Source organism: Taudactylus pleione, unplaced genomic scaffold (genome assembly GCF_031769625.1).
Source record: "Taudactylus pleione unplaced genomic scaffold, aTauple2 ptg000086l, whole genome shotgun sequence".
Classification (NCBI taxonomy): Eukaryota; Metazoa; Chordata; class Amphibia; order Anura; family Myobatrachidae; genus Taudactylus; species Taudactylus pleione.
The window spans coordinates 14,457,033-14,578,928 of NW_028284488.1; the positions used below are offsets into that span (position 1 = coordinate 14,457,033).

General features: G+C 42.0%; 1 protein-coding gene and 1 pseudogene across 2 annotated transcripts; both read left to right on the forward strand.

Moving 5' to 3' along the window:
• The first annotated feature begins 24,364 nt into the window (after positions 1–24,364).
• LOC148529181 (5S ribosomal RNA) lies at positions 24,365–24,483 on the forward strand (annotated as a pseudogene).
• Positions 24,484–38,789: 14,306 nt separating this feature from the next.
• LOC148529182 (store-operated calcium entry regulator STIMATE-like) lies at positions 38,790–120,803 on the forward strand. 2 transcript variants are annotated; one of them, XM_088468908.1, is made up of 9 exons: positions 38,790–38,881; positions 39,234–39,471; positions 73,606–73,654; positions 80,552–80,647; positions 84,160–84,281; positions 100,036–100,148; positions 105,645–105,728; positions 109,429–109,554; positions 120,404–120,803. In XM_088468908.1, the coding sequence occupies exons 2-9, from the start codon at positions 39,303–39,305 to the stop codon at positions 120,440–120,442; spliced, it is 798 nt and encodes a 265-aa protein (XP_088325034.1). In that variant the 5' UTR covers positions 38,790–38,881; positions 39,234–39,302; the 3' UTR covers positions 120,443–120,803. The 2 variants fall into 2 exon arrangements, with proteins under 2 accessions (XP_088325034.1, XP_088325033.1); XM_088468907.1 differs by lacking the exon at positions 38,790–38,881 and adding an exon at positions 38,900–39,137.
• Positions 120,804–121,896: the final 1,093 nt, after the last annotated feature.

Consider the following 121,896-nt stretch of genomic DNA (forward strand, 5'->3'; position numbering starts at 1 on the left):
TCACCGAATCTGCACAGACACCTCGCATGCTCCACACAGGTCTCCATAGGATTAAACATGGGTCAGGTTTGCAGACTTGACTCCAGGGAACCACTAATGCGTTTCTTTCTCATCCGAGAATTTCTTCAGAAGGATGTCTATCAGCAGGAAGATGTCATATTTGAGGGAAAGCCCACCAATCACTTACAGTCATTAGTCTGGACAGCACCTGCAATCTATTTTGTCCCTATTCAAGCTGCTATTCCTAACACACGTATAGGGGTATTCAATATGGGAGCGAAAACATTGTTTTTGCGTTAATATCGCACCTATGACATAATTATCGCAGGTTTTAGTTTTACACCGTATTCAATTTCAAAGACTTTACACAGGTTTGAAAAGTCTTTGATAAAAAATGGGGATAACTTTTCACCATTGAATAGGTGTCGAAAAAAAGTGCAGAATTGGGGTTTAGGGGTGCAGGCTTAAAAAAAATAGCTTGCACCCCTGGGAATGACATTTAAAAAAGAACTGTGTGAAAAAAGTTTTAAAAAAATAGGGACACCCCAAAAAATTAATTTAAAAATTGGGGTGAAAAAAAAAAATGGGAAAAACTTGTTTAACAATAGGGATATAGGTTCAGGGGCTATTCTGCAAGTATGCGGCAGATGTTTTCTAGAATAGATTTATAGCAGCAGGTGCACAATTGCAGAATTTTCAAAAACTTACTTTAGGGACATCAAGATATGCTAGTACCTATTTTCATGTACCCCAAATTTGATGGGACCACTTAAAAAAACGAAAAAAATAACCTAAGTGCTCTTCTGCATCACTTCTTCAATGTCGGGAAAAAACACCTGCTGTGGCTACTTAAATCCCCGACTTTCAGTTACAGGCTAAAACGGGGGTACCCATAGTGATCCCCCATGTTTTTACAACTTTAGGGGGGTCCTACAGTTTTCTAAAGAAAAATTTAGTAACTTTACGCAAATCCCACTTCGCAGGCTCCTGTTTTCGTTAGTTTCATATTGAATACGGGGATAAGCGGGCACGCGCCCGATACTTTAATGCAGGTAAAAGCTCCGATATGAAACGTAAACTTCGACAGCGAAGTTTACGTTTCATATTGAATACCCCTCATAGAGGGCTAAATCTAGCCCATTAATATATTCATCATGTTAAATGCCATTAAAAATTCTTCAAGGTATATTTCTAAAGGATTATTTGGAATAAGCTCATAAACACCATAATAAATAATAGTCCAATAATTGAATACATAAGCGTAAACATAAATACAATTGTGCACATTTATATTATGTATATACTGACTACATAGGACATCACATGTTGAATACATTTATTTCTAATCCATACCAAAAAGCATGGATGTGGATCTAAACTAAAAACAAACCTGGATTTATATCCTCAGCATTTGTTGCAAACAATATAAAATTATATATTACAATGGTCATATCAATTGGACTGTATACACTGACTTGAATACAATTGAGATAATAGAATCCCTAGAGAGACAAACCCTCACCTTATGACAGCAGAAAATGGATAGATCCTTTTAATAATAAAATAGGGTGCAGGGGCAGTGCAGCCTATTACTGTAAAGCACAGCCACTGACAGTCTGCGGCCGCTGCTTAGGTGAGATGGAGGGGAGGAGAAGAGAGGAGCGGGGGCACGCCAGAATGATTTCATATTGCCCACCCAACATAAAATGATTCAGACACCCCTGCAACTCATCCCTGAGAAGAAGGGACCTATGAGGAGGATGCAGGGGCTGTGCACTGTAGCAATAGGCGGCACAGCCAGTGTTAAAGGAGTTGTAATGCACTCATCTGGTCTGCTCCCTCTCATACCTATCTGTCCGCTCCACCGCGGCTTCTGCAATCCTTCAGGCTATTTAGTGTGTTGCAACTTCTCAGCAAGGAGATGTTCTTCCTCTGGGAGCCTGTCCAATGCATTGTCTGGTGCCCAGGGGCGTTTCTAGAGAGGAGGGTGCCCGTGTGCAGTCTCAGACAGGGGCCCCCTCCACTCTGTCTGGCAGCTAGCAACGCACTGAGCTGTGCGTGGCCAGCGCTGGAGTTATAGACTCTGAGCACTAGAGTGCACCCAGAGTCTATAGAGGATGTGCCGGTCACCGGGAAAATGGCCGTGGTGGCCATTTTCCAGTTGTTTTTACAGCGCCAGACCCCTGCACCAACGCGGGACTCCGGATAGGTAATTCTATGGGTGCAGGGTGTGCGGTGCGGGGGCCCCCTGGACCCAGGGGCCCGTGTTCCCCACACACCCTAACCCATTATAGATACACCCCTGCTGGTGCCCCTCTCAAATTTTTGGGAGGGATGAGCTGCCCCCTTGCCCACCCATTTCAATGCCCCTGGTGATGGTATCCTGTTAGCAGGAAAAGCAATTACTTGGACAGGAGATGGGGTAAACAATAGCCCTTTCATCCATGTCTGCATATAGATGACTTTAGAACTGGTTAGATTGTACACAAAAGTAATCTCTGGGCACCAAAACAGCAGGGATATTTAAACAACAGTCTGACCAAAAGGCCTATTCAAACCTCAAGCAGTAACAAAGACTAAAATCATATGTTTTCTGCTTTGACCTAAAAAAAATATATTTCTAAACTAGCTAGGAGCTTCAGAAAGGTGTGTGCTGGTTAGGTGTGATTTCCTGGCATGTAGGATATATGGGGGCCTAGGTACTAAGCCTTTGAGAGAGATAAAGTGGATGGAGATAAAGTACCAACCAATCAGCTCCTAACTGTCACTTTACAGGCTGTGTTTGAAAAATGACAGTTAGTTGGTACTTTATCTCCATCCACTTTCTCTCTCTCCAAGGGCTCTATTTACTACAATCCGCATATTGAATGCGGATTGTAGTGTGATATTACCGAGTGAATTCGCATTGCGAATTCAGGCAATATCCAGGGCCGAAACTAGGATTTTTGTCACCAGGGACAAGACAGTAATTTGGCGCCCCCCTGGTAATTCCCTCTGCAGCAGTGCCCCTATAGTAATGCCCCCTGAGGTAATGCCCCTGTAGTAGTGCCCATATAGTAATGCCCCTGTAGTAGTGCCCATATGATAATGCCCACATAGCAATGCCCCTGTAGTAGTGCCCATATTGTAATGCCCCAATAGTAATGCCCCTGTAGTGCCCATGCTCCCATATTAATGCCCTTGTGGTAATGCCCCTGTAGTGCCCATGCTTTCATAGTAATGCCCCTGTAGTGTCCATGCTCTCATAATAATGCCCCTGTAGTGCCCATGCCCCATAGTAATATCCATGTAGTGCCCTTACAGTAATGCCCCTGTAGTGCTCATGCCCCCAAAGTAATGCCCCTGTGGTAATACCTATGTAGTGCCCATGCCCCAATAGTAATGCCCCTGTAGTGCCCATGCCCCATAGTAATATCCATGTAGTGCCCTTACAGTAATGCCCCTGTAGTGCTCATGCCCCCAAAGTAATGCCCCTGTGGTAATACCTATGTAGTGCCCATGCCCCAATAGTAATGCCCCTGTAGTGCTCATGCCCCATTAGTAATGCCCATTATTGCCCATGCCCCCATGGTAATGCCCATGCCCCCATAATAATGCCCCTGTAGTGCAGCTTATTAAAAAAAAATACTTACCTTGAACCCTGCTCCTGCATCCAGCGTCGCGTCCGGTCCGCCGGCTGCTCCTCGGAACTCAGGGGGAAACGTCATGACGTCTCTCCCATTGTGCCCGTGGGGAGAGCCGGAAGTTGAGTTCGGGAGAGAACTCCAGCCTCCGGCTCCGGCAACACCGCGTCGCTGCAGAGAAGGAACTGGGCGCCCGCTGGTAATAAATATTACCAGCGGATGTCCGGCTTGGAGCTTCTCTGCAGCGCCGGGCTGGAGGTCACTGGCACCGGGTACAGCGGCGCACCCAGTGCACATGCACCTCCAGCCCCCCCCCTAGTTGCGGCCCTGCAATATCACAGGGATTTACTATAAATCCCTTGCAGGGACAGAGCTTGCGATAAAGCTCTGTCCCTGCGGATCCCATCCGCACTCTAGTCGCGACTAAGAGCCCGCGCATGCGCCGACCGACCACCGCTACTTCCCCCTCACCGACGCTAAGCCCCGCCCCCGGTGCTAAGCCCCGCCCCCCGTGATCACGGACCCCCGTGAACCCCCCTCCCCCCCCCACGACCCCCCCTCCCTTCATTACACGTACCTGCATCCTCCTGGCCTCCGGTGATCTTCTCCGGGCTTCCCGATCAGGTGATCTCCCATACTGCACTGGGGCCCGATCACCTGATGACCGGGCCCCAGTGTACTATGGGAGACCAGCTGACCGGAGAGGAGCCATCACTGGAGACCCGATCACCGGTCCCTGGATTCAGGTAAGTAAAATAAAAAATGTTTAATTTTTTTTTTCTTTTTTTTACAGCAATCAGCTTGCGGTCTGCTTAGACCACACAGCTGATTACTGGTACCGGCTCTCGCCTCTGCTCTCCCCGTTAGAGCAGAGTGGGAGCCCGGTAACCAGGGTAGACCCTGGATAACGCCACCTCCAGGTGGCGTTATTATCACAGGGCTTCCACCGGTATTTTTTTACAATTTATTCTTAGTAACTATGGTCGGATCACATTTCCCATTACAATTATGGGAAATGCGATCTGCTTTACTAAAAATAAGTGATACTGGGGGTTGGAGTAGAATTTTACTAATTCTACTCCAATTGCCCTGTAATAACTACAGGTGAAATTAAAATAATGTGAAAAGGGTGTGAAAACACCCTTTTTCACTTTATTTTAGTAAAAATAATGTTAATAAATAGAGCCCCAAGGCTTAGTTCATAGACCCCATGGTTTGGGTCAAATGAGGTATCCAACTAATCACACATTCCAGAGCAGTCTTGTTACAATCATTTTACAGCTTAAATAATAGAGATTAATGTGAACATACCATATTTTATGTGGCTATTACACAGGGGAAATGATGTACAGTTATTTGTACTTAGGTTAAAAGTTATGTGGGCGGACCTGGCATGGACCCTTGGTTATTAACCAGCCAGCCAGTCATCAGGAATTTGGTCAAGACATCACTATTAGGAAAAGTTGATAAAAGGTATGGGAGCATTTTGCTCTTATACCCCTTTTACACCAGAGCTAAAACCCGGGTTTTTGAAGGGTTAACCCGGGCAGCTCCCTGGTGTAAAAGGGGAGAGAGTTGGATCGCCGGGTCGAGTGACCCGGCAATCCAACCCAGGTAACTAGCAGGGTTTAACATGGGCGTAGCCCATGAAACCCTGCTGTGAGAACAGCGCACTCCGGGTCATGATGACCTGGAGTGCGCTGCTAGCCAGCCAATTCGTCCGGCTTCAGTGGCGCTTGGTGATGATGTCATCTCCAAACGACCACTTTCACTGCGCAAAAGCCGGGTCTATGCAGACCCGACTCCGGTGTGTGCAGCGCTGACTCGCCGGCAAAATTCCGGGTCTTATCCGGATAGAAACTTTGTTCCAACTCCGGGTCAGACGCGGAATTTAGGTGGAAAAGGGGTATAAGTCAGATTTGGAGGATCAACTCCTAATTGAAGCCTGGACCTGCATTTCCTGCTAAACCCTCCTTCCCCTCCACACACACACCCCGCATTCAGAATAAGCCGAGTGTAATTCTGTCTAAGTTTTTCCTCTTCATTTTGAAATTGCAACACGTTTGTCACATTTTGTAATGTATTTATGTCATTCCTGTAACTAAGCATTGTACTTCCCTTTGTAAACAAAGTGTTCCTTTATTAGTTTATTTTTATACTGTACAGTATATGCTCCAGAACCTAGTCTTTGAAGAAGCTATTAGATCGCTATGGTTATGCTATAACTATTATTGATTGTTAGAAACAGGGGATAGACCAGCTAAGCAAGTGCTAGTATGTGTTGCAGAGACTGCACAATTGTGATAGAGTATTAGGGGACCTGTGGCCCCTTTGTATTTTCCACCGGTAGTGGCAATAAAGAGAGGTGTATGGGCAGAGTGACAAAACATTAATTAAGTAGATGCTAGTCTAGTACCAATCAGTGTGATACTGTTATTGGTTCTGACCTAGTTCAAGACAAATAGGGACACCTATTGGGGTCCTTGACAATATAATTTAAGTCATGTCCTTTTCGGATCTAGAAATATTGAAATCACTAATCCAAAAACATTGTAAATATTTAAACATTTCTAGAATATTTTGCATAATATGTGAAAGAGAATATCGCTAAATTATTGTATAGATATGCTATCTTGAAAATCATTCAGCTAACAGTTTTTCGCCTATATAAGCATGAATTATGCATATTATACCAAATGTACAGTCAGCATGTACTGTGAGCGCATGCAATTTTAATTGAGTAAACCCTTTTAAGAATTTTAAGCTTTGTAGGGAGTTGGAAGCTTGTTACATGGAAATAAAAATACTATTTAACATATATAACACAGTATATACATCTTGAAATTTTACAGACAATAGTTTTGCGCTCTTAACTTTACAAATTAATTTCTGATCGAATGAACGATCTTTTTACTCCTACACCTATAATTGGATATGGTAGAAAGAATAAGCAAGGTGCCAGTTTTTGGAATAAAAATGACTTTATAAATAAAAATGACTCCTAAAAATACATTTAGACTTACAACAAGTAAATCACAACATATAAATGCATATAGGGCCTGATTCAGAGCCGATCGTAAGCGGCCGCTCGTTTGTCCTGAGCGATGTTTGCCCAACTGCACATGCGTACAGATCGTAATACGCATGCGCGAACCAGTTAGTGCGGCCGAAAATCATTTGTTCGCTAAATAGCGAATACCTGCTATTTTGAGTGACATGAGGAGGCGTATGTGGGTGGTAACATGGGAAGGTGCTTGAAAACGGGGAGTGGAGATCCGAACGCAGGTGTGCTTAAATGTCAAAACGGGCGTTTTATGGGTGTGCATAATTAATACAGCAGCGTCATTGACCACGTCACTGGGTTATTTTATAGTCAGAACTGCTCGCAAGATTGCGGTAGGAAAAACCAACCACAAGAGTTGCGAGCAGTTCATACGCTGGTCGATGTACTCGATTAATCTAATAAATAGCTGACATGACGTAGGATGTGAGCGGCCAGGGGGCGTAATTATCCAAAAAACGACTGCAAGTTTTGTTCGCTCGTTCAGACCTAGAGGCGTGAACAGACCGCAAAGAGCGAACGGTTCATTTGAATAGCCACCCCTTTTTTCTGAACGAACGACCACAAATAGCGTCCGGCTCTGAATGAGGTCCATAATGCGTTAATATACTTTTACTGGTCATCCACTTTAAAACTACCTGTATGTCCCTTTGCATGAGACAAAATAAAACAATGGCCACTTGTATATATATCTCACTCCTACTAGAAGATGTGAATTATTAACTTTAAGAAACACCTCTCATGCACCAATTTCAGAATGTTTATGCAAATTTTTGTTGGTTAGCTGCAGTAGTATAGCATAAAGTCACGAATTCCATTCTGCTATAAGGCTCCAAGTTGTATCCACACGTAAGATGCCTGTTTATCGTTGGTCAATCTTATGGGTCACAGTATTAGGATACCCCAGGAGATGTACTCTCCACTATGCAACTCTAGAGATTCCGGGGTTTCCAGCACAATATGAAAGTCCAGCAAAAAGACTGACAGTACAGCGGAGAACAGCAATAAATGACCCACAGCTCTGGGTACATACCTCTCGGCTAGGCAGTCCTGCCACTGCTAGCCCCGTATAGCTGCAGCTCCCACTGGAATAAACCCTTCCAATTAAGCCAGGCAGAAAAGATTGAGCGGCGCAGCTTATATTAGACAGAGTCCAATCTCCGTCTTTTTAGAGGATGTTCCTCCAAGATAGCATAAGCTCTTTGATAAAGCTTCCCAGGTGGATGCGAAATGCGTCAGTGACAGAGACTTTTTTGCTGACATTACTACATTTATATGGATGATTGACCAGTTTAAATCTACTTTCAATTATCCTCTACCACGGGCAATATCAAGTTTTCAATATTGCTCCACCCACAAAAACGACACACAGGGCCATATGTAGGCTTGTGTACCGATTATTCTCATTTGTAAAACACAGAGTAATGGTGGTAGTTAAATTGAATGATATAAGGCAGGGGTGTTCAACATGCGGCCTTCCAGCTGCTGTGGAACTACACACGCCAACATGGCCTGCATTTGCTATTAGGGTATGTTAAAACTATTAAAGGGCATGCTGAGATGAGTAGTTTTACAGCAGCTGGAGGGTTGCATGTTGCATACACCTGAGATAAGGCAGCCAGTAAAGATGTTTAACTGATGAATAAAATGGTATTCTGTTATGTAACGGTTACAGGAAGAGGCTCACGACAGTACTGTGGCTGTAAAGACATGGCCGTAAGCATCTAATTGTTACCTGTTTGTATGCTGCAAGGTGACACTGATAATGATGTAGACAAAAAGCATAGTAATAGGGAATGGTTTGACTTTAACATGTTGTTTGCTGTTAGGGTGAAATATGAGCCCCTATGTATTCATAATGTGATTATGAACCATAATTTAGGTTGTGTGGTGAAATAATTTCTGGTGTTCAGCGGAATGTGAAATAAATGTTAGTCCACACAAATGTCCTAAACCAGGATGTTGGTTTTATTTGGTAACAGCGATGTACACAGGGTTAACAGCAGTGGCAGTAGTAATTTGTAGCAGGCACAGGATTTTCAGTGGTAAAAGCAGTAATGTTGGTAGGTAACGTTGACATCAGCAAGTCTCTACAGCCGATGTGTGCGCACTGTGGTTATTTTAATAGTTTCTTTACAGGCGTATTACAGGTGGCAGCAGGCCATTAATCTTCAGGCATGCTGGTACTTGTTGTTCTATAAGTGCTGGCATGCAGGGGCAGGCTGGCTGGGATTGTAGTCCCCCTGTAATGAACAATATTATTAACTATTATTTAACCATGAACCCCACATCCACCGCACCCAGGGATGCAGGAAATAGCCCTGGGCTGGCTGTTTTTTTTAGGGGGAGGACCCCATTTTATTTTTGGGGTCTCCTCTTTCCAAGGAATTCCAGCCCTGAGCTGACCATTTTAGTTCTGGTTAATACGATTGCAGGGGGATCGTATTAACCTCTGGTTAATACGATTGCAGGGGGATCCCCCCTGCAATGGCAATATCCATCTAGCTGGTTCAGCTCAGTGCTGTTTATAAGAAAATAGCAGTACCCCATTCCATTTTTTCCCTTTATTTTCCCATACAAGCCCAGGCTGAGAGATCCGGGGTTGGTTATTGATTTTAATTTTTTTTTCAAACTCCTTCATTGCTTTTACACCTAAGAAGCATGCACAGATCATGCTGATCATACTGATCTGTGCAGTGCTTCTCCTAAACTTGCCTGCTACTGCTGGCTACAGAAATGGCACACCTGTTATCAGCCTCTCACAGGTGGTCTGACAACCAAGGATGCTAATCAGCTTCTTTCTACCAAACATACAATAACTGCCATCTTTCAATAACTAGGAGCGCATAAAGAAATCAAATATAAAACAGTATTTAATATAAAATATATCCATCTACACATAAATAAAAATTATGTCGCACAATATATACTGATACACAGTTAGAAATGTATTTATATCTTCAATAATGATTAATAAAAAATGTGCTGATCAAAAAATTAATGAACTCTGTCTAGTAAAAGCCCAATTTTGAGAGCAGCCAATTAATGTCCTTTAGACAAAATAAAGTTCAATAGCCTTTGAAAGAAAGTCTCATCCTTCTCTCCAGAGAAATATCACCAGCTATATCTTAAACTCCACTTTCCTTATATTCAGTGTCCTTAGAGACATTCAGGTTTGCAGCCCATAGTAGCAAGTAGTGTTATAAATCATATGTTTTTAGGAGAAATGTCACAGTCCCCTTAACTGTGATCTTACCACTGCCTCTGTTGAAAGCAGTGAGAGCTCTGCTTACCCTGATTCCACAGTTCCAGACTGCATGCTGGTGGTGGGAGGATAGGTTCACTTCACAGGAGGGAGTATAGTGATTAATCACGCTTGTCCAGCTGGTAATCGGGAGACCTGTTGTTCCGGCAATAAAAACGTCATAGGCGGCTGCTCAAAGACGAGATATCTTTCTACCAGACAGAATCTAAAAACATGGGGCATATAGATCTCCCCTTGACAACATTTCCAGTGTTTTTTCTCGCATATCTCCCCCTCCTCCTGTTTTGACCTATGGGATGGAACACCTGTAGCTCCTAGGCAAATAATACTGGACAAAGCATCTGCATTGGACAGTTGGTTTCCCACCCTAAGCTCCACTGAAAACTTTATATTTTGCAATGCCAAAAACCATCTAGTTATTCTCCCATTGGTCTCTTTATTCTTAGCCATCCACTTTAACAGAGCATGATCCATAATCAATAAAAAATTTTGCCCCAAAAGGTAGTACATTAGTGTCTTTAATTCCCACTTAATTTCCAATGCTTCTTTTTTTTAACGGTGGTATAATTTCTCTCATGTATATTCAATTTCCTACTTAAATAAATAAGAGGTTGCTCTTCACCATCTTTGCTTTCAGAGTACAGCACACATCCATGCATCTGATGCATATATCTGCATGACAATTTAAAATTTAAAGTCGTGTCAGCAAAACTGGTTGGGTGCACAATGCAGTGTTCAATGCCTGAATAGCATTTTCAGCCTCAGGATTTCATTTAACCATATCTGACTCTTTATCCTTGGTATTGTCAGTAAATGGGACAGCGATAGTAGGCAAAACTTGGTTTACACCTCTTGATTCCTAAGAAAGCTCTCACCTACTACTTATTTAGGGGTCATGGTCAATTTTGTACTGCATCATTTTTTTTTACAGTTAGTGCTTTATCAAACCTTTGCCAATAGTATATCCAAGACACTTCACCTCTTCCATCCCTAAGCAACACTTTTTTGGGGGTTAGCTAACAATCCTGTCTCATTGATAGAGTTCAACACTGCTTGTACCCTGGGTAAGTGAGGCTGCCAATTAGGATTATAGATGACTGCATCATCCAGTTAAGCAGCAGCATACTGTCTATGGGGTCTTAGATTGGATTAGATTATTGGATTATGATTGGACCTTATATTGGAACAGACCCTCCGATGCAGAAAAAGCTCTCTGTACTTTGTCTGTCAATGGCACTTGCCAGTACTCTTTGGTTAAGTCTAGAGTGGTTAAGTGCCTTGCTGTTCCTGGTCTTTCAATAAGTTCATCCACACGAGGTCTTGGGTATGCATCAAAATGTAAGCTCCCGTCGGGTATTGGATTGAGTACAGTGGGACTTGACCACTCACTATAATTATATATATTGTATAATTATATCTAATTCCAAAAATGTCTAACTTTTCTTAAACACCGATTCCCTTTGAGCTTTTGGTATTCTATAGGGCTTTAGTTTGTATGCAGCTGCTTTGCGAAAATATGCTAATGTTGCAGACACAGAGGAATGTATGGAGACGCCCACTTGTGGCTTTACAAATCCAAGCATCTGCATACAAAGACACAACATTGGTCACAGATTATTGGTCTGGGTGCACAGAATGGCTACATATACTGAGGTCCTGGAGCCATGTTTACTGCGTAAATAGGACTTGTCTACGATGGTCACGACTTGTCTGAGTACTTTGTCGCCACTCCCTGTTGGTATGCAGTCAGGAAGCCGATGGTCAAAATGCAGATCGCCGGCTTCCCGACTGTCATATCCTGGCAAGGTACTAATTCTAGGCATCGAAATCCTGATGCCTATCAGGGTTAGGCACCCACGGGAGGGAGGTCAGGATTAGGCACCCCCCAGGAGGGTTAAGTTTAGGGTACAGGGAGGGGGGGTTAGGTTTAGGCACCCCTGGGGGGAGGTTAGGGTTAGCACCCCTAAGGGAGGGTTAGGGATAGATTAGATACTTACCCTGTCGGGATCTGGTCCTTTCTAGTTTCCGGTGTCAGTATTACATCCGCCAGGCTGACGTCCGGCGGGATATAATACCGATTCCTCCGTTGCCTCCCCCGAGCGACTACAGTAATGTACTTAGACTCTTGCGCAGTTTACAGCTACTCATTCCTGCAAAAATATCTGCATTGTCTACAACTCTGAATCAGGCCCTATGTAATGTTTAATTGTTTTTTACAGGTATGTCAGAAAACATCTCTATCTCTTACACTAAATGATTTAGCCTCTGCAGTTACCAGAGGGACCAAGGTGGGTGTCTATGTTTCCAAGGATTTATAAGATTTACATGGAATAACTGTTCTGGCTTTCTTTTCCCAGGCTGATACATGTTAATTAATCTTACCCACTTTTTGAAGGATTTCAAATGGTCCTTGGCACTTGGTCAAAATTTTACTTTCTACCATGGAAACCAAATAAGCACTCTGTCCCGAGGAGCAAAGGTGTGTAACTGGACATTATGATTTTTCCAAGTGCTCTGTCACTATCGACAACACGGCAGCTATTCTTTCCAGCATCTGAGAAATATGCCCAATAGCCGTCTTATAAGGAATGGGTTTCTCCTCCCATGTACTGTATCTTTTGCAATATCCAGCAATCCTCTTGGGTGTCTCACATACAACAAATCAAAAAGGCTAGAACCCCATAAAAGACTGTCAACCTCTTCATTGGCCAGCAATAAATAGGATAACAAATAATCCCAATCTTTTCCATCTTTATCCACCATTTTCTTTAGCATATTCTTTAGTTTTGTTAAACTTCTCCACTAAGCCATCAGTCTGAGGGTGATACAGGGAGGTCATTAGCTAAGTAACCTTAAACAGGCAGCATAACTCATGATTCTTGACATAAATGGGGTACCCTGATCAGTCAGGATTTCCTTAGATATTTCCACTCTGCTACAGACATTTTGTTGATGTGTTGCACATGGTATTGCTTCCAGGTATCTGTTAGCTTAATCCATTACCAACAAAATATACTGATGACCCCGGGCAGACTTTACTAAAGGTCCAATCAAATCCATAACTATTCTCTCAAATGGGACCTCAATAATGGATAATGGGACAAGAGAAATTTTATAATGTGGCCTGGGAGTATGGTACTGACCTGACTGGACTTTATGGAGCCCTGGCTAGAAACACTGCTGCAAAATTATCTCAGAGTTTTTATTTTTCTATTAGCAGAGTGTAGGGTGACAGCAAATAGAAATAGCAGAGTGTACTGTTACAAATATGCATAGCGGATTGTGCTAGGTACACTAGTCCTCCAGATATGGAGTTAAACCCAGGTACACTTGGTCAATATGTTGATGGCATAGTTTGTATAACGCAGATGCTGGTGCTGGTGGCAGTTAGTCCACATGTGGTATGCTTAACCAGGTCTTAGATTTATTGTACATTAAAAGCACTCAAATAATATAGTATATAGTATATAATATAGTATTTATTATAAAACAACTAGTGTAAAATTGTAGCAATATATATTAGCAGCTGTGTTTTGCATAAAATATACTGAGCAAATATATGTGCAAAGTCATAAAAAATAATAATAATTAAAAAGTCCCGAAGTTTTAGACCAATTGAACCTATATTCCTGCTTGTCCCTTTTCCAGTCTCTCCTATTTTTTATTATTTGCCCAAAATTCACAAATCACTCACTTCACCCCCCGGTCGCGCCATTATATCTGGAATCCACTCTCTTACTTCTAATCTCTCCTATTATGTGGATTCCTTTCTTCAACCTCAAAGACACCACTCATTTCCTTAATTCAATACAAGGAATCATCTGGAATGAAAGGTATGCCTTTCTCACACTTGATGTAAAAGCGCTATACACTCATATCCTCCATGAGTTAGGGATCAATGCGATAGCTAAATATCTTTTAGAAGATGGGACCTTAGAAGTACAACATCAGGATTTTATTCTTCTGGCAATTCGGTTTATTCTTACTCACAATTATTTTATTTTACTTACACTTTTTACTTACAGGTGCTTGGGATGTCCATAAGGACCAGGTTTGCCCCGAGCTACACCAACCTATACATGGGGGAATTTGAGACCCAACATGTGTGGGGAGGTGGGTTCGGTGGAAGCCTGGTCTACTATGGCCGCTACATAGATGATCTTTTTATTATTTGGGATGGGGATCTTACTAGTGCACAATCCTTTGTTTATGCTCTTAATTCTAATTCTTTTAATTTATCTTTTTCATGCACATATAGCAGGAATCTGGTTAACTTCCTTGATTGGACCCTACAAATTATTATTAACCGTATCATGGCTACAAATTATTGTAAGGAGGTGAACTCCGATAATAATTTACATTTTAAGAGCTGTCACTATCATCCTTGGAAAACAAACATACGGCCAACCGTATGTTAGTCAAAATTGTTCTAACCTTAAGAATTTTTCAGATCAGGCAAAAACTCTTTGTGAAAGCTTTAAAGAAAGGGGTTACCCTAAAGATCTATTAGAAGGCTTACGACGAAGTAGCGAATATGTACAGAGAGGAACTGTTAAAATAAAAAAAGAGAGAAATGAAATAACAAAATATTAAAGAGAATTTTGCATTTATTTCAACCTATAATAGCTCTTCGGGGATAATCAGACGAATTATAGAAAAAAAATATTCCATGTTGAAATATGGCTGTGTGCTAAAATAAATGTTACCAGATAAACCAATTGTGGTTGAAAAAGGGGGAGTTTAACTACCTATTGTTCCTCAGCATACTGAATTATACTTGCAACAATATATGAAGACTATATGGTAATAGAAATTCAGAGATATTAGTTACATGCATTTGCAAATACATGGGAAGCTGCTAGGCCACGTCATGGCTTCTCTGTCACTAGCAGTCCCTAACACTAAGGGGTTCATGTCCAGGGAGCAAGGCACCCCAAAAAATGTCCAGCCCAGGACCCCCCCCAGGGCATCACACGAAAAATGGAAAAAGAGTGACAGTGCAGTATAAAGTATAGATGTGTGTGAGTAAATAAGTGTTGAAAAAGGGGTTAAAATGTATGTGAAAAAACATAAAAAGTAATGTTAAAAGTAACTATGTGTATTAAGTGGTGATGCCCTGAGGAGGCCCTGCCAGAGTAGCCTCGGGGGCCCTACGCCCAAATGCTCACCCCAAATGTAATATATACCAATTATAAGGCCTCATGATAAAGGCACATATATAATTTGTCAAATGTAAGGCCTCATGATAAAGGCACATACATAAATGCATCCAAATTGAGAGCCAGCTTATCTGGGAGTCATCCCTGGGAACTCCAACTAGCTCTACTAAAACCAGCATGCTCTCCTAATGCTGGCTCATTCATGCATCTCATGACAACAAACAAAAAATGGCAGCTGCTCAATAATTCTGGCAGTACTTTTCAGGTGCATGAAAGGGAGGGAGTCATACCAAGTAGGAAAAGGGGAGTTTTAACCCCCTATTGTTCCTCAGCACACCGAATTATACTTGCAACAATATATGAAGACTATATGGTAATAGAAATTCAGAGATATTAGTTGCAGGCATTTGCAAATACATGGGAAGCTGCTAGGCCACGTCATGGCTTCTCTGTCACTAACAGTCCCTAACACTAAGGGGTTCACGTCCAGGGCACCCCAAAAAACATCCAGCCCAGGAACCCCCCAGGGCATCACACGAAAAATGGAAAAAGAGTGACAGTGCAGTGTATAGTATAGATGTGTGCGAGTAGTTAATAAGTGTTGAAAAAGGGGTTAAAACATATGTGAAAAAATTACATGAATAAAAAACAAACATAAAAAGTGATGTGAAAATTAACCATGTGTATTAAGTGGTGATGCCCTGAGGAGGCCCAGCCAGAGTAGCCTCGGGGGCCCTACGCCCAAACGCTCACCCCAAATGTAATATATACCAATTATAAGGCCTCATGATAAAGGCACAAATATAATTTGTCAAATGTAAGGCCTCATTTGGGGTGATCATTTGGGAGTAGGGCGCCCGAGGCTACTCTGGCAGGGCCTCCTCAGGGCATCAACACTTAATACACATAGTTAATTTTCACATCACTTTTTATGTTTGTTTTTTATTCATGTAATTTTTTCACATATATTTTAACCCCTTTTTCAACACTTATTAACTACTCGCACACATCTAACATTTACACTGCACTGTCACTCTTTTGACATTTTTCGTGTTTTACCCTGGGCTGGATGTTTTTTGGAGTAGCCTTTCTCTAATCTAAAACAAACCACGTAATAATTTACAGAGTATACATATATTTCCTTTATTGATATTTACTTATGATGGTTGAATGTCTAGTTAAAATATATTAGTGATAATGTATTATATTTGATACATTTCTATATATCATAGGAACTATTGTTTCCCTCTCCTATGTTTTCTGTATAGAAAAATGTCTCTATATGGATCATAAGGGCTGTCTCCACTGTTAATTATTCACTCATATCAGTATTTATTTAAAACAGATGTGTTGCATAATGTTGTTCACTGACACTATTTAAACCTGCCAACTCTGGGGAATAATACTCACCTTGAAAAAGACATCATAAGGATGTTGAAATGCGCATGGCCTGATAACGCGATATGTTCTGGATTACTTACAAACCTTACTTGTTATAAAGGATAATGAAATAATTCACACTAATACAGATTCTAAAATAAATGACAATGCTTTTACTTAAAGACAGCTAAATTATACATATATTTTGCCAATGCAGACTTACAGCAAAAAAACATAAGTTATACCAGCAGCAGTAGGGAATACTTGTAAAAAAAAAATTGTGACACCCAGTGCAGAATAGCAGCCAGCCAATTTCATACATACGGCACCGGCACCCCCAGACCCTCATTGCGTGCTCTGTCCTCTGTTCTCCGACTGCCCTCCCCTCCCTCCTTCTCTGGTGAGTTTTATACTATAATTTTGTCTGTACCTTCAATTCATCGCAATGGGTATTATTAATTTAATTAATATTTGTACATGTTAGGCTCTCATTGGTTTTCTATGCCTTAACCATAATATTGACACTATTCTGTGTTGTCTTTTTGTTCCCATGTAGAATTCTAACATAATTGCTCATTTAGCCTTCACCTCTGACTATTGCAGACAAATGCCATCTTGATTTAACTATTTTGTTTATAAAAACTGAGACTTGCTGTCAGCTGTTCTGCACATATTAAAACTGATACATTTTAAACCCATAATTCTTATTGCTAAAACAATGGATATAGCAGTTTAACCTATACATATCTCTGCAGTTAATCACACCAGCAAAGAAATAAAACTCTAATCTCTACATACTTTTTAATACATCATTTAACATACTTTTAGCTAAAATAGTAAACAAAATGGCTGGTGCATCAGACACACACTTGCTTACTTTAGAGAGGAAAGGGAAGGCCTTATCCTCTCTAGGCCTGAGGCCATTCAACAAATGCGGCCTTCGGCAACTCGCACAACTAATATATACAGTCAGGTGCATAAATATTGGGACATTGACAGAATTTTCATATTTTGACCTCTATTCACCACCACAATGGCTTTGAAATGAAACAAACAAGATGTGCTTTAACTGCAGACTTTCAGATTTAATTTGAGGGTAATTACATCCAAATCAGGTGAACGGTGTAGGAATTACAACGTTTTCTATATGTGCCTCCCACTTTTTAAGGGGCCAAAAGTAATGGGACTATCAACTCAAAAGCTATTTCATGGACAGGTGTGGGCTATTCCCTCATTATTTCATAATCAATTAAGCAGGTAAAAGGTCTGGAGTTGATTCTAGGTGTGATGTTTGCATTTGGAATCAGTTGCTGTCGACTCTCAATATGAGATCCAAAGAGCTGTCACTATCAGTGAAGCAAGCCATCATTAGGCTGAAAAGTCAAAACAAACCCATCAGAGAGATAGCAAAAACATTAGGTGTGGCCAAATCAACTGTTTGGAACATTCTTAAAAAGAAAAAAAGCACCAGAGAGCTCAGCAACACCAAAAGACCCGGAAGACCATGGAAAACAACTGTGGTGGATGACAGAAGAATTATTTCCCTGGTGAAGAGAAACCCCTTCACAACAGTTGGTCAAATCAAGAACACTCTTTTCAAGAGGTAGGTGTATATGTGTCAAAGTCAACAATCAAGAGAAGACTTCACAAGAGTGAATATAGAGGGTTCACCACAAGATGTAAACCATTGGTGAGCCACAAAAACAGGAAAACCAGATTAGAGTTTGCCAAACAACATCTAAAAAAGCCATTACAGTTCTGGAAAAACATCCTATGGACAGATGAGACAAAGATCAACTTGTACCAGAGTGATGGGAAGAGAAGAGTATGGAGAAGGAAAGGAACTGCTCACCAAAACATACCACCTCATCAGTGAACAATGGTGGTGGTAGTGTCATGGTGTGGGCATGTATGGCTGCCAATGGAACTGGTTCCCTTGTATTTATTGATGATGTGACTGCTGACAAAAGCAGAATGAATTCTGAAGTGTTTCGGGCAATATTATATGCTCATATTCAGTCAAATGCTTCAGAACTCATTGGACTGCGCTTCACAGTGCAGATGGACATTAACCGGAAGCATACTGCAAAAGCAACCAAAGAGTTTTTTAAGGCTAAAAAGTGGAATGTTATGCAATGGCCAAGTCAATACCATGACCTGAATCCAATTGAGCATGCATTTCACTTGATGAATACAAAACTGAAGGGAAAATGCCCCAAGAACAAGCAGGAACTGAAGACATTCGCAGTAGAGGCCTGGCAGAGCATCACCAGGGATGAAACCCAACATCTGGTGATGTCTATGCGTTCTAGACTTCAGGCTTTAATTGCCTGCAAAGGATTTGCAACAAAGTATTAAAAAGTAAAAGTTAGATTTAGGAGTGTTTAGTTTGTCCCATTACTTTTGGCCCCTTAAAAAGTGGGAGGCACATATAGAAACCGTTGTAATTCCTACACCGTTCACCCAATTTGGATGTAATTACCCTCAAATTAAATCTGAAAGTGTGCAGATAAAGCACATCTTGTTTGTCTCATTTCAAAGCTATTGTGGTGATGAATAGAGGCCAAAATCTGAAAATTCTGTCAATGTCCCAATATTTATGCACCTGACTGTATATTCTCAATAATTTCTATATACTCTAAATTGTAGTGCAGGAAAATAAAGTTACATAAGCATGCATATATATGTGAATTGCTGAAGGAACATGTACATCCACATATTCCTGTGTTATCAGTCCATCCTCTGATCATTTGTCATAACTCCGAAGAAAGTTCATAGCTCTCATAAATTGCATCATTTGATTTCTTCTTAATGCATTGGAAAACCTTCTTGAAACATTTCACTAATATATAGAAAATCAACAACATTATCATGACAAAAAATATTAAACTTCCCAATGTGTACATAATATTGCCCAACCAATTTCCAACCCATGCGAACCAGGTACTGGGGTTCAACCAGGTGAACCAGCTGTCGGGAATCACACCATCACGTTTATTTGTTCAGCAAATTCATTTTTATTAAATCTCCCAATTAATAAAATAATGGTTGAATTAAATTATTTCTTCTGCATCAGCAGAATTTGTGATGTATGTACAACACTGTAACCCATATACTGTTTATAATGTAACACAATATCCTGAAGTTGCAGCTGTAAAATAATCTGTGCTACATTAATTCTGTGTTTTATTGCTTGAAGCTTACCACAATGTCTGTGATATTGTTTATTAATTCTCCTAATTCCTGTATCATTCTTTGATTAGCAGTTATTCCCTATGTACCAAGTGTTATTATGTTACCAAATCCCAAACCAACTTTACAACCTTTGGACAGTGTAAAGAGGTGCTTGTACTTTTCATGTACCATTTGTATCTCTATTACATCATCTTCAGTCAAACAACCATTACCATCCAGATGTTTCACACGCCCTGCCCCTGTACTCTGTAGCTTATTGCAAGCTACAGTCAACTACCTCTGCACATTAAAATCACTTGCTCATACCCTCTATATCACTTACATGAACTCTCTTCAATCCCATACAAAAACTTAGTGTTGCCCTTTAAAAAACAAATGAAATTAACCTTTTTCTTTTGCTTAAAAAAAAATTGTGACACGTCTGTCAAAATAAAAACCTCAAAAAAACCTACCCGTGTTACCTGTCTTTTGTTATCACGTCAACACATTTACTGTGCTCTGTCCTTCGTTATCAGATCAGCACCTCTGTTACACCGCCTGTAACTACGAGTCTACCCTGTGCTATATGTCCTTCGTTATCAGATTTAGCACCTTTACATCAATATTATCTTGTTACCAGATATCTGCAGATTGATTTCATACTATCTAGCCATGGCCGTGGATTTCACTTCTTTGTCTATAATAGTACCCCTCTGCAAGCTCACATAACCAGATTCACGTCTCTCTACACACCATTCATAAAGGACAATAAAGAAAATAAAAAAAAACACTTATGTCACTAATGTCTATCACCTCAACCCCTAAATAATTACTTAATAACAACAACAAACCTAAACATTTATCTGACACAAAACAAATCTTAAACAATATTTCAAATTCAGGAACAAACACCTCTAGTTTACATATATCATAACATATCAGCAGAAACTGATCTATGTTAACCAAACCATCTGCTAAATCTAACACAGCAAAATATAAACAATTAAAACACATTTACCTTGACCACACAATCAGGGTTTTTTACCAACAGAAAAAAGTAGGAGAAAGAAAGATAAGAGCAGTATGTGCAACCTTATTTTGATGGATCACTCACACGTTACATACACTGCTGTCTACGGCTTACTTTAGAGAAGGCAATATCCTCTCTAGGCCTGAGGCCATTCGACAAATGCAGCCTTCTACAACTCGCATAATTAATATACAGTACTAGTCAAAAGTTTGGACACACCTTTTCATTCAATGTTTTTTGTTTATTTAAATTATTTTCAACATAGTAGATTAATACTGAAGACATCAAAACTATGAAAGAACACATATGGAATTATGTTGAAACAAAAAAGTGTTAAACAAATCAATATATGTTTTATATTTTAGATTCCTCAAAAGTAGCCCCTTTTTGCTTTGATGACAGCTTTGCACACTCTTGGCATTTTCTCACTCAGCTTCATGAGGTAGTCTCCTATACTGGTTTTACAACAGTCTTGAAAGAGTTCCCAGAGGTGCTGAGCACTTGGCTGCTTTTCCTTTATTCTGTGGTCCAACTCATCCCAAACCAGCTCAGTTGGGTTTAAGTCAGGTGATTGGTACAGGCACAGGTACACGCTATTGGGGATATTGCCGGCATTTCATCAGGCTACACGGGATACATAGAGTGGCTATCGACAATCTACATTGGGTCAAGCACAGAAGCAAGCCATCCGTGGATACCACCTTACATCACAGCCTACTCCGGACCCCTTCTCAAGCCAAAGACGAGATATTTCGACCTGAGCAGCAGATAATTCTGATCGCTACTCAGCGATCCTGAATCACGGATTGCACTGTTAACCTACATTGGAGGAAAGCAGGTAACAAATTCAACGATACTGCATAATTCTGCCTTGTTGATACACCTGTCTTAAAAACATTAAAGCATATAAAATGATATCTACTGACTGTGACTTGAGATCGGATTTTCTCCTCAGTTTGATTCTAATGCTGTTGCACGCTGCCGTATACAGGTTCAAGTGGTCTAAAACTTTGGGACTTTTTAATTATTATTATTTTTTATGACTTTTCACATATATTTGCTCAGTATATTTTATGCAAAACACAGCTGCTAATATATATTGCTACAATTTTACGATTGTTGTTTTATAATAAATACTATATGAATTGTTACTGATGTGAATGCTTTTCATTTTCACCTTCAGACTCTGCAGTTGCTACTTTGTATTTATCTGTTTATTCTGTGAGGGTGACTCCCTCATACAACTACATTGAGTCTGAAGTTGCTTTAACTCTCCAGCACCAGGATATTTTCTTTGTGCTTAGATTTATTGTAAACTGGCAGAAGATCAAGTAACAGAAGACCTGGAGATATCACAGATGTTACAGCGGTAGGCAAACTGTGTGGAATATAGCAGCCTGGAGTTTAGGGCATTGCAGGATGTTGTAATGTACTCGGCTAATGAACTGGTGGATGATAGCCCCAAAGTCCCTCTGGGTATTGTTGGTGGTATAGGGTACTTGTGGTTATTGTTAATAGCTGTACTGGCATGAATTCTGGTGGGAGCCTCTGGAGTCCGTCCTTTCCTCATGGACACTGGGGAGTAAAAAACCAAAGAATTCCTTAACCCTGTGCCTCTGTCGGTAATTCAGCAGCCTGTAACCTCTAAACAGGCACACCCATGTCCCAAAATAATATCCAAATACACATGTAAAAGAAGTTACTAACGCTAAAATACTAGGCAATAAATAGATTACTGGTGAATTTATATGTCACTGTGGGTCGACACTTCAGTCAGTCGCTGTCCTTTCTCCCGAACAACCAGATTAGAACTTACATTCAAATTCTGTCTCGACTGCATAAAAATGTATCTTTTAACTTGTAAACCGTCATGAGTATCAGCACCCCATGGAAGGAAAAAAAAAAACTTACATTCGGATTCTATCTCGCATGCATGTCAGGGTTTCCTTTTCCTCTAGGAATTACAAGGACATCCACGATACCAAAATTTATTATAGACAGAAGAAAATATAAAAAGTCCACAAACTCTTCACGGTGAGATAAAAAATTTGTAAAAAAAGCAGTTAAAATCGATTCCCCAAGACTTAATTCTTCTAACTTTTTTCACAGCATGAAGACAAAGTATGCAAAAAATCTGTTGTGTAAGTCTTTTTTTAAATTCAGCTGCTTATATCTCCAAAGGTAAACAATATTTTATTATGTCATCAATAGTGCTAACTCCCTAGGTGGACCCCATCACATTGCTAAAATATCCAAACTCCTTTCTTACAGTGATAACATTACCTAAAGTTGCTCACACAAATCTCGCAATTCATTTTTGCCAATTTTTAAATTCCAATGGCAAAAAAGATCCTAATTTTTTTTAAACAACTTTCAAAATGATCAAATTTCAAACTACAACATACCTTTTTCTGGATAAGTGTTTTTCCACTGACTTTTTTTTCCGTTGTTTAATTTCAGTGGAAGTTACAAATACATTAGGCTTTCACACTGCACGGTTGCCGTATTATAGCTGTGATAAGTAATGCAGTGCCGTCTCCAGAATTTAGGAGCTGATTCAGACCTGCTCGCTAGGATGCGTTTGCTCGTAGCTGACCGATATTTGCAATCTGCGTATGCATATGCATTGCAATGCACGTGCGCGAACCACTGTGAAAGATCGGGAAGCATTCGCTCGCCCAGCATAGACAGCCAGATGCCTTTTGTGGGTGGTAACAGGGGCAGGCCACTATAAACGGGGGAGTGGAGGTGCAAACACAGGTGTGCCTAAATGTCTCAATACTGTTTCAGAGGTATGCAGTGCTTGTGGCAGGGTATAGTCAACCTCAAGCGGTGCGATTGCTTCCGATGATGGTCGATGTACCAATGGTTTCAAGCACTTCCAGGAGATGACGTGCGCAGGTGGGCGTCTTATGAATGGCTGGTGGGTGTCTGCATACACAAAGTGATCGCACGCCAAGATATAGTGGGCGTGCTAATGCCTTGCCATGCAATCACCCTTGCTGGGCATGCGCAGGATTTGCATACGCTGGGTGCGAGCGAACACCTCTAGCGAGCGGGTCTGAATGAGCTCCTTAGTGCCTCACATAACTCTATGCATGCTTTTGCACACACAGATTTCAGACGTCCGGTGGCCTTGTAGCCAGTTTCATTTGAATAAAATCCGTTGAAAGGAAGTCATCCGTCCCTCCATCTGGAAAAAAAAAATGCAGTTTTTATCCGGATGGAAAAAACCACTGTGTGTGAAACTAGCCTTAGCCCATGTCATTCTTTTAACGGTCAACCTACTGCCTGTCTACCTAGAGTGACACTATAAATCTTCTATCCGTGTACCGTGTACCTAACTTATTCACGAAACTATTGTTTCTGCATAATTTTATGGAAAATGGGCTTGATAAACAGGCATCTCTTCTCTCTCAAAGTAGAAGGACATGCGGTTTCCAGACATTTTATTATGCATCATGCTTCTAACCATGAAGAATGCACCTTTAAAGCAATTGAACACGTGACTTTGGGAGAACAAGGAGGAGATTTGAGTAAGAAACTTTTGCGGAGGGAAATGTTTTGGATTTTCCAACTTAATACAATGGCTCCAAATGGGTTTAACGAAAGTTATGAAATTGCCCCCTTCCTATGATGGATGAGTTGGTAGCTGTGGATATCTTTTACACTATCTACAACCTTGCCATTGTACTGACACCCAATCTCGTCTGATCTTGGAAGCTAAGCACAATTGGGCTGGGTCAGTACTTGGATGGGAGACCACCTGGGAATACACAGTGTTGTAGTAGAATATCCACAGTAGGGCGTTTATTAGCCACTCAGTCCACCTTAAGGATTATGGGTCACATACAAGTCGAAGCTTTATAGAATATAAGAAAATGAAGATACTTATGCTGACTGGACTGCAATATGGAATACTGACTTTATTTTATTTTATCTAATTAATTCCGCCCTTTTTTATATTTTTTAAATTTATCCTGGACTTTGGACAATTATCACCCTATATAAATGGAACTATATAAATATATATATTTTTTAGTAACATCATGTCGCTCATTTTTATATACTACATTTATATGATGTAATTTACGTTAATAGCTAGATTCCAAATACACTATAGTGTGTGATGCGATTTAGGTTACTAGTTAGGCTCCGTATCTTATTTATTAATTTATGAACACATTCACTAATTTGTCCTCCTTTTGAATCATCAGCTGCATATGGGAAGATGGCATCCTGGTTACTATGGCAACAGCAATATTGACGACAGGAATGAGACACGCAAGCGCCAATCATAGTGCCCAGCAGGGAAGAGACTTGATGGTATCAGCTAACAAAGATAGGAGCTGGAGAAAGCCTGGAGTAACTGTCGGGATGAGATAAACCGGACCACTAATACAGCCGCGCATAGACTCCAACAAAATGGTGGACGCAACATCACTAGTGCAGACACGTATGATGGAACGGATGTGACGTTATGATTGGGCGGAAGCGGATTGTGTATAAGGGTCCTTGTACGATTGGGTGCCCTGTGTCACTCAACAATAAACATGAACTGATATAGGACTTATGGACAGTCCACTAAGGATGATATATATTACATTTACACTTAAACTTCCTATTTTTTAAAGAACAAGTTTGGAACTTTTTTAATGAGTTTTTTATACTTGTTTATATTTATTGATTCCTCTGTGATACTGATTTTTAAATATATAAATATATGAATTCTACTCGCTTTTTAAATCGCTTTTAAATGGTTGAATTGTGTTTAGCATTTTTAGAATATTTCTAAGCACTTTTTGCACACTGTGGATAATTAATTTATCAGAACACTTTGTGCTTATCTAAGCAGTATCTATTTACATGTATGTTTTGTGTATTTATTTTATTATTAAATTGTGATTATATATTTTTTCACTTATATACACTTTGTGTATTATGTTTCGTTGGTTGAATTGCACAATTTATTAATCATTGCACCAATATACGTCAGTCGCTCATCACCTAATACACCCTATTATACTAAGGGAGTACGTATATTTTTATATATCCTGAGCAATCCTCTGAACTAACTCCAAGTTGGCGCCGACACTTCTTTGTGTACTTATATATATATATATATATATATATATATATATATAGATCAACGTTTCGGGCTTTAATGCCCTTCATCAGGCTGCATATATATCACGTTGATATATAAGCAGCTTGAGGAAGGGAAATAGAGCCCGAAATGTTGCTCTAAAACAGGAGTCATGAGTTTTTGATTTACAACTCCGTCGAGTGCCGCACTTGGCTCTATACATACTTTAATGTAGCGGACACCGCAGCCATTTTGACTACAGGAAGGAGTGTGCTCTACCTACTGGAGACATATATATATATATATATATATATATATATATCATTACATGTGTGTGTGTTCTTTCCATAGGTTTTTACATGGGCACAGCGATCTGTTAAGTACTTCAAATGTCTCCTAATCACGCTGGTGGGAGTCAGACGACTAGGCACCACTTACCACGCATTATTCTTGGTAATGAACCAAGTAAGATAGCGCCTATATCTGAAAACTGTAAGTTCGAACACTAACCAACTTAAATATAAACTTAAGTTGGTTAGTGTTTGAATTTACAATTTTCAGATATAGGTGCTATTTTACTTGGTTCATGTTATATGCATTTTTTGCCATAAGGGGGATTGGTTTAACCCCTAGCTAGCAGCCATCTGACATTTATTATAAAAGTAAAGAACTGTATGCATACATTATTCAAATGCCCCTATGATATTGGTTAGGCGTGCTCCCAAGGAGTGGATGCTATAGTAAGGAACAAGAGACAAAAAAGTACTCCTATCAAGTTGGTCACACCTCCAATTGGTTAATTCAAAAGATAAACCTTTATTGTAATCAATTAAAAGGAAGGGGGGAAAAATTGGAGCACCTTAAAATTCTCTAATCCACATGAGCAAACAAAAAGTTTAGATAATGTCTCCCAGTGAGACTGAAGGTAACAATATACACTGTAAATGAATAAATATATGCAATAATGCAGCAAATGTGATTTATATAAAGTGCTAATACAATGTACAAATAATTTAGAAAAATGACGAAAATTATACATACAAATATAATCTTATTGGCAAGACAGACAATAATTAAAACACATCACCATGGACCCCTTGTAGTCCACAAATTGGTAGTAGATAACTGTGGCATCCCTTTAAACACAAGCACAGATGGGTCTCGCTAATCCTGTCCATGCTTCTCTGTTTGTTTATTTATACACAGATGCAGGTATCACGGATCTTTCAGATCCGAGCCTACATCTGTCTGCTGCTACCTCCCCCGAGTCCTGCCGCCTGCACTGCCGCTAATGTCCGCTACCATCCCTGGGTCCTGGCCGCAGCTAACGCCCACTACCACCCCTCCCCCGTGTCCTGGCCGCAGCTAATGGCCAATTTCTTCCCCAGAGCCCATAGCCGCTACCACCCGCAGAGGGAATCAGTATGAATTACCGCTGGACTTGCGTCAGCGGCTGGCCGACATGGCTGAAAATCCCAATCGTCCCCAGGTAAGCATCAACTAACCTAACCTAACCCTCCTTAGGGGTGCCTAACCCTAACCTTCCCCCCAGTACCTAACCCTAATACCCCCTCTAAGTGTCTAAACCTAACCCCCCCTTCCCTGCCGCCTAAACCTAAGTCCCCCAGGGGGTGCTTAACTCTAGCCCTCCCTTCCCCTAGTCTAACCCTAAGTTCCCCCCTGGGAGCCCTAAACCTAACCAACCACCCCCGCGGTAAGGATTCTGCCTTTGAACCTCTATATACCCCTGCCTATACCTTCTAATATCCTGCCTATAAACCTCTAAGGATGACGCTAATTTGCGTATGCAGACTGCAGACCTAGAACCTGTGGTTCCAAAGCACAAAGTATTATTCAAGTAAAAGTACAGCAGTTACACGCTATGATCCTCATATAATCTTAGCGCAAAGAGATTATACAGACCCAAGTACAATTATACATACACAGCGCTCTCTGGTCCAGATGTTAGGCATCAGCAAGAAAGCCCTCATCAATCAGCATTCAGCACAAAGACTAGGAACCCAGGGTCAGAGCACACATATTTATACCCCCCAGAAATAAACAATACAATAGAGAAGTTTGTTGCTAATACCATTGGTCATAAAGGAGAGGGCATATGTTACAAGGCATTTAACAGGTTGGTTCAAAGAGACACGATCCAGCCTCTAACAACTGGTGGTCTCTGGTTTCCCGCCCCATGCAAATCCTAACAGTTGTTCATATAATGTACATTTTGTTGCTTGAAGTCTCTGCGGTCCATAAGTTGAGAATGCATGTTGCGATCTCTCCATCGATATTACCGGAATACTGTGAGAGAGTAGGCATCAGTACAATACCAAACATGGCTTACTTATCACGTATAAAACCTTAGTTACGAAATAATCTTTATTTCCTAACAATTATAGTAAATGTGCATACTTGAATCTTATACCTTAAAGCTTATGGAACCTTGTATGTGAATATGTAATGTGTGAGTATGTGGGGTTTGATGTAAAGACGCTAGTTAACTTGGGGCAGGTGCGTGTGCGTGAAGCTAATATTCAGCGTTTTCATACAGGGTCTTATGCATTCGCTAATATGCGACTAGTTAACAGCGCAATTGTGCGTATTAATGTGTGTATGAGAACACCTAGCAGTGTGGAATGCTGAGCATTATAGTTCCATGACTTGCTCATGCCCAGCAGCCCCCACCCTTTTCAGGCTCCAAAATACTGGTCTTTGCTCTCCCAGGGCCTGTGTGGATGCAAATTAGCACAGCTACAAGACCCAAACCTCAGATAACACTCTTGGCTTTGAAGGGATTTTATTGTGGGAAGCCTGCTAATGTAAGGTGCTACAAACGACCCTCTTGCTGTATTCGAGCAGGGCCACCTGGAGTGAGAGCAGACATTATGTCCAAGAAGCTTGTCTTCACAGGATAGTTGTCACGTGGCCATTTGCTCTGTTTAGCTAATGCAATCCAATTTTGACATACTGTACAGCCATTTCTGAAATATATGCTTTAGGGGAATTATAATAATACACACAGTTTATTCAGAGTACCCAAACTACAAAAAGTCATGAAATGGGCTTTTGATGAATCGCCGTAACTTATGGCGATGGTCACAGATGCAATCGCATGATGCTAATAGTAATATCGACACATGTACTAAAGTGTGAGTTTATCTAAAATGGCGCTTAGGCGGCCATTCGCAAAATGGCGTCTTGTGATCTCATTTCCAAGATGGTGTCTTGCGGCCAGTCGCAAGATGGCATTGCTGCGATCCAATTTCAAACTGATCTTGTCTCAGTCAATAATCCAGCTTCGACAGTCCACCCTTTGATAGCGAACAACATGCATGTCTAAATATAATACATTAAATGATGGTATTTGCTAGTTCAGGGTTGTAATGCAGTTCTGTATTTACCTCAGTATTCATACTGACCACCATCATAATTTCGTTCTTTCATTTTACCTATGTTTACATTTTCCACACTTCAACACAATAGGAACACACCGAACACATATGCCAATTATTAAGATGACAATCAGTATAAGGATTAAGAATTTGCCGATGCTGGCGATCACTTCCTGGACCCATTCCGCTAGACCTGAGAACCATTTCACTGGGTTCAGCTATGAAACCCATCCTTCTATCTTCTCCCCTACTTCAGCCACTGAAGCATTATGGTTCTTACAAAATTCCCATTTTAGCTGCAGAATTTCATCCATCTTCCGGTCTATCACTTCCTTAGGATCGCTGGTATCATTGGTGACATAGGTGCAACATTTTACTCCAAATTGGGTGGCCAATGTTACGCAATACCCTCCAGTAACAGCAGTTAAATAATTTAACACTAGCCAGTTCTTTCTTGTACGCTTGTAATTCTCTCCCTGTATACCTGAATGTGTCATCGTACATCTCGGTGATATTATCTATTAATTTAGCAAGTTCCTGAATATATCTAAAGTTTAATGTACCCCGAGCGATCCTGGTGGGATCCAATGCGACTAAAACTTGAAAGCCAGTTGTCTCACTAATTAACTGAGTGGCTTTGTGCACGTCACCAGGTATCATATTTCGTTTGCCTCTGTGTTCATATTGTGTGTGAAGATATGGTGACGGTGTGTTTTTATGTATACCAAGCATTTCAACATGTGTGAGGGTCATAACTTCTGGGACTACTCTTTCCAGGTAACACAAACCTTCAGAACTCGGGGAGAGCCACTTATACGCTTTTCTTCCACATATAAAATATACATTATCAGGGAGAACATAAGGAATGGTATGCATCATTATCATTAAGCACATTTCCCTTGCAAACAATCCTATTTCTGGGTCTTCCATCTGGTATATGCAAGTTTCTAGCTGTATTATTTTAGCACAATAACCATCTGGCACCTTACCAATAATTTCTTTGGTGGAACTCAATGCATACCGGTACCTAAAATGTCTCCCACTAGATTTAATTGAGCGTAACAGATCATGGTTTATGGACTCATTATCAGCTCTTTGTGAGAAGGTCATCGTCTGATTATTCCCTGTCACTTCCCAACTCCCGGGTTTATTGGGGTTGGTTATGTTTAAACACAAAAGTGATCTATCTACTTGGAATTGATAGAGTTTGAAATGAGGTGGTTTGGATGAGAGGAATTTTCCATCCAAGGTTTTCCCTTTCTGTAATTCTAAAATTTCCGTGATATTCAGCGGAAATGGCACCAACCCTACATTATGCTGTCCCTGTGGCACATGTAACACACCCAGCAATCAGTTTGATTTAACACCTTGCCTACCATGCTATGATAATCCTCTAAAGGATACCCACCCCAGTACGGGTTATATTTAGGCTGGCACCGCTGGATACAATTCTCATCAACTAGGGACCCACAAAGCTCACAAATACAGGAATCTTCAGATGAAAAACCTCCACACCGTCCCCGAGTATCCGGAATAACAACTCTCTTAACAATAACAGTACTAAGATTGGTCAGACACTCCCCTGATTGGCATTGCACGCCTTCTGACTCCACTCCATCAGCGCTGCCATCAGCTCCCATCTCCTCTATCGGTCCTCCATCACAGAAACTGGGTATCCCCAAACAGATCATCACGACAAAAGCTCTGGAAAAAAGAACTAGGATGACCACAGCAGACCAGTCCATTGCTGGGAGCACTGATCTACACATTTCTTTAGCTCAGGTATCTCACCGTTACCTTTTTAATCCTTCCGGCACAAGCTCGCAATTGACAGGTCCACGTTATCGGCCTCGTCTCCGCCTTGTATCTCCACCGGTTGGTTAACCTCCCTATAGTGAGTGGAATAGACCCACGTATCATCCCCGGCCACCCTTTGAGGATGTGGTAGTTTGTCAACAATCGTCAGATACGGACCTTTCCACCAATCAGTCAAACGACCTGAGCTAAAAAAATTCGGATCATAACAAATTCCCCAGGTTTGACATCATGACAGTTTGCATTAGACATGTTAGTTAATAACACTTTCAATTTCTGTTATTCTAATTCATCTTTGTATCTCAAAGGGGGGACAGATAAAAGAAATGACAGTCTGGAACGATCTTGGTTTTATTACCCATCACCTTACACATGTTCTGGGAAACGTCACCTGTAAAATGAGTCCCCCTATCACTTTGAATAATTCTAGGGATATAGTATCTGCATACAGGTTCCTGCAATTAAATCTTGTTATTAATAGCTACTGCTCTAAATAATGCCTGGGCCCCTGGGTTGGATAATATTCCGAGTATTTGACCGTAGCCTGGCATGGCTGCTGTTTATCCTTAGCAACCTTGTGTCCTATGTGTGAGAGATAAAGCACAACAGTTTAATATCATTTAAACATGACCTAAATACAACAATAAATTGTCCACATTTTACATTAGAACAGATCCATTGGCAGGTTGAAAAGATTGTAAACAGTCATATAAGGCCTGGGAGAAGATAGTGGGGTTGCCTATGAACCCATGGGAAACCCGTGTTCATGTGTGGTGTTCTTCACATTGCAGTACTTACTTATGTGTCCCACTTGGAGACAGTTAAAACATCTTTTTGAACGGGGTGGATGAAAGGATTGTTGTGGGAGTTGAGCAAGAGGGAAAGATGGTGGGTATGGGTAGGAATATGGAGGATAAGGGTATGATGGGAGGTATGAAATTTGAGGGTAGCATGGGACCTGTGGTTGTGTATGATATGTGGGGTAAGGATGTGTTTGCTGCGGTGTGGGATTGGTGAGTACGTGTAACTGTTCAGGTGCAAGTGTGTGTATAGTGCAGGTGTGTCTACTGGCTGTGATGTTACAGTCATTCCTTCCAGAGCTTGGATACTGACAGCCATTAGTTTGTCGCTCTGGGTCTCTCTCCTCTTTGAGATGTTTTTATCATGTTCTATGGCAGATTCTATGAGGGTAGCTATTGTGACTCCCCTCCAGCCAGGCTGTGAGGTCTGAACCCGAGTAATATTATCTTGGTTTACTTGGTCTGTTAAGGGAACGTCACCATCCAATACACAATCCGTGACAAATTTTGTCACGTCGGTATTGCGTGGTAGACAGGCCCTTAACACCACACGCCAATCTTTATTAGTTGGCTCATGAGAACTACCCAAATTAATCAAAAATCTCTGACATTTGGCTAGTTCCTTTTTGGGATCGGGGAAATCATTTATGATGGAATTTAGTTCTGCTCTTGTCCAAGGACAATGCATTACCACTTCCCTCGTGGGCACTACACCGTTCGCATCTGCATTTCCATTCGGAACAGTTATTGTCCAAATGGGATGCAGACCGGTAGTGCTGCTACCTTTGACCTTGTTACCTGGCTGGGGGTTTAATCTGTTGCTGCTACGTATGGTATTAATAACTTCCTCTACGGGTGCAGAGGGTGTTAGCACTTCCCTTACTGTTACTGATGGAGATGACGGGACCACTCGTGATTGTTGTGATGCAGCATCTATCATCTGTACAGCATGGGAAATGGCAGACATTACAATAGGCTCATCATCCACATCATGAACATTTTCTTTATAGTTGCTTAAGAGAGGGTACAAATTGCTTGTTACATTTTTATGGGTATTCTTGATAACTGTACTTGCACCTCCATCCACATAAGGTGGGGGTGGTGCACGTGAGTTGCTGGCAATACCTTCCACAACGCTACCTTGCTGTACGTGCGCGCCATTTTGCGGCTCGCTCGCATTGCAATTCAGCGTCGCGGATGTATTCTCTGGCAATGCGCTCGCAACGCTAGTTTGCGTTGCTTGCGCATTTTTAAGCCACGCATCCCCTTCATGCTGCCACAACTTTAAACATTCATAATATTTGACCTTTTTCTCTCGAGAGCGCATCAGACTGATGTGATCCCGGACATTATCTAATACATCTTTATCAAAACTACCAATTCTGGGAAACGGTCTAACACTCTTCATCGTCATTTTAAACCATACATCACAATACCTTATTGCATAAGTACAGTAATTAGTATGCATAATACGATGGGCCGATCCAAACGGCACTTCCATTAGTAGCACATCATTGTCTAACATCTCTATTGTTTGCATGGCCCCCATTCTGAGACAACTCCTATGTTTCTCAATAAAGATTTAAACTGGTGAAAGACAGTCAAGATACTTTCACTTACCTGTGGACGATTTAACAGCAGCGCCCACACACCTGTAAAGATTTTAAGAAGGCTACTCCACCCACCCGGATAAGATTTAAGAAGGCAACTTCCACACCTATGGAAGTTTAAGTCGGCTACTTCCACGCACCTCTCTACAACAAAGACAACATGTACACTTGCTACTGTGTATAGAACGGTAAGCTGCTTACCGAGCGGCTAGCACTTAGCCCTTAAAGGTCATACGGTACCTCTAACTTTAGGGAACAAGTTACCCCTACCAACAAATACTCACTGTTACACACTTTTTTTCCTGCGCAGAAAAATACACGTTAACCCAGATATTGACAATTGAAAAGAATGTAAACCTCAACGGCTTTGTTTAAATATGCAGCAGCACGACCGGAAGTACGTATACGCTATTGTGCGACCAGTCGCATATACAATAATGCGACTACCACACAACCGTATGACAACCTTTAGCTGCATACACAAAAGTGCGTCTTTACTGTGCGCAAAACTGCGACTGTGCCGCGTGTTCAATACTGCGGCACCCCTTTAAATGTTAGGTTCTATCAACAAAGGAAAACAAACTCTTCCCTCTCTTGTCCCTGGATTCTAGTCAGCGTCCCTGGCTCACACGAAAACGGGTAGCGATCTCTCAGCACCGAGCGGTTGCAGGTAAACCCTGCATGTGGCCACTCCACCCTTTGGTGAGAAATCGATAACCGTAAGTGCCGTGTGAGTGGGTAAGTGACTTCACTATGAGCCCCCAACTAAGGATTCTGCCTTTGAACTTCTATATACCCTTGCCTATACCTTCTAATATCCTGCCTATAAACCTCTAAGGATGACGCTAATTTGCGTACGCAGTCATACAGTAAATAAAGACTCCAGACCTAGAACCTGTGGTTCCAAAGCACAAAGTATTATTCAAGTAAAAGTACAGCAGTTGCATGCTATGATCCTCATATAATCTTAGCGCAAAGAGATTATACAGACCCAAGTACATACATACGCAGTATATACAGACGCAGCGCTCTCTGGTCCAGATGTTAGGCATCAGCAAGAAACCCCTCGTCAATCAGCATTCAGCACGAAGACTAGGAACCCAGGGTCAGAGCACATATATTTATACCCCCCAGAAATAAACAACACAATAGAGAAGTTTGTTGCTAATACCATTGGTCCTAAAGAAGAGGGCATATGTTACAAGGCATTTAAAAGGTTGGTTCAAATAGACACGATCCAGCCTCTAACAACTGGTGGTCTCTGGTTTCCCGCCCCATGCAAATCCTAACAGTTGTTCATATAATGTACATTTTGTTGCTTGAAGTCTCTGCGGTCCATAAGTTGAGAATGCAAGTTGCGATCTCTCCATCGATATTACCGGAATACTGTTGAGTACGCATCAGTACAATACCAAACATGGCTTACTTATCACGTATAAAACCTTAGTTACGAAATAATCTTTATTTCCTAACAATTATAGTAAATGTGCATACTTGAATCTTACACCTTAAAGCTTATGGAACCTTGTAAGTGAATATGTAATGCGTGAGTATGTGGGGTTTGATGTAAAGACGCTAGTTAACTTGGGGCAGGTGCGTGTGCATGAAGCTAATATTCAGCGTTTTCATATAGGGTCATATGCATTCGCTAATATGCGACTAGTTAACAGCGCAATTGTGCATATTAATGTGTGTATGAGAATACCTAGCAGTGTGGAATGCTGAGCATTATAGTTCCATGACTTGCTCATGCCCCAGCAGCCCCCACCCTTTTCAGGCTCCAAAACACTGGTCTTTGGGCCTGATTCAGAGCCACTCGTAAGCGGCAGCTCGTTCGCTCCGAGCGATGTTTGGCCAACTGCGCATGCGTACGGATCGTAATACGCATGCGCGAACCAGTCAGTGCGGTCAAAATTCATGTGCTCGCAAAATAGCGAATGCCTGCTAATTTGAGTGACAGAATGAGGCGTATGTGGGTGGTAACAGGGGAAGGTGCTAGAAAACGGGGAGTGGAGATCTGAACGCAGGCGTGCTTAAAGGTCAAAACGGGCGTTTTATGGGTGTGCATGATTAAAACAGCAGCGTCATTGACCACGTCACTGGGTTATTTTATAGCCAGAACTGCTCGCAAAATTGTGGTAGCAAAAACCGACAACAAGAATAGCGAGCAGTTCATACCCTGTTCGATGTACTCGATTAATCTAATAAATAGCGGACATGACGTAGGATGCGAGCGGCCAGGGGGCGTAGTTTCCCAAAAAATGACCGCAAGTTTTGTACGCTCGTTCAGACCTAGAGGCGTGAACAGACCGCAAACAGCAAACGGTTCATTTGAATAGCCACCCCTATTTTCAGGACGAGCGAGCGCTAATTGCGTCCGGGGCTGAATGAGGGCCCTTGTTCTCCCAGGGCCTGTGTGGATGCAAATTAGCACAGCTACAAGACCCAAACCTCAGATAACACTCTTGGCTTTGAAGGTATTTTATTGTAGGAAGCCTGCTAATGTAAGGTGCTACAAACGACCCTCTTGCTGTATTCGAGCAGGGCCACCAGGAGTGAGAGCAGACGTTATGTTCATGAAGCTTGTCTTCACAGGCTAGTTGTCACGTGGCCATTTGCTCTGTTTAGCTAATGCAATCCAATTTTGACATACTGTACAGCCATTTCTGAAATATATGCTTTAGGGGAATTATAATAATACACACACTTTATCCAGAGCACCCAAACTATGTAAAGTCATGAAATGGGCTTTTGATGAATCGCCGTAACTTATGGCGATGGTCACAGATGCAATTGCATGATGCTAATAGTAATATCGCCACATGTACTAAAGTGTGAGTTTACCTAAAATGGCTCTTAGGCGGCCATTTGCAAAATGGCGTCTTGCGATCTCATTTCCAAGATGGCGTCTTGCGGCCAGTCGCAAAATGGCGTCGCTGTGATCCAATTTTAAACTGATCTTGTCTCAGTCAATAATCCAGCTTCGACAGTGGCTATCCGCATCAGCGCCCGGCATCCCTTCGATCGGGATGCCGGGCACCGTTCTCCCGGTGTCGGTAAAATGACAGCCGTCTGGATTTAGACGCCTGTCATTTAACCCTCGCCGGGATAAAGCAGTCGGGAAGCTGGCTGTCAGGCTTACGTTCGCTGGCTTCCCAACTGCATACCCCCGCAGAGGCAGGGGCGTATCTATAATGAGTGCAGGGTGTGTGGGGAACATGGGCCCCTGGGTCGCCCAGCACCGCACACCCTGCACCCATAATATTACTTACTCCGGAGTCACACGTCAGCGCGGGGGTCCGGCGCTGTAAAATGACTGTAAAATGGCCACGGTGGCCATTTTCCCGTCGTTTGCGCATGCGCAGTACAGGGAAAATGTACTCCGGCGCTGGCCGCGCACAGCTCAGTGCGCTTTCGGCCGCCGGGCGGAGAGGAGGGGGCCGTGTCATCCTCCTCTCTAGAAACGCCCCTGCGCAGAGGAAAGCCATCTTGGTGCACCCAAGTGAAGCCACAGTGAGTGCAGCTGCTGGAGGCTCCTACTGAGGCTGTGCAACAAGTTGAAACTTCCTATCTCTACAATGGTGGATTCGTGAGGTAATAGTTTAAAAACTGTAACTTTCTCAATTACCTAAACCCCAAAAGCACCTACCTCAGTATCTAGTACCCCTTTCAGACATAACGAGAATCCCGGGAATTTGGCCTGCCTCAGCCAAATTCCTGGGTTGCCGCGTATTTCTGAAAGGTACCCGACCTTTCAATCGACCAGGGAATTTCCCAGGACTTAAGTCCCGGGAAATTACCCTGCTTATGTCTGAATGGTGCTACCTGGAAATTTCTCTCCTGGGCTGCACCAAGCAGCTTTTACATTGGCAGCGCAGAGCGTCCTATAGGATGCTCAATGCTGCTGCTCTTTACATTGAGTTGGTAGCGCAGAGCATCCTATAGGACGCTCAGCGCTGCGCTGCTGCTCACCATCCCCCCGCGCCAGTGGCTGTGGCACTGACAACCGAGTCAGCGACCATGGCCGGGTCCTCAGGCACAGATAACCGCAGGCGGACGACAGGACACTCGCCGGCGGGTCTCTGCCACAGCGGGCCGCCCACACTCCCGCTGGACCACCAGGGCAGATAGTAAATAATTTATTTTAATACCTATTTATTTATTTTTATAATGGCTGCATGATGATGACATCATCAGCAGCAGCCGGAGAGGGGATAGGCTAGGAAGGGCAGAGGAGAGGCAGGTAATATTAAAAACCCGGCTTATGTCTGAAAGGGGTCTACCTGGGAATTTCCCAGGTAGAAGCTATAGTGTGAAAGGGGGGTCTCAACCAATTATCTGGGAATTTGCACAGGAGAAATTTCCTGGGTCATATGTCTGAAAGGGGTATTAGATACTGGGAGAAATCCAGTAATTTGGCACACATAACACAAGGAATACAGGGGCAAGACTACGGGAGACAATGGAGGCACCTGCCACCAGGCTCCAGCACTGAAGGAGCACCTCCTCCATTGTCCACAATATCTTCATCCCACTTAGGGCTGTAACTATGTACCTGTAGTGTACAGTTACGGCCGCCCAATACATGGCACCCCTTCCCAGCACCTGAGAAACCACCATACACTAGTGGAGAGCTCTGTGTCAGACCATCAGCTGCCGCCTCCGTCTATCTATAGCCTGTCCCTACTCATTGGTGGTTCTTTTGTCAGTGTGACACGTCCGGCACCTCACTCACCCACAACGCTCTGTCTCATTCCTCCATGGCATGCCTATATTCTGTGTGCAACTGCGGGTGTATCTGCTTTGCGAAATGCTACTTTACAGTGTCAGTGGTTGTTACAGGGGGAAGGGGGCACCAAATTATAACTTGCGTCTGGGATGAATTTACGCCACTGAAGCAATATATATGCTGCATTGGTCAATTTGAAGCTTATTTTACAGATATAAGAAAGGGTGGAAATCAACATTGTGTAGCAGTGTATCATGTGAACTCCATAACATACATATGTATATACATGTATATTGCTTTACATAACATGTATGACATTGTCAACAGCAAATCATGCACTGTCTCCTATGGAAAATAAACACACTGAAAAGTTTGAGAAGAAAACTTTATATTTTAACATAAGACACTAAAGTAACCAGTATGAAGACATCGTACAGTACATTTTACATAACTGCACTGCAATGCAATGTTATATATATATATATATATATATATATATATATATATATATATATATATATAGCGCTATACTACTTACAAGGTCCACACGCTTTAGTTTGGACAGCTGACTGCTCTGATCTCTTGTTCTTCTGTGCAGACTGATTACTCAGACGGAGACAGTGGGAGGAGCTGCAGACCCAAGGGGGGAGGGAAATGGAAAGCACTAGCAGCCCAGCCCCAGACATTAGGGGGAGAGGGGGTTTTCTTATACTTTGCACCATGTGAAATGCCGTAACTGTACATAGAAAAGGTAAACTAATGTAATCTACACGTTTCCTCATAGCACTAAGAATGACATACAATACATGTGTAAAAAGCATAGGTAATTTAAACTGATTAGATTTACCAAAGTGGATATTAACTCCCATGTACCTGAATGGGTAATAGGAAAAGTGCAATGTAAGAGGCGAGCAGTCTCGTAGTAAGGATCTCATGTAATGCTGTTCAGCTGTATGTGTACCATCGGAATATTTACACAGAGGAGCCAGAAGACAGGACAGTGGGGGGTAAGAACGCTTGGAAGCGAAGTACGGAGCATGAATGGGAGGAGGAGGTGAGAAGTGAAGGAGAGGGTCACATCCTCCTATTATTCTGTCTCTCAGCCTTTGTGTGCATGGAGCTGTAATGTCGGGAATACTCTGCAACTCTGCTTGGAAGTAGCAGACGGCGCGATGGTTCCTGCAAACAGCAACGGTCGGAGGATCCTCCAACAAGCGGTCGCCAATATGACTGATCTGGTGAAAGCCGTCCCGCAGGGCTGCGATATTGGGGCGCTCACAGATCATTTCGGGGTTCTCATCCAGGCGGTGCTAGCCGCGGCAGCGTTCAGCTGTCTCATGTGTAAGTACAAAGTATTTCTACCTGTAAGTGTACACATGCCATGCTCCACATTATTCTATTCATGTTATACATACATTATGTACTAATTCAGTTATAACATGTGCAACTTTCCCTGGCCTCCGCTAACAGCTGGCTGCACATAGAGATCGCATCACATACTGTTTCCCTGGATGTCCCTGATCAGGGCCGGCAACATAAATAATGGGGCCCGGTACACACATTTTTGGGGGCCCCTTAACACCGTTTCTCTGCAGCTAGCCCCGAGCCAGCCCCCTGTCAGTGCCCCTCCGGCGTTTTTTTAGTTTATTTCAATGCTGCATGTGACGTCAGCCAGCACCGCATAAGCAGTGCCATCAAACAGAGGAGCCTCGGCATGACGTGAGATAGATCCCTAGGATTTCTGTCACCCGGGACAAGGCACTAATTTGGCAGCGTCCTGGTTAGTTTGTTGTGCGGTCCGCACTGGGAGCATTCAGGTGCATATGGAATGGAGAAGAATACTCCCAGAGTGACGAGAAACGGTGGTGTCATGTTGACACGCTCCCATTTTTCAGTGGCCACACCCACTTTTTCAGTGCGTGCGCACATGGGGGGTGGATTCCATTTTTCATCTTGCCCTGGGCTCCAAATACCCTAGTTACGCCATTGGTCCAGACACTGTAAAAGACAGCTGTTATTGTGAGAGCTGTCCTTTGCTAAAACAGAGCCAAAACTATATTTGTCACCCGGGGCAAGACAGTAATTTGGTGCCCCCCCTGGTAATTCCCCCATAGTAATGCCACTTGCAGCAGTGCACCTATAGTAATTCCCCCGTAGTAGTGCCCATATGGTAATGCCCCTGTAGTGCCGCTTACATAAAAAAAAAAAAAAACCTTAAACCCCGCTCCTGCGTCTGCCACCGTCCGATCCACCCGGCGCTCCTCGAAACCATGGGAAAGATGTCATGACGTCTCTCCCATAGTGCCAGGGCCGGGAGGAGAGCCAGAATCTGGAGTTCAGGAGAGAACTACAGCCTCCGGCTACCGTGGCACTGCAGGGAAGGAGCTGGGCGTCCGTTCTTAATAAAATCTCAGCAGGCATCCGGCTTGGAGCCTCCCTGCGGCGCCAGGCTGAAGGACACTGGCGGCGGGTGCTGTGGCGCACCCATTGCACGTGCACCTACAGCCCCCCCTAGTTGCGGCCTTGGCCTTAATCATCATGCATATGGCGTTGCTAAATGGCAGTATGCATGCAATCATAGCTTTCAAAACGCGATGCTTGATGCATCCTGCCCATAATCAAAGGTGACATAATATCTCCACCCGTGGATCTTTTAAAATATGTCGGTGAGCAATGAATACACCTGTGCACCTGCCTGGTGACCTGGAAAACATGAACTGCTTGGGGTCCTGAGGACCAAGTTTGAGAATCACTGGGTTAAATAAAGGTAATTCTAATTTTCTGTATGTATCTTGAGTAAACATTAAGGATACTATTAATAAAATGTATACAGCTTTAACATTTTGTAGAACACAGGTTCTCAAATTCGATCCTCAGGACCCCAAACAGTGCATGAGACAGAACCACACCCAAGCATACTAATAAATGACACCAGGCAGATAAGCTGATAAAATTTGACTAAAGGCCCCCATACATCAGCAATTGATTGCAGCAATCATGCAATTTGCAATAGATTGTGTATAAAAATCTTTCCCTTTTTTAATCTATTGCAAATTGCACGATTGCTGTAATCAATTGCTGATGTATGGGGGCCTTTACATATGAGAACTTGGGGTGCAAGAGCAAGTGTGACCACACAAATTTGACTTAAACAATTGGCTTTGATCCACGGCACTGAAACATCTGCGGTGCCAGTGGCATGTGACCACACCATTTAAAGTAAAAAAATCATACAAAATCAGCACTCTATTCTATTCTAAACTGTACTTCATTTAAGTTCAGGGATGTTAGTTACAAAGTATTGCAATAATTTGTAAACCCTAATGTACGGGATCCCGGCAGTCAAAATCCCGAAAGGGTTAGGACACCGACACGTGTTAGCAGGTATCCTAACCCTCCCTCCCTGGTTCCTGTGCCTATCCCTAACCCTCCCCCCAACCCCTCCACTTACCTTCGGGATGCCGGTGCCGGGATTCTGACAGGTGAGTGGATTCTGGCGCTAAGCGCCGGCGTCCCCTGTGTGGGGATACTGAACGTATCCCGTATATATGTGTACTGTGCAAAAGTTTTAGGCAGTTGTGGAAAAATGCTCCAAAGTAAGAATGCTTCCAAAAATAAAAAGTGTTAATAGTTTGCATTTTGTTAATTGATAAAATTAAAGTTAATGAACAGAAGAGAAATCTAGCGTGGTTGTTACAAGCATCTTGTAGAACTAACCACAGATCTTAAGTGGATGTAGGCTTTCTCAAATCCTTCTGTGTTTTCATGCAAACCCAGACAGACTCGATGCTAATGTTTGCATTTGTTTGTAATGGTGGAGAAATGGTAGGCAGCAAGTGTTTTTCAGTAAATCAAAGTCTGTACAATATTTTGTAGTACGGGAAATTGTATTTAATGTCCTTATTTACTGTTTTTATACAAGTTTGCAAAATTTTGGCAAAAACCTTTTAACTCGCAACTGCAAGTTCAAAAGCACTTTACTGTAACTGCAACACCCCACCATAACTGTCCCACATCATTTGCCTCATGTTTTAACTTTTAATAGAAATTCACCTGACTATCTCGATTTAGAAAGGACAGTCCCTGGATCAGCAAATTCATACTGATTCTAGGACAGTTGGGAGATTCATCCCTCTAAAAGATGCCACTTCAATACCACACACTCTATTGGCAAGTGCCTGTGGCATTAGGAAGGAGGCCAGTGATTCAGAAGCACTGGACACCCTACCAGAGTGACATAGCAGACTTCAATGTGCTGTGATCCCATTGCCATCTTGTGTGTATGCATTATGTATCATTTTTCCAAAATCAAAACGTTGGGCAGTATGGATATGGTTAGATTCCTGCAGTCCATTGCATTACCAGCACTCCAGTTTTCCAGCAAATTTTTTGTATTTTGATCAAAATGTCCTAATCTCAAGGCCAGCACTACTGTTAGACAACTTTAGGCAGCTGCCTTGAGGCGCCAGCCACTGGAGGGTGCTGCAAACTGCCGATAAATGTAAGATACAGAACATTGTGTGCTGGCTCTGTGGTGATGGTCTAGCAGTGCTGGTCTAGCCAGCCACAGCTGTCAGTCACTGTGATAGCGTGCATCGGCAGTGTTGCAAACTGATCTACTCTCTCCCCACAGCATTTGCCCGGCTGCCTGTCGTCAGCGCTGATATGCGCTTGCTTTCAACTTTTGTGACGCCCTCTCCCTGGCCGCCTCTATTGTTCCCTTAACTCTATCTCTTACTCTGAGACGAGGAGCAAGGATGCCACCCGGGCTAAGAAGGGACTAGAGTCTGGTATCCACTACCCGATTAAACAAAGCGATTGAACAATAAAGACATTATCGTTTAATCGCTTGTTATTCGGGCACGAACCGGGCAGCTTAATGTAAAAAAATAACCAGCAATGTGCGCTCCCGCTGGTCATTTTTGACATCTATAATCGCCCGAACATGCTGGTCAGTCTGCCGATAAAGACAGATTGACCATGTTCGGGGATGACGGAGGGTGCCTACGCTGAACGACTGATCATACAGTAGTGGAACGTCCGTACGATTACGATGTCTTAAACGTACTGTCGTGTACCCATCTGCTAGTGGATGTGCGGCTTGAGTCTACATAGATAGTGAATTAGTAAGTGTACTTCTGTGCTGTTACTGTAGTATAAAAATTAGCAATGTCTGTTGTGTGGGGCACTGGTTAAATATATACCAGTAGTTGTAGCAGAGGTGTATGCTACAGTGCAGAACATAAATAATAATAATAATAAAAAAATCTATGTATGTATCTTTCAAAACTAACTGTGGCTGGCACTGGCAGTTTTAGCGTGTGTGTGTGTGTGTGTGTGTGTGTGTGTGTGTGTGTGTGTGTGTGTGTGTGTGTGTGTGTGTGTGTGTGTGTGTGTGTGTGTGTGTGTGTGTGTGTGTGTGTAGGTTTTCCTAGGGTGCCGAGAAACTTTGTACTGGCCCTGTATAATCGATAAATTAGCATGTCACTAATTTATACACATTTTAAAGAATCAGTTACTACTAAAACAAAACAGATGTTTTCATTATCTCTGATATTCAGTATAATTTATTTAACCAAATTAACATTGCTTGTTACTCTATTTGCCTAAAGGCTTAAATTGAAAAGCAGATAACATATGAACTTTATGCATACAGCAATTTCCTTTATCAGTAAAGCTACTTTGTAGTACACACCAGAAACTTCATTGTATTCCTGTTTCAAGTTGCCACAAGCTGGGATATATAATAAATCGTTTGGATTATTATCAGTTACATTGTAAAATGTAGTCAAAATATGAACATTAATAGGCTACAGTGTATCAGAAAGTAATGCAGCCAAGTGTCTGATGCATTGAAAAGTGTAATTTTCTCTAGTGTGCCTAATGTGGGCAGTAGTCTTGCTGTTCTGCTGTCTGGCCAAGTGACGCGATTGGCTCTCTTGTAATCTGCTTTTATTATATATACCATTAAAAGCGGTGTTAACAAACATCCTTTTGCTGAACTTTTGTGTCTAGTGACCGTATTTGAGGAGCCTGAAGAGAGGACTCCAGCAGTGGGTGCCAGGGATTCCCCGCCCGCGACTGGCCAGGACCCCAACAAGTACTAAGGGGCCCCAACATCTGAAAGAGGGGACACCACTTTCTAAAATAAGTGCCCTTAATTATTTATAGCCAGGTTTGGTAAGAACCCCAAGTGTGATCACCAGACATTAGCTTTTGTCTGGACACAAAGTTTGAATGAGTTTACCTACGTTATATGGTTTGGGAAATAGAGGGACTTAAAGTCCCTCTCTCCCACCATTTTCATAAATTTTTATTTTTTTAATTTTTAGTTTGTATTCATTGGCAGCATTCAGTTTTTGGCACCACCTGCAGTGGGTCCCCACTGGTTGTCTGGACTGTAGGAGACAAAATCGCTTATTTTTGGGGAGGAGCCACTTGCAGTGGAGGAGTGGACACATTATCCACATGGTGTTCCTGCTAGGCTTCTTTTGTGGGGCTCCACACCTTGCCACTTTTTTAAAGTCAAAATGCGCTGTGCCCCTTTTCCAGTACCCTGCTGGGATCGCCACGCTGACAACCTTTAGAGCCTTCTCCGCTTGCTACAGCTCTGAGCTCTTCAAGGCTGCAATGCTCCCCCGGCGAGTGAATAGATGCTGCACAGCATCTTTTCACCCTGCAGGAGAGCTTGGGGGCAGCCCAGCATCTCCATGAGTGCTGGGCACGCCTCCTATAGTAGTGAAAAGGGGGCTCGTCTAAAGGACACACCTATTTTCTAGTGATCATGCCTCATTTTCGAGCGTGTTTTTGCTGCACGCAGTATAGTGTCCGTGACTGATAGCTGCCCTGGCCACCCTAGAAGAAACACTTTCAGCACTGTGGGTGCCTATGTGATAACCAGCCCCACTCATCCACAGCAGCGAAGGGGTTATTTGGTTCACAAAATTTCAAATGTGTAAAAAAAGACTCTCGACGATTATTGTTCATGCGCATTCACGTTTGTAGTTCAGTCAGACTTGTCAACTTAACGATTTTCAGTAAGGGAATATGCAAAAATCGTTTGTAGTTAAAAAAAATCGTTCATTGCACTTTAAAATATCTGAAAGATAATCTGACAGAAAATCGTTCAGAAAATCGTAACAAAATCATTGTGTGTGTATGTGTATGCAGCTTTACTTTAGATGTGGGTTAGGTGTACTTTTTTGTTTTTCTGTATATAGCAACTGTTATGCAATCAAATAGTGAAAGTGAAATTATACATGTGATTTTAAAGTATGTTTGCATCCTAATACATGTAGCAAGTATGAAAATATAACAAAAAAAATAAAAAGTTATCCACAGTGTTTCTTTTAGTGCAGCCTGGAAAATTTTATAAAACGTGTAATTTAACTTTTTTTTTTTTTTCCTTTACTTTTGTAAATACGTGTTCCACAAGAATGAGTTTTTTTAACACTGTTACCCACTGGCGTTGTATTTGTTTTAAAATAATACAGAATCCAGATCAAACTCCTCACTCTCACATTTAGGGGTCTACTTACTAAGTAGGGTTAGGAGACAGAGTGAAAAGTGATAAGGTGCCAGCCAATCAGCTCCTAACTGCCATGTCACAGGCTGTGTTTGAAAAATGACAGGAGCTGATTGGCTGGTACCTTATCACTTTTCACTCTGTCTCCTAACCCTGCTTAGTAAATAGACCCTTTAGATACCTAAATTACTTCTAATTCCCACCCACAGACTAAACAGACTAAGCTCTAACATCAGGGGAGATGTATCAAGCCTTTTAGGAGTGGAAAAGCAGGGCCGTAACTAGAGTGGTGCAGCCGGTGCCACTGCACAGAGCGCAGGATGCCCTGAGGGGGAACCGGCCACCAACCGCAATTATTATTTGCTGGGTCATCCGCTGCTATGTATATCCGCAGCAGTGTGCACCAGGCTCCTTCCCAGTAGCTCCTGCCATCTGTCAATCTCCCTCAGCTCCGCCTACCCCAGCCGGCACCCATACTCTGTGCACACTCTGTAGGTCATGATGTCTCCTCTCTACACTCCCACAGTGGCACTGGCAAGAGTAAGGAGCAGTTGTATTTGGGTGCGCAGACATGCGACAGAGGCTCTTTCTCGCATAGGGCACCAGAATGTTTAGTTACAGCTCTGTGGAAAAGTTGCCCATAGCAACTATAGAGCTACCTATTATTTTATAGAATGTACTTGATAAATGCTAGCTGCTTGGTTGTTATGGGCAATTTATCCACTTCTCCACTCTTTGAGAGGCTTGATACATCTCCACCATCTCTCTGTCCTCATAACCCTTTTACACCGGAGCTAAAACCCGGGTTTTTGAAGGGTTAACCCGGGCAGCTCCCTGGTGTAAAAGGTGAGAGGGTTGGATCGCCGGGTCGAGTGACCCGGCAATCCAACCCAGGTAAATTGGGTTTAACACGGGCGTAGCCCGTGAAACCCTGCTGTGAGAACAGTGCACTCCGGGTCATGATGACCTGGAGTGCGCTGCTAGCCGGCCGATTGGTCCGGCTTCAGTGGCGCTTGGAGATGACATCATCTCCAAGCGACCACTTTCACTCTGGAAAAGCCGAGTCTATGCAGACCCGACTCCGGTGTGTGCAGCGCTGACTCGGGAATATCCCGAGTCGGCGCTGGCAAAATTCCGGGTCTGATCCGGATAGGAACTTTGGGCCTCATTCAGACCCACTCGCAAGCGGCTGTCCGCTCGCAAGTGGGTCGATGGTGTGCACTGCGCATGTGCACGATGGAGGGAGCTCCGTCGTGCGCATGCGCCAGACGCGACGAGCGAAGGACTTTCCTTCGCTCGTTGTGTCTGATCAAAGGGGGCGTGCTGTCGATGTTGATTGACAGCACGCCCCCTTTGGTGGGCGTGCCAGGGGCGTGCCTGCCAGAAGGAGGCGTTCCCAAGGGAACGCCTACCGTCAGAAGCCGGCCCCACCGACATCACTAGTGATGTCAGTGGGAGTGATTTTGGCTCTGATAGAGCCAAAATCACTCCAGGGCTTGTGGTCGAAAAACCCGACCACAGGCTTCTGTTCGCACTGGCGATGGTCGCGATGGTCAAGACCATCGCGACCATCATCCTGCACGCTCGTATGTGCTGTGGGTGGTGACCCACAGCTATACGAGCGTCCAGGAGGACGCTCCATTTTTATGGAGGACGACCCTCATTCAGAGCGAGCGCTCTGCTCAGAGCGTCCGGCTCTGAATGAGGGCCTTTGTTCCAACTGCGGGTCAGACCCGGAATTTAGGTGGCAAAAGGGGTATAACTCAGCACTCTGCTCCTCCTTCGACCATTATTTAATCTCCACCCTCGTCACTTGAATAAAATAAGATTTTAGGAGAGTCTACACTAACACATAAAAGAGAAACTACAACGAAAACCTTAGTGTTCCACCGCTACAGTTTCTTAAGCCATTCTCAGCTTGCAGACGTTGCTATTCTCCAGTATAATTAAATGTGTTGATGACTTGTGAGGAACACTACTTGCATAGATTACATTTATTTGGTGTCTTTCTGGACACCTGATCATTTTCACAGGCGACAGACGGTGCTTAATTAGATTATTTTTTCATGTTCTCTTTTGTGGATCTTGCTGGTTATGGTGGTGATATCATCACCAGTGTTTTCCTGCAGGAAGGTATTTGAGTCTTCTAAGAATCAGAGCAGCTCAATCCACAGTGCCCTTAGTCTTAACATAATTTAAAATTGTTTAGATGTCCTTAACGTCCTACTTTTTTTTTATTAAAGTATGTTTAAAATATGCTATTGTAGGTAAATATTGGGAATAAAAATACAAAATTACACAATAGCGTTCCCGATAGACTGCGGGCAGGGCGGAGCGCTGGGGGAGCAGACAGGGAGTGCGACCGGCTGGGGAGGGGGAATGTACTTGTGACACGTCTCCAATTTGTCACACTTGGGGGTATGCCCAGCACTTATGGAGGTGCTGGACTTTCCCCTAGCGCTTTCTTCATGGTGAATAGATACGCACGGCGCGGTGCCCCAATAAACATCCTAGCGGGAACGCTACACAAATTGTAAATATTTTCTTTAGGATGACCCAAACATAGATCTAATATCTAAAGCTGGGTACACATATACACTGAACAACCATCATCTGTCTCTGGCAGTGTGTACCCAGCTTTAAGTTACACATTTTGTATATCTATAATATGTAAGTCTTCAAATACTCCCATTGTTATTAAATCCCAGGACATGACCCAATATTTATTCTTGATCAGGTCATATCTCACAATCACTGGCAACCTGGGTGAGAATCTGGGTGCGACGCAGGTTAGGTGACTAATATCTGACTTCCAGCAGTGAAGATGCACAGTACTGTGGTGCGATTTCACCAAAATTGCTCTCATTAAAAGAGACTTTGATCATGTGACAATATAAAGTATCTCTTGGAAGACCTAGACTCTGCTGAGTGACGCCACAGTCAACAAATCAGTGTTAATGCTGCATTTAATATCCATACACTCTTCAATGTTTTTCTGATGTAAGAATAATAGGATTAATGTATATTATGGTATTGCTTTTATCTATTCTCTAGGAAAGGATTACTGAAATTGGAGTAAAAATGGTGCTTTGAATTGCGCCAGAGGTATAATTGTATAGGATAGATAGTTGCAGCCAGGAAAAAAGGACTTTTTACTTTCCATATGGAGCTCAGTTGAAAAGGGAGTGGTGGAATTCTGGTGCACTCAGGTCCTCTGCATGAGCCATTTCTGATGGGTTAGTGTTTTTCAACATTGAACACAAAAAGTATAGTGAAATGCACATTAGTGTGTACTGTGTGCAGTATATCATGTTCTTATATACAGTATGCAGTAATTGCACTCACCTTTTCATAATCAGTATTGCATCGCTGTCTGTCGATGGTTGTTTATGCAAGCCTGGTTTACCATTTGTTTTCTATTGCCATAGTGAATTTGATGATCGACCACTTTGACAATCGTCTCCTTAGTAAATCTACCCCATAGACCCATATTAAGAAAACATAAAAAAATTCTACTTGTAAATTTTTTTTTGTATTTTTATAAATCTGGCATATAATAGTTATTTGACTTAAATTGATTGGTAATTTACAAGAGTGTTATAAATACTGCATATATATTTTAATTTAATGTGTTTTCTAGAAATATATAAAGTAGCATTGTGTGCAGGTTCCTCTGGCAGTCACACTGTTAATGTGATTATTGTGCCACTGATGTAGGAGTTCTGGCTTAAGTCTGTTTGTGAAACTTCAAAGAGATAAGTGTGTCATCATTATTTTGAGCTCCCCAAGTATCACATGGTTTTATCCAAAATTGGATCATTTAGTGAACTATCCAGTTAAAATTTAGGCAGCTAAAACTGGTTTAATTGTTTTGGTGTATAATTTGATTATCTAGACCTAAATGTTTGAATATAACAACCAGTCTGTGAAATTTGATTTACAGACCTGATGACTTTTGTGTGATAACTACTCACTTCATAAAGCTTCACGTCCTCCACATCTTTTACAAAGAAAAATAGAAGAGCTAGACAATGAGCCCTAAGGAAGCTAGATATAATATAGTATTCAGTTATACCCCTTTTACACCGGAGCTAAAACCCGGGTTATTGCAGGGTTAACCCGGGAAGCTCCTTGTTGTAAAAGGGGTGAGGGTTGGATTGCTGGGTCGAGTGACCCGGCAATCCAACCCAGGTAAATAGCAGGGTTTAACACTGGAGTAACCCGTGAAACCCTGCTGTGTGTACGGCGCACTCCGGGCCTTGATGACCTGCAGTGCACCGCAAGCCGGCCGATTGGTCTGGCTTCACTTTCACGCCGGAAAAGCCGGGTCTATGCAGACCCGACTGCAGTGTGAGCGGCGCCGACTCGGGAATATCCCGAGTTGGCGCCGGCTAAATTCCGGGTTTGATCCGGATAGGAACCCTGTTCCAACTCCGGGTCAGACCAGGAATTTTGGTGGAAAAGGGGTATAACTAATGGTTATTTGTCAATATAGCTCCTGCAAGGCCACTGCTTTTAATTGCCATGCTTGTTAGGGAACGTGTAAACAGTAAATACAGCTCATATGTGTTTGGTGATATTTGTTCTTAGAAATTTAGGGCCTGTTTCAGAGCCGCTCGCTGTTTGCGAGTGCACGCTCTGAATCATGGCGGGGATTTATTTATTTTTTTCTCCTGCCCGCTCGCTTAGCTGTCGGTGCCCACCCACAGCTTGTGTGAGCAGGCTGGAGATGGTCAAGGTTATCACGACCATCGGGCTTGCAAGGAGACCCTGTGGTAGGGTCTCGGCTCCCGCAAGCCCGAGTGGACTTCCTGCTCTAATAGATCTAATAGAGCAGGAAGTCCACTACTGACATCACGAGTGCATTTGTGCAAAGCCTACAAACCGGGGCAAGCTGTCAATCAACATCGACAGCCGCCCCGTCTTGTAGCAAGCCCCGGAGCGACTGACCTTCAGTCGCTCGCTGGGGCTCGCACACGCCGGACGCGGCGCATGCACAGGGGCCAAACATCGACCCACTTGTGAGCGGGTCTGAATCATGCCCTTAGGCCCTATTTAGGTTCCCTATGTAAAATGTCCCTATGTAAAATTTAAAAAGACATTGGGCCTTAATCATTAAGGATCGCAACTGCTAAAGCGTATGCAGATGGGCGATTGTTGCGTACTGTGCGAGAGCCATCGCAGAGTGATTGACAGGCAGTGAGCGTTTGGGGGTGGTGACGGCGGGGTGGTCGGAGAAATGCAGGTGTCTGTCAGTTTGAACGCCGTTGCATGGGCGTGCAAAAATAGCCAGTGCAATTGCATACACAGCTTTAGTACTTGCTGCTCAGGGCTGCTGTAATTCTGCGTGACTGGCCAATGGTACTCAATGTTACCGATATTTATGGAGGTTTGCAAGGTATTACCTATGTGAGGCAGTGGGCGCCGCCTCTCTATGCTGGCAGTGCAATGGCATTGCGATAGCATTCATTTGCATATTTTCGCAGCAGACCTGCGTGCGATTACGTAGCTGCGATCATAATAGCATTCCTGAATCTGGCCCATTGTCTATACTATTTTGTTCAAAGAGGAGAACACCGCACCAGTGTATGAGCCTCTCCTTAAGATAACATCTAACTCAATGTCAATTTCCCCCCAAGGAGGTGCTACCATTGATATAGTACAAGTATTTAGCAACAACAAACTATACAGTTTGATGGTGCACTAGGTCACAACAAATTAAAATAGAAATTTTACTATCTTGTTTAAAAATGAAAATGATTTATAAAATCATAACACCAGTATGACCCTACATATATTGTATAATGTTCAAGCAAGTAGGGTGAGAAAATATTCTTAAAACGCGTGGCATGTTTATTACAACAATACACTGATAATGAATTATATTCACTGGGATAAATAGTCCTATTAAAAATAAATTTGTTCTCAAAAAGTCTCTGTATCCTTCTGTCACCAGTGACTTGCAACTAGTCTCAAGTATTAATAATATGTGTATGTTTTTTAATAACCTGGGATAACTTAGGGTCATATTCAATATGGGAGCGAAAAGTCCGTGCTGGACTGTTCGCTCCACATCGGCGTTTAGAGTGGGGATAAAGTATCGGGTGTGTGGCCGCTTATCCCCTTATTCAATTTAAAAGGAGCGAAAACGGGACCTGGCGAAACTTGGATCTACAAAAAAAAAAAAGGGGGCATTTTTGGGAAATGTGCCTGGGACCCCCTAAAGATGTCCAGACATGAGGAATCACTATGGGTACCCGCCATTTTTGGCTGCTGAATAAAGTTGGGGTTTGTAATAGCCGCGTATTTGTGGCTATGAAGCTACATATTTGTGGCTATGAAGAAGTGGTGAAGAATAGCACTTAGATTTTTTTTGGGGGAAAAATAACAATTCCTATCAAATTTTGGGTATATGAAAATGGGGGTAAGCATATTTATAAGTCCCTAAAGTGCATTTTGAAAATTCTTCAAAAATGCACCTGCCGCTACCACCCGCATTCTTTTAAACACCTGCCGCATACTTGGGAACCCCTTCTGAATTAATTTCGTTATTTAAAAACGTGTTCCCAATATTTTTTTTATTTTTTTTTTTAACCCGAAAATTAAATATTTTTGGGGTGTTCCTATTTTTTTTTTTTTTTTTTTGACACAGTTCATTTTTAGGGGCTATTCCCAGGGGTGCAGGCTATTTTTTTTTTTAAGCCTGCACCCCAAACTCCAATTCTGCACTTTTTTTCGCCATTTAAAACATGGTGAAAACTTATCCCCATTTTTTTACAAAGACTTTTCGCACAGGCGAAAAGTCTTTGAAATTGAATTCGGGATAATTAAAAAATGCGAAAATGACCGGAGATAATTCTCGACTTTTCGCAGGCAAATTGAATATGGCCCATATAGTGCTACAATCCCAGTTTATTAAACATGTGCTCCCTGCTATGCTTTGTGACACTGTGACCGTGAGGGAGGCCTAGGATGTAGAGCTGTGTTGTGAGAGATGTAGTTAACACTGACCTTACAGTCCTTGGCAGGGCTGCCAAGAGAAATCCTGGGCCCCGGTACTGCTATTTTCCGGGGCCCCCTCTGTAGGGGGTGTGGCCACAGCAGGTTGGTAGATTTTCGTGACGGCTTCAATCAAATAGACAGACCCGCTGGGTTATGTCATTTCAGAACTTTAGTTCTTTCGTCAGGACGAAACGTTGACATAACCCAGTGGGTCTATTTATTTGATTGAAGCCGTCATGAGTGCCACCTGCTTATCTCACTAAATCTAGCGCTCACGAAGTGAGAGGTAATCAGGAATAGACTGGATGCAAGTATCTGATTGACGGCAAGGGAGTGCCGGCCATCTCCACGTTACATATACTGTGTGCGTGTATGTATGTATGTATGTGTGTATATATATATGTATATGTGTGTGTGTATATATGTATGTATGTATGTATATATATATATATATATTTTTGAAACCGGGTAGTGCTGGACCTTGTAATATATATATATATATATATATATATATATATATATATGAGAGAGATATATATGAGAGAGATATATATGAGAGAGATATATATATATACAGATATACAGTCAGGTGCATAAATATTGGGACATTGCCAGAATTTTCAGATTTTGGCCTCTATTCACCACCACAATGGCTTTGAAATGAAACAAACAAGATGTGCTTTACCTGCAGACTTTCAAATTTAATTTGAGGGTAATTACATCCAAATCAGGTGAACGGTATAGGAATTACAACGGTTTCTATATGCGCCTCCCACTTTTTAAGGGGCCAAAAGTAATGGGACTATCAACTCAAAAGCTATTTCATGGACAGGTGTGGGCTATTCCCTCGTTATTTCATTATCAATTAAGCAGGTAAAAGGTCTGGAGTTTATTCTAGGTGTGACATTTGCATTTGAAATCAGTTGCTGTCGACTCTCAATATGAGATCCAAAAAGCTGTCACTATAAGTGAAGCAAGCCATCATTAGGCTGAAAAATCTAAGCAAACCCATCAGAGAGATAGTAAAAACATTAGGTGTGGCCAAATTAACTGTTTGGAACATTCTTAAAAAGAAAGAACGCATCGGAGAGCTCAGCAACACCAAAAGACCCGTAAGACCATGGAAAACAACTGTGTTGTATGACAGAAGAATTAGTTCCCTGGTGAAGAAAAGCCCCTTCACAACAGTTGGCCAAATCAAGAACACTCTCCAGGAGGTAGGTGCATATGTGTCAAAGTCAACAATCAAGAGAAGACTTCACAAGAATGAATATAGAGGGTTCACCACAAGATGTAAACCATTGGTGAGCTACAAAAATAGGAAGACCAGATTAGAGTTTGCCAAAAAACATCTAAAAAAAGCCATTACAGTTCTGGAACAACATCCTATGGACAGATGAGACAAAGATCAACTTGTACCAGAGTGATGGGAAGAGAAGAGTATGGAGAAGGAAAGGAATTGCTCATGATCCAAAACATACCACCTCGTCAGTGAAGCATGGCGGTGGTAGTGTCATGGCGTGGGCATGTATGGCTGCCAATGGAACTGGTTCCCTTGTATTTATTGATGATGTGACTGCAGACAAAAGCAGCAGAATGAATTCTGAAGTGTTTCGGGCAATACTATATGCTCCTATTCAGTCAAATGCTTCAGAACTCATTGGACGGTGCTTCACAGTGCAGATGGACAATGACCCGAAGCATACTGCAAAAGCAACCAAAGAGTTTTTTAAGGCTAAAAAGTGGAATGTTATGCAATGGCCAAGTCAATCCCCTGACCTGAATCCGATTGAGCATGCATTTCACTTGATGAAGACAAAACTGAAGGGAAAATGCCCCAAGAACAAGCAGGAACTGAAGACATTTGCAGTAGAGGCCTGGCAGAGCATCAACAGGGATGAAACCCAGCGTCTGGTGATGTCTATGCGTTCCAGACTTCAGGCTGTAATTGCCTGCAAAGGATTTGCAACAAAGTATTAAAAAGTGAAAGTTAGATTTAGGATTGTTTAGTTTGTCCCATTACTTTTGGCCCCTTAAAAAGTGGGAGGCACATATAGAAACCGTTGTAATTCCTACACCGTTCACCTGATTTGGATGTAATTACCCTCAAATTAGATCTGAAAGTCTGCAGTTAAAGCACATCTTGTTTGTTTAATTTCAAAGCCATTGTGGTGGTGACTAGAAGCCAAAATATGAAAATTCTGTCAATGTCCCAATATTTATGCACCTGACTGTGTGTGTGTATGTATGTGTATATATATGTATGTATATATATATATATATATATATATATATATATATATATATATATATATATATATATATATATATATATATGGGATGTGCAGGCTCGGATAGGTTCGAGTTTGCACGTGGAGTTCGGATTTTTCCCTCCAAAAAAACGGAACTCAGAACGAGGCAAAACGTCATCTTACATGGACGAACATCATCATTCCTGGACAAAAGACCAGGAATGATGATGTTCTTCCATGTAAGATGACGTTTTGCCTCGTTCTGAGTTCCGTTTTTTTGGAGGGAAAAATCCGAACTCCACGTGCAAACTCGAACCTATCCGAGCCTGCACATCCCATATATATATATATATATATATAATATATATATATATATATATAATATATAATCACAGTCAGGTGTTTCATTTCAAAGCCATTGTGGTGGTGAATAGAGGCCAAAATATGAAAACTCTGTCAATGTCCCAATATTTATGCACCTGACTGTGTGTATGTATGTATGTATGTGTGTGTGTATATATATATATATATATATATGTGTATATATGTATATAATCATAGATTTTACGGTATATATCTATATAGAGAGAGATATATAGATATGTCATGTCACTCACACAGGCAGGCTCGGCTCTTCCCTTGCTGTGCCACACTCCCTCATTCCACTACTGTACTGTTGTACAGTCCCTCCCAGTCCCCACCTGCCGCCCGGAGGCTGGAGCCTGCTACAGTGGTGCCGTGTAGAGCGAACCTCGCAAGATTATTACATCGTCATCTCGCGAGACCATTATTAGCTCCGTAGCGGCTCAGCTCCTGCAAGTGGGTTACACTGTCTGAAACAGTGAGTGTGTGGTCGGGACCCCAACCCCTGCCCTGCCGCGCCGCCCACCCCCCTTAGCTTCATCTGCCATCCGCAGCTCGTGGAGGATTATCGTAGTGTCTGAATAAAGAAAAAAAAAGTTTGAATTTAAAAACTGGATCCTGTCATGCCCGGGTAATCAGTACCTGTAATCCCCCCCCCCCCCCCCCCTCTCAGCGCCCCTGGTCCTTGGCCAAGTGTGTGGTTGAAGAGGAACATTTGTAGCAGGTGTAAGGGGAGTGAATCAAAAGTTTTAGAACACCCATTTTTAATTTTTATTAAAAATAAAGCAATTCATGTGATGAACCTGAAATGGTACAAAAGTAAGCAGTAAGTTGCTAGAGGGTAAAGCAAAGTTTTTAGGTTTCTAAAAACTGGAAAACATGACTTTCAGAGTTATAAAAATGGACTACTGAAGACTGGTAGAAGATCTTATGGACTGATGAATCAACATTTTGAATCTTTGGTTCATCATACAGATTTTTGTATGCCGTCCAGTAGGCAAAAGGTTGGTTCCTCATCGTGTGGGGTTTATTTACTAAGCAGAAGCTTAAGCGTGTTTAAGCCCAAAATTGCTCTTCTAAATTTCGGGCTTAAACATGCCGGGAAATCACGGCTTTTCTTACAAGTCATTGCTTAATAAATAAACTACCGTGACCAATACATGCCGAGATTCTGACAGCCCCCTCTAGGGGGGGGGGCAGGTCTGACAAGCAGGGGGTGTGGTGCGATAGAGGGGGTGTGTCCGGGGATACTACCCGGCAATGGGGGGTGGAGTGGGGTCGGGGCCACAAAATCACTGCGGGGTCATGATCTGATTCAGTGCGAAGAATTGCGTCCTCAGCCCCCCTGCTGCGGGAGTTTTGTCTGAGATTTGGGGGGGGGGGGCGGGCAGCGGCCGGCCGGGAGTTCTACCTATTTTTCCAGGGGGCAGGGAGCGCCACCCGATTTTCGGGAGGCTCCTGGCCAAATCGGGAAAGTAGGTAAGTATGCTGTGTCCCCAGCAGTCAAACATGGAGGAGGAAGTGTGATGGTCTGGGGCACCTTTTCTGGTTCCCCAGTCGGTGACTGGCACCCTGAATAAAAAGGGCTAGTGCAGCATTTTGCCAGGCCATGCAATACCCTCTGGTCTATGCTTCATTGTTCAAGTGGTCATCCTACAGCAAGATAATGATACAAAACATAACCTCCAATCTCTGTCAGAACTACCTTCCAGAAAAGGAACAAGACCATAGGCTTCAAATCATAGAATGGCCAGCCTAGTCTTCAGACTTAAACTCTATTAAGATGGTTTAGGATGAATGGAACAGAAGGGTGAAATAAAGCAACTAAAAGCAACACAATTGTGGGAATGACTGCAGCAGTGTTGGGAAGGACTTCCTGAACAATATTTGATTTCCAATGTAAAAAGAAATCCACAAGTGTGTTTGGCGGTTTTATCTGCAAAAGGGGGTACATTGATAAGTCAAAATTTAAAGATGTATATTATAGATATATTTCTATATATGTGTGTATACAGTAGAAACTACTGTGGTGCCAGTATGATTAATAGTGCTTTGAATGCCACCCCTGCAAGTCTTATTATAGTAGAGAGAGAGAGTGAGAGTGAGTGAGTGACAGATAGGAAAATGGCTGGCACTCGCTCACTGAGGGTTTAATGAATGGCTCGGGTGTCTTCCATGAAGGGTAGTAGGTACACAAACTGCTATGGACAGCAGCTCTCACAGGGCTTGTAGATATTGTACAAATAGGCTGTGGAGCTCAAGGCTCAGTCAGCGCTTCAACGTTTTCAGTTTATTTAAACTTTTGTCAGTACAAATCAATACAAAAAAAGAGTCTTACTTCATACAAGATAACACCCAGGTGCACTGAATGCTCCCACAGCGCGCTGCCATCGGACCAGGGGGAAATCACAGCTTTGTGACGTACTCCCAGCATGCCCGGCGGATGTTTGGCAACATTAAAAAAAAACCTTCGCCAAAAGAGAAATACACAATAATAGAAAGAGACACTAGAGGGCAGCAGGTACATACATTTTCTCTAAGCCTAGAGCCACTGTGTTGAATACAAATCACTCTAAAATAAATAAACTACAATACAAGGGAAAGAAAAACAGGAAACTATATAATATATACACATATACTGTACATATATTTAATCTAACAAAAAAGAAACTAAGTATATCTAAAAACTAATGATAGAAGGATCAGATAAACTAGAAACGCCAAGAGCTCAAAAATACATAAAAATAAACAAGGGGGGAAAAAAATAACTGACCAGCTATAAAAAGCAATTAAGGCTAAACATCTCATTATGACCAAAAGGGCCAATCTTATTTAGACTGTTAATCCAACGGGCATCTAGCAGCTTATTGCCACAGCCCAACGCCCAATCGCATTATAAACCTGGTCAATGAATTTGCAGCAAATAGCTGTGTTTAAAGGTCTTTAAAAGTTCCTGGCTGCTGGTTGTTTCTGTTCCCTAAAGGCCCCCATACATGGTGCGATATAGCAGGCAATCTGACGGATTGGTATGATATCGCTGCTATATCGTATTGTGTGTGGGCATGATATCGGCAAGTGCACGCTTCCGTGGGATTGTACATCACACCTCCAGATCTTACTGCATGTTTACTTGATCTGGGGATGTGATGTGCGATCCCATGCTGCGATGTGCAGGTGGGGGCTGCCAACATATCAGGCGGTCGGCCACTCGATCACTCAGTGTGTAGGGACCGCCTGGTTTGTCATCCATCGCATCGCAAGATGCATATCGCACCGTGTATGGGGGCCTTAACCTCCAAAGCCAACCTAATTGCTTACCTGTGGAGTGCCATTCTTTATTCTGTATGGACTTCCCAACATAGAGAAGACCACAAGGAGGGTGAATGAAGTAAACAACAAATTTGCTAGTACAGGTCAGAACCTGCTGTTTAGGAATAAAAGTACCGGAATGCGGGTGGGTGAAAAAATGACAACATTCCATGCAGGGCCGGTGCTATGGTGTTTGGCGCCCCCCTGCAAACTATAAATTTGCGCCCTCTCTCCCTGCTTTTATAAAGCGACAGCGTGGCGCCTTCAGCTTGCACCACAAAAAAGATGCGTGGTCTCACAAGGAAGGGGCGTGGCTACACAATAATAGCCCCAATTCAAATTACTCCACACAGTAGCACAATCTTATCCACATTACACAGCATATAGTGCTCTTGATCCACATTACACTACATAGTAGTCTCTCATGTCACGACACAGAGTAGTGCCCCTTATACACAATGCCCACAGTACTGTGCCTTATACACATAATGCCCACTGTAGTGCCCCTTACACATAATTACACACAGTAATAATGCCCCTTACACATAATGACACACAGACACACTATATGTACCAAAAACCCCACTCCTTCGCCCGCTGCTATCCAACATCTCTTTGCGCTCGGCACTATGAAAGAGACGTGATGACGTCTCTCCCTACACCCAACGCGGGAGCTGGAAGGTGGAACTCCGGAGTGAGCTCCAGCCTCTGGCTGCAGGGAGGGAGCCACCGGGCACCCGCTTGTAACAAAATCTTAGCGGCGCCGGGCAAATGGAGCAGGCGGCGGTGGCGCCTCTCTAGCCCGGCGCCTTCCGCAGTACTGGGTTACCGTATCGTGCCGGCCCTGGCGACAGACACCTCCCACATGGGTTCACCTCTCTGCCATCTCTCGGGCTGTTAGAAAAAACAGCAATTTCAAACATGTTTAACAGCAAGTAAACCTATAGGATATTATTAGTAAAAGCTGTATATTACTGAGCTAAATTATATGCCTAAAAATGACACTATAAGCCATACAGTTAATTTATTCATCCAGCAATGCCCCTTACTTACCATTCATGTAAACTTGTGTACAACATTACTACAGGTTGAGTCTCCTCTATCCAAATATTCCGAAATACGGATTTTTTTTGGCATGCCTGATATAATGAAACCTTTTGATTTTTGATGGTTCAATGTACACAAACTTTGTATAAGGCACAAATTATTAAAAATATTGTATACAATTACCTTCAGGCTGTGTGTCTAAGGTGTATATGAAACATAAATGAATTTCATGTATGTACACAAACTTTGTTTGAGCCACAATATATTGAATATATTGTATAAAATGACCTGCAGGCTGTGTGTATTAGGTGTATATAACACATAAATGCATTATGTGTGTATATTTGGGTCCTATTTCCAAGATATGCAATTATTCCAAAATACGGAATATTCCATTATCCAAAATACCCCTGGTCCCAAGCATTTTGGATATGGGAGACTCAACCTGTATTAGTTTGAGACAGGCCCATCTTAGTACGAAAGCAGATTGCAGCACTGTGTAGCTTGGGTAGAGTTAATTTTAAAGTAAAGGTGACTGCTAGATAATGCAAAGAGTGATGTAGTGATCCCCAGATCCCAGATAATATAGAGAAACTCGCAGTGACCACCAGATAATGCAGGGAGCGTAGCAGTGACCGCCAGATAATGCAGGGAGCGTAGCAGTGACCGCCAGATAATGCAGGGAGCGTAGCAGTGACCGCCAGATAATGCAGGGAGCGTGGCAGTGACCGCCAGATAATGCAGGGAGCGTGGCAGTGACCGCCAGATAATGCAGGGAGCGTGGCAGTGACCGCCAGATAATGCAGGGAGCGTGGCAGTGACCGCCAGATAATGCAGGGAGCGTGGCAGTGACCGCCAGATAATGCAGGGAGCGTGGCAGTGACCGCCAGATAATGCAGGGAGCGTGGCAGTGACCGCCAGATAATGCAGGGAGCGTGGCAGTGACTGCCAGATAATGCAGGGAGCGTGGCAGTGACCGCCAGATAATGCAGGGAGCGTGGCAGTGACTGCCAGATAATGCAGGGAGCGTGGCAGTGACTGCCAGATAATGCAGGGAGCGTGGCAGTGACTGCCAGATAATGCAGGGAGCGTGGCAGTGACTGCCAGATAATGCAGGGAGCGTGGCAGTGACTGCCAGATAATGCAGGGAGCGTGGCAGTGACTGCCAGATAATGCAGGGAGCGTGGCAGTGACTGCCAGATAATGCAGGGAGCGTGGCAGTGACTGCCAGATAATGCAGGGAGCGTGGCAGTGACTGCCAGATAATGCAGGGAGCGTGGCAGTGACTGCCAGATAATGCAGGGAGCGTGGCAGTGACTGCCAGATAATGCAGGGAGCGTGGCAGTGACTGCCAGATAATGCAGGGAGCGTGGCAGTGACTGCCAGATAATGCAGGGAGCGTGGCAGTGACTGCCAGATAATGCAGGGAGCGTGGCAGTGACTGCCAGATAATGCAGGGAGCGTGGCAGTGACTGCCAGATAATGCAGGGAGCGTGGCAGTGACTGCCAGATAATGCAGGGAGCGTGGCAGTGACTGCCAGATAATGCAGGGAGCGTGGCAGTGACTGCCAGATAATGCAGGGAGCGTGGCAGTGACTGCCAGATAATGCAGGGAGCGTGGCAGTGACTGCCAGATAATGCAGGGAGCGTGGCAGTGACTGCCAGATAATGCAGGGAGCGTGGCAGTCACTGCCAGATAATGCAGGGAGCGTGGCAGTGACTGCCAGATAATGCAGGGAGCGTGGCAGTGACTGCCAGATAATGCAGGGAGCGTGGCAGTGACTGCCAGATAATGCAGGGAGCGTGGCAGTGACTGCCAGATAATGCAGGGAGCGTGGCAGTGACTGCCAGATAATGCAGGGAGCGTGGCAGTGACTGTCAGCTAATCCCCAGCACAGATAGTATTAACCCCATCAAGTAAAAACAAATACACCCCATCTCATTGCATAAGTATACCATTAGCACTTACCTGTCCAGAAGGAGGAAGCGTCTCCCTGCGGAGGTCCAGGGTACATGAAGATCAGAGACAGCATAGACTGGGAAAGGAGCAGAGACTCGAGGAAAGGGGGTGGGGTCTTGGCAAGGGACAGGAGGAAGAGATTAGAAAAATCAGACAGGGTATATCAGCGGGCACGGGGTCGGGCGGGGTCTTAGCCAAGAGGGAGTAGATTAGAATAGTCGCACTGGTTAGAAGAGGGGGCAGGGATTCGGTGTGAGAGGCAGGGTCTTGGCTAGGGACAGGAGGTGAGTTGAGTGGAATAGAGTCAGAGTAGTGACAGACAGGAGGTTGCGGAGACTCGCGGTGAGGGGACAGATCCTTAGGGACAGTCACAAGATATTTAATAGAAGAGAATACAGCCAGGGAAGAGTGGAAGATAGGAGTCTCGGGGACTCAGACAGAGAGGGCAGGGATCCCTGGGGCATCCGTACTGAGCAGGCAGCCGTTCATAGGACTCCGAAAGTAACCAGTGCTCAGACTGCAAGCAGCAGAGGGTGGGACTGTGTGAAGAGCCGATTTTTGCAGCAGGCTGCCGCTGCGGCGCTGCCTGTCATACAGTGTGACAGGCGCAGTGGCAGCTGGCAGCAGCAAGAACTGACTCAGCAGCAGCTGCAGTGAGAGTGCCTCTCCAGCCTGGTGCCTCCCTGCATTGCAGGCTGTGCTGAGTAGGTTGCGCCGGCCCTGATTCCATGCAGGGGTGCAGTGAGGGTGGTTTCAGTGGATCATGAGCTCCGGGCGCCAATATGGACAGAGGGCGCCATTCAGGGTTTCTGAATTCATGGGGCACTTCAGAGTATGATGGCCGCCTGTTAGTTTTATCTCGTGTTTGTTTACTCTATATCCTAAATAAGTTACGGATTTGCTTACCATTTCTACATTTCATGCTCCCTCCAACTGCCCAGATTGTCTCCCCTCCAGCCCTTCCTCCTCTGTGATCACCTCCCGTTACCTGTCAGATTGATTACATTCACTTCTCACCTCTTTAATTCCCTCCCCTCCCTACCCTGTGACTAGCTCTTTGCCTTTTTCCCTCTCTTTTCTTATTGGTTTCTGTCACCACCTCTCTCCCGTCCTTTTCCTACTGGCTTTCATCACCACCCCTCTCTGATCGACTCTTTGCCTCTCCTCTCTCCTTTCTTATTGGCTTTGTCACCAACCCTCTCTGATCGGCACTTTCCTCTCTGATCCCCTCTTTCTCTCCTCATTCAGTCATTGTGCTTCAATGGGCTTAAAAGTGACACATCTGAGGTACAATCCTAAACTTAAATTTTAAGGTATGAGTTTAAAAAAAGTCACTGCTTTTGCTATTTAAAGTAATGATGGTGATACTGCCACTGTTTGCTGTTTTGCTTTTCTCTTCACTTCAGTATTCTCCCGCAGGCTGTCCATACCCCACTGGCACAGTTCAGTACAGGGAAGGTGGAGGGGGGGGGCGCTATGATATGCACTTTCACCAGGCGCCGTGGTTCCACACTACTCCTCTCATTCCATATACCCGCATGTGATACATCCGGTGCACTTATAGCACCCTGGTTTCCTAGAAAGAAAGGTGCCAGCACTGGATGATTGAAACATACCACTTATATACCAAAGTTCCGAGTCTGACCCGGGGGTTGGAACACCGTTCCAATCCGGATCAGACACGGAACACACCCCTTTCATACTCCGATGCCGACCCATGATATTCCCGAGTCGACACTGTTCACACTGGAGCCGGATTTGCAGTGACTTGGCTCTTCCGGCAATTCTGTGGACACTTGGAGATGTGATCTCCAAGCACCACAGAAGCCAGCCAATAGGGCGGCATGCGTCACTCTCCGGGTCATCGTGACCCGTATAGTACCGTTCACACTGCAGGGTGCCATGGGAACAATCCGTGGCCAACCCTGCAAACTACCTGTGTTGGATCCCCGGGTTCCAGGACCCGGGTGGATCCATTTACACTGACAAAAATCCCGGGTTGATTCGAGTTCACGTGCATCAAACCTGTGATTTTTGTCTGTGTAAAAGGGGTATTAGAAATATCATTGTGACAAGTTCTTTAAAAAAAAAAAACTGTAAAAATGTGGGTGTTCTGAAATGGATTTTTTTTTTTTTTTACTGCTGGTGAATGTATGTATGTGTGTATGTATATATATTATAATAATTTATATTTTGTGTGTGTGATTCATTATCGGATTGTGTGACACATAGATTCCAGTCCTTTCTCCAACTTGGAGACAGTATTTTGTAGACCATTCAATATGATCCAGTGACATCACTAGCTTCTTATGGCTAATTGTATCCTGGAATATTGCTTCAGTCATTTACGTTTCCTTGCTGAAACTAATATACAGTTATTTTGCTTTCAAATGATCAATGTCCTGTATTTTTTGTTTGATTTTTATAAGCAGATCTATACTTTTAGTAACAAAAAGTAAAATTGTTTGCAATGCTTCAGTGCACCACTAGATGTCCATGTTATGCTAATCTCACTTATGTGACTGTCACAAGTCCTTTTGGTATAGGTCAGCAATTTTTCTCTGGAGTTTGGAACTGGGTGGTCAAGGTTGATGATGCGTCGTATAATGCAGTGTTATATAAATGCAATATATGCAGCAAAAACAGAATACTTTTAACATACCTGCTTTGATGAAATTAGTGCAACACCAGACAGTTGACATCAAAACTGAATTGGCTAGCCCAGACATAAGAAACGTATGTATCATATGATGCAGATATAATCACTAGCGGCAAACCATAAATCAGAGCTTGCGGTAGTCTCAGTTGTGGAATATAGGCCCAGGCTGTTACTCAAAAATACCCATTGCGTTACCACTGACAATGAAGATACGGTGGATTCCAGCACATGTGCTTTTAAATATTACACTGCTGGCACCATCTACTCTACATTTATTGCTGTCATGTTGTGGAAGAAATTTATGAGTAAGGGTTTCTAGCAAGGATGTAAGCAGCAGGGACACAGTGGATTTTCCCTCTGTTCTTTTTCGGCTGGATCCTTCATGTACTATAATGCTGGCCATACACCTGCACGACCAGCTTAAGATAAGATTCACATATGATTCCCCAGAGGGGGTTCCTGGCAATCCCATCGGCACGATTGGTTGTTTTTCATTGCACAAGGTCTGTCGTAGTACGATCGATCGTGTGCCTCATTCGCTCATCAGGGAAAAGTAATTGAAATGACATGAATGGGCGCATGCACAAAATAAATGATGCATTATACTATCCAATATGTGGGTATTGGGGATCTATATGTAACTAGCAGAAGGGATCTCTTTCAGCAACCAAGAGTACAACTGTATAAATGTGATGTTTCTTTATTACATTTTTATTCATAGGGTGCCACAAGTGGTCCGCTGCACTGTACAGAGGGCAAAACAATAAGACAGTACAGGGTAAAACAGTGCAGTACAATAAAGTAGACAAGAAACATATAGCACTACAAATCTCACACATGTAGGGGGGTGCAATGGAAATATTAATTGTTGAAATCTGTACCTATTAGCATGGGTACAGAAAATGGGTCCAGGGGGGAGATGTATTAACCACCGAATCGGCATCAGCGTACATTATGTATGCTGATACAGCTTCTCCCCCATGTCTGATTGTCTGATTGGGGGGCTGGGCGGTAAATGAAAAGAGAACTATGTGCCCCTGTCATTATCGGCGCTGCTATCTACAAGATAGCAGCGCCAATAGGCAGGGAAATGTATGAACAGACAGTTCACTTGACCGATGCAGCCATCGACAGCTGCAGCCTGGCCATGCCCTAAACCTACAGCGGGGACAGCTGTGGGGATAGGGTGTGTGTGTGTGTGTGTGTGTGTATGTGTATATATATATATATATATATATATATATATATATATATATATATTTGTGTGTTACCCAGTTCTCTCTGGTCCCATAGTTAAGGCTGCAGCGCGTGTTGACGTTAGGTTTGCTACATGCTGCAGAGCACAACCAAATTTGGTCATCACGTTTGCTTGATGACCTCACTTTGATCAGGGAGTGATATATATATATATATATATATATATATATATATATATATATATTTGTGTGTGTATTAGAGATGAGCGGGTTCGGTTCCCTGAGAACCGGACCCACCCGAATTTCGGGGAGCCGGGGCGATCCGACCGTAGCTCTGATCTCCCTGCCTGCCCCGGATCCCTGACCCGAGGCAAAACCCTGCAACCCCTCTGTCGAGTTGCAAGTTTTTGTTTTCAGCAGGCTTAACGCTGATTGGCTGAGAGAGCCGTCTGTCACGGCTCTCAGCCAATCAGCGTTAAGCCCATTGAAAACACTACAAAGGAAGAATAAAAGATGGCGCCCATTATCCCCCGCTGCCTGACACCGCCGACACCCCTCGCTGCCGACACCGCCAGCACCCCCACTGGCAGCAGTCGACACCACCGCTGCTGGCACTGCTGCCCAACGTACTGAGGACACAGTCAGCGACCCCCTCACTGCCGACACTCCCACAGTGAGGACAAGACCAGCACCCCTGCACAGCCGACAGTCAGCAAACCTGCACAGAGGGCACCGCTGGCACCCCCACTCTGCCGATACCCTGCATTGAGAACACCCCTGCACTGCCGACAGTCAGCAAACCTGCAATGAGGACACCGCTGGGCACCCCCGCACTGCCGACACCTCCGGTACCGTTCACTGACAACACTGCCATTCCATGTACTGAGGACACCGCCAGCAAACCCCACACTGCCGACACAGTCAGCAAACCTGCAATGAGGACACCGCTGGCACCCCCACACTGCCGGCACAGCCAACAAACCTGCTCTAAAGACACTGCTGGCACCCCCGCACTACCGACACAGCCAGCAAACCTGCACTAACACACCGCTGCACTGCTGACACAGCCAGCAAACCTGCACTAAAGACACCGCTGGCACCCCCGCACTGCAGACATCACTGGTACCCTTCACTGAGGACACTGCCAGTACCGCAGCACTTCCATTCCATGTATTGAGGACACAGTCAGCAACCCCGCTCTGCCAACACTGCTGTCACAGTAAGTGCAGTATTGGTGTATCCAACCCACACTGTGTAACACTCTGTATACGTGTTGGAAATTAGAAACTCAACTGCCACATGTTAGTGCTGCCGACTGTGTCACTTAGCTTAGCCAGCCAGCTAGCTGGATGCAACCTTTTGGCCTTAACTAGATTAAGCAAATAATATTGTGAGGTGGTCAAAATTAATTGGAAATTACTGGAAATAAATGTTATTGAGGTTAATTATACTGTAGGAACAAAAACAGGCCCATTTTATGTGATTTTAGCTGTTTTTATGATTTTTTTTTTAAAGAAAAAATCCAGTTCCAAAACCAAAACACGAAAACAAAACACGTAGGGGAGGTTTTGTCAAAACCAATCCAGATCCAAAACCAAAACACCAAAGCAAGGTCTCTCCCAGGCAAAGATTTCAAAGCAGTCTGGGCTTTCAAGAAGTGCTGTTCAAGCTCTTTTGAGGACCGTAGAAGCAGTGGTTGGCCAAGGAAACCTAGTACATCAGATGAAAGACACATCATGCTTGCTTCCCTACGAAATTGGAAGATGTCCAGCAGTGCCATCAGCTCAGAACTGGTAGAAACCAGTGGGACCCAGGAACACACATCTGCTTTTAGGAGAAGTCTGGCCAGAAGTGGTCTTTATGGAAGAATTATGGTCAAAAAGCCATACCTTCAACATGGAAACAAGGCCAAGTGACTTAACTATGCATGAAACATAGGAACTGGGGTGCAGAAAAATGTTAGCGGGTGCTTTGAAAACTGATGAGTCAAAATTTTAAATATTTGACTGTAGCAGAAGCAAGTTTGTTCACCAAAGGACTGGAGAGTGGTACAATAATGAGTGTCTGCAGACAACAGTGAAGCATGGTGGAGGTTCCTTGCAAGTTTGGGATTGCATTTCAGCAAATGGAGTTGGGGATTTGGTCAGGATTAATGGTGTCCTCAGTGCTGAGAAATACAGGCAGGTACTTATCCTAATTTATTCTGCAGCAGAACAGTGACCCCAAATTTACAGCCAATGTTGTTGTTATTATTAATAATAATAATATCTTCAGTGTAAAGAAGAACAAGGAGTCCTGGAAGTGATATGGGGCAATTGTACGAAGCTCTGGGAAGTGATAAAGTGGAGAGTGATAACCAACCAATCAGCTCAAACTGTCATTTTTCAAACACAGCCTGTAACCTGACCGTTAGGAGCTGAATGGTTGGTCGTTTATAACTCTGCACTTTATCACTTTCCAGAGCTTCATACATCTGCCCTATTATATTATTGTGTACCCTTATACGTGTCAGTTGAAAGTCCATAAGTAGATGACAAAACAACCAGAATGAATATAGATTTGATTAAAAAACTTATTTTGAGAGAGCCCTGATCTCAACATCGAGTCTGTCTGGGATTACATGAAGAGACTGACAGATTTGAGCAAGCCTAAAGCCACAGAAGATCTTTGGAATAACATCCCTGCCGAGTTCCAACTGTGTGTAAGTGAATCTAGAAGAATTTATGCTGTTTTGAAGGCAAAGGGTGGTCACACCAAATATTGATTAGATTTAGATTCCCCTTCTGTTCATTCATTTTGCTAATTGATAAAAGTAAACTATTAACACTTCTATTTTTTAAAGTGCGTATGTGTGTGTGTGTGTGTGTGTGTGTGTGTGTGTGTGTGTGTGTGTGTGTATATATGTAATATATATTTTGTGTGTGTGCGCATGTATATATTACTATCATATGTATTGTTTGCATAAATATTATATAATATAGTATGATATATTATTGTGTACTCTATACGTGTCAGTTGAAAGTCCATAAGTAGATGACAAAACAACCAGAATGAATATAGATTTGAATTAAAAATGTATTTTGATTAAATAAATTATACATTAATCCATTATTTACATTAGACAAATACAAATGAAAAGTAACATATCAGGGTAGTGTGCTTTTAACCCATGTAAGGTTCATAGTAAGGTCATGTAAAGATAAAACAAAAGCTTTTTAAGTTCACAAGGCACACAATCCAGGGTGGCTAAGGTTATATATACATTGATATGGAAAACATTCATTACACAATGCTTTAGACCAAACTGAATGCTTACAGTGCAGTTTTACAAAGATTTCAAAAAGTAATCTCAAAATACTGCTGTTACAGAAGAGTTTTTGTCTTTCACAAAATGTCCAGTTTTTGCCCGAAAAAGTTAAGTTTTAGTAGAAGATGCACAGTAATAGATGTTATAGATGTAAGCAGTACTGTATGTCATTGTGTATAACTGTCATGACTAAAATAGTACAGCTGAATTACAATATATTCAACATGATTAATGTACAATGTTTATACACTGAAGTGCCAAAAAGTCATTGACTAGATGCCTAGTATTGTGCAGGACCCCCTCTAGCCCGGCGAAGTGCAGCAACTCATCTTTTGGTCTCTTGAAAAAGAGGGGGCTACATATTAAACAGCTGTAATTTTTATACCCTTCCTCCAATTGGGATTTGAGGATCCTCAAATTAAAGCTGATAGGCTGTGCTTTAAAACTATATTAATTATATACAGTAACTGTAACTTGAATATGTTTTGGTAAACAGCTATAATAACGCAAATTGTCAGTGTCCAAATATATATGGACGTAACTGTACACGTTTCTTGGTTATTTCACTTGCGTTGTTCTAACAAACATTTTTAGATTATCTACAACAATATGACAATATGCCAACATTCCATTTAAGGCATCAATATTGTTAGTTTTCAGTACTTTCCTACTTATTGTTGGTGTTTCTGTACAAAGCAGCAAAGTATGAATGTATAGGGTTAACTGTGGACATATTTACTGTCCCCTGGGACAAATTAGAGGTCTATTGATTAAAATGCACGGACGTTTATTTCTGAAAATGCGGTGATAGGAGTCTTTTTTGAAAATCAGCCTTGTGTCACAATCTATAGTTATAATCTCACTGAGAATGATACTCTTACTTTGGTGACACTTGTCCTGGGTGGTGTAAACTTACTGCTTTGCCCTTGAGTCTAAAGGAATAATCACATTTGGGACCCAGCTAGCTGGTTCACTCTTGCGTAGTGAACTGAAAGGCCAGACGAATAAAGTTTAACTGATTGTTCTGAAATGGTGATAACAGAACAAGGGGTAAATGTAATAGGGTGAGGAATTCTGACTTCAGCGAGTCCCATGCGAGAATGCCCAATATTTTAAAGTAGCAGTTATGTAACAGGCAAAACCATATTAATTTTGCTTGTTAAATAACTGCTACTTTAAAACATCGGGCAGTCTCGCATGGGACTCGCCAAAGTCAGAACTCCGCACCCTATTACATTTACCCCTAAGTGTTGTGGTGGTACTGCTACCTTGATGCTTGGACATAGACTACCACATGCTTTGCATGAAAAAGCTATCCTCTGAGAGATCTTTGATGTATAAGGACTCGGGAAAAGTTCTATTGCTGGGGAAAACTTTGACAATTCATCATTTTAATAAATATACCCCATAGAGTGAAAACCTCTATCCATCAATGTGGTTTTATTTATTTTATTTGTTGGTACCATATTGCATTTAATTTTTTATTTAAAAGAATTATATTATTACCTCTGCAGCAAATGAAAAAACAACAAAAAATACAGTGAATATTTTTGCTTTTGCTCCATTTAGCATGTTGCCCACATACCTCTCAGCTGCTCTTTGTTATGGGAAGCCTCTTTTTTGTCCATTTGGAGGTTGGAGTACTTTCTTATTTTGCTAGTTTACCAATCTCCTAAGAACCGTAGTGTGTGTTTTTGGATGAGTGTTCTGACTTCTAGCTCTGAAATGCTGAAAAATGCTGTGTGATGAGCGTTTATCCTCTATTTGTTTGTACAAATATAGCCTCTGTTTGCACAGTACTGTACATGGTACAATATAGCCTCTGTTTGCACAGTACTGTACATGGTACAATATAGCCTCTGTTTGCACAGTACTGTACATGTACAATATAGCCTCTGTTTGCACAGTACATGGTAACACATACAACTTAATAAACATTACTAAATTTAAAGTGTTGAATCTAACACATTAGCAAATTGTGCACTCCGTGGAACACTTTACTGAAATACTATTTAAAGATATTTTACCTCATTTCTTTTTGGCATTGATGTCTCCACTTTAGTCATTTTAAGACCAAATGGGTGGTCTCAGTTTTCTATGTGCTATTTTTTTTTTCTAGTATGGATTTTGCTTTAAATTGTGTTTATCATTAGCCATCCGTGTCTGGATACTGAGAATTTTATATATTGATTTATCAATAGTTACTGTATATAATGGTTTTTATTAAAATGAAAGAAAAAAAATATTTTCACTATTTTATTGGTCATCTGGTTTTAGAACAAGCTATGATGGTGGGAAGTCAAGCAACAGAATAATATTGTTAATTAGTCACACATGTACTGTACATGGCAAAAGCAGAAGACCACTATTTGGCACACTTGTCAAAACAATAATTGCTTGCAGCTTCACTGCAACCAGTCAGTGGGGTCAAACTATGCACAGCACACAGATATAGAAGTCATCCTTTTTCTTCTATGCCCAATGATAATTCTGCTGACAAAAACAAACCATAGGAGCGCTCAAACAGACACAGTTGATGAGTCCAACGTTATTATTCTTTTATTAAGTACAAACAAATAAAATATATATAATATTGGCACCTAATCAGCATCAGTGATATGACAGCAAAAATATATGAAAAACAATCTGATGTTCACAGTATGGTTTTCAGTCAAGTACACTAGTCCATTCATATGTAACAATATAAGATGGATAAATAGTATATAGTAAGACTGTAGTTCATAGACTCAAAAGAAAAACAATGAAGGACACAATGTAGCATAAATGAGCAACAAATTACTGTAGCCAGCTCTCAAATATCTCAAGTATCAAATATGCAGCTTGAGTTTTAACTCCTTCTATAGTGAAGTGTTATTACACGCAGTCTCTTAACGCGTAATGTCCATGTGGATGGTAGTGGAGGTATATAGCCGGTTATATAATAGACCTGTACAGGGTGCTGGTTTCACTAGTAGTGAATGCCGCAAGTTATTCTATTAAGTGATCAGTGGCTGTGGTTCCAAGGAGAAGGCACTCCGTAGTTACAGGCAGGGCACTGGCCGCTAGCAGGCACGGACCTCTAATTGTCTGTCCCACTTTCCCACACTGGCAGGGTGCGGACCACCGGCTAGCCAGCTCCACTGTTGGATTGCTGGTCTTGATTGTCAGGAGTTAGTCATTTTTGGAGTCTAATGCCGCGTATCCACTAGGCGATTAAAATGAGCGGTTGAACAATAACATTGTTAACGTTCAATCGATCATTAATCGTTAACAAATCGGGCATTAAAATGTCAAAAACGTCCAGGGATGCACTCTCCAGCTGGTCGTTTTCAACATCAATCAGCGTCTGAACATGCTGGTCAATCTGCCGATAATGACAGATTGTGTATGTTCTGGGATGAGGGAGAGTGTCTGCATTGAACGTTATCGTTCAGTGTAGGCACTACAGGGGATGAGGAACGACTGTACGATTACAATGTTGTAATCGTACTGTCGTTCCACTATCTGCAAGTGGATATGCGGCTTTAGGGACAAAAACCTAGCATGTGTAACTCTTTTAAAAATCTTGAGACATATTTCAGAACCCTTTGGACACACCCTTCCCCCACCATTCCCTAATGATTAATTTGGTAATTGTAAGTTTCCGATTGGCTTATTTAGTCCAATAATTACATGTCACTACTGGTTGTTAAAAATAAAACAAACAAAAAACAATAGCCTCAAATATATTTTTTCTGTTAATTTATGCACTGCAAATTTTATTTCACTACTTATTTAAATGAAAAATAATTGCTTTTTACAATTTGTTTTTTTAAATTGGCCTAAAATTACCCCCAAATCACCATTTTTTTTTCTATTTTCTTGCACCTTTGTTTTATTTGTTTATAATTTAATTATAATTAAATGATAAAAAAATTGTTTTTTTACAAATGTTTTAACTTTTTTGAAAAAAACAAAACTGCACAAATAGCCATTTTTAGATATCAGAATATTTTTCTTTGGGACAGTAATAAACATTATTACTGTTACCAAATTATTATTTATTTAGGGTACAGACTGTTCTCCATTTAAAAAAAAAAATCCTGCAGGTATTTGCAGTGAAAATTATTGCAAATTTTATTTTCAATTGAATAGTGTGTGAATCGGAAGCATGCATACCCAAGTAAATGAAAACAAAAAGTTGTGATGACAGCGGTAATTTTTACTGCATAAATTGTGCAGCTAATTTGATTTGCCCCTAAAGCTGGGTATAATAATTGGGCAAAAGAGCTGATTAACGGCTGCACAATCTAATTATTGTACAGTATGTACAGAGCATCCGAGTTTGATTTGTCATGTGGAGATCTAATTTGACCTGTTGCATGGCATTTGTCTGTAACGATGAGTAAATATTGTGCTGCAAATGTGTTGTTTAGGGACATTTTAACGCACAGGTAGGGATGATAATTGTGTAGTGCGTAGACTGGAGATTGATTGATTGTTTTTGGGATCATTCATCTTGCAGAAAATAAAATTGTGTATCATATCTCATATTTGTTAGGTGTGCATCTAGCTTTACACACTGAGATATGGACATATGCAAATTGTACAGCATGCAGTCTTAGTGGTTGATCCTATTGATTGTGAGTCCCTTTGCTGCGTGAGTAAGCGTGGCTTACCGAATGTGAAAGCCCCCTTTTTAATGGTTCATACATGCTCATACCAAAGTCAATTGTCGGATCTGATTACCTGACCATTTCAATCACTAGCACCCATATTACGAAGGTACAGAATTGTAAGTTTATCATCCTTTTATTTTTTTAATTATTTTTATTCTCAATGATTTATTAATTATGAAACATTTTTTGTTTTTCAGTAAAACGCTGGAAGGAACCAAAAGAAGAAAGACGACCCTGGAGAATATGGTTTGTTTGTTTTAAATAAAAATTATTCTTCGAACTTAACCCCCAAATAAACAGATTTTGGTGTGAGCACCAAACGGAATCTGTGTTGAATTTGGAAGTGTATCACATCTTGGTCAACATTGTTTTACATCATGCTCTATACAATCTGCTTGATTCTGACCATATTTCCATGTTTCTTGGAAACTTTGAACTCACACAGTGATATTTTGAATTTCGTCTATATTGGATAAACTAAATTGAGCTGTTTTTGGCTTAAATTACCCATTTCTTTGCACTGCTTAGTCAAAATGTCTGGTGATCGGGCCAAATTGACATGTTTTTGGCCTAAAGTGCCACTTCATAATCATTCTTTTTGGCCTGATCACCAACTATAAGGTTCTGTGGCTAGAACAGATACTCATGCGAATTACAGGCATGAGCGAGTTCCTGGCAAGTGTGGCTGATGTTATAAGTAGCAAAAGCCACCTGTGCCTTTAAAGCATCGACCAAGCTTGCCATTGAGTCAACATTATATTTACCCCATAGGTCCGTATTCAATTTGAGGCGAAAAGTCCAGACTTTTCGCCTGCTGGACTTTTCGCCTCCTTCGCCTGTTTTCTAGGTGGAAAAGTATTGCGCGCGTGCCCGATTATCCCAGTATTCAATTTCCATGGATGCGAACACGGGACCCGGCGAAACTGGGAGCAGCTAAAAAAAAAAAAAATGGGAATTTTCGGAAACACATCCCATCACCCCCCTAAAGATGTCCAGACATGGAGGATCACTATGGGTACCCCAGTTCTTGCCTGCTGAAGGGAAGTTGGGTTTTTAAATAGCCGCGGCAGGTGCATAAATGCGGGTTTGCTAAATGCTATTCTTCATCACCTTCTCTTTTTTTTTTTTTTTTTTTTTTTGTTGTTTTTTTTTTTTAAACTGTGCACATCAGATTTGGGGTACATGAAAATGGGTGCAAGCATATTTTTAAGTCCCTAAAAATATTTTTTAATGTTCTTCAAAAATGCACCTGCAGCTACTACCTGCAATGAAGAAAACGCCTGCCGCATACTTTGGAACCCCACTGGATTGAATTTAGCTATTCTAGAAGTGTGTTCCCTACTTTATTTTTTTTTAACCCTAAAATTAAAAATTTTTTTTTTTGTGGTGTCCCGGTTTTTTTTTTTTTTTTTAACTTTTTTTTAACATACATTGTGTTTAGAGGGCATTTCCAGGGGTGCAGGCTATTTTTTTTTTTAAGCCTGCACCTCTAAACCCCAATTCTGCACTTTTTTTTGCCAGCTAAACACTGGAGAAAAATTATCCCCGTTTTTTTTACAAAGCGTTTTCGCACCGGCGAAAACTCTTTGTAATTGAATATGGGGATAATTACAATAGGTGAAAATGACATCATCGGCGATAAATTATCGTCGATAACGGGTTTTCACCTGTGATTAAATACGGGCCATAGTGTTACATTTTCCCCATTAAAAGACAGATGGGGTGTACTGATGTGAAATAGACATGCTCAGTTTAGCGACTTAAATTCATAGAAGAGGCATAACTAACCATTTATTTGTTTTACCTTCAATTTTTAACCTTTTCACCACCAGTGATGTAGTATTTGCATTATACCTGTCCCACATTTAGATGGCCAATGATGTAGATCTTCATGCCGGCTGACCCCTGCTTCCATGGTGTTCTATACTGTGGCCATTCTCTACATCTCAGAACTTCAGGCCACTGGGGGCACTTGTCACACATGTTACTAGCTATTGGAGGTCCTTCTGGACCATCTGTTCACTACAATGGCATATGTCAGTGATTCTCAAACTCTGTCCTCAAGACCCCAAACAGTTAATTTTTTTTTAGGTCACCCGTGGATCTTAAATTGTGGTCCATAGACCGTTGATACACCCACGGCCAGCCGGCCCGTTACGCCGGCGTAGGGCGCCAGCAAGCAGAGGGCGCTTTGATTTGTGTACCCTGCTGCCACACTCCTTCTCCTAGCCCCCTTCCGCCCGGCCGCCGCAGGGAGGCTCCATTTGCCGGGCGCCCGTAGAGATTTTACCAGCGGGCATCTCTCACATGGTTCCGAGGAACGACGGACGCCGGAGCTCACTCCTGAGCACCGGCGTCCGCCCCCCCCATGGGTACTATGGGGCATGACGTCTCTCCCATAGTTCCGCGGAGCGGCGGATGGCAACGGACTCAGGATCGGGGCTTAAGGTAAGTATTCTGGGGTTTTTTTTGTGTGTGTGTGCGCGGCACACTTAGAGGGGGCTTAGTACTGGGGGCGCTCTTACAGGGGGTTTACTACTGGGCGGGGCACTTTTACAGGGGGCTTAGTACTGGGGGCACTCTTACTGGGGGCTTAGTACCGGGGGCACTCTTACTGGGGGCATAACTACTGGGGGCAATTTTACAGAGGCATTACTACTGGGGGCTAACTACTAGGGGCATTATTACAGGGGCATTACTACTGGGGGCACTCTTACAGGGGCAATTTTAAAGGGACACTACTACTGGGGGCATTATTACAGGGGCAGTATTACAGGAGGCATTACTACTGGGGGCACTTTTACAGGGGCATTACTACTGGGGGAAATTTTACAGTGGCCTTACTACTGGGGGCCATTTTACAGTGGCCTTACTACTGGGGGAAAATTTACTGGGGGCTAACTACTTGGGGCATTATTACAGGGGCACTTTTATAGGGGGGCTGTTACAAGTGCATTACTATTGTGGGCTTACTACTGGGGGCACTAATACAGGGAGCATTACTTTTGGGTGCACTACTGCAGAGGGCACTACTACTGGGGCCACTACTAATGGGGGCACTGCAGAATGGGTACCACTGCTGTGGGCATTATGTGTAAGTGCCAATACAGCTGTGGTCATTGTGTTAGGGTCACTACTACTGTGGTCATTGTATTAGGGGCACTACTACTGTGGGCATTGTATTAGGGTCACTACTACTGTGGGCATTGTATTAGGGGCACCAGGACCGTGGCTAGGGTGGTGCGGCCTGTGCGACCGCACAGAGCACAACAGGGTGGAACACCGACCGCCCCCACCTCAATCTCTATCTCTCTGCTGGCACTGTACACCCGCTGCTTACAGTGCCCAGCTCTAATTAGGACAGCGGCCGCAGCCTCCCTCTTCATGAGACCCCGGGCAAGTTGCTGACGGGACTGTGGGGCAGCCTTAGCATATCACCCTTCTTGTATAACAGGCAGCCCATTGGTGCCTGTCAGTGGCCTCACCACAGTGGAGCTCCCAGCTGACATCGCGAGCAGAGGCTCTTGCGAGCCAGAGCTGCTGCCAGCTCACTACCTGACTCTTTGGAACTTAGTAGCAACTGGCCAGCGCTGAGCCATGTGGATGGGGCCTGTGAGCAAGGTTCGGGCTCCCAGAGCACTGCAGAAGGGCTTGGCTTGCTCAGGACTGGAGGCTGCTGTGGTTGTATGTGCCGCGGTGCTGGAGCTGAAGTGAGGGGCCAAGCATGCTGTCTACTGGAACACCAGGTCAGTGTTCCCATCTCCCCTGCCCAATGCTATTCCATCTCAATGCCCTCCCATCCTAGTGTCTCCCCCATGTCCAGTTACGGCTCTGCTGAATTTACACACTGCAACAGCCTGTACTGATCATCATCATCCTGAATCTTTGCTCCAGGGGTAGAACACCCTCAATAGGTAGCCTCCTGACAGGCATATGCACAGCTCTGTGTACCTCTAAGTACAGAGCAATTACATTAACACATCTTTACTGTACTTGACCTATGCTTGCACAACCCTTAAGTCCCCTATTCATTCTCCCTAGATGTAATGAGGTGCACGTCAGGGATAAGCATTTATATTATGCATGAGCCCCTACATGGGCTTTATTTACAGTTAGCAAAGGGTGCAAATTTAGTGTTAGGGGAACAAATGCAATTTTAGTTGCATGCAGCAAACATTGACTGGTTTTGGCTGTAGCACATTAATATTGGGTATTGTAAGACTGTGTCTTATAATTGAGTTAGGACATTCTCCTTTCCCAACTCTACATCCATTCACACATAATAAACTAACTCCCCCTGTGGCTCAGTCTGGTTTTGCCTAAGTGCAATAATGCACCTGCCAGCTAGATTTGTTCCTATCTCTAAATGAAGGGCTGTGATGTTTCAGAATACAAACATGCTAGGTATTCTTGTCATGGTTTAATTTTCCCATTGTTAGCAGTACATGTGGATGAAAGGCACTATTCAGGACCAAATGGATTTAGCATAGCAATTGTAGGCTAGTTTATGGCATTTCTCCCATAAGCAGGGCCGTAACTAGGGTAGTGCGACCAGTGCCATGGCACAGGGCACCGCAGGGCAGGGGGCGCTGTTCGGGCCTGTCAATTTTTTTGTTTATTATCATTTCACTTATAGCTTCCTCTTATTTTATCCCCAGCATGTCCTGGCCTCCCATTTCTCTTCCTTGGCCCTTTTTCGGGTGCACATTTTATGTCCCTATTTAAAAATAGGCAGGGGGGTGGGGGGGGCGCCAATGCTCTTTCTGGCACAGGGCACCAATACGTCTAGTTACGGCTCTGAGGGGCACTACTACTGTAGGCATTGTGTATAAGGGGCACTAATGTGGGCATTGTGTAAAAGGGGCACTACTGTGTGTCAGAACATAAATAAGGGACACTACTATGTGGTGTAATGTAAATCAGGGGCACTTTGTGCAATGTAATGTGAATAAGATTGTGCTACTGTGTGGTGTAGTTTGAATTTGGGATACTATTGTGTGACCAAGCCCCTTTCTTTTGAGACCTTTCCTTTAGCATGCCTCTCAACCATCCCTATTTTGGTGACCGTGTCCCGGGGGGGGGGGAATGGTGAATAGATGCCATGCGCATGCATGCGGCATCTATTGACTGGTGAAAGGGACTGGGAGCATGCCCAGCAGCTCTTAGAGCACTGGGCATGTACCCAGCATAATTGGAATTACAGGGCGGCGCTCGTAATTATGGCTTTTCCTATGAGACCACACCCCTTTGTCGGGTGCACGCACCTTAGGCGTGTGCAAATTCCACCAGGGGGCGCCAAAATGTATCTTCGCTTACCAAAAATATTGGGCTCGGGCCGACCCTGGATATACCTGTGCCCAGCTGGGTTCTTTGGAAACCGTGAACTGTTTGAGGTCCTGAGGTCCGAGTTTGAGAACCCCTGAGATAAGTGATCTCCTGGAAATTAGCATCTCCATACATTATAATTGCAACCAGTCAGTGAAGTGCTTATTTCCACTATGGAAGAGGTGATACCAGTAAGAGTGATGAAACCAGCATGTGTGCTGCATGACCCACACATCCTGGCTTCCCTGCAAGGCCAATACCCCCTTTTGGGTGTTCCATTTGGCGCACTGGGTGTCACCAACCCCAATGACACCACTGGGGCTAAATACTAAGCATGAATTGTAATTTACAGCTGTTTTGCAATCCACTGATTTTACTAAGGCCAAAAAAACCTTTGAGAAAGCACACTTTTAGAATAGAACAGAATTTAATATGAAAGCACCCGTCGATGTTTTAGACCAAAGTAAGAATAGAATAGAAACCCTGGATTTATGAACTGCCAGCAAACTTGCACAAACCATAGACCTGGCTGTGGCAGGCGAGTTTGGGTGAAGCACTGCACAGATCACATTGATCTGTGCAGGCTTCATTAGCTTTAAAAGTATAGAAATATCTAAATAAAAAATACTTGGGGTCCAGCCCCCCAAAGCAATAACCAGCACCGGACCTCTCAGGCTGGCCTGTTATTGGGGAATTATGGGGAAAAACTATGTGGGGTTCCCCGGATTTTAAAAAAATCGGCACCAGACTGAATCAGCAAGGAGGATAACCGTATAGCAGGGAGACACACAGCGTGGGGTCCCCTGCCATACACTTATGCAGCCCTAAACTGGTCATCCCAGGGCTTTAATCCCTAGAGAAGTCAGGAGTCACCCCCCCCCCCCCCAAAAAAAAGGGACAAATAGCACTCGTTCTCCATTTTAATACTTACAAAATCCTGGGATGAGGTCATCTTCATTTCATATAGGCATCCATGGGTTTAGGTAAAATTGACAGATGAACTGTGAAGGGCTGTAGTGCAACTCTGATGCTTGTGCAGTACAAAATAAAAAGTCACTCAAACCTGCCTGCAAGCATCGGTATTTCGTCCCCATCTGGATCAGGCCCAAAGAAACGTACCCTCCCCCACACCAGCAACAAACTTTTCTTATACACCCACCCTCCACAAAAGGGCGTGCTGGGCAGCAGTCTTTAACTTAAATTTTGACACATACTGTATATCATCACACACAAACGTATACACTGAGCACACACACTATCTTACCCTTGCCTGCACTTTCATTCAGCTACTGTCACTCAAACCATGCAGGCAGCACGGGCATACACGACAGTCCAAAACGTGCACTTCAAGTGACTAGATGCTGATGCAAAGTACTTACAAGTTCTCCATGGTAGGGATGGACATCAGAAGAATGGCATCGAATGGTAAATCAAATCAAGCAATGTTATGATTTTAGCCAGCTGAAAAAAATTCAGCCAAACCCGCAATTTGATGGAAAAAGTACTTCCATTGGTTTGGGAACATCAATTGTTGCTAACCATCAACTTCCGATGTCCATCTCTACTCCATGGTGACCCATTGCTGTACGGCACAGACCTCCAGAAGAACAACAACTTTTCTTGAAGACCCACCCCTCAGCATAGACTATCTGTTCTTGGATTTCCCTAGGTGCACATCCTAATGAAATGTGCTGCACACGCCAGTGCTTTTAGGGTCTGTTCTTTGTTTATGGAAGCTGCCCCAGTGTAGAGTTGTGTGTTATCTTTGCAGAATGCATTATGCATTTATAATTTTTTTTTTTTTTTCTCAAATGCTAGGTTTTTTGACACTTCTAAACAAGCTGTTGGTGCTCTCTTCATTCATTTTACAAATGTCTTCCTGTCGCAGCTGACTAAAGAGGACCCTTGTTCATTGTGAGTATGGAATTCTGTCATCATTACACACCTTATAAATGAAGAGGTACTGTAGCTGTCACTGACAGTCGCACTGTATGGACAATGGTAAAATTAGATCCGATTTTCGTAGAGAGGTTATGTTTAAGGTCAAAAAACAACAGACTAACAGGGGTATTCAATATGGGTGCGATAACATCGTTTTTGCGTTAATATCGCAATTATGACGTCATTATCGCAGGTTTTACTTTTACACCCTATTCAATTTCAAAGACTTATCGCAGTTTTGAGCAGTCTTTGATAAAAAATGGGGATAACTTTTCACCATTGAATAGGTGTCGAAAAAAAGTGCAGAATTGGGGTTTAGGGGTGCAGGCTTAAAAAAAATAGCCTGCACCCCTGAGAATGACATTTAAAAAAGAACTGTGTCAAAAAAAGTAAAAAAAAAAAAAAAATAGGGACACCCCAAAAAATTTTATTAAAAAATGGGAAAAAATTGTTAAACAATAGGGAAATAGGTGCAGGGCTATTCTGCAAGTATGCGGCAGATGTTTTCTAGAATAGAATTATAGCGGCAGGTGCACAAATGCAGAATTTAAAAAAAATTACTTTAGGGACACCAAAATATGCTAGTACCCATTTTCATGTACCCCAAATTTGATGGGACCACTTTAAAAAATGAAAAAAATAACATAAGTGCTCTTCTGCATCACTTCTTCAATGTCGGGAAAAAAACACCTGCTGCGGCTATTTAAATCCCCAACTTTCAATTAAAGGCTAAAACGGGGGTACCCATAGTGTTCCCCCATGTTTTTACAACTTTAGTGGGGTCTTACAATTATTTTAAGGAAAAATTCGTAACTTTACGCAAATCCAACTTCGGAGTTTCCCGTTTTCGTTAATTTTATATTGAATACAGGGATAAGCGGGAGCGCGCACCATACCTTAACGCAGAAAAAAACTCCGATATGAAACGTTAACTTCGACAGTGAAGTTAACGTTTCATATTGAATACCCCTCATTGGCTTGTTAAGCTGCATGTAGCCAAGAGTCGAGCTGTCAATTACATTGGAATTATCCATTTTGTCAACAGAGTATGTATCCTGTTAATTTTCTTGGAACCAATGACTTATGAGGCCCTGTCTGACAATTATAACAGAATGTTAACAAAGTACTGGCTATAGTCTGTGAATATTCATCCTGCAACATAGCTGTTTCTGTTGTTTGTGGGTGGCATGTCCACTTTAAAGCTTTTACATATTGGTGAGCACACATCTTGCAAATTGAAGGGGATAATTAAACTGTATTACACATATTTCATGTGTTTTGGAGAGTTGCTTGTGACTCCGCTACCAGGATGACTGCTAAACAGTATATTAATAATAATTGTGGGTATGGGTATAAAAGTTTGAACATACGCTGTTTAGCACAGTAAATTGTGTTACGCCAAATATCTGGTGTGCAGGGCAAGATCTAAGGATGGTCTTGCCAAGTACAAAATCTGAGCCTGTGCGTGTCGTACAGTGCATCCGGGAAAGTATTCACAGCGCGTCACTTTTTCCACATTTTGTTATGTTACAGCCTTATTCCAAAATGGAATAAATTAATTTTTCTCCTGAAAGTCTACACACAATACCCCATAATGACAACGTGTAAAAAGTTTTTTTTTGAGATTTTTGCAAATTGAACTAAAAAAAAAAAACTAAGAAATCACATGTACATTAGTATTCACAGCCTTTGCCATGAAGCTCAAAATTGTGCTTCGGTGCTTACTGTTTCTACTGATCATCCTGGAAATGTTCCTACAGATTAATTGGAGTCCACCTGTGGTAAATTCAGTTGATTGGACATGATTTTGAAAGGCATACACCTGTCTATATAAGGTCCCACACTTGACAGTGCATGTCAGAGCACAAACCAAGCATGAAGTCCAAGGAATTGTCTGTAGACCTCTGAGACAGGATTGTCTCGAGGCACAAATCTGGGGAAGGGTACAGAAAAATATCTGCTGCTTTGAAGGTCCCAATGAGCACAGTGGCCTCCATCATCCGTAAATGGAAGAAGTTCGGAACCATCAGGACTCGTCCTAGAGTTGGCCGGCCATCTAAACTGAGCGATCAGGGGAGAAGGGCCCTAGTCAGGGAGGTGACCAAGAACCCGATTGTCACTCTGTCAGAGCTACAGCATTCCTCTGTGGAGAGAGGAGAACCTTCCAGAAGGACAAACATCTCTGCAGCAATCCACCAATCAGGCCTGTATGGTAGAGTGGCCAGATGGAAGCCACTACTTAGTAAAAAGCACATGGCAGCCCGCCTGGAGTTTGCCAAAATGCACCTGAAGGACTCTCAGACCATGAGAAACAAAATTCTCTGGTCTGATGAGACAAAGATTGAACTCTTTGGCGTGAATGCCAGGCGTTATGTTTGGAGGAAACCAGGCACCGCTCATCACCAGGCCAATACCATCCGTATAGTGAAGCATGGTGGTGGCAGCATCATGCTGTGGGGATGTTTTTCAGTGGCAGGAACTGGGAGACAAGTCAGGATAGAGGGAAAGATGAATGCAGCAATGTACAGAGACATCCTGGATGAAAACCAGCTCCAGAGCGCTCTTGACCTCAGACTGGGGCGACTGTTCATCTTTCAGCAGGACAACGATCCTAAGCACACAGTCAAGATATCAAAGGAGTGGCTTCTGGACAACTCTGTGAATGTCCTTGAGTGGCCCAGCCAGAGCCCAGACTTGAATCCGATTTGAATATCTCTGGAGAGATCTGAAAATGGCTGTGCACCAATGCTTCCCATCCAACCTGATGGAGCTTGAGAGATGCTGCAAAGATGAATGGGTGAAACTGCCCAAAGATAGGTGTGCCAAGCTTGTGGCATCATATTCAAAAAGACTTGAGGCTGTATTTGCTGCCGAAGGTGCATCAAAGGTTGTGAATACTTATGTACATGTGATTTCTTAGTTTTTTTGTTTAATGAAATTTGCAAAAATCTCAAAAAAACATTTTACACGTTGTCATTATGGGGTATTGTGTGTAGAATTTTGAGGAGAAAAATGAATTTATTCCATTTTGGAGTAAGGCTGTAACATAACAAAATGTGGAAAAAGTGACGTGCTGTGATTACTTTCTGGATCCACTGTACATGGACCAAAATGGCCTGTTTAATAGACGTTTTAAAGGGTCTCGTTTTGACGGTATCTGCTGAACAGGGCATTCTGGTTCTTCCACCTTCAGAAAGAGACAAAAACAGGTCATTCTGGTGCTTCCATCATAGGGAAGAGCCAAATAGCCCTTAGCCTGTGTAGCATATTGGTATCGATATAGTTACTACCATTGGTCCCAACTCCTCATATGTTAATAACTGCTATTACAGTAGCTTTTAACTGCAAACTACTGTGTCAAAAAAGCTAAACTAAATTATATTGTTATTATTCCCATTATATAGCATGCTTCTACACATTATTACAGACAGTGTGATGAAACTCTGTGATTGAGGCACCATGGTAATCACATTTCCCCTGTACAGGTACCTTATGAATTTTTTGCTGGATGCCACCCTTGGAATGCTGGTCATTTGGCTTTGTGTGAAATTTGTATCAATAATCGTGGAGCGGCGACAATGCACATTACTCGTGTTTGGTGAATATGGTAAGGATATTGGTATAATCTGTTCAGAAAGGTGCAAAATGCACAATTTTTTTTTTAAACCTAATACTATTTGCAAATGACAATACTTGGACTTTAAAGCAGACCTGATGCTGCTATTAAAAATATCTTTGCCAAGTTAAAACAATCATAAAACACATAATAGCGTCTTCTTAGCCCTTTATATACCTGTTAGGGCCAGTTCAGGTGCCCTGCTCAGGGCTTGGGCTACAATGATTTTTCTCTGATGTCAGTGCTTGGTGAGTATCTTGAATTAACCATCCTCCACTGCAGGCATATCCTGCAACCAGATTATACAGGACAGATGATTATTTACCACTGAGCTGAAATTATAAGTGAAAGGCCATTTATCATCTGCTCACAGTGCATATTCCTGCGATATCTTGTCAAAAATACAGTTTATTTTATCTAAATTGGTTAATAAGTAGCCTGCATTCTGCTGCATAACATTTGTAAATATCCTGTGATAGATGTACAATTTTGGCAAGGTATGCAATATTATTAGTATCTCTTTTATAAAACACAATCCTGTTTTAAGTTTTGCAGTACTTTGATTGATAATGGCTGTTATAATTACTGGGTTAAAAAAATAATTAAAAAAATCTTGTGATTGAGATAATTCAGCTAGTTCCAAATAAGCTGCTTGACATATTCAGCCCATGCTGAGCCCCTCCCTTGCTGCTTCTATGTATGTATTGGTCCTGGTGTACGTGTTGTGGTAGGGAATGATATTGTAAGCTTCCTGGTAGGATTACCCACGGTGTACCTCCCACGGTGGTACACCACGAAAAAAAAAAATAAACACGGCGTTTAACTAGTGCCCCCTAGAAAAAGTATTAAAACATAATATGTAAAATAATACTGCGCTGCAAGTCCAGATGGAACCTACTGTGAAAGTTCCAATAATAGATACCAAACAAAAAACACACACTGGACGTGCGCTGCTAAATAATAATAATAATAATGACAATATTTAATATATAAATGACATGGCCAAATGCACATATAAAATTATTAAAAGAAACAATGATGGCAATACAAATAAATGTACATACAATAAACCCCAACAAGGTCCTAAATCTGCAGATGTATCTAATAATGGCTGAGTGTCATGACACTAGGTAAATGCTATCCAATTACTGGTAGTTTAGTTCCTTGGAGGAAAAAACGTATGATAATAGGAACTCCACTTGTTGCCAAAAACTGTGACAGTAGCTATAGCATAGTAACAATGTATCCTGTGTGAAGAAATAGACACAAATGTCAATAGTGCTAATGCACAATAGCCATACGGCCTTCTGGATACCCGACAGTGAAGAAAAAAAGGTAATAAAAAAAACCAGCCTCAATGTATGGGCTTATAACTCACGGTTACAAATATAGATGAGGACGTCCGAGGTAAGCTGTATGACAGCAATCGCTATAGTAGCCGGAGAGCTCTCCCCACATAGGCACGTGTCCAGCGGGTCAGTTACCATGCAAGTAGACGTGTATATCACGGCAGTAAATTCCGGGCGTCCCCGGAGACAACCGTGAGCAGGGACTCCACGTGGTCTAGTGCGGGCAAGTGCAAAGAGGCTTTCTGGAACAATCAAATGTCCTGGCATAGATGAACGTCCTGGTCCTAGTCAGGATAACCGGAGTGTAGTATACCGCTATGTGTAGCGTCAGGTACAGTCGGGTATTCAGATGGTTGACACTGGTAAAAAGTCAGGAAGCCCTTTGACGCGTTTCGTCACGTTCACTTGACTTTCTCAAAAAGGTGTGGCTACTGACTTCAAATGCTCCTTATATACCTGCTTGAATGATTGCAGGTGTAAGGATAATTATACCCAATATGGAAATAGAATTGAACAAATAAATAGGTAGATACGTGAGAGACATATAAATGAAAAACCTTATGTAATATAACTACATTATATCAAAAAATTATATACACGAGAAGAAAAAATAAAATAAATAAAAAGAAAAGAAAAAAAAGGGGGAAAAGGGTTTAATTATAAATTATAAATAAATAATGAAAAATAATAAAAATAAATTAAAAGAATATTAAAATTCCTATTGCAAAAGGGACCAAAAACAGTATATACTTATTATAAAAAGTTATTATCGCATGAAAAATGCCTAAATAAAGACTGAATAAAATAGTTGGCCATAACTAGACATTATATATGACAGATTATGTGCATAATATAAATCGTACACTTTTAACAACAATAATTATCTGTAAATTTAAATGAGGGCAAATCACCACATAGACCCCTCACAAAACCAGATAATATCGATGTATAAATAAATTCATGACGTACTAAAAATAGTAGAAAACGTAAAAATGTAACAAATCGAAAACACGATAGGAACATAGGAACAGGATTTGGATTCCATAATAGAAATATTACAAACAAAGACCATGGGATCAATCGGCACAATTCTGGAATAAATCGATGGTTCAGGGATCAAATTCTATACACTCATTCAGTCCCTCGGGTACGAGGGTCCCAAGTTTATGTATCCAGAAATTTTCCCTAAGACACAATCTATTAAATCTATCACCTCCCCTCAAAGTGGGTTTTATCCATTCTATCCCTATCAAAGATATTCCACTGGGATTTTTACCATGTGATTCTACAAAATGTTTAGAAAAGCCATGTGTACAAGATCCCCGTATAATGTTCCTGCTGTGTTCGAGGAATCTCACCTTCAAACATCGTGAGGTTCTGCCAACGTACATTAAATTGCACCTACAATACAGTACGTATACAACGTATGTTGATTTACAATTGACATACGACTGTATCACAAATGATTCATCACCTCTTGATGTATTGAAAGAATGTGTGTTGTTCTTGATGAAAGAACAAGTGATACAATTTGAGGAGGTTAGGCACCACCTCCCCCGGTGGTGCCTAACCCTAACCTCCCTCTGGTGGTGCCTAAACCTAAACCCCCTTACTGCACCCTAAACCTAACCCTCCCCAGGTGGTGCCTATCCCTAACCTCTCCCCGGTGGTGCCTAACCCTCCCCAGTTGGAGCCTAACCCAACCCGGCAGGTCATTTAAACCTAACCCCCCCTTCCCCCATCCCCGGCCTATTCCTTAGCCTAACCTGCACACTTACCTTCAGGATGCTGTCGTCTGTATCTTGATCCCTTCGGGGAGGCCTGCGTTGGCAGTCTGATGGGCGTCTGGATTAGGCATCCTGACGTCCGGCATCTTTACTGGATCCCCTTTATGTGCATGAATGAAATTCTCTGCTTATGTAATGCCAATACATTACACAGAGCTGTCCAAAGAATAAATATATATATGTGCGACCAATATGTGAGGTATACCTGAGAACTGTATTTATGCTATGGTTTAAGAGTACAGTTTAGTATTTAGAAGGAGATTTGAAAACAACAAAATGTGGATTGTATACAAAATCTTTAATATTTTAAAATTTTGCCTGTACTGTGAAATTACATAAACTGCAGAGATGTCATAACCCACTCCAGTGACTACATGTCCAGAAAGGTGCTATCTGCTGTATTTTTTTCATTTTTTTTTTTTAGGCCTGTTGTGGACTGCTTGTTTGGGTGGTACCAGCCCAGGTTGCCTATTACAGGGGCTGATTGATGGTTTGGAAGGGTGCTGTATTTTTTTTATTTTATTTATTATTATCGTTATTATGGTTTGAGCTTTTTATTTCATTTGTGACACACGCTGGTAACACAATTACAATAAATGGGAAAAACACAGAAACTTTTAAAACAGTGCATGTAAAATTACGTTTTTTTTTAATCGAAGTTAAAATAAAATGATTATGAAGAAAAATTGCTTTTTAAAAGATTAAAGCATTGAAATAAGAGGTCAATTAATTTTAAAATAGTAGGGTAAATCAATCTTTAGAGGGTTTCTGCCTGTCTGAATTTATCATTATATACAATAATAGTCTAGTTCATCTTGCTTTCCCAGCTCCTACACAAGGGGGCACTGTTGTTCCTTGTCATCTTACAGACAACCTCGGTCCAGAAACCAAATCTATCCTATCATATGTGTTAATCTGTGTTTAAGTACTGTTATATCCTATTGTTTATTACTTTATTATTCTATTAATAGACAGAACTTGAAGTTAAGCCTTTGAATACTGAAGGATTAAATGCTACCAGGATTATTATATAGGTTTTTTTATCCCACCACACAGATTGTATTTTTTAAATATCTGTACCTCACATTGCGGGCCATTAATTCACTGGTTTTAATTATTATTATTATTTTTTTATATATTTCAAAAAGAATTACAAAATATAAAAAAAACGATACACAAGGTCATAAATAAATATACAATAATCTGCAACACACAAATCTACAGTATAAAATATATACCCGTGTTCAATGAGCAGTGCATTCAACAACAATGTAGTGAGGCCACAAAAGTGCTTAATATCCAGATAGCAGTAACAAGATCCTTGTGACATTATACACCTGAAAACCTATACATAAAAATAAGCAAGAAAAGAAAAAGGTAAGAGGAGGGAAGAAAGAGGAAGGGAAAATGGGGGAAAGGGAGGGTAATAAAGAACACTCCTCCAGTTCTTATTAAACTCTGAAGATAATCATCAGATATGTACAGTATCTGTACAACTAATTAATATATAGGTACTAAACATCTCACATGAATAATACTATGACAATATAATTCCTAAAAAGGTATACTATAGAAGTAAAGTGGCCATGCCTCCAGCTGGTATAATTATTAGCCCAAATTCAAGATGTCTGCCTGTACTAGTACCATGAAGTTGTTTGAAATGGTGCGTACAGACGGTACGATAAAAATGCACGATTGAACGATAAATATATCGACCATATCGTTATCGTTCAGATCGTTCATTTTTTGGAGCCTACCAACCCTCAAACGACCAGCGATGCATGGGCTAGTATGGATGATAACGATATCAACCATCGCCTGTGCATGCAGGCCAACCTGGTTGATATCGACCAGGTTACATCACTAGCCCGTCTTTGGTGGTGTGCTGGATGATCGATATCAGACATCCAGCAAATCGGGAAGGTGCAGGGAGATCAGTCATCGATATCGTTATCGCTGACTGATCGTACCGTATGTACACACCATTAGGCAGAGGTTCCCAAACACTGTCCTCAAGGCTCCCCAACAGTTCAGGTTTTAGAGATATCCATGGTTGAGCACAGATGATTTAATTAGTACTTCAGTCAATTTAATTTAACCACCTTGTCTCAACCATAGATATCTCTATAACCTGAACTGTTGGGGAGCCTTGAGGAATGCGTTTGGGAACCTCTGCTCTAAGGGGGAAATTTACTAAAGTGAGTGGTTTTAGAATTGGAGATGTTGCCCATAGCAACTAATCAGATTCTAGCTATTATCTTCTAGAAGGTGCTAGTTAAATGGTAAGTAGAATCTGATTGGTTGCTATGGGCAACATCTCCACTTCTAAAGACTCTCACTTTAGTAAATATGCCCCTAAGTATCTTTTCCTGCATAGATTGATCAAGGGTCTCAATATGTACCCCACTTATTCTAAAACTGCTTAACTCCTGATTCTATCGCTGGAAAGATGGCTTGTCTGTCAAAGTATAGTAAGCCTGATTTTGCATTCCCTATTATTGCCCTTCTAAATATGGCTGTAAAAAATTGAGGGTTTAGAAAATCCACTACTTAGTAAGTATGAGCCCTTACTATTGACACCTAAACTATTGTATTTTTAGGTTAATTGCATCTATGCTTGATTTTGCTGGCATAAACAGACAGATGATAAAGAACAAGTGGCAGGTCCTCCCTTGTCATTTAAAATAGAACTGTCCTCAGTGGTTGTCATTGCCACTACAAAAATACATCTAACACAATAAAAATAAGGTATGCGTTCATATTCTGATGAAAACCTTTAAGCTTGCAACCTAACTTTAAAAGTCCACATTTTTGTGACCCCCTATATAATCACATCTATGCTTTAGGCATCTCTGAAATGCTGTTAAAATCAGATTCACTTTAGTTTTTAAACAACAGTAACCCTTTATAGGCTAACAGGACAGCACCCAACCCAGCATTAGATATTATTAGTAACAAAAATAGAAGAGGAGAATTCCTTTGAGGCCCAGATTAGGCATATTTTGTTTTCATGCTGTACTAGATTATATACCTAGTTTATATAGATGTTAAACACAACCCTGGTTGTTAAACATTTACAGACCTCCCAGCATTGGGAATTCGAAATATATATGTATATACAGAAGCGTGGCTGTGGCACGATAGTTTAAGCTTTGTTTTAAATTGTATCTCATTTTCTGTTGGTAGAACTATAGATAAATGTCATTACATCATCTTAAATTTATAGCATGCGAATAGCTTTACAAGTTTACATTGTGCTGTGGTCAGTCTTGGGAAATCCATTACAAGTTACATTTTGTTTCATAGTAAAGTTCTCTGGTTTCCATGTGAATAATTCTGTGTTTATAGCAGATGTGTGAAGGCAGGAGAGGACCCCCACTGATTGGCTACTGAGGGAGTTTCTAAATTATGAGGGATTTCCCTAGTGCTCAACTCTTGTTTTCTTGGATCTCTCTTTCCGGTAACACCTACATTAGTAATGTTAGTAGAAATAAATTACTATAGTTATTACTTTAGACACCTACATTTGGAGAAGGCTGTTTTTATGATTTGAGTGATTTTCATGTAACAGACAATGGGGGAGATTTATCAAACCTTGGAGGAGACAAAGTGGAGAGAGATAAAGAGGTATATGTATTAAAACTGGGAGAGAGATAAAGTACCAGCCAATCAGCATCTAACTGTCATTTTACAGGCTTCTTTGAAAAAATAGTTAGGAGCTGATTGGTTGCTACTAGGGGGAGAATTATCAAATCTTGGATAGCGATGTAGTGCAGTCAGAGATAAAGGACCAACCAATCAACTCCTACCTGTCATTTTTCAAACACCACCTGTAAAGTGACAATCTGATTGGTTGGTACATTATCTCTCTCCAAGATTTGATACATCTACCCCAATGTCCTGTTTTTCACCTAAGCTTTTATGTTATTAGTTCGTGCCTTAAAAAGTAATTTAGGCCAGTGTGCAGTAAATGAATGATATTGATGTAAAGTCCCGGGCTCTTATTCAGTGAGTGGACATCCGTGTATCATAGCAGCTGTGTAGACACAGGCGGATTGTCTCCAGAGGGAGGATGTGTGGGCTGCTGTTAGCACTGTTGTCATGGAAGTGCCTGATATTTCCATAACAGATTTTTCCCACGTTCTGACCAAGCCAAGTTAGTTCTCTTTTTCAGTATTTGGGGTTAAAGGAAATAAAACTGTAAAGTACAATAGAATCGGTATATGAACATTTTATAATTGGGTGACCAATCCCCTACAATTTAATCTGCATTAGAATCTGTCTTCCTGTGTAAAACATATTGCTGATCAGGTTTGCTACTAAAACGCTGAATGGTTTACATAATATAATGACATTGTTTAAATGTCCCAGCACCCTCCACAGAGTGCCGGCTGCTGACCAGGGAACGATGTGGCCGTTTGCTTGTATTGTATGAGTCTGCCAGCTGGTGCTCTTCTAGGACTAGATATACCTGTGGCTCTGGGCTATTATGTCATAGTACAGCGCTGTACTCCCAATCTAAGGTAAAGGATGCTGCTCCCACCTAACGCCTCCTTAGAGGAAAAACAGGGAGCGGTTGGGGGGGGGAGCTAATCTCATAGGGTGCTTATAGAGCTCCTGCCAGCCCTGAATTTATTGCTTCTACTAGCTTACTGCTGTTAAATGAAACATGAATAAACTGTGGTGTATATAGCCCTGTGGCTCAGGATGGCCACTCACTGAATAAGAGCACTGCATTGGCTCAAATGGCAGGTGGTACGGGCAGGGACTTAACAAAAGTCCCTACTTATATTTGCTGTCGCACAGACTCGGAATATCATGCCTGGGACATAATATCATTAAGCTCTGCCCATGCTAGGCAAAAGACTGTAGAAATATTGAAAGGCACCTAAAGCCAATGAATAAAGGAAAAAGGGGAGCTAAACAAGAGTATGGGGAAGGGGGTCACCATCTTCTAAATAATGGTACCCCAGGGAAGTTATTCTCTGGGGATCATGTGTCATCACCAGAGAACACCTTTGCACTACAGAAATAATTATAAAGTCCAGAAATTAAATATTCACCACATCCTGGCTTCAGGGGCACCCTTATTTGAAAAAGGAGAGTAACCTATTTCAAATGATGTAGCCCTTTATACCCCTTTCACACAGAAAACCAAATTGCCAGGTCAAACATTAGGGGTATGTAGTTATGAGACCGGCGGACGCATGGCTGCCAGTCTCAATACCGACAGTGTAATCACGACAAGGGATCTAACATAGGCGTCGAAATACCGATGCCTATGTTAATTCCGGCGCCGGAACTCCGACAGTACGCCAGACCGATCGTCCAATGCCAGGGGCAGGTATCCACGTAGCCGGGGATGGGGGGTTAGGTTTAGGGACCCCCCGGAGGGACTTATGGTTAGGGACCCTCCCCCCAGGGGAGGATTAGGGATAGGCTAGGGGAAGGGGGGGTTAGGTTTAGGCACTAAGGGGGGAAGTTGGGTTAGGCACACACCCCCCCCCCCGGGTGGGTTAGGTTTAGGGTGTGGAGAGAGGGGTTAGGGATAGGCACCCCTTAAGGTGGGTTAGGGGGGGAAAGGGTTAGGAGTAGTAAACTTACCTCCGCTGTTGGGATCGCCTCCATCGGGCTTCCGACGTCGGGATTTGAACTGCCGGGCTCACTTCCGGTGGTCAAACATACTGATTCCGAATTTGTACCCAGTGATTTCCGGATCAACACGGGTCCTTTTTCTGTCTGAAAGGGTCAACCTGGGTCAAAATTCCCAGGACTTCGAACCTGCTTTTTACCAAGGTCGAAGTCCAGATGTCTGTAGATTGTACAGGGCCCACCAGGGGTCAACTCAGGAATCCCCTGCCTCCTGCTCTGTCTCCTTAAAAACTTGGAAACTCACACAGGTAAAGGGTTTTAAGACATTTGACACATTAAGACCTTGTAACCCAATGTTATAAAAACTTGATAAGCAGTCAGCTGTGTACAAGTTGTTTAAGCTCTGATATAAATGAAAAAGCGCTGAGTAATATAAGCACAATATTGTATATTCTATATTTTGTTTTATTATGATTATTTTGCAATTCAGGTTTGAGACTTCCTGTTCGGTCAAAAACTCCCTAAACATACAGTTAACTGGGATGTAACATCCACAAGGAAATGCTCTCCTAGTTGGCTATTGTTCCTAAAGTATTTTTAAAGTAATTTTGCATAAAAATATAAGCGGCTTCAAGTTTCACTTCCTAACTCTATAATCAAGGACGGACTTAAGGTGAAAGGGACGTATCCGCCCTTAAAAATAAACATAACAATGTTCTGCTGTAGGAAGCAGAGAATACTCTGACTAGTAGAGCGCAGCGTAATCAGGATCAGACTAGGTCTAATTTGGCATAACATGAGGTGTCTCCCATATTTCTGTATGTTCCTGAAGAAAACATTAATTTTTAAATTGGTGATTGAATCCATCTATTTGAGCCATAGAAATCTCTTTGCCAAGTGAGCAATGAACCTGGGAGCATGCATATGGTGCATACACACTGCACAATTTGTTGTTCCGATTTGTAACGACATCCCTCCAGTGTGTACCCAGCTTTAGGAGCAGGAGTGAGATCTTTCAATCTCTTTCTCGCAGCCTCTGGCAGTCGGCGGGAAATGGCACTGTGCGCATTGACAGCATCCACAGGAGAAGTCTTCTACAATTTGCTGGGGATGTAACTCTTTGGAAACGCACCTGCAGCTCCCCATATTCCTTTCACACCACAGGTTGCAGTACCCTGGGGTTTGTGTCAAGCTGACAAGCGCAGAGAAGTGTACCAGTGGAGAAGTTGCCTATAGCATCCAATCAGCTCCTACCTATTCAGACCCTCCACAACATGACCTGTTCCATTACATACAAAATGCTCTGCTCCTGGACTTCTTTCTTCATTTATGATTGCAGCCACCTGTGTTAAAACACCCTTCTCATCAATTACCTAGTTCAACACAGATGACTTCAATCATAAATTAGGTGGGAAGCCCAGGAGCAGAGCATTTTGAACCTGATGGGAGGGGTCAAGTTGGAGGGTAGGCCTGTTATTTTATATACTGTACTTGATAAATGCTACGTCAAAGCTGATTGGTTGGTTGTTATGGGCGACCTTCTCCACTGATTAACTTCTCCGCTCTTTTTACTGCTTGATACATCAACACCATGTGCTCCGAACTCCTCCCCTCAGGTAAACTCTCTTTATCTCTCTGAAATTCAGTAGGGGAATTATAGCAGATTTCTGCCCCCTTTAAGCAGTCTGCCTCCCATGTAACAGCTACCTGCCGTCAGCCGCCAGACCCCTCCACTCTAGTGAGCACGGGCTCCCTGATTCAGGCTCCCTCCTCTTTCAGGGGTTTATGTAACAAGCAGAGAGAAGTAGAGAAGTTGACAAATGCTACTTCAAAGCTGATTGGTTGCTATGGGCAACTTCTCCACCCTTTCACTGCTTGATGCATAAACCGCTCAGTGATTACCTCAGGTTATCTGACATTTTTTTTTTTAAACAGTCTGCAAGTGCACAGTCTGCAGCACTGGCTCTAAGTCTAACCGGTTTTATGCAGCCAGAACCTTTTGCCACATTCTGGCCCCCACCACCAATTATGTATAATCACACATTTAATACATATTTGTGGTACAATAATATATTATGACAAATATTTCATCATAATGCCACCTACACTGTCACTTTCTATGGTTAATTATTATGGAGCCTCCCCCCATTGACGTCTATGTGGGGGAATACCCAGCACTCTCTTAGATGCTGGGCAGCTCCCAGGTTCCACTCTACACTGTGAATAGATGCAGAGCAGCGGTGTGTACTCTCCCCAAGCCCCTCCACCGCGAGTGGGACAGTCCCAAAAAAAGGGACTGTCCTGCTGAATGCGTGACAGTTGGGAGGTATGCAACTATTTATACTAACTATTAAACATGGATAATAAAAATAGAATACTTATATCAATTCTTCACACAGTTGATATAGTCATAACAGTTACTGTAGATTACCTATTTGCTGAGTTAACCTTAAATTGTGGTTACATGCAATTTAACGCAGTTATCCAATTTTCCACGCAAATTAAACCACGTTACCTTTCTATAGGATTTAACGCAGCACCAGAATAGGTGAAAAGTTTGGGAAAAATCTCTATTTTACAGTAAAAATGATGAAGCTTGATTCAGAAACCCTGGGACCCCCCAATAATTAATTACATGTAGAAGTTTTTAATTAGCTTAATTTGTTCAATAATGACTTATTTTTGGGTTGATATTCTTCAAAATGCAGAATAATGGGTTAATTGATAATGGACAGGTACTATATATGAGGGTGTTGTTTTGATGGGACAGGTGTTTTTAGACTTGCAGGTGGGAGTTACAGGTTTTTTTGTTTTTCAAACAAATTTTAAAAGTGGCTTAAATTGACAAAAAAAAAATCAACTGTCATGCAATTTTATGCACCCCAAATTATTCTAGTGTATTTAATTTACTGAAACCGCTTGTTTTCTGTAATTTTTTTTCCAGTGTTGTTAAACAATGCAAATTTCATACATTTTAAAAGCCCCCCATAATTTTATTTTAATTTGTTTGCACTTTTTTGGGGAACAGGCTGATTTCCCAATTTCCACGCTATAGGCACGTTAATTCAAGCCACGTTAAACAAAATAATACAGCTGTTAATTGAATATGGACGTAAATATAACACATACTGCTTGTTTTACAATGCCGCTTTTTTCACAAACTGCATTAAATCTGAAGGGAATTCTCTTTCACATAAATGAAAACACTTCAATGACTGCTGTCTGTGATATGCTATACACACTTTCCTAAATGTGTGAAACTCACTACAGATTGAATTATTCAGTTCGCTCCCCGAGGATTCCAAATGTATCCACCAGATGATAAGGCAGGCTTCTGGTTTGTAAGGCACTACGAACCTCTTGTGGCTGGGACCATATAAATAAAGGATAATAATTATCTAAGGTGGAGAGATAACCTTCGGGACAATTTTGGTTGGTTTACATATTTAATTAGTGGCAGAAAAAAAAATGCAATATAGAGGGAGGTACACCCCATTTAAGATCCTGTTCCATACCATAATATACATCATTACATATTGTGTGATTTATTATATTGTAACCCTAAACAGAACTAAGTGTTATTTGGGTGGTGGAGTATTGTATTTTTCTGTGTTTATATGTTTCTGAGGCTAATTGATAAGGGAATTGATTGGCTCCATTTTAGACAATAGCTTTTCTCTTTAGCAATGTGTTTGCTCCAGAAGGATGCAGGTTACATCATGTAAATTGACTTATGCAGCTGGATTTGTAGACAAATATAACATTTCAGTTCCAGATGAGCATAAGGTTGACATTTTGTTCTGGATAATACAAACTATAATGTACTTCTATTTAGTCTAGAATATTGTCTTGGATGGAAATAATCATTTGCAGGGTTTCAAAACAAAAAGTATTCATTGGTTTTATAGTTTTTAGTGTCCATATCTACGGCTTTGAGTTTGTTTGCTTTGTCACATAAGATTCCAGAGCATTCCCCCAGTCCTATGCATTGTCTCCATGTTAGTGCTGATCATGGTGTCTTGGCTCCTAGAGCTAATACAGGGAAAGTTCTGAAAGGAGGATGAGCTGGAAGTTCATTTTAACATTGGCACATTTAATACTAGTTCTGCAATAAGTCCCTTATTTAATGTTGGCCTGTGTGCTGTGCCAGCATCAGCAAATTGGACTGATATCCTGTCCCAGAACTAAATAAATCATACCCTTTTTGGCCTGCAAATAAACTGGTGGTTGTCTGCCTGCATTTGCTGAGCACACTATGGTATGTCTCCACTTGTCTGGAGTAGCAAAATATTGGTATGTCCAGTCTGGCTAAACATGTATATGGGCAAATTTAAAATTAACACTTTGTTCTCCTCTACCTATTCACATGTACAATCTCATACCTGGATACTGTATCAGCCATTATAGATGATGCTGTTGACAAGAATATTATTATAAGTTATGGTGCTTTTTTTTTTTTTACACACCGGTTGACTGATGCATGATATATTTCACCCCATCAGGAACATGTAGGCAGCGGAGGCAGAACCTCCCCTGTCATAGTCCTGAGATTTGATATAAAAATGATTAGAATAATACATATAAGATATTTATAACTTTTAAACAACTTCTTTGTTTATTGAAATTATTTTTATAGTTAACATTCTCTAGCTTTGTGGAGCTCCCTGGGACTGCAGGGAGACTAGAGATGAGGCAGCAACAGCTGGGGGCGGGGCCACACCACAGGCAGTAAGTTGCACAGAAACAGAGCTAATAGAGGCATGCCATTAAGTATGGGGGGCGTGCCTTGAGCACTGATGGACACCTTGGATGTGTCATGTGACCAGGAAGTGCATTGCAGTGTTTAGAGATCGGAGCTCAGTCAACAGAAGCAAGAGAAGACACGGTGATGCAGGTAGGAGAATCAATGGACACTGAAGCTAAGTGTAGTGAGGGGAGAGCTACAGTAAGTAGGGGGTGAGATAAGCTCCCAGCTCTCAGACCCATCTCCATGTCTGCCTCCCCAGCAAGTGACCTCACCCCAGGTCTTTGTCCACCATAGGATATAATATGGATTTATACAGTAAACTAATACATTCATAAGACAGACTTTTCTTTTCTAAGAGTATTTGTTATAGGGAGACAAGTTCTACATCAGAATAAATGGGTGTTTTTGAGGAAGATAGGGCTTCTGTCCGTTTATTAAACTGCTTTCTTTTAAGAAGCTCCCCTGGCCAGCGATAGCATCGCCAGTAATGGCCTTTGCTGGCTGCCTCTGGCAATAACTGCATGGGAAAGCCTACTTAAGAAGGATTGCTAGATGGCGATTGCAGAGGATCTGTACACAAAAAAAATGCTGCATTTAGATAAATAAGTCGCTGCCAGCCAGTATTGCCGGTGAGCAGAGTATCACGTTCACAGTCACACCAATCTTTTATTGGTAAATTGCGGTGATCGAAGATTTTCTACAGTAGATAATCTTTACTTTTGCTGTATATTAACAAATGGAGGCCTCAAATAAACAAAAAGGCACACACAAAACAAGCAAAATGTAAAATAAGTATAGCATTGCTCAGGTGGACTGTAAAGGCTGCTTAAAAGTTTAATTGTTTACAGTAACTTTACATAAATAGTGAGAGACTCCATCTTTTTCATTTCCATGTGCTCAATCTCAAATATTTAACATGTTCACCATTTTCCCCTCATCACCACTTATAGGAGAGGTATAGCTAGACACAGGGTTACTAAATGATTTTTTCCTAAACAAGAAATGTTAGTACTGGGTAAAAGCATCTATTCTATTCCTTTCAGTTTAAAACGGAAAATCAGAAAACCCCAAATTTAGCAGTTTGTTCAAAAGTTGCGTAATGAATATTTGTACACAGGCGCCATCTGATTGGATGGCTGAGCACCTATAAAATCAGGAGCAACCTGAAATTAAATGTTTAATTAGACAAGTTTTAAATATTACTATACAATATGTAGTATTTGTTTGCTTCTAGCAGACTCAACCCACCGATGGCTCTGTAATGACGTATCATGGGATGTAGTCAGGAAGCCGATGGTCTAAATCCCGACCGCCAGCTTCCCGACTTTCTAATCCCAGCAAAGTACTAATACAGGCGTCGAAATCCTGACTCCTGTCATTAGACCTATGCCCGGAGCCCGACACCCGGCTTACCGATCGAAGGTAAGCCGGACGTGAACAGCCACGCAAGGGTTAGGTTAGGTGCTCCCGGGGGGACTTAGGGTTAAGCACCTGACCGGGAGTAGGGTTAGGCTAGGGGAGGGGGGGGTTAGGGTTAGGCACCCCCGGGGGAAGGTTAGGGTTAAGCACCCCCCCGTGAGACGGGGTTAGGCTGTGGGAAGTGGGGGTTAGGGTTAGACACTTGGGGGGAGGTTAGGGTTAGGCACCCCTAAAGGAGGGTTAGGGGGTAGAATAGGGTTAGTTAATACTTACCTTTTGACGTTCGGAATCTTCAACCCCGCTGGGCTTCCATGCGGCCGGCGGTAATACCTACTACAACGCGTATCATAGTAAGTGTTTGCATCCTGGGAGGGAGCCTACATCTTATACTACTCAAGGGGGTGGCATGATTTGTGCGTGGGTATTCTTTTTATGGTATTTTTTAATTAAATGGGCGGTATCCAATTAGCCCGGAACATTGTTTGGGCGCTAATGGATCCCCCAGGGCTATCCTGACGCCGGCACTTATCCGGGCTTTTTTTCGGGACCTGATGTGTCCCGAAAAATAATCCATGATATATGCCATTTTTTCACAGCCTCAGTTGCGAAAACACATAAGCTCATGGACCTATCACGGATCCTGTGTGTTTTCGGGTGAAATTTCTTATTATTTCGTCCGAAATAATAGGATAGGGGAAAAAAAACATCAGCGAAAAACTGGGATAATCTGAGAAAAATCCCTGTTCTTCGCCAATCGCGCCTAATTGGGTACCCCCCTAGTGTTTCTAATGTATGTAGCATTTTTGTGCAGTGTTTGAACATTCTAATTTGAATTCAATTTTTATTTCCAGGGGACCCTCCACAGGCAGCTGCATGGCTTGGCCAATGTGTTCTTTATCTCTTAATAATGGTTATTGAGAAGACCATAATAAGCCTTGTTCTACTCATCAAAGTATGGATAAAGGTAAATAGTTATACCTGTATGCATAGATTGAGTTAAATTTGTTAACAGTATTTCGATTAGTAATATTCGTCAGAGCAGTGTGTAAGACAAGATGGTAATAACACACATTACATGGGGCAGTTTGACTTCCTAATTGCATTGCTAGCATAACCTGTATGATATATACAGCCAGACTGTTGTACTATGCTGTTTCCTAAAATATGTGCTAAATTATTTTATTATATAAGCACACTTTGTTTACAAGTTATTTCACAGCCAATATGGCCACACCAGTTTAGGCTTCTATACTATCACGTGACTAAGTACTCTCTCTGCGCAACTACAGGTAAAGACTAGCACCCTCAGGGTCATCTAAAGTTATCACTGTATCCAACAAAATGCAAGTGAAAATCAAATCGATAATTTTTATGAAATGGAAATTAAAAAAAAAAACTTACAGTACCCTGGTTGCATAGATGAGCACACCCAATACCAATACTTTTATGGATATACTGTACCTTTTGCCTTCATTATGACATTGAGGTTTTGCTTAATAAATTTCTATCGACTTTGTATACCAGGTACGTATTCGCAATTGTATCCCAGTAATCCCTGCAAAAAAGAGCAAGAGTCATCAAATTTCCAGAGGATCTCCTGCACTTCCCTCTTTATATTGTTGCCACAGGTTTTTAATAAGTTTGGCATCTGGTCTCTGCCGAGGCCATTTTAGGAGACTCTGAACTTCTGAAGCCATTGCTGGGCTGACTTGGTTGTGTGCTTTAGATTGTATCATGTAGGAAGTTAAGATTCTCCTGACCTCAGTTTTCTGACCAAGACAAGCAGGTTTTGATCGAAAATAATTTGATATTCAGAGCTTTCTATTATGCCATTTATCCTGACTAGAACCCAGGGTTGGACTGGCCCACAAGGGTACAGGGGAATCCCCGGTGGGCCCCACTGCCTGAGGGCCTACCCCTATCCTCTAGGTGTCAGGTTTCAGACCTCAAATCATGCATTGTTACTCTTAGATAGTCAGTTACCTGGTGGAGTAATACCACTGATCAACATGGGTGCTTGGTTCCTTTCTATAGAAACTACACAAAGATTTCCCTATTGTTTAGCCAAGTGTCTGTGGTGGCTATCCACACCCCCTCTGGTGGCTGGCCACACCCCTTAAGCATGGTTCAAAACATTCAGCCCTAAATTCATCAGACATTTTCCCACATGGTTGGGATGATTGAGACCCTTTCAGAGGTTCATAGAGGCACAGGGAAACCCAAATTAAGAGGCCCCCCATCCCGTCTTTCTTAAAATAAATAAATAATTGATACTGCATTTAAAATTATTTTAAACTTTGTTAATGCTTAATTTTTAAAAATTTTTACAAACAGTGAGTCTTTTTGGCAGCAGCTCCTCCCTGTGAGTCTGACAGCTGCTGCTCAGTCTGTGTAGCCCCGCCCCCATGCTCATACATCACTCTCCCTCTCCTATCTGTTGATGTTCTGACAGCCCTGTGGGAGCCGAAAGGAGACTGCAGAAAATGAGCTGCGCGCACTGCGCTTAAAAACATTGCAGTAGGCGCACGGAAAATGGACATTGTGGAGGTTACTGGCTCTGCTCCAAGTGCAACATGCGCTATGCTCTAGGGCACCGGACGCACCGCCCTAGTTGCGGCCCTGTTACCTAATATTCATACTATTTATCTTTAAAAGCATTCAGTTCACATAAAAAAGTGATATTTTAAAATTATTACTAAACACAAAACCTGTTGGATCTATACAAGCTGGAGCATTGTAATAATGAAAAGAATGATGAAATGAACTCACCTAACACGTCAATTCTGCCATTTCTCATGTAAACGTTGAACATCAATCAGTCTAGTACAGTTTCCTAACCCTAAACAAACGATTCCCTTGCGAAGTTGCGAGTCACTCACCCTGGCATATCTCAAGGACAAGTGACGTTCTCATGTGTCTGTGTTGATGGATGCATAGATAGCACTTCTTATATAGATTTACAAGTGTTACATATCATTAATCTGTACAGTCTCAAAGTGGTTTTGTCACCTGACACCTGATTGCGTCAAAGACGCTAAAAGATACTCGACACGGGGAAGAAATGTTTGGCGCGACTGCAGCAATAGAGTATGAGGAGGACACATCTGTACATGTAATGAATTTAAATTTATTTTATACCCCTCTCAAAAATTTGATCATGTAGATTTTTTTTAAATCTTGCAGACCTGTTAGTTGAACTTTATTAGGGTTTATCACAATCCCTTTCATTGCTGACAGGTGTATGCTAATTTCCTGTGCAAATTATTTTGAATTTGATTAGTAAACACTGAAAACTACTGCCCCATTATAAAACATTTATGCAACAAGGGTATTATAGGCTTTGTATAACAAAACCCGCAATTGCAATAACTGCTGTTCTTCGTCCACTATGTATATGTTACTTGCAACAGGACTTACTTGAATGTGATTATAGGACATTTACAAGAGCAGTTTCTCAGCTTGCACATTACTATGTACTTGAATGTAAATAAATGCCTATGTATGTTTATAGGAGTTAAACCTATAGCACAATGTGGGGAAAAGTTTGTCAGAAACTCTTTAATTAAATACATTGCGTCTTCTTTTTGTTTTTTGATTAGGATGGGTTTTCTATAATGTTGGACTCTAAACATTGTCATGTAAATTCCTTACTATAAGCTAGTGCTGGCCATTAAGCTATTTGCCAAGCTTTGTTTTATGTCTGATCATATATGGCAAACTACACCGGTTCCTCTGCAGCCATCCAATCCACTTCCTCACGGCACTGCACTAAACAGTATTCTGAGTGACATGCAATCCGCATACAATGCAGATTTTCAAGCAGTTGAGCAATTATTTGCAACTGCACTTGCACCAAACTGTATAACGCATGCATTATTATTATTATTATTATTATTATCCTTTATTTATATGGCGCCACAAGGGTTCCGCAGCGCCTTACATAGTACAGAAACATAGTACATAAACAGTTGAACAGAACAAGAAAACAGTGTCATACAGCTTTAAGACACTACAAGACAAGTACATGGTATATAAACACTGCTGCAACAGAAGCAGGATGGCAAAAGTCACGGGTTAGGTGCTTTTGAGTATAGAGCAGTTAGTATAAGTAAAGAAAGGATAAGCACAAGAGGATAGAGGGCCCTGCTCGTGAGAGCGTACATTCTAAAGGGGATGGGCAGACGGACAGGGGTGACACAGATGGGGTAGACAGTGAGCGTGGGACAGAGGGTTAGGATGACAGATGGCTGGATTCCTATTTTACAGTATGTGTGGAAGTCATTTGAATTAAGATTTACGCCACTGACATTCTACTTTAAGAGGCAGTTTTTGTAGGTGTTTGTGGAGAGCCATGGCTGTTATATCAGTTTACGTGAAGTCTGACGGGTGGCTGAAGCCACTTCATGTGGGGCTATTTAGAGAGTGTGGTTAACGTGTGAACCAGCAGTCTCAGGTAAATGTCGAAATTGGTGAAAGCAGTTATTGTAAAGAGATGTTCAGATGTAAAATAATAAGTTGTGATCAAGTGTGAATTCTATAAGGCACATTTATTGATTTGGAGGGTGATGGGAGACATGTGAGGTTTGCAGGATATATATTCCATAGTAAATCCGCTGTATGTGTGAGGGGCCTGGATTTGGTGATATGTCACCAGATAATAAAAGCAGGAGGATGGAGAAGTAGATATAGTTGTAGGTGTGTAAAACTTTTTTATAGTGACACAATGAGGCTGTAATTGTCAATTTTTGATGAAAAGAAAGCTCATTAGTTTTTAGAGGAGGTGAGTGACTCAATAGGGCGGCAGTGTGCCCAGAGAGGTGAGATGCAGGGAAAGTTAGGGATGTTATATCCTTAGAGAAAATACAAAGGAGGGAGTTGATAAAAAGAAATGTGTAGTACATGGTGAGTTTTAGGTTTGTTATTTTTAGACAAATTTTAAAGCAATCAGTTTCTTAATCTGAAATTACCTTAGATGTTGGTCAATGTTTGTTCAACTGTTTGATTAACTGTTATGTAATCACACTTTGTGCCTTTAACACTTGGTGCTTTTAACCCCAGCTGCAAACAGCCCCAGCTGCCCCTAGACTGAATATAAAGGAGTGGTATCCTTGATTAAGACAGGCTACAACTGACTCAATTGCTCTGCTGATCAAAGGAGATAACTTGCTCTGAGTTGGAGCAAAAGCCAGGCCAGATATATACCATAAACTATGCTTCACTGAACAATATAGACTATACATGTAAAAACAATTCTATGCAAGAGATGAAATATCACATACATTTAAAAACTGCACATGATTGCATGAAGGTCTATGAAGGTCATTAGACAGTGTATCCACAAAGGCGCTGTTGTGATCCGTACAGGAGGTATCAAAAACAGAAGTGTGATAGGCAGTGACTGGGAGGTGGCTAGAAATGTATGTCTGGCTCATGGGCATGTAATGGAAGTGTTGCAGCCGTTCCCAGAGGCCATAATCAGAAGGTGAAGCTGCACCTCCCATAGGGCTGGTGCAAGGGCCGATAGTGACATCTAACAAAAACACTGGCGGTATTACGGTGGGCATCTCAGTCTTTGCACATTCAGACTTGTACACTGGGGAAAGGGCTGATCCCAGCATTGGCATATACTCGCAGCCTCAACTCTGGCAACAGACCCGAGCGATTGCAGCTGCGTCCATCTCTGAATCGGACTTTATATTCATTACCCAGCTAGAGGTGAGCTTTGAAATGATAATAATAATAATAATAATAATAATAATACAAATAAAGTGACCCTTTTTTCTGGTGGTAATTAATCCTGTGATATGTTGTGAATTATTTGATGTGACCCATTGATCGCTTCTAGGTTACAAATGAAGCTTAACTTCCGTCTGACAGCAATATAAAGCCTATGTTTTGGAGCTGTGTTATGTTATTCTGCCTATTGGCTCATTGCATTCAGCATGCACTTATTTCATGTTAAGTACAGTACATGCTCACTGTTAAAGTGTAACATAGAGCTGCCTGGCACTGACGCAACAGATCATAGGATTACTTAGCGTTAGCAAGTAAGGTCATTATTTTATTTGGGGTGTCCTTTCCTTTCCCAGGTCACTTGTAGTTGGGTAACGGTTCACAGAAGAGAAAAAAAGCCTTTTTTGTACTGAATTCTGGTGTTTTATACCTGCAGTAAGAAAATAATTTGATGAACTCTATTAGTATGTGGCATGTTTTACATGTGAGGCACTGGGGCATGCTCAAAACGTAATGTTTAACAGATGTGTTTGAAACCGCTCTGTGTATGTGAACCTGATTGTCTACAGTTAATGTCCTGATTCTCCATTCTTCTGTGTAATATGTTATTGTGTGTCTGCTTTAATGTTCCAATAACTGTGGTGTAGACTCCGGCTGGGAAACCTCTGAAGTGACAGGTCTGTTTGTACAACGTATATCCCCTCTCTTTGTGTTTTTCTCTGTGCAGCTTCAGGAAATTCTGTTGGACTACATTCCAAATCCCAAGCTGGAGCTTGTCCTGGTAATGCTGGTGGTGCCTTTTATAGTCAATGTGAGTGCAGCTCTTGTGATGCCAACCTAATGCCCTTATTTAGCGCATTGTCTTTTTTTTTTTTTTATAAGGATAGTGAACTTACACCATGGGAAAGAGATTTAACAATGTCTGACAACTTACAATTAATGTTTTACAACACAAAACTAGTTACAGTTCTAGTTTTAATACATGATATTGAAATGTTATACACTGTAGTCCTTGTGTATGTGATGCCTAACTATAACCTGTAATGTTTTGTAATACTACTTCCCTCATAATCTATGGTAGGAATCAGACTATTCTGGCTGAAAACTCTCACACCTGTATGTATTAGTTACATGTTACAGGTAGTGAGAGCGGTATGCAGTCGGGAAGCTGGCGGACCTAATCCCGACAGCCGGCTTCCTGACTGCTTAATCCCAGCGAGGGTTAAATGACAGGCATCTAAATCTAGACGCCTGTCATTTTACCGACGCCAGGAGCCCGCGCTCGGCATCCCGATCGAAGTGATGCCGAGCGCGGACAGCCACGGGGGGGAGGGTTAGGTTTAGGGCTCCCGTGGGGTACGTAGGGTTAGGCTTTCCCCCCCCGGAGGTTAGGGTTAGGCACTTCGAGGGGGGATTAGGGTTAGGCATTGGGGGGAAGGTTAGGGTTAGGCACCCCTAAGAGAGGGTTAGGGGGTAGAATAGGTTAGTGAATACTTACCTGGGGACGATCGAGATTTTCATCCTTGTCGGGCTGCCGCTGACGGGATTTGAACCACCGGCCAGGGGTCTGGCGGTAAATCACACCGATGCCGTGGGAGCATTGATGATCAGGAATTATTGCTTATTTCTTAGTAAGTTGACTCTGTACACAATTAATGAGATAAGAGCTGACCCTATATAACATAAGCAAGTGTTCAAAGTGTACTTTCAAACCAGGCTTTTAGTACACACTATGTTTGTACTGAAACCTAAATGGAATTGTCTGTATAATTAGAATCGGACAAATACAAAACAGTATATAATTCCTTCTCTTTAAATCATAAAAACAACTCTGGGTATTATTGCTTTTGCCCCTCTGCTCCACGAGAGGTTTCTGTCCTACCTGAGCTTTCCTAAGACCACTGCTAGTTTTGGAGTTCTGTTCTATGATAGATCAGAAACTCTTGTACATCCTGCACAACTAGTGCACTTGACGGGCTAAGCTGAGACTTGCTGATAAAGATAGTTTATCATAGTATAAGAGAAGCAGGTATGCCAGCATAGTTTGGCATAGTATAAGAGAAGCAGGTATGCCAGCATAGTTTGGCATAGTATAAGAGAAGCAGGTATGCCAGCATAGTTTGGCATAGTATAAGAGAAGCAGGTATGCCAGCATAGTTTGGCATAGTATAAGAGAAGCAGGTATGCCAGCATAGTTTGGCATAGTATAAGAGAAGCAGGTATGCCAGCATAGTTTGGCATAGTATAAGAGAAACAGGTATGCCAGCATAGTTTGGCATAGTATAAGAGAAGCAGGTATGCCAGCATAGTTTGGCATAGTATAAGAGAAACAGGTATGCCAGCACAGCTTGGCATAGTATAAGAGAAGCAGGTATGCCAGCGTAGTTCGTTAAAAATAGCAGTAGAAGCACACACCACATAGGAGATTGTCAAGATTGGTTTATTTAATTGTTTACAGTTTTTATATATATATATATATATATATATATATATATATATATATATATATATGGCCTGAATCAGCGTTGCACGCTGTTAGCATCACTGCTGCGACCAAAGACAGTATATGCTAATGCAGCAGGAGGCGTCTGGTGTAAATAGATGCCACCTGCCAGCTTCTGGCTAAGGAGGCAGCCATCAGATCACTTGCGAGACCATCTGCAATCTGAGTAAACTCTCTGGTTACTGAGATGGCGTCTCACATCCGTAGCTGAGGCCAGGAAATCTCCGTTGGAACGCAGGTTTGCCATGCCCACTTCCTGACCCCAAACTGACGCAGCCTGTCAATCCGGGCCGAAGCGTTGGGGACCTACAAAAGATCTTACAGTAAAAGACTGAGGTGCTCAGTACAGCTCCTGCACATGTGCCAATCTTCTAACATCTGGTTTGCGTACTTCTCTAAATCAGGACCATTATGCTGTGATTTACAGAAAATAATACCGTCATTCACATCAGCCCCTGCCCCTGTGGAGCTTACAATCTATAGCCCCTGTCACATGGTTTAATTTATTTGTCAGCAGCCAATTAACCTACCAATATATTTTTGGAGTGTGGGAGGAAACTGGAGCACCTGGATTAAACCCATGCAAATATGGGGAAAACCTAAAAACTCCAGAACGATTATCCATGATTGGGATTTGAACTCATGACCTCAGTGCTATGAGGCAGTAATGCTAACCAGTACATAATTTTTTTTGACAAGTTTATTTATCCTTGAATGCAATAAAGATGGACATTAGTGCAATGCAAAAAAAAAAAAAAAGTGGATCCTTGACTTGTGGTTCTATTATTCAAAGAACTTGGTTAGGGTCAGTTCTAATTATAATGTTTAAGTGATATTTACCTGTAAACTGTATGGTATACCGACAGGGTAATTTACAAACCACAAAAAGTTATTAATTTATGCTCATGCGTGCCTGCTTGTCCCCCTAGTGCATTTCAAAGCACATGCCCAGTATTTTGGTCTAGTCTGCCCCAGTTTTGCACATTTGTGAATGCTACACAATGTGATTTCTGGAAAGTGTCATCACTATGAACTCTTTTGGACTGACCCTTAAATTGTTAACATTTTTTACAAATCTCTTCTTAAATACTGCTCAGTATAGCTTCATTTATGTCTTAATGACCGTCCTAATTTGTTTTTATATTACACTGATCAAATTGTACCTAGAACTATCTTTTCTCGTAGAAGTGCTACTATAAGAGAGATGTACGCCTTCCCGCAACACTAGGAACCTTTCTGTATATGCACCTTCTCCCAGCTTTTATTTCATTTAAGTAATCTCATCCTATAAAATTCTCCTTTTTGCGTTTTGGTGAACAAGTAGGTACATATCTGCATAATCACTATTCGGTAGAAGAAAAACTGCCAAGTTCCTTCCATTGGAAGGATACAAACTTTTGCAACCCCGAAGGTGCCACTATCTTGGCCCATATATCTATATAGCTTTCCAATAAAACTAAGGAGACTATTTATCAATTAATATTTGCAGGATGTCCACAGAAAACACCCATTTTAGGGGGTACTAGCAAATATTAAGTATCCCCCGAATGTCTCTCACAGCACTGAGGTCCTGGGTTTGATTCTCACCATGGCTCTAACTGTGTGGAGTTTGTATGTTCTTACCGTGCTTGCGTGGGTTTCCTCCGTGTATGACGGTTTCTCCCCACAATCCAAAAATATACTGACTAGTGTATATGTGTATGTGAACATGTGGTAGGAATATCAATTGGAAGCTCCACTGGGAGAGGGACTGATGTGAGTGGCCAAATATCTTTGGAATATGTGTGTACCATTATTTGTTGGCTTGTCGTATTTGATGATGACAGTGTTTTGCAGGTGTGTTATTAAAGCCTTGTATCCATGACAAAGGAAATATAAAGCATGAAATGCACTGTTACCAGGAATTTATTCTGTAACCTCCCGTCCACGGAAACTTGTTGTGCACCTGTTCATTTCATAGTAAGCTGAAATAACACTTTCAGAAAATTAATGTTTTGTTTCCTTCCAGGTGATAATGTTTTGGGTGGTGGACAGCCTTATAATGAGGAAGTACAAGAGAAGGAAAGTGGATGATATTTTTGAAAATAAATTGGATTCAGACAATTTACCACAAGTAATGGATGATGAAGCACAGGTAGGAGAGAAAGACGGCCACAGCGACTTAATGCTGAACGTAGATTCCAGGATTATAGCCCTTGTTGTAGTACACCATTATAATGGCTTGTAAGATTCAGATTTGTTATTCATTTAAAGTAAACAATGATTTGGGAAACCTCTGTTTCCATCTGGGAGGTCCAGCACCTGCCATGGAACAGGCTTTGGGCTTGATTCAAAGGTGGATGCAAATGCGCCCGCAGCCAGGGTTGTCTTAACAGCAGTGTGGGCCCTCGGCAAAGCAATGCTCTGGGGCCCCTACCCACCCATTCACGGGAAAAAATGTAAATGGTCAATAAAATGAAACCCTCCTGCATGTCCATCAGACCTCCCACACATGCAGAGAGACTCAGTCTGACTGGTCTGAAGCCGGCGGATGAAGTGAAACTGGGACTGAGGTGAGTACTCGTCACCAGGGGAATGGGGTGGGGGAGGTTACATCAGAATACAGTGCATCGGCGACTGGCTTATAAAAATATCACAAATTTACCAACTGGCCGTGGCTGCAGGGGAGTGGGTTGGCGGGCCCCTACAAGCTTCGGGTCCTTGGGCAACTCTCCAACAAGCCCAATGGAAGAGATGGCTCTGCCCGCAGCAGCATCTATTGCCGTTCGCCCATCTGCGACTTAATGTAAATGCCGCTGTAAACTCCTTCGTGTACATCCATGCAGCCGAATGTGCAAGGACGGAGACCCGCACTTTCAGCAACTGTACACATCTCAATTGCAACAGCGCAACTCTGTGTAACACACGCACCGTATGAGTTCTTTGGAATTTTCACACATGCGCAGTTGCAAAAAAATGCTGCACTACGTGGACATGGGCATTACGTGCAGCTCTGAATCAGGCCCTTAGTGTACAAGAGACGGGTATGGGGCAGAACGTCTACCTGTCGCTATAAACTCAGCTGTTTTACAGGGCCAGCTGTACTCTCTGCTCCTGGTCAAATATCTACAGCTCTAAATATGCTCAAATTATAATCTTTGTTATGTTTTAATAACAGGTCAGTGATTGCACATGTATGGGATTTTTTTGTTTATTTGCTATAAAATAAATATCCCCCTGAATATTGGATATTAAAATGCAGTGTATGTCAGTTATGTACCGGTTATCATGTATGAACTATGTTGTCTGGAGTGCATTGATATTCTAGTTTTTCAGATATGGTTTTCTCTGTAAAACGAAGAATTGGCAAAACGTACTTACTGACTTTCAGAATGAACCTTTGCAATCACAGCCTGCATTTTCATTCCCCTCCCTACTGAGTTGTGTAGCGCTGCTCCTCACAGTGACTACAACATGAGACACTTGTGTCCTGATGACTGTGTATAATATTATCTCTGAGTAGCAGCAATACGTTCCTTTCACTTTTTTCTGAGCTTGCTAAACCACTGCTTTCCAAACAAGCAGGGCTGGATTACCTATTAAGCAAACTAAACACATGCTTGGGGCATCAAGGGAAGGGGAGCACTACAGAAATTTTCCATTGTTGGATTTACCATGGACCATTTGGTGCAAATAGTGCAGCTGAACCAGGTTCCACAAAGAGGGGCTATATACAATAATAAAAATAATAATAAAGCCGTATTAAAAGAGGTTAATTATATACATTAATCTTGGGAATACAACAAATTTAGAAATTGGTAAACGGCCACACAGTCCACCAAGGCTCATATTATCGTTCCTGTCTTGGCCATGTCGGCTGCCACGTTCAGTTGTCCACTGAGAGAGTGCAGTGGTACTCATTACAGTGTTGCCAGATGGGGGGGTTATCCAAATGTGGATGTTTTTAAAGGGCTTAGCAAGAATTTTGGAGATACCACAGGGAAACGTGTCGAAGCTGCAGGTGCCATCTATTCCTTAGCACCAACCTGCCAAGGGCTATACACCAGAGCGTTATTCAGTCATCTTGCATCTTCACGGAGACCTTGCTTACGGAGGCCCAGTGCGGCCCAGGATTCACACAGGAGACCGGCGATCAGCTGATCACGACCGACCGGAGTTGGCTCCTCTGGTCCTCTATCCACGGCCCGGCAATTACACTGCACTCAGCAGCCGCTGGAAATACTACGCTATACACTGAGACCGGAGTCTGACACGGAGGACTGTATTGCAGTGAGTAACAAGGGACCTCTCCTATGTACTGTCCTAATACTATTTTTATCCCCATTAAAGGATTTTAACTTCAGCTCATCTGCGGGTTATTCACACGGCTGTGGAAGATATAGTCACATTTACTTTTTGCTACAACAGAACACTGGACATCTAATTTTCACTTTGTGACTGTTACTCATTATCCAGTCTTACAATTAGCACTATTGGAATCTCAACTTAGGTTTTTTCTGTTACCATCCATTACTAGTTATTTAGCTCTCATTTTATTGATTGTTATTATTTATTCACTCCCAAGAGCTATTAGTTTTATTTATGTGTATTACATTAAATGTAAAGTATATTTTACCACTTTTTGGTCTGATAGTGTTCATGATGTTATAAGCGCCTTTGCAGCATATCCCTGTTTTGGTGATGAACAACCCTTTTTCAGCATGATGGAGCACCTTGCCATAAGGCAAAAGTGATAACGAAGTGGCTCGCGGAACAAAACATCAACCTTTTTTAGTCCATAGCCAGGAATCTCCCCAGACCTTAATCCCATTGAGGACTTGTGGTCAGTCCTCAAGAGGCAGGTGGACAAACAAAAACCCACAAATTCTGACAAACTTCAAGCATTGATTAGGCAAGAATTGGCGGCCATCAGTCAGTATGTGGCCTGGAAGTTGATTGACAGCATGCCAGGATGAATTGCGGATGTCTTGAAAAAGAAGGGTCAACACTGCAAATATTGAGACTTTGCATAAACTTAATGTAATTGTCAATAAAAGCCTTTGACACTTATGAAATGCTTGTAATATTACTTCAGTATACCATAGTAACATCTGACAAAAAGGTCTAAAAACACTGAAGCAGCAAACTTTGTGAAAACCAAAACCTGTGTCATTCTCAAAACTTTTGGCCATGGCTGTACAGACAACATCAAAACACCTTTCTAAACAGGGCTGCCAGATACACACAACTCTTCTGCCACACTCCAGACATTAGATGCCAGGAGCTTTACCATAAACACTTCTGTGGTCATTGTACACTCTATCGGTTATATTTCAGTTGTACGTTGTTTTTTGTTTTTCTTTTTTTTTTCTTTTTCCTGTTGTCTTGTTCCGTGTCAGATAAGATGTCCAGCATTGTGCCCAGTGCAGAAATATAAACAAGTGTTCTAACGCCCAAAGTAGAGTACAATGAGGAAATGGGCATCATTTGCAAAATGTAAAACATGACTTTATTTTGTCCATACTGCAAGCTTGCAACACTACAAACCACAGGCCTTTCCCAAATAACTCTTGTATCATTCATTGTCATGTTTTAGATTTTTCTAAGTAGTGATGCTTGCTGCCTTTTATTTCTCTGTATATTGTCCTTTGTGTTTTGTGGAATCTTACTGGAAACTTTCACTTCTAAATGAGTCATGGGAAGCACTGTCTGCGCACCCTCACTCCCTACTTCCTAGTTTACCACTAGGTCTGAGCCACTTTGTAATTCAGAAAATGGTCACTTTAACCTGGGTATGTTTCTAACTACAGATAATGCTTGGTAGGGCTTTGCTGCAGATACATTCTCTCTCTTCCTCTTTCTCCATCTTTCTCTGGGGCTGACGCAGAGTTGAACGTATGACTGTTTGTGGAACAATTCTTGCGTGTTTTTGCACTGCACATGCTCCAGAACTAAGCGCACACAATTACCCACAATGCAGAATCATGTGCCCTTTGTAATGGAGTGTTCTCACATACAGCTATGTCCTTCATCTTCTATCCTCCGTGCGTTATATGCCTTGTGTAACAGATCTCATGAGAGCCGCCCGGCGCCTTTTTCATCACAAATGCATCTTATTCAGAATGTGATGTGAATAAGACTCACAAGCAGAATTTGCTGATGCACCTGCAGACTAGACAAAGTTACACACAAGCAAACAATATTGCTCATTTAGAGGTGTATATTTTGCACCTAGTGTAGTCTAGGTGCAAATGCACACTGATGATGGCTAGTAGCAAACTAGGCATGTACACACAGTGCTGATCACAATGAATATATGCATTCTTTATTTTTCCACTTCTTTGGATTAACATGCACCCAATTTACTTTTAATTCTTTAACTTCATTTTCTCCCTTGGCACTGTCTGCAGTAACTACACTGTGCATCTATTGGGACATCTTGAAATGCACAAGCAATACCAGGGTAGTGCGACCAGTGCCGAGGCACAGGGCACAGCAGGGCAGGGGGCGCTGTTTGGGCCTATCAATTATCCTGTTTTTTATCATTCTCACTTGTAGCTTCCTCTTCTTTTATCTCCAGCATCTCCTGGTCTCCCCTATCTCTTTCCTGGCCCTTCTCATGAGGCCATGACCCTTTTGCAGGTGCAGAATCTTATGTTCCTATTAAAAAATGGAGAGGGGGGGTTGGCAATGCTCTCCCAAAAAGTCTAGTTACGGCTCTGAGCAATACATATACTATATACTAAATTTGTGTTTTATATAGCATACAGGCACAACACTATATTTTGCCACACACTACCTATAGAATACTATCATACTCCTTCAGACATCACTGAGTATACAGAGATTGAAGGTACGCACAGACGTAATGCTACATATATGTATGTTCCCTTTCACCCTACAATATCCATCACTTCACTTTCAATAGTCATCTCATGACTGCTGTAGCAGTACATTCCTATCTAAATAAACACACTTCTTTTTTTTTTTCTTCACTTCTCTTTTTCCAATACATTTTGTATTGTATTTTTGCATGATAGTCACAGGCAAAACTTTAAAGTGATTGTGTGTGTGTGTGTGTGTGTGTGTGTGTGTGTGTGTGTGTGTGTGTGTGTGTGTGTGTGTGTGTGTGTGTGTGTGTGTGTGTGTGTGTGTGTGTGTGTGTGTGTGTGTAATAAATATATATATATATTAGGGATGTGCAGGCTCGGTTCTACTCGGTTCCGTTCGGTTCTTTTTACCGGATCTTATTGGGTTTCAGCTGTCACGAGTTTTGGATAGCCAATAAGATTCGGTAAAAAGAACCGAACGGAACCGAGTAGAACCGAGCCTGCACATCCCTAATATATATATATATATATATATATATATATATATATATATATATATATATAAAAAAAGAACACAATATTTTAGCTCTCAATTACACTCTTGTCACCAATGCAATTATGGTGAGTGCCATCACTAACAATTTGGTAGTTCATTTGTTACTTCTTCATTACAAAAATATTTCTAAAACCGCTGAGACCCACCATACCATTCTTTTTCTGACAGCACAACACAGACACAACTCAATCTTGTTCTTCCGTATTCTTGACTTCCCTCCAATCACCTCCATTCTCATGGGATACACTACAGGCACTGGAGCTTGAATCTTTAAGATTGTCCACCTAGAGATGAGTTGGACCCTGGTAGGGGTGCAAGCTTAGGGTATAGCCTTGACCTATTGTGAATACTGGTCCCTCTGATGAACCTACACACTTAGGGGACGTAGCCAGATCATCTTTGGTTGTCATTTCACCTCTCTGACATTTTCAGGCCTTCCCTGGGCTCCCAGGCAGGGCTAGGTACTACGTACCCAACTACGTACCCAACCCTAAACCCCATTGGTGCCCTGTACCTTTTAAGCTTGTATATCATTCACATATCTCCACAGTCTTCAAATGATCCCAACCCGGATAGGCCTGCTGACTTTTATTTGGGCTTCTGCAGATGGACAGTTGATAACTTTTGAACAGTGCTAAGTAAAAACTAACCACAGAGATGTAAACTAATGAAAAGAAAGTTCCAAATAATCAGACAGATATTATAAGCAATAATCTTGCAACAGTTCCTAATTGAAAATTGTAACAATGTATTATGCGGCTGTCTGTATTCAGACACTGCCGAATTAAATAATCATGGACAGGTTTATCATACAAATGCAGATCTCACTTACAAAAGCTTGTTTAAAACGAAGTCCAATTAATAGCAGCACAGCATTGAACAGTTTTGTATTCAATGATTAATAAATTGTGCGTTGCATAAGCAATGTCTATGTAAATCATTGAATGTATAAATGAATAATGCTCCTTCCTGATTTTATCCAGCAATAGTGGCTGTGGTCTGAATGTTTAGGGGCCCAATAAGAGAACTAGAGAGAGGAATTTTCCTTATATTCAGTTCTCCAGGCTCTGTACATCTAAGTCTCAGATGAATTGAACGTACCGCTGGTGCAGTGATGTCACCGATGATTTAAAATAGGTGATGTCTCACTATTTAGTTATAGTGCCGAAGAACAATCCGAATCCTGTATGTACCAGTAATGGTATTATAATAGCAATGCTCACCAGGTCTTTGAAGAAGTTTCTTTAGGCGATTAATTTGCCACAGCTGCAATAAAGAGAATACAAGCAATGGTATACTCTCGTAACAACGTCCAAGTTTTTACTGGGATGTACAAAGGAGCTGTAGATACAAAAGTTATTACTATCCTCACGTGTTTCGTCACTCCCATGTGACTTTACAGAGAGCCGAAAGCTGAATTGAACATAAGTACAAAAAAATGCTCATAAAAATAGTGTATATACACCCTGTTATAGGAGGCTGTGTGTTCTCTGCCCTACCTTTTAGTCTTATTAATAACTGATCTCATTAATGCAATTTGTGACTCTTACACTATTTTAATCACGTTGAATAATACGTAACCTGTGACATCTCAGATGTTCTTAAGTGGCATTGCTTTTCACAACCTTTTTATACATTTGCCTTGTACCACGCTACACCCATATACTGAATCGCTTAGATAGCAAGATGCTAGCTTGGCACTGCTAACATATGCTCTAAGCTCAATAGGCATTCATACAGCCACATACACACAAATAAGTAATGAGCACATGCAAAGTTTAACATTAGTTTTGATAGGAAAGAAATATTTTGCTGTTAGGCTTGAAATAATACAGCACATATAATACTTCATCTGGCAAACATATCACAGTAGCACGATTTATTTTTAAAATTCTTAGAATAGAAGATTTTGTCTATGTAGGGATGTGCAGGCTCGGATAGGTTCGAGTTTGCACGCCGAGTTCGGATTTTTCCCTCGGCGTGCAAACTCGAACCTATCCGAGCCTGCACATCCCTAATTCTGTGCATGATCAAAGAAGAAAGCCTCTAATCGGAAGCGGTCAGCTAGAGCTTGCGACCATCCTCAGTGTGTTGTGCACCAGTCTACAGTAGATATGGCTACTTGCATGTGTATCTGCTGGTTAGTGCAGGTCAGCATCTGTTCATTTGTGCATTTAGGACCTTACTGTATGACAGATAATATTATGATCAAATTATTGTATCTGTATCAGTGAGCCCACATTCTATTTGTTAAGAGGTAAATGACTACAACTCCTGCACCAAGTCGGGGCTCATCTGGCTTCCTTCCATCTGCCTCCAGCACTATTGATGGGGGAAAGTTTTCGCACACCCAGGCATATATCTGAGTAATAAAAGGCGCTGATGCATTTTCGGCACTTTATCAGTTGATGTAGCATCTTGTGTGATCTTTAACGTAGATCTCCTTACATCCGGATAGAGCAATACATGGGATTGAAGGACATGGTCACATACACTGTACATCAGGAGATTGTTACCACAAATGTAGTTAGATGCAGGTCTGCACACAGCCTAAGTTTCTAGCTGCAGAATTGGGAGACCAACCTTGTCCCCCCCCCCCCCACAGAAAGCTTCTACTGGCACTAAGCTATGACAGGCTGTGCCAGGGACACTATAGTAGTTTAACCGCAACATGAAGTCCCCATGCCATTGTCCACCAGCCCATGTCTGTACAACATGAGGCTAAATTCGAGGTTCGTAACCGTGCTAGTGAGGCTCCTTACCAATTGCCACCAGTACAACAGCTGTCTTTCAATAGCTACCTGCTTTTGGTGGAGAGAAAAATCTACAATACATGTAGGGAACAAGGATAAAGGAGGATAACCCCTGGCCCTTGTAGTACATTGCTGTAACCTCCACTTCTTGATCAGTCCAGCAACAGTTGTAACTTCCAACCAGTTCTAACTTTGAGCTTCCATGATCTCACTGTTGAATTATATCTTGCAAGATCAGGCACTGCCTCTTTTGCCTGCTCCAGCTCCCATGACTGTTATGATAATATAGGGTGGGCAATTCCTCTTCTGTCTCTGATTGGCCACTCTTATCTCCCAGGGGCTGGATCAGGACTCGGAAGTTGTCAGTCTTAAACCTCCTGCCATTGGTGGCTCCGTGGTATCGCTATATAATGGTTTCCCACAATGAATCTCAGTAAAATAAAAATGCATAAGCACTGGACATGTAATTATCATTGGCATCCTCCCTAGATTAACCCAGTCATGGCTTCTGCAGATTGGCAACCTCCAAGATGACATCCCTCTTGACACACACAATTTTACCATTCATTTCCGTAAAATGCTGTTGGTTTTTGCGTGTTCTGGTCTCTTGAACCAAGCTCCAAATGGTCAGTTCCCATACACACACTCAAACACCCAGAGGGTGTGTGCCCCTGAATACAGAAAGAAAAATATAAATGTTGCATGGGTGCCTAGTCACACAGATGTTGCTGGATATCTCACTTCTCAGGCATGCACAATACACACCAGCAAACAAACAGCTGAAACGGATAACTTCCAAATAAAACTGCAGCTGTTAAGACTAAAATTTATTGTAATAGAAATCACAGATAAAGAAAGCACAATTGACTTAGGGCCCCATTTAATAACTAGTCTCATTACCAGCGGCATATTTCATTTAGTATTGCAGTGATACTAACAAAGGTGTTCAACATTACTTACCCCTGTGGCGAGGTCCAGCGATGTGCCCCTCCTTGGTGGCATCCCCCACTCTATTGCTGGCAGCCTGTTATGCGTATGCGTGATGGCTAGTCTGCACATGCGCATGACACTGTCACCCAGCAATGCCTGGAAGGCTTTGCTGAAGCTGGAAAGGCTATTGCTGAGTCCCTATTGCTGGCAATGGAGACCGTATCACTCTTGCCCTCTATAGATACCCCCTTATACCCTTGCCCTCTATAGATACCCCCTTATTGTAACATTGAAAAAAAAAATGGGATGATAATATCACTCAGCAAACACTCAACAAAGATAAAGCCATTATAAAATAATCTATTATTATTATCATCATTAATTGTCTATTTGGATGATTTGGTACGGTTTCGCTTCTTCTATTTTAGTTAAACCATTTTTTTTCCCTCCATGAAAAACTATACTGAAGGGATTTTTTTCTCTGCAGTAAAAAAAAAAAAAAAGTGACCTTTTACCCAAAACTTATGATTCGTGTACCGAAACACAGAATAAATTCTTCTGTACAAAAGACGTACTCTGTATAATGCACTGGACTATACAACCTACATAACCAACCTTCATCATCTAGGTTTAGTGCTTCTCCTACCCATATAACAATGATTCTCCTCAGATCAGTGTTTCCCTTTTAGTTCCCATGGTAATGCTCTTTTAGAATTCTTTCACTGTATACTAGTACTGTCTGTTGCGTGACTTTGTTTCATCTGTATTTCATAATGATCTCATCTATGTATTCCATGCAGCTGCTGTTCTGCTGGTCAAACACTGATTTATAGTTTTTACAATTTACTGTATAAATGTTATATAACAAGTGAGTTGTTACTGTTGCATTTTATAATGAATGTTAGAAGATATTTCCTGCTTTGCATGTATTTCATCTAAAATGACACATTTGCTTTCAAATAGATACTTTTTAAAAATAATTCTGGTGCTCTTCCATTATAGAGCAGTGGCGTCCACACTTTTTACTTGGAGTGCCATATTAAGAAAATGACTTTAAATTGAATATTTGTGGTCCTTCGTTAATACATTTATTAAGATGTGGGGGTTGCCATGTAGCTTGCTTGGCCGCCATAGGGGGAGAATTCAGCTGAAAGTGATGTTGCTTAGCTCTGGGAATGAGTGCCCGGAGCTATTCAATTGTCTGTATTGTTGCCGGCACTTAAGCCGGATACACACTGGGACGATTTCGTTATGATTTTGGCAAATCGTAACGACATTTGTACATTGTCCGGTTTGATGTGCTGCACATCAAACCTGACAATAGTGAATGCGGCCCCATTCATGTTAATGAAGGACGGAATTGAGTGACCGTTCCGTCGTTCATAACATCGCTCTGATGTGTACCTGCGGTACGATGTGTACCAGGAGGATATGTCAACCTGACATATCACCCAGTGTGTACCCACCTTTAAGTCGGGAGATGTAGTTTACAGAGGTTTAGTTGCAGTAGACAGCAATTTCCGACTTGAGTGCCAGCTGCGCTGGTGTTAGCACACACAGTGAACCTGCAACTAGCTTCACGCCACTAGTTAATTTAGATTTCTGCTCGCAACTCAGGAGGGTGTGAGCAGAAATGCTGTAGTCTACAGGGTGGCCAATTGAATAGCTCTGGGCACATATTCCGGAACTAAGCAACATCTCCTCCAATTGAATTCCCCCATACAATTAAATATCATCCATATATAGTAGTTCCACCAGTCATTCTGTTCTTTTAAAGCTTAATTAAACTACATTTGCCTTTAGTAAGATGTCATTTTTCAGCAAATCAGCTAGGAAATGGGAGCACTCTTATTATTGGGCATTTATTCAATTAAAAATTGTTGACTACTGTTTACCCTAAAGTGTGAATAATATTTATCTTTGTCTTTGCTCTAGGCTTTGCTTGGACCGTCCCCTGTACTTATGTATTGTTAACATGGATGTTATTGACAATTGTTATATAGACTCTGACACCAGCTTCTGCTGTGCTTGATCGATCATCATCTATGAAATCTGTTTCTCGTGGGTTGTAACGGAGAATACACCATTTCAATTCTTAAAGAACATCTAGAGAAAACTACTAGAATCATACTTTCCTCTTCTCCCGAAATGTCTGGTGGGTGAGGTGGACCATGATGACACGAAATGTGTTGTCACACCCTTGAACTTATAAGTCTACACATTATCCTGGTGGTAATGCACAATGTTGCCTAAAAAGCCGTTGAAATAGTTACAATATTGTAATTCTTTTCTTTGCATAATATATAAAACATCATTTTTGGCTATTAAAATATACTAAGATCAAAAAACTTTTTGCTCAAATGCTAATAGTGCTTTTATTTTTGTTCTAGAGTTTTACTGGGTGATTTAGCTATTCAGTGGGCAATACAGAAGTCTGCCCTTGACATGCAGTTCGTTTAACTGGAAAGTAATGAAAGGTAGTTTGAAATATGTTGCTGTATATGCCCTTGTGTATGGTTACCGCAATCTATGATTCTTGGGGATTTATTTACGAAGCAGCAGCTTACAAAAGCTGCTGCTTCGTAAATAAATCCCAGGTGGCTTTGTACTGACTGTAGTTGTCTTAAATTTTCTCCTGAAACCCGCCGGGAAGCAGTGGCTTAGAAAAGTTGCTGCTTCATAAATAAAGCCCTTTGTTTTAAGGCATAGCTCATATTGATATAGGATACAAGCTGGGATACCCGGCGTTGACAGGTTGAAGACTGGACCCTGAAGTATGCCTGCAGTCTTTCTTTGTTTACATTGTCCTAGTCCAGTGTTGGCTAACCTTGACACTGTCAAGCTGTTATGGAACTACATAACCCAGCATGCACTGCTACAGTTTTGCTATTAGGGCATGCTAAAACTGTGGCAGGGCATGCTGGGATATATAGTTCCACAACAGCTGGAGTGTCAAGGTTAGCCAACACTGTCCTAGTCTATAACCCCATTCCATTGATCCTGAAAAGGACCCCACTGTTTGCTAACATGCATGTAAACAGTGGCGTAACTACCGTGAGTGCACCCAGTCATGCACACAAGGTGGCCCGGTCCAGTCAGGGCCACTGAGGGGGGCCCAAGTGTCAGCAATGTTGATTAGGTTCCGGCCCACCAGCTGATTACAGTCATGGAGAGACAGCGCCACCGGTCACGAGGCAAACAGAGCTCGCAGACTAGCAGCCAATTAGCAGTGGTGGCTCCTGAGTGGCTGCCAGTCCATGAGCACCACCAGTGCTGTCTGTTGGTGTACCAGCTGTAATTAGCCAGTGGCCCAGCCCCAAATCCATACTTGCTGGCTGATAGCACACGGGGAGGCGAGATGCTGCTGGAGAGACATGAGGAGGTGAGTTGCTGGGGGGGAGGGGGCAGAATGTGTAAGGGGCACTACT

Bases quoted from the DNA above. Each gene is read 5' to 3' on its own strand.
- LOC148529182 (XM_088468907.1), top strand. From the start codon at position 39,069: ATGCTGTTCAGCTGTATGTGTACCATCGGAATATTTACACAGAGGAGC. The intron at 39,138-39,233 runs GTAAGAACGCTT...TCTGTCTCTCAG, and splicing joins AGAAGACAGGACAGTGGGGG to CCTTTGTGTGCATGGAGCTG. The intron at 73,655-80,551 runs GTTTGTTTGTTT...CTCAAATGCTAG, and splicing joins AGACGACCCTGGAGAATATG to GTTTTTTGACACTTCTAAAC.